Source organism: Microtus oregoni, unplaced genomic scaffold, assembly GCF_018167655.1.
Source record: "Microtus oregoni isolate MIOR12 unplaced genomic scaffold, Mior012 000009F_ref0000495, whole genome shotgun sequence".
Classification (NCBI taxonomy): Eukaryota; Metazoa; Chordata; class Mammalia; order Rodentia; family Cricetidae; genus Microtus; species Microtus oregoni.
This window is the reverse complement of record NW_024543068.1, coordinates 8,009-152,187: the sequence shown is the minus strand read 5'-3', so window position 1 is coordinate 152,187 and position 144,179 is coordinate 8,009. Positions and strand designations below refer to the sequence as shown.

Below are 144,179 nucleotides of genomic sequence, written 5' to 3'. Positions count from 1 at the left end.
GAGACAAGGTCTTAAAAAGCTAAGGCCCTGAACTTGCTGGGTACCCAAGGCTGTCTTTTTAACTTCCCAGCATCCTGCCCCCACCTGTCTAGTGCTAGAATTAGAGGTGTGCACCATATTGCCTGGTGTATGCTGTGCTGGGGATCAGAAACGGGGCTTAGTGCACACTGGGCAGGGATTCTACCAACTGAGCCATAGCCCCAACTCCGGCCCCGCCCCACCGGGTGTTATCTATATATTGAACCAGAGCTCCCATCCATCCCTGATGAATTGTGAGTCCCTAACCGACTCCTATGGTCTCTGCCCTGGGGACTTCCCAGAGCCCTTGGAATCCAGCCACACTCAAGACAGCTGCGCTGAAGCAATCCCAGTGATGGGAGCTGCAGAGTCCCTGTTTGCTCATTTGAGTCGGTGTCTGTCACTTGTCAAGATTTCCAGCTGGCTGGGAAGTATATCCACTAATATTTTCTCCTTTAGAAACTATTTTTAAACCTATAGTTAGTGCATATGTATGTGCTGTGGGACATTAGAGGTCAGACGACAACCTGCAAGAATTGGTTCTCTCCACTGTATTTGGTTCTGGCTGCTCAACCTAGGTCACTAGGCTTGGTGGCCCCGTTGTCTCTATTTCTCTCTTCCATTAGACAGCCATTTTCTGACTTACTGTGGTGCACAGAGGACCATGGCAGGCCCTGGAGGGGCAATGATGAATGGGGTACAATCCCAGCCTTCAGAACCTATTGCCTCATGAGCTGAAGCCGGACAGATGCCTCTGTTTCTGTCTGTTAGTCTAGAAAACCTACACTTGGAGAAACCGGATACTTGTCCAGGGTTGTAGATTCGCATAGCAGAGCCAAGGATAGAGCTCCAGCAGAAGAACGTCTACGGAGACCATTACTTCCCCACTTGGAGTCACTGGAGTCCACGGCTGACGGATGGGGGCAGAACTCAACCGCATATCTTCAGGGTTGCCTCTACCCTCTGGAATTCAATAGAGTCTGAGAGAATAAATGGGTTCCAGAGAGGCTTTAAGGAGCTCACATGGATGATACAGCCAGAATGAGTTATTACAGGGTGAATCAAAAAGGCTCACATCCCTAACCTTTAGAAACTGACTTCAGCGGAGGCAACCCCTGTGCTCTTCCCAGAAAGCGTCTTTCCCTAGGACTGTCCGCAATAGACTAAAGGGACAGACCCAACTTTGTTCTGTTCTCGTTTAGTATGTCTTATATTTCAAAGGTTTTGGTCTCTACATCCCCCAAGAACCAGGAACCAAGTGCCTCAGAACTTATAATCAGGGGACTGAGTCCCTCACAGGATGGAAAGGTCGACAGGGGAGAAGAACATTCGCTCTTGGGGTTACGTCAAAGAGGCACAGAAATCCCCTACTCGGCCCTCTCTTATAGCTGCGGAGGAAACACCTATAGCTGGGATGAGAACAAAGCTGGAGGGAGTTCCAGCACAAAGGCTCACATCAAACCGCCCTCCCATTACCATGGTAACATCACCAGCTCTGTGAACCCGGGAGGAGGAAAGAAAGCTGCCTCCACCGCCATGTTCTGCCTTACAAGCTAAGTGGTAGCCTCCAGGAAAAAAAGAAAAAAAGAAAACTGGGGCAAGAGCTGTCCAAGTCCCCAGGCTCCAGCTGTCCTGAAGCCCCCCTTGTTTCCTTAAGCATCGCTTCTTTTCTTCAAATTCCTGTTATCCCCTTGATGGAGGGTATCCTTTCCACGTCCCCTAGAAGTCAGCCGCAGTTACTTTTTAACCTTGGCCCTCCCTAGACTGCCTAAACTAGATGGACTCTCTGCAGTCTAGTTCACACTCCCCTCCCATTATCAAGAGGGAAGCAGGGATGCCTGGCATGTCTCACGATTTGCCAAGATTCTGTATTGCGTCTGCAAGGACCTGTGCCCAGACCATAGCTTCCTGGCCTCTGCTTCATTGTGATCTAAACATTCTAGAAGGTATCTGCCTCCCACAGTCACATTCCAGATGGAGTCCCATCGAAGGGAAGGGACATCTTTCCTCCTCCTAGTGTCCTTGAAGCAGGCAAGCTTGGAGGTAGCTTAGCAACCAAGGCGTCTACTTGGCTCAGGCTCTGCACTCACCTGTCTCCTAACAATGCATCTAGTATCCCAGGACCCTGTATTGAGCGGCAGATACACCCCACTTCAACAATGGGAAAATGTCTCTTCTCCCTTAATGTATCCTCTGCCAATCACCTCCAAAAAAGGATCTATCCCATTTAAGAGTTCCTGCCAACGTCAGCGGCTGTCTGTTGTGAAACACAGTTCCTGACACAGTCATACTCGGAAGGAAGGAAGGTTTGCTCTGGCTCACAGTTTTGGCAGCTTTGGCCCATGCTCACTTGTCCACACTGCTTTGGCCCTGTGCTGGTAAGGAGTGGGCAGCGAGGGAAAGTGTCAGAGGAAGAAAGATGACACTCCCAACATCACACCTGGAACGTCCCTAACCAAGAAGGTCGCCCAGCCATCAGAACCATCCATCCAACAGGGCCATATGTCTTTGGTTATTTCTGTCCTGGCTGGTGAAATGCAGTAAGCAGGGAGTGGAGATCAAGGAAAGGAATGTCCTGGGGGTGCTGTAAAAAGACCAATTTAGAGATCATTTGGTGGTGGTCTACCAACTTTAGGGACTTCACCCTTCGAAGGTGCTCTCTGCTTCAATGAACACCCTTCTGTGCCTTTATTTCTTTAGTTTCTAGGTGTTCCATTCGTTTTCAGTCTCCTGGGAAGAATCTGAACTCCTGGGCAGCTGTTCCTTGGCCTGTCCCCCACTCGTGGCTGCATAGCGTTATGGGGGAACGTGTGTGTGAGGAGGTTTAAGCATCATTGTGGCACAGAAGCAAGCGAAAAAGGAGAGGTCAGGGTCCCCTTTCAGCTGTACAGCCTCAGTTATCCGACCTCCCCCTCTTTACCTTCTTCTCAGGCTCCACACCTCCCCATGGTACTGCAGGATGGCAGCCAAGCTTCCCGCATAAAGGTCCTTAGGAGACACTGAAGATTGTAACATAACTCTCCCGTTCTTCCCTTCCTCAGCCCACAGCAAATGCCAGTCTGCTTTGTGCCATTGTGCGTGTATAGATTCTGCGCATAGGCGTGAGATCATTCATGAAACCATGTTTGCCTGGCTTCTTTCCCTTAGCATGTTTGTTTTAGGTTTATTCATATTATACCATGAATTATTTCATTTTTATGGCTGAATAATTGTCCTTTGCACATATATTTCACAATTTGATCTCTGTTCATTGGTGTTTCCATATTCTGGCTATTTTGAGTACGAACATACACACACACACACACACACACACACACACATCATGCAGCCTCATGCCGTTGGCTTTTTTACTGCTATGAAGAGACACCATGACCACAGCAGCTCGTATAAAGAAACCATTTAACTGGGGTGGCTCACCTACAGTTTCAGAGATTCAGTCTGTTATCATGACAGGGAGCCTGGCAGCATGCAGGCAGACGTGGTGCTGGAGCTGGGGTGCTACATCTCGCAGGCCACGGGAAGTCGACTGATTCACTGGATGGTATTCTGAGCACAGGAAACCTCAAAGCCTGCCCAACAAGGCTATACCTACCTCAACAAAGCCACATCTCCTAAGAGGGCCACTCCCTATGAGATCCTGGGATCCAATTACATTCAAACTCCCACAGTAACTTGACATATATAAATCTAGGAACCATTTATGAGAGTAAACATAACTTATCTGAGACTGGCTTACTTTGCGCAATCTAATTACCTCTAGTTGCGTACATTTCCCTGAAAAGAACATAAGGCCAATCTTCTTTATGATTGGAAAAATTCTACTGAGTATATGCACAACATTCTCTTTATCCATTCTGCCGTTGGACATCCGGGTGCTTCTGTAACTCATCTGTTGTGGTTAGTGTCTATAAGCATTGATGTGCAAGAATCAGTATAATGTGTTAAGTTGGACTCCATTGACTGATTACCCAGGAATGGTACAGCTGGGTCACATGGTAGATCTAGCTTTAGTCTTTGAGGAAATCCTGAGTTGATTGTCCCTGCTGACTGGACTAGCTGACATTGGCAGTAAAAATGTTCCCTTGTGTGTGTGTGTGTCCTCACTAGTATTTGTCATTTGCTTTCTTGATATGTTCTCCTCATTTAGTAGCCAAAGAAGCTGAGAACTGGGGCGGGGGAAAGGGATTTTCAGATTTCTAAAAATTATATTGATGGTAAGTGGAGAAGCTGAAGTTAGAAGAGGGAACCCTCACATGAACAGTCTCCTCAAGAAGCAAGTATTGACTTCTAAGTATTAACACTGAAAGGTTAGAGGGGGCAGAGTTCTAGGACTGAAGACTCCAACAGGAGAGACTTGGGACACTATGAGAGTACCTGGACTTGTTTTCTTCTTGGGCTCCAAGTCCCATCTCATATGTCTTTATGTGTCAAGGATTCCTGCCTTCTATGGAGTGCAGGTCTGTCCCCTGCCAAGGGAAACATATAGGCCATAAACACTGCCAAAGTAGGAAGCCACCGAGTTAGGAGGCCTGAGGCCAACTCCCAACAAGAACTCTGAATCTTTGACTTCTCTTATAGCACCTGCCTGCAGGGCAGATGAGGTATTTTGATTGTAATTGGCCCCCACAAACTCATAGGGGTAGGCACTATTAGGTGTGGCTTTGCTGGAGTAGGTTTGACCTTGTTGGAGGCAGTGTGTCACTGTGGGGGCACGCTTTAAGGTCTCCTTTGCTCAAGTTTCACTCAGTGTGACACTCAGACCACTTCCTGTGGCCTATGGGTCAAGGTGTAAGAACTCTCTGCTGCTTCTCCAGCATTGTGACTGCCTGTACACTGCCTTGCTTCCCATCGTGATGATAAAGGACTAAACCTCTGAACTGTAAGCAAGCCACCCCAATTAAATGTTTTCCTTATAAGAGTTGCCATGATCTGAATCTAATCTACATGGGAAATAGAAACAGACAAGATCTTCTGAGTAAATTGGGAGCATGGGGACCATGGGGGAGGGTTGAAGGGGAAGGGAGGGGAACAGAGAAAAATGTATAGCTCAATAAAATTAATTTTAAAAAAAGAAAAAAAAAGAGTAGCCATGATCATGGTGTCTCTTCAACAGCAAAAGAAACCCTAACTAAGACAGCATGTGTCCCTGTGTCAAAGCCCATACTCCTGGGAAAGGGGCAGGGTGTTTAACCCAAGACTGATTCCCTGTTGCTGTGCACTGAAAGGAGCCTGTTGCTCCTCCTAATCCTTGATCTGCCTTCCACTCTAGTCTGTTACTAGGGAGGACAGCAAGCCTGCAGATATCAGCCCAATGGGCAGCCAGCAGGCTCCTCACAGCCCCAGGATCTTATGCAGGTGAATAGAGAAGACAAGGCAGAAGTGGAACCCATGCAAGAGTGGATTGAGCCAGCCTGACTCTCAGCATGTTTTCTCCCTCCTCAGAATGGCTACCTTTCTTTCCAAGACAGTGGAAAGTGTTGTCTCTCTGTGGGGATAAGCCCCGTGGCCATCACTAAAATAAGGCTCCTCTAGAACCTAAGAAAATCTTCAGTGAGAAGTAGTTTCGGATTCCTTAGGGGTACAGATCAACTCTTACTCCCCTTTCATTTCTTAAAGTAAACATTCATCAAATTTAATTTGACTATCAAATGAGTTTTTATAGTATCTAAAAAGAAGGACATTTAGAAAGGACAATATTGAATCTGGGGAAAGTCAAGATGACTGACGAAGCATGAGAAAGAAATCTAAGATTAGGAATTAGGATGTTGTCAGTGCTAGTCCAGGCTCAGCCAACTATGTGTATGCAATGGGTTTATTTCTGTTCCCATTCCCTTGAGAGACATTAATAGTCAGCTACTAGTGTTCTTCTGGAAGACATTACAAGTCAATTAAAGAAGTCTTTCCAATTATCTAAAATCAGTTCTGGACTTCCAATGTCCTCTACACGACGTCCTACCCCAGTGGAGCTGCCTTGTGAGCTAGGACCTAACGCCATTCTACATTACTTAACGAGGAAACTGGTTCCTCTGTGTCCTTCCAAACAATCACTTGCAGGTTGATCCCAGTACTCAGGTCTTTGAGGCTTGAGATTCAACTCTCCACCATGGTCTCCAGACTTGAGAACTTTGTAGAGTGAGGACGTGGGTAGAGGGAGGGATGATAGCAGCTGCCAAGCTGTTGGTGCGGAGATCACCAGGATAACTTTGGTTTACTTTTAAAAAAATCACCACCCTTTAGATGCGTTCTTTAATGCCATGTTGCAAACTTCGAACATACACAACCAAGTTTATTTTCAAGAGGTAAAAAAAAAAAAAAAGGAAGCAAAAAATTCACATCTGTTGTTTGGTTTGTAGTATGTTTTTCAAAAGCAATGGCAGGTTTCTGCAGAAAATTCAAAGGCATCTGAAAGCACACAGAAGAAAATCAAAGCCTTCTGCGATTCTACCTCCCAAAGATAACCTATGTGAACATTTTGGAGTACAGGTTGCATATCCCTAGAAGGCATGTGTGCACGAGTGTGTGTGCACACACACATACGTATTTTACTAAAACCACTATGTATGTATGTCTATACACACATGGGTGCTCCATCGCATACATGCATATCTTTGTTTTTCAGTTTTTTAGGCTGTGCTCAACACTGCCAAATATATAAAAAGGGGCTGTGGTAAGGAGAGGCAGCATCACACATGTGCCAGGGAAGCAGGCACGTGCTGCCATCTGGATCTTTGACGTTGTTGGAATTCCCTCCATGCAGCCATTGAGCCAGAATTATGTCTTAACATATTACTGTCTCAGCCCACACACAACCATCACTTGATGTTCATGGCTCCAGGATCCCCTTGGATATTAAAATCCACACATGCTGCAGTATCTTACATAAAATAGCATAATATTTGCATAAAGCCTGCATGTACCCTCCCCCAGTGTGCTGCTTTAAGTCATTTCTGCATTATGATACCTAACACAATGCAAACACTATATGGGTAGTTTAGGTACCAGTGACAAGGACAAAGTCTGTACGTGTCATCTCAAGTATGTGTGACCTGGTGGAGTCTGTGACTGTGGAGCCCAGTGATATTGAGGACGGACTGCATTGATGGTTGTACCAGCATAGCCACTGCTGTATGCTTGCTGTGGTAAGGGGATCCCATGCTCTTTCATTGGGTTGGAAAAAGGATATGCTAGTTCGACATTGTGTGTTTGTGTGGGAGTGTGTGCATGGGTACAGATACACATTAGGTGGAGGCCAGGGGTTCACACCAGGTGCCCTTCTATTCATACCAGGTGTCCTCCTATCACACCAGGTGTCCTCCTATCACACCAGATGTCCTCCTATCACACCAGATGTCCTCCTATCACACCAGGTGTCCTCCTATCACACCAGGTGTCCTCCTATCACACCAGGTGTCCTCCTATTCACACCAGATGTCCTCCTATTCACACCAGATGTCCTCCTCAATTGTTCTTTTTTTTTGAGGCATGTTCTCTCTGAACCATGAGCTCATCAATTTGTCTAATTGGCTGGTCAGTGGATGAGGGGATCTCCCTGCCTCTGCCTCTCTAGCGCTGGATTGCAGATAGGCAGAGCTGTGCCTGGCTTTTCTACCTAGGTTCTGGGGCTCTGAACTCAGATCTTTGTGCTTGCACTGATAGGGTCATCGCCCTAAGCCCAGTTACTACAACATTTCTAGATGTCTGTCCATGTGTATTCAAAACCAAAAATATATACTTCCGAGCCTGTTAGGGGATGGCCTCATCCACCACCTCTCCTAGTGCTGCAACAGCAGATGCAGTAAAAGGCTCCCCCGGAGTATTCTCTTGACCACTTTCAGAAATGCAGACCAGAAACATGAAGAGTGAGTTGCTGGCCAGGGAGGTCCAAGGGGCTCCCCAAACCACGCAGGCTATTGCCATTACTTCTGGTTACTCACCAGAACTAGTTAAGAGACGATTTCTGAATACACTGCACAACTTTAGTTGCAGGACACAGAGACCCCAAGCTGGGACTGAACTGGAAGCGTTCTCTCTGCTGGCGAGCTTCATAGTGCAGGGAACGACTATACAGGCAGCTAGGGAGAAATGCTATCACCCATCTAACTGACTGTGTGCTGTACTACTAACCTGCCAGGCAAGAAACACCACTGGTGCAATAGTGGCATGGTTGTCCGGGGTGAAAGACAAATGGCTTTCTCCCTAGATTTGAGGCCTGCTCCACAGGAGAGTATCCATGCCTGGTACAGAAAAGGTGGTCAAAAGCACATAGCTGGAAAAGTACAGGCCCTGGGCAGGATTCTTCTGATGTTTTAGCAATTGGACATGTAGTCTTAACTGCCTCTGAGTAGATCTGCTTATACTCATAGAGGAGTGTTCTCAGCCTTGACCAGAGAAGACTGGTTAGAGTCCTGAGAAGTGACTGCTAAGTGCCCAGCCCTAAACAGGACATCTATAGCTGTTCCCTCCTAGACCCAAGCGGTCTACTGCGGAAGAGGAGGTGGGAAGAATGTAAGAGCTGGGGGATGGGGTGCATGCTACAAAACATAGTTATCTAGATATAACCTGTGAAAGATCTACACACACACACACATACACACACCACTCATATACCACACACACACAGAGAGTATGGGTGAATAGGAGAGAGACTGGTTGGGGCAAAAAGTAGGGTCAACAGGACTGGGAAGAGCAAAAGAGTAATGGGGAGGGGGTGGATATGATCACGGTGTGTTTTATACATGTGTGAATTTGTTGAAAGTTAAAAAGGGGTAGGGGGAGGGCCGAGAAGAGAAGGCAGAGACCTCTGACCAGCCAAGGCAGAGACTAAGGAAGCAGTGAGCTGAGCTGCCTGGCATCTGCAGAGCAGGAAGCTGAAGACTTTGAACAAAGAGAGAGAAGAGAGAGTGCAGACATTTCCTTTGCTTTAGCAATTCCAGTCAAGAAAATTGTTTTAGGGAAATAAGAAGCGTACAGCAATGTGCAGACAGGAGCATTTACTAGGATAGCAAAGAATGAGGACTCATTTAAAGGACCGACAGCGTCCTAGAGAACCATGTCCCCAGTGGATTTATTAAACAGAAGCCAGATGTGGTGGCAAATGCCAGCACTCCAGAGGCTGAGGCAGAAAGATCCAGATTTCAAGGCCAGCTTTTTACAGGCTCCAGAATGAGCGTGACAAATAGTGTTTGTTGTCAAGTTGACAGACTCTGACATCACTGGAGAGTGCTGCCTGGGAGGGATTACTTTAACTGATATGAGAAAACCCATCTTAATTATAGGTGGGACATTCCCTAACGGGGAACCTAGACTGTATAAAATAGAGTAAGCAAGCTGAGTATTAGCACGCATTCATTGCTCTTGGCTTCGTGTGTGCAGATCTACGTGAGCGCGCACGCGCGCACACACACACACACACACACACACAGAGAGAGAGAGAGAGAGAGAGAGAGAGAGAGAGAGAGAGAGAGAGTAGGGTGAGTGGAATGCACCACGACAATGATGACCAGACAGCCTCCTTTTCTTGCTACCACACTTCCAGTGCCTGTTCTCATGTCTTCCCCACCATGATAGACTGTGTCCTTCTGGGACTGTAAGTCAAAATAAATGCAATCAAATTGCTTCTGTCAGAGTGTTTTCTCACTGCGTTAAGATGATCACCTGAGATCAGCTCAAGACCCACGCTGACTACACCTGGTAAAGTAACTATGCAGGTTGCCAAGAGGTGTGGCCAGGACAAAGCTGTCATTGCATGCTCACAAATGTGACTGGGTCAGAGCCTGTGGTGTGTGTGTGTGTGTGTGTGTGTGCGCGCGCGCGCGTGCTTCGCGCGCGTGAATGCCTAAGGCTGGAGGTACGGTTATCAAATGAGCAACTTCTACATGAACAGCATGGTAAGATTCCGGGCGACTGTTTTTCTTTGGGCTCCTCTGTATTTACCATTTATTCATCGATGAATATGTATTACTTTGGTAATTTGAAATTTTAAAGGCGTCTTAAAAAGCACCAGCCCATTTGTCACCTGGCAGATGGGAAGCTGCTCACACACAGAGAAAAACAATTGCTTCAAAACTTCAAAAGCAAACTTCATATTGTTTTTTATAAAAAAAAAAAATCAGATTTGAGTCTAAAAAGTGAGCTATAGGCAAGTTCATCAAGGTGTCTCTGAGATTTAAAAAGTCTATGGTAAGCTGGACATAGTGGCATACACTTTTGATCCCAGCATTTAGGAGGTAGAAGCAGGCAGACCTTTGTGAGTTCGAGGCCACCCTTGTCTCTATGGTGAGCTGCAGGCCAGCTGAAACTACACAGTGACTCTGTTTCAAAAAGAAAACAAAAATCAAACAACAAAAAACCTCTAGGTAGTATGAAATAAATCCCACTAAAATTTAACATATTGTTAAAATGAATGGTGGGGTTTTTGTTAGTTTGTTTTTAAAGACAGGGTTGTATATAGCCCAGGCTGGTCTCGAACTTTCTGTATAGAGGACTTTGACCAGTTCCTGATTCTCCTGCCTCCATTTGCCAAGGGTTGGTATTACAGGTGTACACACCCAGCTAAAATAACCAGCCCTCCAGATGTCAGTAAACATCAAATGAGCAAAGACCTTTGCTTTCAGTCTTTCCCTGTCAACAGGCTTCCCTCTGGTCAGACAGGCCCCACCTGCTGCTTTGGATCAGGCTGGCTTGTAGACAATTGTCTATAAAATTTGTAAAACCATCAAGTAAAGCCTGATTATCCAAAAAAACAATTCATTCAGATGGGGGGGGCACTTTCTTTTTAGGGGTAAAAACAAAGGAAAATAAAATATGAGGGACTTAAAACCAATACAAAGCCAGGTGTGGTGACACACACGGTAACCACAGCACCTGAGAGATTGAGGGAGGAATTCAAAACCAGCTCGGGCCTGTCTCAAGAATAGAAATAAAGCAAAAATCATTATTATTAAACTTGTGTGTGTGCTTTGTTCCTCTTCTGCTTTCAGATTATCCTTAAAATCCAAGCAAAAGAAACCCTAAAATGCAAATGGAAATTAATATCACCCATAGTCTTATCACGTTTGATTAGCTACAGTTTGTGCATACACTATGTGAGGGTGCACGCCCCACCCCACAACACACACACACCACACAGGGTTACCATTGTAGGGTCCACTCCTTCTCACATGGAAGCTGGTTACTGCAGAAAGAACACAGAAAATGTGCTGGCAATTTGCAGTTTCTGGAGGTGGAGGCATTTTTCTCCTTTGGAATGAATTTCTTTTGTTTCGGGAGAAAGCTTCGGTCTCAAAAACACGAATGTAAAATGTGCAATGCTGGAAGAAAATGGCTGTCATCGCAAAGACGACCTCAGCGGCCTGGCCTGTCAGTGATGGTGTTACTGATGGGAAGAGGGCCGTTCTGTCCCGGGATTGTGCCTTTTGCGAGTTGGAGAAGTTTTTATCTGAACACAGATTGGGTGGGACTGCTGGAACTGCCTTGGAGACCTGGTCTTTTGGTATGTCCTCAGCCACAGAGATCAGACTCAAACCTTTTGCTCTGATTCATTGAGAGGGTCTATCTCTGAGTTGGGAGATGTTTCCCTGAAATATATATAATTTTCCTTTTCTCAGTCATCCTGGGTGGGGGTGAGGGTCAGCTCTTGGACCAAGGAAGTTCCTCATGAGATCTAGAAGAGAGCTGGACCAGTCCAACTCAAAGTACATTCCATGGCTCCAAACACAGAGCTTGGTGAGGGTGGCTTTGTACTCATGACGCCCTGAAATACCTAAAGCCCTTAGTTGGGAAGGCAGTAAGTACGTTTGACTCTGGGTCATTCTTTCAAACATTTGTGCCTGCTCTGAGCTGGGATTCTGAGAAGCTGAAGTCTATTATACAGCCAGTGGTCTGGCAAAGAGTTGTTCCCAAGATTGCCTGAGGTGACCCATGGGGATTCTGAGCTTTTTTGCAGGCAGAGCAGCGGCTGCTAGAAGGGAAATTGCTTAGCATTGACCGGTGCTTCCCAGAAAGACCATGGATGGTGTATTCGTTACTTTTCTCATTATGGTGACAAAATGTCTGACACCAAGCAATTTAAGGGAGGAAAGGGTGTTCCACTGAGGCAGGGAAGGGCTGGCAGCAGGAGCTTGAGGTAGCTGCTTGCATTATATCTACAGCACTTCTGTAGTCAGGAAACAGAGAGCAATGCATCCTGGGTACTCAGCATTCCCCTTTCTCTTCAGTCTGGGACCTGACCCCATGGGATGGGGTATAATAGAAGCTGCGGGCTGCATTCCTGCCACCCAGCTCCCAGCCATCTGGTTAGCTTATACCCGAAATAACAACACACAAACTGTATTCATATAAACACTGCTTGGCCCATTTCTATTAATGTGTATAGCACCATGAGGTGGTGACTTACCAGGGAGATTCTAGCCTACGTCCACCTTGGGTCGGAGCTTCATCGCATCTGCTCTGGAGAGGAGAGGCATGGCATCTGCCTCACTTCCTCTTACTCCCAGCATTTTGTTTTGTTTACTCCACCCACCTATGTTCTAACCTATCAGGCCAAGCAGTTTCTTTATTAACCAATGACCTTCTTCCATCAATGGGGGTCACCAACTTTTAGAGTGAGTCTTAGCCCTTCAATAAACTACATCAGAAACTCTATCAATTTATTTTATGCGCATTGGTGTATTGCCTGCACGTTTGTCTGTGTGAGGGTGTCAGATCCTCTGAAACTAGAGTTACAGACAGTTAAGAGCTGCCAGGTGGGTGCCGGGAATTGAACCTGGGTCCTCTGGAAGAGCAGCCAGTGCTCTTAACTGCTGAGTCATCTCTCAAGCCCCTAGAAACTCTCACACACACATACCCAAAGGTCTGTCTCCAAGGTGATTCTAGATCCTGTCTATGTGACAATCAGTACAAACCATCGCAGACAGCACTAGAGAAACGGGTTTCCTGGGATCTGTGGGGTGGGAGGATATGGAATCAATGTAATTTGGATACAAAAGAAAACAAACTCATTGGTGTTCCATCTGGGAAGTGGGTGGCATGTGCTAATAATACGTATATTCGTATTTTAGAAAAGAGGAGATGGCATATGATACATTGTGTTTTGTAGCCCCATTGTTTTAGATAAGAATATATTGTGAAATTTTGTCTGTAGAATAAACACCCCAAACTTTGATTTCCTGCTACGTTCTAACACATGTTCCCCAACTCAGATTAACCAAGAATACCCAGTTATTGTTGGAAGTGGTACCATGATAAATATCCTCATTGCCAAATCTAACTAGGCCGTTTTACTCTGAAATCTCTAGGTTCACTCACTACCATGTACTTAGACCTGAACTCTCTATGTCGACCAAGTTGACCTAGAATTCACAGACATCCACCTGCGTCTGCCTTCCAAGAACTGGGATTAAAAGCATACGCTACAACATCCAGCTAAGCACTCACAGCTTGTACAGAGGAGTTCAGTTCCCAGCACCCACATTAGGTGGCACACAGCCACCTGTAAGTCCAGGGGGATCCAATGTCCTCTTCTGGCCTTTACAGGCACTTGTGTGTGCACATGTGTGTGCGCGCACACACAAAAAACACATACACACAGCACATATACACACAGCACATACACACACAACACATATACACACACAAAATTTTAAAAATAAATCTAAAAGAAAAAAGGAAGAAAGGGTGCTTGAGTTGGAGAAGGAGGATAGGGAGGGAGGAAGGAAGAGAACAAAAGACAGACAGAGGGGGGATGGAGGGAGGGAGGGAGGGAGGAGGAGGAAGGAAGCAAGGAAGGAAGGAAAGAAAGAAGGAAGAAAGAAAGGCAGAAAGAAAGAAAAAAGAAAGGAAGGAAGGAAGGAAGGAAGAAACCATGCAAGCCTCACCAGGCAGTAATGCACACTTGCCTGAATGCTGGCAACTAAAGGGTGTATTTTCTGTCTAGAATTCAAAACCAGGAATGAAATCTACAGAGCATTTCTGCTTTGTATTTGTCCCACGTGTCATTGGTATCATTAGACACTGTTGGTAAGAAACACTCAAACACATGTTTGCTGGCTGCGGGTTCTAAACAGCTGCCGTGGCTGGGCTCTACCAAGAGCTATAGCTTTAAATTTGGTGAACTTTTATTACTTACTGCACACGGACACGGATTTGCCAACTCCCAGCTCTTTGGTTGCCTCCAGTACAGGCACGAGTAGGGCAGTCACTTAGATTCCTTGCATTCAAGTTTATAGGGGGCACAGTGTGCATCCCTGCTCGCCACAGGGCCACAGATGGTTGTATTTAAACAGAAAATTGAAACAAATAATGATTAGACATAAATAAGAATAGCACGGTGATCTCAACAATGAAAACAGAACACGCATGGTTTCGCTCTGTGTGACGACTTGTAGTTTTTATTTATTGCTAGATTTAAAACAACATAGTGGGGGTGGGCAGCAGTTTCGTTTTGAATATTAACTGTTTTGCTCATGCCTGCTTTACTAAAGTACTTACTAGGTTTACATGAAATCTTTAAGGCTGAAATGTGTTCTTCCTTTAAATTTGTTGAGTGTTCAAAACCTAAAGAATCAGTCCAGGGACTAAAGCACTATTCAGCAACTGCCATGTACTATATAATTGCTATATCATTACTGTCATAAAATATTATCACATTGGTGCTGTGGTCTGAAAGCTCAGGTTTCCCTAAATTCGGATGCTGGAATCCTGCCTCTGAAGTGATGGAAGAAGGAGCCGGCAGCTTTGGGAGGGAGTTAGGTCACAGGAACCTGTATGAATGTGATTTGTGGCTCCATAAAAGAGGCTCCAGGGAGAGCGTCGCTGCCTCTTTCTACCAAGTGATGATACAGTAATGAATGTTATCCCAGACGAAGAAATGAGCTTCAACCAAAACACGAAATCTACAACACCTCGAGCTCAGACGTCTCAGCCTTTAGTACTGGGCAAAATTACTTGTGCTGGTTACAACCATCCAGTCTAAGGAACACTGTGAGAGTTCTGAACAGACTGCAAAGGGACCGAATTCACACTAAGTAAATGTAAACAATTATTCAGTATATGGTTGAACTTCCTCTCCTGCCACCCCCATTCTGTGCTAAGATATTTTTATTATAATAAAGTTCTTGGGACTGGAGAGATGGATTCAAGGTTAACAATGGCTGCTCTTCCAGAGGACCTGGGTTTGATTCCCAGCACCACACAATGGCTCACAACTGTCTATTACTCCAGTCAGCCCTAGGGGATCCAACACCCTCTTCTGGCCTCCATAGGCACTGCATGCACGCGGTGTATAGACATGCATAAGACATACCCATAGCACAACACCCGTACACAGAAAATAAAGGTAAAAGGTTTGGGGTTTTGTTTTGTTTTTGAATTGCTTCTTTGGAGGCTGGAGAGATGACTCAGCAATTAAGAGCCTCGGCTGCTCTTGCAGAGGATCCAGGTTCAATTTCCAGCCTCCACATGGCAGCTCACAGTCACCTGTAACTCCAATGTCAAAGGATCTGACACACACTTCTGGCCTCTGTGGGCACTGTATACACACGATACACAGGCAAACATGCAGGCAAGACACCCATACATGGAAAATGAAAATAAAGGAAAAATAATTTAAAAAATAAAGATTAGGGGGCTGGAGGGATGGCTCAGCGGTTAAGAGTACTGGCTGTTCTTTCAGAAGACCTGGGTTCAATTCCCAGCACCCACATATTGGCTTACAATGGTCTTTAACTCTGGTTCCAAGGGATCTAATGTGCTCTTCGGGCCTCCCAAGGCACCAGGCATGCACATAGTACACACACATATAAATATAAAATAAAAATAAATTAAAAAAGATTATAAACAAAGAGACCAAATTCAAGCTTGGGTAAATGTAAAAGATTGCTCGCTGTACAGTTGGACAATTTTATCCATTCCTCATTTAGTGTTCTCATAGTTATTTTTATCATGAAAAAGTTCTTGGGGCTGGAAAGATGGCTCAGAGGTTAAGTCAATGGCTGCTCTTGTCAAGGATCCGGGTTTCTTTCCAAGTAAGCGCCTGCAATGGGGACTCATGGTCATCGTTAACTCGTGTTCCAGGGAACTGATGCCTTCTGTTGTCCTCTGTGGACATCAGGCATGCACTATGCATACAAACGAAAACACTCACACACACTTCAAAGGTTTAAACAGTTTTTTAAAGTTCTTATATAATTTTAAAGATCATTAACAGAAAACTTGGAGCCTGCATTCACATTCTGACCATCTCCCTTCTGTTGTTTGTTGGTGCTTTTCTTTAAGGTCTCATTGTATGGCTCAGGCTACCATAGAACTTACTATGTTGACCAAACTGGCCCAAGACTCAGAGATTTACCTGCTTCTGCTGCCCAAGTGCTGGGATAAAATGTGCACCCCACAATGTCCAGCTATGCCATTGTCATTTGTTTTTGTCTGTTTGTTTTATTTCCTGATTATTTGTGAGAATACTTCTATCATACCGAGGTGAGAGGGAAGTAAGAGGAGGCTGTATAATTTCAGAACCAAGCCCAGCACAGGGACCCTTTTCAAACATGATGAAATCCTTTACAATGAGTGGCAGTAGCGTGCATGCTCCAGAGAGGCAGGTCCCATTCCCACGAGGCTGGCCCTGACTCCACGCATGGCCCATGCTGGGAATGCCACTGTGTCCTGATGGTTTCCCTTTCCTGACCATAGAGGTATTGCTCCTGCTTCTACCATAATACAGGAGCACGGCTGCCCAGGGTGATGACTCTAAACCCCTTCAGAATCTCCAGTGTCCCTCATAGACAGCTCAGCTTCAAGTTCCCAAGCTGTACCACTATCAGGACAGCCACAGACCTCAGTTTGTTGAACAATCTCTTTCCAGATCTTTCTGAACAATGAGCATTTGAGCAGGCAGACAGTTATCACTCCACTCTCTGACAATTCCAGTTGTTGGAGATTTCTTATCTGGGGCCTAATTTTACATTGGCACCAAGTGGTGAAATTTCTTCTCTTGGTTCCTTGCATACCATTGCAGGAAAATCCCCCAAGATGACTCAGAGGCCACAAAATGCAACTGTTGAGGTTAAGGTCGCTACAATGGGCATGGGAAAGCCATATCCAAGTGCATACAAGGCCCCATGTCAGAAAGCATCAGAGTGCCCCCTCAAGGGTCCACTTTAATTAAAGGGTTGTTTCTAGCATGGCACTGTCGAGAGGTGGAACCTAGGGGTAGGTCCTTGGGCCCTTGGAAACATAACCTCATGGGGCTCTTCGGCTGTTCTTGTGACAATGTTCATATAAAAATTGAGTTTGGGACTTTCTTCTTTTCTTTCTTTCTTTCTTTCTTTCTTTCTTTCTTCTTTCCTGAGACGAGGTCTCACAATGTGACCTTAGATGGCTAGAAATTGACGCGCTCAATATATGATCTAGGCAGGCCCAAATTAGTAGAGATGCACCTACCTCTGCTTCCTGAATGCTGGAACTAAAGGCATGTGTTACCGGATGCAGTTTACACTAGAGTTTTAAAATCAGAGAGACACCTTGATTATAGCTCACTTTTTAGACTCAAAATGGACTTTAAAAAAAAACAATATGAAGTTTACTTTTGTAGCTTCAAAGCAATGGTTTTTCTCTGTGTTGGGGCAGCTTCCCATCTGTCAGGAGAAAAAAATGTCTTAGGACATTGTTCTGAGACGTGACCATTCTTTCCAATACCCGCTTAACTCCTCCACTGCCACCCACCTCTTGTCAGGAGTGTAGAGCACCAGCCTTTGAAACCCTGGAACTGAGAACTACATAACCGTTTTCCCTTTCAGAGTTTTCTGCACCAGATAACTCGTTCTAGCTGGGGAAAGCTGACCATTAATGCAATGTCCAGACATAAAGAATCAGTGGGGCTGCGGCATGAGTCACTTGGAAGAGCCTAGCCTAGCATGCATGAGGCTCTGGGTTCCATCCCCAACACCACATCCACCAGATATGACCGTAATTCTAGCGCTCTGGCGGTGAAGGTAGGGGGATCAGAGGTTCAGAGTCACCCTCTGCTTAGGTATTTGGGGCCAGTCTAGGCTACATAGAGAGGTGTGGGGGGTGGGGAATAATCAGTACAGCCCTGTCCATGGTTGAGAGGCCTCTACACAGTGGGAGAGGCAGCTCACCTCAGGAGCAAGCAGAGATTCGTGGGAGAATGGAGAGGGAGGAGAGGTTCCGTGGCCTTCACACCGTCCCAATTTGACAAAAGAGGCTGCGAGAGAGTGAATGTCCCTTGCCCTTGACACTCCTGTCTGCCAAAGGAGCAGCTGTAAAATGCTCAAGCTGGATAGGTCGCCAGTGAGAAACAGATAATAAAACCCACTTGTGACGCTTAAAGTGCATTTGACACAAACCGAAATCATACAAAGGCATGTGCTTCTAGGGTCTGCTGGAGAAGGGCCCGGAGTGAATGACCCGCAGCCTTTGCCAAGAGGCTGCCGGAATATTTCTGAGACAAGAGTCTTGCTTTTGTTCGCATACAGAAAAGGGATCCGCTCCTTGAAGCCAGCAGTCCCTGGTGCGCAGGATCAATGGTTGCCAGCCCGTCTGTTCTGAGCTGGTAAGAAGCCGAACGGGGATTTCAAAGATTTGTAATTGTAATTTAAGGTAAGCCAGGGGTTCAAATGAAGCTGACATTTAACTTCAAGTGGCTGGCTGAGAATTGTGGTCTCTTGGTCCCTGAGTGCTTCCCTGTTCTGCATAACACTTTTGAATGGACCCCTTCCCTGGTCCCAGTCTGTCCTGCCTTACGGGTGGGAGACACTGTGCCACTCGGATACTGGTCTGTCTCCAAACCCAGTGTTGCTCCCGTGTCTGGATGGGTATACTCCTGCAGCCCGAGCTGGAGGAGGAGTCCTGGGATTGCTGATCAGCCCCAAGGAGCATTCCAGGGCAGACAGTGAAGGCAGCATAATTAATTTCCCTGTGATGAAGTCCATTGGCTATCTTTGGAGAACTACCTCCACTCTCCATTGCCTAGAGGCCTTGAACAAGTTACACTCCATGCATCACGCACCTTGTCTGTAACACAGGTGCGTAAGTAACATCACTTCCGTGATTAGCGCATGGTGACTGCTTAATAATGGTTAAAGCAGGGGGAAGGGGCTTTATACCACTGAACTGTACCTTTGAAATGGTGAAAAGGATGAATTGTGTATCCAATAGATACCACTACCATACATTTTTTTTAATTAATTAATTAATTTATTTATTTATTAAGGATTTCTGCCTCGTCCCCACAACCGCTTCCCATTTCCCTCCCCCTCCCCCGATCAAGTCCCCCTCCCTCATCTGCTCGAAGAGCAATCAGGGTTCCCTGACCTGTGGGAAGCCCAAGGACTGCCCACCTCTATCCAGGTCTCGTAAGGTGTGCATTCAAACTGCCTAGGCTCCCACAAAGCCAGTACGTGCAGTAGGGTCAAAAACCCACTGCAATTGTTCTTGAATTCTCAGTATTCCTCATTGTCTGCTATGTTCAGCTAGTCCGGATTTATCCCATGCTTTTTCAGACCTAGGCCAGCTGGCCTTGGTGAGATCCCAATAGAACATACCATACATTTTTTTAAATAAAAAAGTCTGGGAAATCGTAACCAGCCAGGCACAGTGATAGACACTGGCAATCTCAGCACTCAGGAAGGAGAAGCAGGAGAATCAGGAGGTGGAGACAGCACGGCTACATGTCAGGTCAAGGCCAGCCTGAGCTACAGAAGCCAGGGAAACAACTCAGTGGGTAAAGCCATTGTTGTTCAAGCACAAGACCCAGCATTCAGCTCTCCAGAACCCAAGTGAACTCCAGGCAGGTGCAGCAGCCCACCTGTAGTCCATGTCTGTGTAACAAGCTTTCCTTTGGGCCACCAACCAGCTCTCAAAGGCACAGACTTACTATTAATTACAACCCCTCAGCCTTAGCTTATGCTTATCCCACAATCTCTTATAACTTAACCTGCTTCTCCTCATCTATGTTTTCCCTCAGGGCTTCTTACTTTCTTTCATTCTGTACGTCCTGTTCTGTGTCAGGCTGGCTGGTGACTTACTGGATGGCCCTGACTGTCTCCCTCTCTTTCTCCTTCATTCTCTCTTCTTTTCTCACAAGCCTGGATTCCTCCTCTTATTCTCTCTGCCCATTAGCCCCGCCTATCCCTCCATGGCCTACCTATTGGCCATTCAGCTTTTTATTAGACAAACCAGGTGCCTTAGGCAGGCAACACATCTTTACATAATTAAATAAATGCAGGATAAAAAAATGTGACACATCTTTGCCCAGTTACACAGTCCACAACACACTTGGGAAGCAGAAGAGGCAGGGTATTTTTGAAGCAGGGTGGCTAGCTAGACTAGCTGAATAGGCAAACTCTGGGTTGCAGTGAGAGACCCTGCCTCAATGTATAAGGTTGATAGCATCAGCCTGACATGCATGCCTGTACAAATATGAACATATATATGTATATGAATGCATATCACACACACATGTACATGCAAAGAGAAAGAAGTTTCTATAGTGAAATAATAAGTATTCAAAACCAAAAGCTGAATGAACTCATCTCTGGTGAGCATGCACTGTAGATATATTAAAGGCGTTCCTTCAGTCAGAAGAAAATATTAGAGGAAATATACTAGATAAAAATGCAAGGGAATGAATGGTACTAGGGTAGTTTATATTTTAAACATCTATAAAAATTAAAGCATTAAATAATGCCTTTAAATTATATATATCAAATATAATATTTTTCCTGGAGCATAAAATTAATAGTTCTGGAAGCCATGATTGAGATGTCCTCTGCTATGGCCTCTAGCAAATGACTGAAGACAATTGTTTACCTCCCTGGAACTCGGTTTTCCTCACCTTTCAAAAAGGAGATGGGAATTCTCAGCCTGTTTTGCAATCTTGTTATAAAAATAAAATAAACTGAAAAGCAATAGCATTCTTTTAAAAAATTAAAGTAGAAAATAAATAAATAAATAAAGCAATATGTAAATGTCACTAGTTGCATAGCTTCTTCAAATTCCCCCAAGGCTCATATAGTAAAGGCTTGTTTGCCAGCATGAGGGACTCCTGCGATGCGCTGGAGGTTTTAGGAGCTCACAATTCTCCTGCTTCAGAGACCAGATCCTCGGAGCTACTAAGTCAGAGAGTAATTAAGAAAAGGCAAGGCCTGGCCGGGCGGTGTTGGTGCACGCCTTTAATCCCAGCACTGGGGAGGCAGCGGCAGGCGGATCTCTGTGAGTTCGAGGCCAGCCTGGTCTACAAGAGCTAGTGCCAGGACAGGCTCCAAAGCTACAGAGAAACCTTGTCTCGAAAAACTGAAAAAAAAGAAAGAAAAAAGAAAAGGCAAGGCCTGAGATGAGTCAGGATAGGAAGGAAAGAGGAGAGGAAGAGTGGAAATAGTGAGATAAGGAGAAAGGAAAAAAAAACATGACCCATTTGTTTGCAGACAATAGTGAGCCGGGGAGAGACTGGGTTAGAAGCGTCTGGAGTAAGGCATGCTGAAGGAAAGATGATCCAAGAAGCTTAAGTGTTGGTATATTATCATTTAGAAATACTTATTTTCTCTTTGTGCATGTGTATCCATGTGAATGTACACAGCATGTGCAGTTGCCTGCAGAGGCCAGAAGAGGGCATCAGATCCCCTGGAACTGGAGTTACAGGCGCTTGTGAGTTGCTAAAGTGGGTGCTGGGGACCCAACTCAGGTCCTCTGCAATCACAGTAAGTGCTCTTAAGTGCTGAGCCATCTCCCCAGCTCCTTTTGCTATTTTAAAAGACACAGATTGGGATTCTTGCAGGTTTTGTTTGTCTTCTGTCTTCACCATTGTCATGTTGCCATGGAGAGCCACATGACCAAGGCAATTCTTATTAAAGAAGGTGTTTAGTTGAGGGCTTGCTTACATTTTCAGAGGCTTAGTCCATGATCATGGTGGGGAGCATGGCGGCAGGCATGGCCGGGTATGGTGCTGGAGAAGTACTTGAGGGTTCTACATCCTGATCTCCAGGCAGAGAGAGAAAGAGAGACAGAGAAACAGAGAGACAGAGAGAGAGAGAAAGACGGGGCCTTTGAAACCTCAAAGCCCACCCCAGTGACATGCCTCCTCCAACAAAGATATACTTCCTAATCCTTCTAATCTTTTCAAATAGTGCCACTCCCTGATGTGCATTCAAATGTGTGAGCCTATGGGGGCCGTTCTTACTTGAACCACCACATCTGCTTTCTGTAGTTGATCATTTTTGGCTGTAGATGGGGTTTTTTTGAAACTGACACCACATAAAACAGTCTGGCTCACAGGAAGAGTCACAGATATACTCTGAACTTTTCTAACTGCCAATTTATAAAAAGTAAAATAAAACAGATGCAATTAATTTTAATGATATATTTTAGCCCAATATATCCAAAATATTTCTGTATCTATCCTATAATTAAAAATGCTTGAATAAAATACTACATACTCCCTTTTTTTCACAGTAAATCTGAAGCCTACTAGGTAGGTAAAGTGCTTACTTTGAAAGCACAAGGAACTGAGTTCAACCTTTAGAGTCCACATAGAAATGATGGTATGCATCTGTAAGCCCGGTGGTGGGGAGACAGAGACAAGTGGATCTCTGGGGTTCATCGACCAGCCAGTCTAGCTTACATGGCGAGTGCTAAGCCAGTTGAGAGACCCTATCTCAAAAAAAAAAAAAATTGCATGATACTTGAGGAATGACACCTGAAGTCCTCTGAGTTCAACACATTTGTGCATACCACACACAATGTACACACATACACGCACACACATGCACAGACACATGCTAAGATTAGTAACAACAGTAATGACAACAGTCAATTACTGGCTCTCTCAGATGTGTGTGGTGCAATCCCCTCTCATTTCACTAATCCTCTTAGTATTAAAATTGCATGGTGGGGACTGTTATAATCACATCCAACAGATGCAAGAACAGCATCAGGGAGAGTGAGTAACTTGGTCAAGGTCACACAGGCAGCAAGCAGCTATTGTCAACCATTCTGTCTCAATATCTCTGACTAACAAAGGAGCCTGCTATCCCAGAGAGGCTGTGCACCAGGGTTCATTCTATTGTCTAGTTAGCTGAACTGCTATACTAAAACAGACCAGAATGAACATTCATTGTACAGCCGAGCCCACTACCTAAGTGACTGAGACCAGGGCAACCTTGAGAAACTGGAGACAGCTGCAAACCCAAGGCTGGAGACCAGGTTCAAAAGATGCAATTGTTCTCAAGGACACTTACAGAAAACTGGCCACCGTTAAAAGCAAGACAAGATCCATCAATTGCCACTCCCCCAGCCCCATGATGATCTGAGAATTTCCACTTGTCTGTGCTGAGACCATCAGAACAGAGATGCTGGTGATGCAACGCCCCATCCCCCTGAAGAAGGCTCCAGTATGGCTAGTCAGCATTTAAGAGTGAAGTTGCAACCTAGCCAGTTTGGGTCATCTGAGATCTGCTCAGGTCCCATTTCCTGTAGACTGGGGGTAGGAGAGAACCAATCTCTACCCACCCAAGGGCTACTGGGACAGGGAGTCTCTTGGGTATTATAGCAAGGATATCCCTTACCTTTTTATCCTTTTTGTTTGGAAACTATAGTCTTTGGAATTATGACATTTTGGGGACAGGGGTTCATGGGAGGAGGATGGGTCCTATACCTTGCTGGCTAAAAATATGGCTTGAACAGGCCAGGCCATAGCATTCTCTTGGATCCCCAGGCTTCCAAGTAACCCTTCCCCCAGGCACTTTTCTCTGAAAGGCCATGGGAAGATCTTGCTCCTGTGTAAGTTCCCAGCTGGGTTCATAGCCCCTGTCTGCCCTGTGCATTGTGGACTTGGAGAAAACATATGTTACTCATGCAGAGTCCCAAGATAGATTTGAATAGCTCATCCCATCCATTCATCCATACATCTACCTACCTACCCACTTACCTACTTTCCCTTTCACTTACCCACTCCCCCATTCTCTTATCTATCCATCTATGCACCCACCCACCCACTCATCCATCCATCCATTCATCCATCCATCCATCCATCCATTATCAATCCATCTATATATCCATCCATCCATCCATTATCGATCCATCTATATATCCACCCACCCACCCACCCACCCACCCATCCATCCATCCATTCATCCATCCATTCATCCATCCCTTCATCCATCCCTCCTCCATCTTTCCCTCTCTCCCTCCCTCACTCCATCCATCCATCCCTCCATCCATCCATCTCTCTCTCAATCCATCCATTATCTATCCATCTATGTATCCATCCATCCATCCATCCATCCATTATCGATCCATCTATATATCCACCCATCCATCCATCCATCCATCCATTCATCCATCCATCTACCCACCCATCTACCATCCACTCATTTATCCATCTATCCATCTACCCACCCATCCACTCACCTACCCTTCCATCTATCCACCAGCCCTCTCATTCTTACTCCCATCCCTGTCATGATGGACAGTATCTACTCAAAGTGGGATCCATTTCCTCTAGTGAAGCTTCACCCTCTAAAGTCTCCACAATCTTCTCAGTGTCACAAACTGGGGACCAAATGCTCAAACACATGAACCTGTGGGGAATACCCCATAGTCAAATTCAATCACAGCACAGGAGTTAGTTCACTGGAAAGTGATTTGCCCATGGGAAAGGCTGGACATATCTGCAGAGGGCAAGCAGGCTGTTCTTCAACTCCTCCTTGGCCGATGGGGGTAAGAGGAGATACTGGAAAGAGAAGAAGACAAAGCCAGAGTCTAGAAAAAATCAGCAACTACTGAGAAGTGAGATGCCAGCTGCCAGCATGATGCTTATGCATGGGCACAGGTAAATATTTGGACACTTTCATGCCTCAAGCCAGATTTTCAAATTGATATTCACAGCAACTAGTAGGATTGGTGCATACCAAAAACAAAACAAAAGAAAAAAAATCTAGGGAGTTGACTATGACAAGGAGGGACGGAATCCATTTAAGAACCTTCTCCATCTATTTCTTCTTTATCGTTTTCTCTGTCTTTTCTGATTTTGGACAGTTTTTCAGATGATAGAAGCTTCAGATGTTTAACTATATATCCATGCTGAGTGAAGGATGAGTGTTTAAAAATAAATAAGTACCAGAAGTAACCTAACTCCATTTCTGGTTTTTTTTTTTTTTAAGAAAGCCAATTATTTTGGGTGCATGTTAAGTATATTTAAAGGCTCACGGCACGCTAGATACGGCAGTTCTGTAAATAGTATAGCACGAAGAGAGAATTCTACAAAGCACAATGCTGAAGATTTCTGGTTGTAATCAAGAGCAGATGGAGGCTGTGCACTGTGGACCTGTGCCTGCAGTGCCAAACCCTGCAAAGGAGACAGGAGGATTTCTGTTGTTGCTCGTGTGTGTTTTCCCATGTGCAGGCAGGGGCACGTGCATGTTTATGTGGCAACCAAGGGCATCTTTCGCAGTCACATCACACCTTTAGTTTTTTGAGATGGGGTCTTACTGAACGTAGAGGTAGGACGGCAGGTCACCAAGCTCCAGGGATCTTCTGGTTTTCTCCGCCACAGTTCTCAGGGTACAAATACGTGCTGCTGGCTCAGCATTTTCTGAGGGTGCTGGGGATCCAGCTCAGGTCTTCTTGTGTGCATGGCGATCTCTTTATGAATGGAAGCATATTCTGAATACTGTGAGAATGCTTCGGGGCTGGAGAGATGGCTCAGAGGTTAAGAGCATTGCCTGCTCTTCCAAAGGTCCTGAGTTCAATTCCCAGCAACCACATAGTGGCTCACAACCATCTGTAATGGGGTCTGGTGCCCTCTTCTGGACATCAGGCATACACACAGACAGAATATTGTATATATGAGAATGCTTCGTAAGTCTTGGCACGGGTGCCAGCGTGGGCTAAGCCACAGTGAGTGGCTGAATGCAAGCTCTTTTTATCTGAGGGATGTGTTCCCGAAGAACTCATTTCTAATACCTGCATAAGTCAAGACTAACTCACCCACAGGAATGAAGTCAGGATTGGCGTTTCCTCCAGTGTTGTACAGTATGCAAGATCGGCTCTTTCCCTTTGTGAATTCTGCTTTGTGGAATTCACAGTAGCCGAGAGCATGACTTCATATCTCACCTTTTAAGGGAAGGATGCGGACCTGGAGCTCTGGGGTTGGGTTAGTCACTTTCGGTGACTGTGACAAACATCAGGGGAAGCAGCTTAAGAGGGGGAGGGAAAGGTTCATTTTGATTCACAGTTTCCAAGGTTTTTGTCCATGGTTGCCTAGCTCACTGCCAGTGAGTTGGTGGGGGGAAGGGAGAGAAGAAGGGAGAGAGAGGGAGACACACAGAGAGACAGAGAAACAGACATAGATAGAGTCAAAGAGAAAGACAGAGAGGGGGAACAGGGGAGAGGGGAAGGAAAGATGGAGGAAAGGAAGAGAGGAGATGGTGAGGAGGGGAAAAAAGAGAGAGGAGGGACAGAAAAAGGGAACAGGGAGGGGATGTGGATCTGTGCTGTGGCCACAAAGCATAGGGTGTGTGTGTGGTGTGTGTGTGTGTGGTATATGTGGTGTGTGGGGAGGTGTACTTTATGTGTGTGTGCTCAGGTTCATGTGTGCTTCTGTGCATGCCTATAGAAGGCCAGGGCTTTCTATCACCCCAAGAATGCTATTTAAGTATCAGAGCCCTGGTAATCCAGTACTTCTCGACTGTTCAATCTACCAGCTGTGGACTAAGTCTTTAATGTAAGATTTAGTGGGAGACCCTTCATATCTAAACCATATCAAGAGTGTATTTATTTTAATAGTTGGACAAACTTTGACAAACTATGTATTTGGCCAGGAGTGACAGATGGCATGTGATTGTAGTCCCAGTACTTGGGAGGCAGAGGCAGGCAGCTGTCTGTGAGTTTGAGGCAAGTCTGGGCTACATAAAGACTGTGTCAAAAAGAACCAACAAAATATTTATTTATTTTTATTGTATGTGTATGTGCCTGCCTGTATGATGCGAACCACATACATGCAGTTCCTGCAGAGGTCAGAAGAGGGTGTTGTATCCACTGGAACTGGAGTTACAGATGGTTGTGAATCACCACATGAGTGTTGGGAACTGAACCTGGATCCTTCGTAAGAGCAGCAGTTGCTCTTAACGACTGAGTCATCCCTTCCTCTACCCTAGGATAAACCTTTGATGGGTTGAAGAGGGGAAAAAATGTAGCTAACATCTTCAGATAGCTAGGTCCCTACCTAGCTGAACAAAGGATCTTAAAGTGATGAGTATGCCCAGCAGAACTGCAGAAGGACCTCTAGAACAGACAGTCTTGCCCTAGTCAGTATATGAAGGGTACTCCCAACTTTCTGATTGAATGACACCCGGCTAGCAAACATTATGTTCTTGGATGTGGCTTGTGTCTTTGAAAACAACATTGGAAGCTGATCCCTGTGATGTTAACTTTAACTGCCAACACGACATACTTAGATTCACCTGGGATGAGAGGCTCAGTGAAGGATTTTCCACATTGGGTTTGTCTCTAGGGGACTGTTAATTAATTGATGTGGGAAGACGCAGCCCAGGGTGGGCAGAACCAATTCCCTAGGCAGGGGATCCTGAGCTGTGTTAAGAGTGGAGAACTCAGGCTGACTAGAAAGAGCCAAGCAAGTGAGAATGCACGCATTTCCTTCTCCCTGCTCTTCACTGTTGATATGATGGGACTGGCTGCTTTAAGCTCCTGACAGTTTCATTTCTCTGCTGTGATAGGACATTAGGGTGAAATAAACTCAATTCTCCCCTCAGTTGCTTTTTGTCGGGGTATTTTTTTTTTTTTATCACAGCAACAGAAATACAACCAAGAAGGTCCAGTTACAAGTTAGTACAGGGTGGGCCCAAGTGGGCCCTTCAGGAGGTGATTACAGTTCAGCCCACATGAGAACATTAGTCCACCTATGACTAAGAGACTAGCGAATGAATTTGAGGAGGATCTGGAACCTAGGATGGTTAGGTCTCCTGCACACTTGCTGCCTGCCCTGTACTGCCTCATACTCTGCCAGCACAGGGCCCTCCCAGGTGTGGCCCCTGACCTTGAACCAGAGTTGTCAGCTAAAGTAACTCTCACCCCGCCTGTGGAATTGCTCCCTACCCCCTCCCCTTTGAGACAGTTTTACCAAGTCCAGGATGGCTTCGAATCCTGCTCCTCACACTCCTCTAGTGCGGGGATCCCAAGTGAGTGCCCCCACACCCAGCTCTGTGACACTCTTACTAGGAACAGAAAACGGATTTAAGACAACACATGTTCTGGTTGACAAAAGCAATGCCTTCTTACCTGTTACTCCTCTGTCCATCCGACCTGGGTTCAGACAGTGAACCAACAATGAGGTGAAACGGAACAAAGATAAGGCTAAAACCCTGTCTGAAGATGTCCGTTCTAATAGTGCTTATGTGGGGACACCGCAGACAACACAGACACGAGAAGCAAGGTGGCATTTTGGTGTCATTCTAGATTGTCATTTTCACTGCAGCTAAATGGGAAATGCACAGGACATCACGTGAGGTAAGCACATCCCACCCGTACAGCGATCCTATGAACACGGCTAAAGGGCAGAACATTCCCACTCTTTTAAGTCCTGTTCTGTCATCGGCAAGTGGGGTTATTTGGCACAAATCCCTTAACTTCCCTGTGCCTCCGATACCTGGCCTATGAGTTGGAGAGTTTGGATTCAGTGACCTCTGATGTCCTCTGCTTTGTTTAAAATATTTAGGGCTGATGTAAAAAAATGCACACATCTCCTGGGTTTCTGCTGTGAACAGAACGGGCCCTTGAATGAAGAACCTGTGTCCTGGGATTTACAGAGGCAGCCGCTACCAGATTTTCAGATATCCCCATCACATGGCACTTCCAGATTACATAGTGTTAGAAGCCAGTACGGAAATGCGTAGCAGATGGGGAGAAAAGTGAAATCCTCAATCCCCCTCAAATGAGCTGCTGTATTTGAGGGAGATTTAGCTGTCTGCTCCCAAAGCACTTTATTATGGAGTAACATAAAACAGTTCTCAAGTCATTAGGGTGCTTTATCCACAAATGCCCAGGAATGATTTCAAATTAAGGTATGACTGCTCTGAGCACTATTCAAATATGCCCCTCCCGGGATGGCTGATTTACATGCAGGGGGCAAACGCTCAACACACTGATTCGTTCACTTCTGCTTGAGTGAAAAAACAAAACAACACCTGTCCTCTCCATCCAAACTTAAAAAAAAAAAGTCCTTATTCAGTTCACAAGCCTCTCTCTGATTTTATATTTCTAATGATGAGACAAGGGAAAGGTCAAAGTACACAGTAGTTGGGCATGATGAAATATACTTGTGATCCCGACACTCGGGGGTGGGGTGGGGGCAGGCTTTGCTCAAGTTCAAGGCTGGCCTGGGTTACGTGAGACTGTCTCAAACAACACTCACACTTACCATGGATCTTACATGGTTATCTGAAAAGTGATGGGACAGAACACGGGCTTTCAACTCATAAATAAAAGTCTCCTAGTCAACCAGGCTTCCTCCGAAACACCCTCAGCTACCCCAGAACCTTCTAAGAGGTTGTAAATTCTTAGTTTAGAATACTTCCTGGGTCACGAGAGGAGAAAGTGGCCAAGCCAAGAATAGCAGTGGTCCTCATAGACATCCTTCCAAGACACAACAAACCAAAGGGCTTCTAAGATCCCCGAGGTACCGTGTGAGTGTGTAAGAGCACACACGCACACACGTATGGTTGCAAAACTGATTTGACAGATGGGCACCATCAGGGTTGGGGCCTGCAGCTTAAGCCCACGCAACACAGGAAACCTCACTGGCCTGGACACAGACAGCACTGCCAGAGCAATAGCTCTTCCTCATCTCCATGGGTGGGACGCATGGCTATTCTTAGCTGGTGGAGCAATCTGTCTGGTTAATTCCACTAATGAATGAGATTCTGGCATGCTAACCCTATGCAGCCAGTGTTCCCCACCTTCTTAGAGGGACTTGGGGGTGTTTCACTGCTCTGAGGATTTACAGGATGGAATGTCTCATTAGAAGCCTGGGGAACCCCTCTCCAGAAGGGGAGGAAAGACTGTAGGAGTCAGAGGAGACGGAGGACACCAGGAGAACATGGTCTATCTGTTTAGCTACGTGGGGCTCACATGGGCTCATGGAGACTGAAGTGGCAAGCCTGTGGCCTGCATGGGTCTGCACCAGGTTCTCCGTGTATATGTTATGGATCATAGCTTGGTGATTTTGTGGGACTCCTAACAGTGGTACCCGGTATAACTCTGACTCTTCTGCCTGCTCTTGAGACTCTTTCCCCCTATTAAGTTGCCTGGTTCAGTCTCAACCAGAGCTTTTGCCTTGTCTTATTGCAACTTGTTTTGTCCTGTTTGGCTGTTGTCTCCCTGAGGTCTATTTTTTCTCAAATGGGTAAAGAGTGGATCTGGGGTGGGGCAGTGTTGGGGTGAGGAATGCTGGGAGAGGTGTGAAGGGGAAACTGTGGCGGGCATGCTTGGTATGAGACAAGAACCTGTTGAAGAAAAAGAAAAAAGAAGCAGCCTGCAGGTGCTACACTTTTGAGAATTCTCTTAGCTGTTTTGATTGTCCAAGTCGCAGTTCCAGCTGCCTTGAAAATTTCAAGAATGGTTGGATGGCAGCTGGGGAGAGAACTCAGTCTGTAACTTACGTGCCAAGCAAGCATGAGGATCTGAGTTCAATACCCACCCCCACATCCAAAAAAAAAAAATCTAGATGCCCACCCCACATCCAACAACAACAACAACAACAAAAATCCAGATGCAGTGGTTTGTATTGAAATTCCAGTGAAAAGGAAGTGGGATACAAGATGCCTGGGGGTTTCTGGCCAGTCGGCCTAACCAAATTGGTAAGCTCCAGGTTCAATGAGACCTTGTTCAAAAAATAATAAGATGGAGGCTGGAGAGATGATTCAGCAATTAAGAGCACTAGATGCTCTTTCAGAGGACCTGTGTTCAATTCCCAGCATCCACATGGAGGCTCAAGACTGTAACTCTAATTCTAGGGAATCCAGTGTCCTCTTCGAGCCTCCATGGGTACCAGGCATGCATGAAGTGCACACATATAGATACATAAATAAAATTAATAGTAATAAAAACAAAATAGAGAGGGACTGTGGACCTCTGATTCACATACAGGCATCCTTATTTACCCAAACATACGTGGGCATACACACATGAATCAAACATGTATACACACAGTTGTATGTGCTATTTTCTGAAGCTACCTGCTTGGAGCCTCAAGCATTACTCAACATGGCAAATTAAATAACTCATCAGATTTGGCTCAGTGAATGACATCTGCCCTTCCTCCCAATAATGTCTCTCCTCAAACACTGACTTGGCATTGAGAGGACATACCGTGACTTTCAAGGTGATCCTGAAAGCAAGACCCGAAGAAGCATGGGCCAAGCAGGACATCGAAGGGGACACTTGGAGGACCCTGGGAATTACCATCCATCAGGGACAGTTGGACTATTACTGCCACAATAACACTGTGACCCAGGATAGCAGCTAAGGGATACAGCCCGACAAAGGTGCCTTAGTGGGTGGTGAAGCCCAGGTTAAAAAACAAAACAAAACGAAACAACGGGATGGAATCTTAGAGCATTGCAGGATGGCTTAGGGTAGAAGGCCCGCTGTGCATGCCTGAAGACCTGATCCACTAGAACTCAGAACTCCATGAGAGGGACCAGGAAATCTTTTGGGAGCATCCCTTCCTCTCTATCAGAGATGACAGATGCCTAGTCACCTGCTTTGGGTGTGTGCTACAGAGACTCGTCTGCTGGAACCATGGGCCCCAGGATGGTGGCAGGTCCTTTAAGAGGTGAGACCTAGTAGAAGATAATTAGGTCCTAAGGGGCACCATGCTCAGCAGATATTAATGTAGTTCCCGCAGGACCTGGTTATTTCCCAGGACAAAGGGTTGTTATAAAGAACAAATTTAGCCCTTAATCGCTCCCTTCCGGCCTTGCCATGTGATTCCCCATGCCATCCTGGCTGCATACAGCTGATTTTCTTTTATTATACTAGAAAGGAGGCTCACAGGGTACATGTGTATAGGGACTGGCGGGGGCACTGAAGTACTGGTGACATTTTGTGCTGGGATGTCATCACTTGAGACCCTCAGGATAGAGGACAGGTGGGCAGACCCCAATCCCAAAGTACATCTTTATTTCAGTATTTAGCGACTTCCAGACAAGACCAGATCTTAGTCATACATTCTGTGACTGGTGACAGGAGCCCTGTGTCTGTCCTACACTAGTGGCTTTGCAGAACACTGAGAGTTTTCTCATCAAAATGAAGGCAGGTGTGAAGATGGGTACTGCGTGCAGTTGGGACTCTAAAACCAGACAGGAAACTGTGTAGATATGCTTTTGTGGGTTAGAAACAGGATGGGATGTCTCGGGACCGGGGAGATGGCTCAGGCAGTAAAAGGTCTCCTGTGCAAACCCAGACACCTGAGTTCAGATCAACAGCATCCACATTAGCAAAAGGAAACAAACAAAACAAAACAAAAAGGCAGGGCAGGGCGGATGGTCATGCATATATATACTTCTAACTCCAGGCAGAAACAGAGGACTCCTAGAGCTTGCTGGCAAGTCAACCTAGTTAATGGTGACCTTCTGGTTCAGTGGTAGTTCCTGTCTCAAAAGGTAGAGTGTCTTCCAGAGGATCCAAGTTTGGTTTCCAGCACCTACATCAGGCAACTCACAACCCCGTTACTCCAGTACCCGGGGATCTGACGCTCCCTTCTGGCCTCCAAATAGCTGGCATACAAACACAGATACAATACACATTAAATAAATAAATATTGGGGATTTATCAAGGAAAACATCAACCTTTGGCCTCTGCACACAGCACACACACACACACACACAGTCTCTTCCACGGTTCAGTGGTTACACAACACACAAGGCTCCTCTTCAATTGATGCAACTCAGTAATTTTTATTGCAACTGGAAGACAATACATCACAGAAACTTTATGGTAGGTCTGGGGAAGTGTTATTTACAATAAATGATGAAGTAGTTTGTCTTTGGCAATATGATTACACATGAAGAACGCAAAATGCTGTATGGATCCCTCCCAAGCAACACCAAGTCCCCCGAGCTCGGCTGATGGCGCCATCTCCACACCGCTGCTTTAGGCAAAGGCAAGCACCACCCAACGGACATCATTTTCCTTCTCCTTTAAGATTCTCCCCTTCTGTTCATGATATTGGCAGTTTCATACAGAAATACAGAAAAAAGAAATTGGCTTATGAAGAAATTATTACTCTTATAAATTAATTTGGCCTTGTAGATCTGTTGGCCTGGAAAGGTGGGGTGACCCCAAGATTCGGCCACAACCCTCTAGGTCGTCTCGCTGTTTTGTCACTGTGGTTTTGTTTTCTGTAAAATTAAAACAAAACTCAGAAATGTTACAGAATCAGAGTATTAAGAAAATGTCCATGTAGCCATTTCCCAGGCACACACACAGATACTTTCTCCACCCCCACGTCCACCGTGACTGTGCAGGTAGTGGGGGACTGGCTGAGCCAGCTGTGGCCTTGGATGGCTTCAACACACACACTCAAGAAATGGTGAATGCATCCAAAACAGAAAGTGTGCTGTTTCCTCTAAAACAGGGGAAATGGGGGGAATCAGGTATGCCAAGATAGAAAACAATTTCTAGGTTTGACAGGATCACCATATCGAAGTCTTCTGAGAATCCAATATGGAGCATTGATTATTTGCAAAAGGGTGGAGAAGGCATGTTCTCCGCTTTTGCAAATGAGACACAGCGGAGAAACACTGCTGTAGAGATCTCAAATAAAGAGTCTTGATTTCAATACTAACAAGATAGGAAGGGTATTTGTGAGCATCCCACAGCAAATCAGAAATGAGCATTCCTCAGCAGTCTGACTCCAGAAGCTCCACAGCACGGGGCAGCACCATAGACATATCCATTTCGGCCAGGAAAAGGTGATCGCTTTTAAAATGGTGTTTTCCTTCTTTAATTTTTTTTTTTTGGTCAGTGAAGCTAGCACTTGTTTGCTGAAGGGTGGAAGAGTGAGCAAGTCACACCCATTATTCATGATAAAGCAACCGAGTGGACAAGTCTGTGCTTAATTCAAGAACAGCCAGCAGGGGAGAAGACGCTGGGAGTTAGCCACCATGGCTGGTGCGCTCTCAAACAAAGAAGGGTTAACAGATGAATTCACAAAGGTGGGCGGGTCTATACAGAACACTGAATGCCGTGTGTAACTCCTCATGACATCCCAAGAAACAGGAACACCACACAATGTATATACTTTGATTTACACATTCCATTACAAAGGAAAAAAAAAATAAAAGAAGACACCATTACAATTCTGTAACTGTTAACTGCAATAGAAACCGAAGTCTAGTCTGACAGGTAACTAAAAAGGGTTTATCACGTAGGTTATATAGCAAAAGTGTTGATGTATATTATATATAGTAGTATAAATAATAAAAAAGTATTATTTAAATTAGATCACAGTGCTGCATCATGTGCCTAACAGTGTTTGATATAGTACTGGTGGGCTGGGACCTACAACACGAAGGACTGAACTGTCAACACTGGCAAGTCACAATCAAGAGGGGACATATGCTCCAATGTTTTCTTTTGGTGGCAAAAAATAATACTAAAAATAAAAAACCTTCTCAACCCGAAAGAAAAGGATTTCTTCATAGAAACAAAGAAATCAGTTGCAACATCTGGGCAGCTGTGATCCACCAGAAAGAAATGAGTCCCAACGTGAATAAGGTTTGAGAGGGGAAGAGGAATCACCCTGAATTTAGTCTAAGCCTATACATGGGAAAACGTCCCATGCGGGTCACTTGTCCCTAACTCTGGCATCATGTCATTGCCACCCCACCCCTCCCCAAGACGCTGGAGGTCCCAGAGTGGCACCACTGAAACCCAAATTGGTGACTTGGGGTGCTGAGCATGGGCCTGCTGTGTTAAACTCTTAGGCTGGGCACCAAAGCCATTCTCTCTTGCCTGGGCACCACTGAATGCAATACTCCTTCTAGAATGTTCCGTGATAGGAACCGCTATGAAGAGAAAGCGCGAGGCATGCTGAATGACTCTACAGGAAAAACCCATTCTTAGGAAAGGGTGTCAACCCATTCTTCCTTGAAGACCCAGGCAAAGAGAGGGACCTGCTTCAGGTGTCCTGACCACGGTTTCCTTACACCGTTCAGCTTTAGTTTCAAAAAGCCAGCTTTACCAAAAGAACTCTTGAGAAATATCCTGACTGGAGAGGGGGAGGGAAGTGGGCGCTTGTGATAAACCAGAAAGAAAATCTACGATGCAAACCCTTTCCACAAAGTCCTAGAGAAAGAAGAAAGACAACCAAGAGGGGATAAAAAGGTTGGTGCGTATTTCACCTAAGGAAAGAAAGCCACTGTCTCTCCTCTTAAATGTGTCTGAGGGCCAACAGCCAGTGGTTGTAATGCCATGGTGCTGATGTGGTCACTGTTGTTTCCAAAGCATCTGTAAATATTGCTATAGTTCCCCGTTTCCCCCTCCCCCCTGCCCCATGTGAGTACATGAGACCCTGGAATGACACATGAACCACAAAGAAAGAACACCACACCCCTTGAACGATGCTCAGGCGATCTGTCAGACTAATGGATACACAGGCTAGTGTGAAAGCTAAAAGAACACCTGACGTTTGGGAACAAAGTCCAAGACTAAAGTGAATTACACTTAAGCAAAATATTCTTTCACAAATAAGCTTGTGCTTAAATTCTCTACTGCTCTTGGGGGAGGGGAAAGAGAGGGTGCCTCCTGCCCCTTGGCTTAAGGACACGGACAGCCTCAGTCGGCAGACTTCGCTACAAACGTCCACATACACATTGATAACTTTGTTTTCGCCTCAACAGTCAAAATACAGAGTTAAACACAATTGAGCCATTGTTTTGGTTATGCATAATGTGTATGCCTCCCAAAACAGAAGGAAAATAGAAAAAAGTACCCTTACTAAAGTTTCCCCAACAAGTCTTCCAGAAAATTCCAACAAAGGTGCCAAGGGAGGCTCAGGAAAATAACACTTAGAAAGCTGCCGGATGAGGTATTTATGCAAAAAGAGTGGTTCTGGGGTTCAGAACGCACTTGTATAAGATAGTTTTCTAGATCTCTGGGAGATCAGAAAAGTAAATCACACACACACTGCATCTTGTTATCTCTGAAAGAGGCCTCTGCCCCTTCGGAAAAGTGAAACGAGGGGAGACAGCCCACGTGGGGTTTTCAGCGGAAGAAGTCCCCTGCCAGAAACAGTGCCGAGCGCTTACCTTCGCCTTCAGTAGAGGTCTGGGTCTCACCGTTTTTGGGGTGGGGAGGGGCGGTCTTTTGGACTTGGTTAGGTAACAACAGAAATCAAAGTGTGGCTCAGGTTCCAGAGCCATGGATGGCTTGTAGGGTGTCAGAGGTTTGTGGGGAGAGAGATCAGGGCACTGGGAAAACACACCTGTGCTCTCATCTAATCCGGAACCCCCTCGAGGGGCCAGGTTCAGGGACAGGTCTGAGTAAATCGCGCCCGCCCCCAAGTGGGAGCCCCCAACTCCTGTTCTCTCTGGAGCTGCCTTCAGGTTAGGTAGGGGGAGGCAGCAGAGAACCTCCTTCCTTCCAGGCGGATGCGGTTGCCATGGTACCTGGTTCCGACAGGCAGACATAACTTTAAAGGCCCACTCCTGTCCTGTTTCAAAAGTCCGAGGTCGCCTCAGTTTTCTCCCTCTCCCAAACATCTGACCCTGAGCCATGGTAGTGTTTTTACAAGTTCCCTCCGTTTGGGTGTAAGGCCATATTGTTTTAGGGATTTCTCTTTAGACCTCAAGGAAAAACAGGTTTCTTTTTTTTTTTTTGGCAAAGGTAACTGGAGTTTCTGGCTTGTGTGACATGGTCTGGTTGTCATTCAGCTCTCACTATCTTGGTGGTCTTAGTCCCAGGGCGACTACAGCTGAAGAGGCAGCGACAGTCAGCCCCCTTCTCACTGCGAAACCTCACAGTTGCAGTGAAACACGCAGGGCTGGCCCATCCGAGCCCATAATCACTTACTTCCTCCTTCCCATGCACCCTATCTCTTACCCTCACCCAATAAGGCCCATTAGCATGTTTCCCCTTCTTCTGGCGAATTTGCATAATTATTCACTGCCTATTTCCTAGAACCAAATCACGGTCATGATTTTTCTCAAGTAAGCATCCCATAATTCTCTTGACTCTATCATACACACTACTAAGTTTGCCCTCGAATTATTGCGTCATGTTAAACACATACAGACAAAGGGAAGGACACACTCTTCAGTAGAGAATCAGAGGGGTCGGGGCTGAGTGCGGACAAGGCAGTATAGAGCTCAACCAACCAAGCCCTACCAGAGTACGGAGATAATTTATATTGCAGAGTAAGTTCCCCAACAGTCAGAGTTTTGTCCCTGAAGAAGGTTAAACCTTAAACACCTGCTTCAAAAAACCAAAACAAAATAACAACAACAAAAAGAAAAAGGGGAAAAAAGGAAAAGAAAAAAAAAAGGAAAAAAAGAACAAAAGAACCTCTAAGCCTAAGGGCTTAAAAATTAGAGGCATAGCCTTCTCTCTATTTTCTATATTTATATGAAAATAATTCATGCTTCATGCTAAATACATTATTTACCTTACAAGAACTTTGTTATTTTTGAATAAAAAAAAAGTTTATTTTTGTGATTTTTTTTTAATTTTCTTTTTTTTTTTCTTCAAAGGAATCCATGCATTGTGGATCAGAAATTTCTGCTGGCTACACTGGCTGAATGTGAAAACCACTGATTTTATTTTTTTATTTTTGCAAAGAATGAGTTCTGGCATTAATTGCAAACCCTTTTTGAGGGCTGTATAGGAGTTGTATTGATTACCATGTTTTTGCTTTTCGTGTCCATCAGTGCGCCTTTAACCTCTTAAAAAGACATCACAATATGAATGGCAGTTTTTGTAGCACCCCCCCCCCCCCCAAAAGTTGGATCAGATTGTTTGAATGGGAAAGAATCTGTACCATTTTTCCTTAACAGCTGCTGTCATGTTTTGGGCATGATTGCTTTCACTTGGGCAGTTAAAAGGATATAGCCTGTTTTCTGCATCAGCTTTAAGTCTCGTGTGTGCATGTATGTGTGTGTGTGTGTGTGTGCAGGCGCACACAGGGCCAACCTTCAGGCTTATGGCTTTTGGAAGTCTTCTTAGTTGAACAGAGAGCAGAATTCAGTGGTTAGCAATGGCTCTAAGAATTTTCCCTGTCTCTCCCCCTTAGACACTGAGGCCGGATGTACTGAGCAGTCTGGTAGTCAGCTTGTGAGACGGTACCAGGTTCAAGCTTAAGTACAGAAGACTGGCAGCCGAGCCCTGGGCTTGCTATCTGGCCATGCCATTGGCGTTTCTGGCACATTGGTATGCCAGGGCCAGAGCACAGTGTTACCCTTAGAGGATGCTGTTCCGAGGGGGACACGGAGCTCCTCCGTCTCTGTGATTGCTCCCCAGTTTCACTCCAAACAAAATTGACTTTTTAAACCTAAGGGTTGGCCTGAGCGTGATGATTCTGCATGCGTGCCTCCTGGGTGGCGCAGGAGTGTTCCTGTGACATTAATGCTGACATCCCTGTGGGTTCAGTCACAGGTGTCTGACAGGCTGCAGGAAGCAATGGTTAATTTTGGCTTTTTTTTTTCTTTCGGTTTTTGTCTTCAGATAAAGAAAAGCTTTTGTAAAACGGCTGAGTGTCAACATGAGTTCTATGGCTTCAATCTCCTTTAAACATAAAATTCTTAAGGGTCCAAAAACAAAGGAGTGGGGGGGCAAATTAAAAAGAAAAAAAAAAGAAAGAAAACCAAAACAAAAGGAAAAAAAAGAAAAAGAAAAAATTGCTGATATTGCCACAAATCATTAGAAATCTCCTGACCTGCTGAAACCAAATGGCCATAAGTTCAAAACAAATCAGAGACTTGTTTCAATTTTTTGTGGTTTCCTTTTGTTCTTTTTGCCCCTTGGCCGTCCGATTGGTGATGTTGTTCAAACAGGACCGGATCCCCGCCAAGTGCAGGAGGGAGCCGGCGGCCTCTTTCATCTCCTCATCGTCACTCTCGGGGGGTTTTTCTGTGCGTCTCTTTTTGAGGGGCAGTGTGTCGCTGGGGACCTTCCTGGCCTTGGCGAAGTGCTGCCGCTTCTTGTGCTGGGATGCGTACCCGCTGTCCCCCAGGGCATCCTTGGCCTCCTTCTGGCTGGGCTTCCTGTCATCCTCCTCTGTCTCGCTGTGGCTCTCATGGCTCTGGAAGCTTCCCTCACTGCCCTCCTGGCTCCCCTTGGTGGCAAACTCATAGTGGTCGTCAGCCGAGGAAGAGGAAGAGGAGATGGAGTCGCTGGCGGGAGAGGTGCTTCGAGCATTGGAGGACTTGGCACTACTGTAGTTGTGATCTTCCTTGGGATCGCCACTGACCACCGGGGAGCCACACGGCGGCTCACTCTCAGTCCGCATCCGGCAACTGGTGATGCTATTCCTGCAGATGGAAGAGGAAACACCAAATTACATCTTCTCTGGTGGAGGCTCCTGCTAGCAATCTTAGAACATGGCTAACAGGTACAACGATCTCTGCAGAAGTGCCCCCCGTCCCCACCCTGTCCTCACGCTCATCCCTTCCCACCCCAACAGACACGTTCACTTAATCCACAGCGTCTGAGTTGTCAAAGCAATACTTTGAGGTGATGGAGTAAGACACCACCAGCCGATGCTGGCTGGGCACCTCTGAAACAAAGGCATATTCTCTTCTGGAATTGCTGTATGAAGTGGCATTTGTCAGAAGGCTAAATACAACATGCGGTGAAGAGTCCTGCCTTGTGGTGACAGCTGCTCACTCAGGTGCCCTCTCTCTCACTCACTCTGCCGATGTGCACCGAGTATGTAAGAGAGGAGATCCAGGAGAGCATCTAACAAAACAGTAAGTCGGGGCTGGCTCATGGAGGAGAGGCCGTAAGTTACTGTTTCTTGAGCTCCCAACCAACAGATACCCCACTGAGCCCATAAGCATGTTTAACTCCATCAAGTGGACCTCAGCCTCCTTCTTCACATGGGTCAGAAGTGAGTGCCACAAAGTTCGGTCACTGACTAAAGCTACACAGATAGTGACAGAGCTGGGATTGAAACCAGCTCAGCTGCACTCGGATCAGTGTTCTCCTGCAATTCCCCTGGGCTCTCCCAGCACCCACCATGCTCCGGGTCACTTCTTGTGTATATTTATGCCACTGGCCATTCTATGTCTCCTTGTTGGGAGGTAGGGAGAGGCACCATGCCCACCTTCTGCTGCTTTCCTGATGTGCCTGGCACACAGCAGGTGCCCAGGGTGGGTGGGAGTCTGAGGGACAGATGAGCGCAGGAGGCATGGGGTACTATAGCCAAAGGGAGAAGGAACTTTAAACATCTCCCCCAAGTCCCGAGAAGGATGTGTCCTGTGCTGATACGGGACCAGTATAGACACTGCCAGAACCTTCTGGCAGAGACAGGCATATTGGTGCACTTTTGGGGCGTGAGAACTGGAATATAACTGGATCTCATCCTTACTTAATGAAATTAACTTTCTCTGAGATTTCAGCATGGGTTTATACTCCATAAATTACACACTAAACTCTGCAGGGAGTGACAAGCTCCTTCAATTATTAATAACTTGGCACAAAGTGGCTCATGTTGGTGTAGGCCAGCTGCACTGAGCTGATGTCAGATGCCTCCTGCTGCAGGGGGTTGTCACTCCAGGACACCAAATGCTGAGAAGAAATTAGCCATCCTGAACTCGTTGGAAGGTGCGTTTCTAACTACCGCCTCCACCCCAGAACCCAAACCCGAAACCATTCATTCCAGTTGACATTCGATACAGCTGAAATGCCTGCAGCTTCTCAGCCTTGGCCGAGTCTGTGAATCATGATCTTCACGGTGACCACAGATTAGCATCAGCAAAAGCCACTTGATCTCACCAGGCCCCTAGGAGTTTAAACCATAGGACCAGCAAAGCCATGTGCTCTCAATCTCAAACCTGGAAGCTGTCCACTTTTCTCATCCACAGAGGGAATACAGGAAGTGAGACCTTGCAGTCGTTCAAGGCAAAAATGATCAGTGTTTGTAACTAAGAAGCCGCGGTGCAGGCCGATGCTGACGGCTGCTCTCCTTATGGCTCTCATTTTGTTCCACCCTACTTAAACGCCATGGGTTATCTCAATGGTTCTCAACCTGTGGGTCGCGACTCCTTTGAGGGGGGGGGTCACCAAAGACCATCGGAAAACACTGATATTTACATTATGAGTCATAACAGCAGCAAAATTATAGTTGTAAAGTAGCGATGAAAATAATTTTTATGGTGGGGGGGAACTATATTAAGGGGTCACAGCATTACAAAGGTTGAGAACCATTGAGTTACCTGGTACCCAAGGGTTCTCTAAGGAATGAACAGTTCTAAACCTACTGGTTGTCATTTGGAAGAGTTGCCTGCGCTAGGCACTGACCTGAGGATTCTGACCTCTTGCCAAGTATGAAAAGCAGACAGGATTAACATAAGGATCATCTAAGCAGGGGACTGGAGGCAGTGCGATGCCTCTCTACCTCTCTACCAAAGAAACCACAAGCAGAGAGATAGGGCTGAGAGAGAGAGGCTTGCTCTAAACATCTCCTGGTCAAAGCTTTTGACCAGGTAGCAAGGGAGACACATTTAGAAGCAGCTTCCCTGACTACAATACAGACAATGTCAGATACGGCGCGGCGATGCATTTTACAGGCATTCTGAGTTCACTAGGGAATATAGGGAGGGCTGTACAAACTAGACAGCCTGTGTTTAATACCCAGAACCAAAGCTGTCCTTTGAGCCCTGAATGGGCGTCACACACAGCAACATTCACAAAAATAACATACAACACAAGGGGACAGACATGTACCCACCCATCCAACCTATCATTTTAAAACTAACTTGAAATGTGAGCAATGGGGGAATCAGGAAATCGGGGTTTCCCTGGAACAAATACCTACCCCAGGACTGGGGCAAGAGCCCAAACTGATGGAGGAGGAAAGAGAAGCAGAGATGGGAAACTGGTTTTGTCACCTTCATGGATTTTATGGTCGCTCCAAGGGAGTCACAATAGACTCAAGCCCACCATTCCCATAGGCACCCAGAAGTCTGAAAAAGCAAATCTTTGGAATAATGCACTTCAAATCCAACCACAGAGAATCCCAACTCATTAGCGTGCACAGAACCTAGGTTCATAATTTTAAAGCCATTAAGCACAAGGGAAATACACTATTATAAGTTAGAGACAGCAGAGAAAAAGCTACAGAGCCCAAACTGCAAAGACTGCGCATGCTGAGACCACAGAGTAGGAGATTAGTATTTAAAACAAACAAAGACGAGGCACAGGAGGTCAACAGCCCTGGAACCCTGGCACTCAGGGGGCGAGGCCTGGGCTATACATAAGACCCTCTCTTATGGACTGGAAAACAAATTATACAACATGCAGCAGAATATGGCTAAGGGGTGGGAATGCAGGTGAGAGGGCTGGACTGATCATCAAACTGGACAGCATTGGTGCTGAGGAGACAGGAGTCTTGAGAGCTTGTTCAGCGCTTATACAGAAGCTGGGAGCTATGAAGTCTGTCTATAATCCCAGTGCTGGGGGGCAGAGCAGAAATGGGAGGAAACCCCAGCTTCCTAAACAGTCTAGCCCAACCCATGTGCTTCAGGCTTCAAAATACCCGTGTGTGGTGCACCTGCCCACAATTCCAGCACTTGTGTGTAGACAAAGAGGTCAGGGCTCAAGGTCATCTTTACCTACCTACATAGAGAGCTCAAGGTCAACCTTTGCTAGGAGACTGTCTCAAACAAACACAAGAAAATTTCACATAAACTGAGCCGGACTTTTAGAGGGGTAAGAAAGCACAAGATGTCACAACCAAATTAATGGCTGAAAATTTTCTAGATTGGCTGAAAGGTACCCAGTTTTAGACTAAAAAAGCCAATACATGCTTATCATGATAAACAATGCAATCCACGCTTACCTATCACTATCAAATAAAAAGGTAAGCCAAGAAACAAGCAATACAGGTCACAAAAAAAAAACCCCAAAGAAATTAACCAACCAACCAACCAACCAACCAACAATCTAATTACTTAACCAAAATCACAAGGACAGCTAGGCACAAACAACACAACCTAACCAATCAGTCAAAACCACAAAAGATCACAGCACTGTATCGTGGCAGTCCCAGCTCCTCAGAGGACAAGGCAGGAAGATTGCTGGCTATATCAGGACGACAGAACTGGGCAAAGGTGAGATACAAAAGTAGAAGGAAAATGCCAACGGGTAGGGAGAAGCATCAACTGACTGACCACAGCCAGTGAGGGCAGCAGGAGCAGACAACACTCTCAAGATGAAAGAGAGAACACCGGTCAGATGACGCCTTCAGACTAGAAACAGACACAAGGTCAAGGCGCTATCCACAAACTATAGAAACTTCCTAAGAACATTATTTGGGAAGCACAAATGTGATCTAAAAGGGAAGGCCTGGTACACAGGAAGAAATGACTAGCAAAGGAGGCACAAGCAAATGGTGACTGAACTGCAGAATTATGATCGATGGCTTAAGAACAAAGAGAAGAAAAACAGAGGCCAAGCACTGGACTTTTTAATTCCCCATTTGGGAGGTGGCAAGAACTGAAGCGAAAATATTCGAAAGGCTTGGTATTGATCACAAGGTTAAAGATATCAGTCAAACATTTTAGGAGGTTCATGTCAAAAGTTTTAGGGCTCACAATGAAAGAGGAACGTGACGCTTAACTTGGGAGGCAATGGAATGAGAAGAGGGAGAAGTCAACATAAATAATGCTCAGAAGGGTCTGGAAGCCGGGGATAAAGTATGAGTTTGTGCAAAATTAGACGGATATGAATCCAAAGATGCTAATAAAAATGGGAAAAACCCCTTCAACCAGAAAGGTACACGTTAGTGCTAGGGATTGAAAAAGGTATGCTGTTTATACACCGTGAGCCTAAAGCAAAAAAAAAAAAAAAACAAAGAAAGGTCAAGATCACGGAAGTGCCGTGTCAGCTGCAGAAGCCAGCCAGGATGAAAGACAGGTTTCAAGGCAAATGCTACGACTACAGAAGCAGTCCTAACCCACAAATGTTCGGTTCGCCAGGGAGATCAAACTGCTCTCAACAGGAATTCTTCCAAAAAGAAGATGGCTCCAAAATCCATCTCCTACAGCTAGAGTGTTTCAAGAAGGAAGAGCCAGACCCAGGGTGTGATGGGTTTAACATGTCATTCCCAGTGTCAATCAGACTTCTCACACATCACACACACATACACACACACACACCATACACACACAGATACAAAAATAATGAAAATGGAAAATACTTTTTTAAGTACATGTGGAACACTTTAAAAAAATTGATTGTATTAAACTATCTATTATCTACCTACACTTGGCTATATATACTGGGGCATCCAGACTAGGCTTAAATATCTCAAATGCCGAAGAAGTCTCACGTTACTGTGCATCTAAATTCACGGTGAATGCATGAAGTGGAGACTGAACATTAAGAAACTTCTACTCCTTTTTTTTTTGTTTTGAAAGTCACAGATGCCCTTCTAAGAATATGTACTGGTCAAAGAAGAAGCAATAATGAGAAAAAAAGTCAGGAAGGATGCAATAAGGCTGGAATTATTGCATTATGCAATTATGTGGTTGGAAGGAAATTAAAACATTAAACTTTGTAGGAAAAGGATTTTAAAAAGGTATGCATCTATACGAAGAAAAACAGCAGGGAAGAACAGAAGGTAAATAACAAAAGCCAATGAAGGGGTCAGACAAAAGGCTCAGCTGCTAAGGGCTACTCCTAAGGAAGAACCAAGTTCCATCCCAGACCCCTCACAATGGCTCACAACCACCTGTAACTTCAGCTCCAGAGGATCAGATGCCCTCTTCTGAGATCTGGGCAACCACACTCACGTGGTCCACATAGAGACAGATACAGTCAATGAAAAGAGGACAAATCAAATGAAACAGTGCTTTGCAAGAAGAAAATGACAAGTTTAACCAAGCAAAAAGAGAAGACACAAATGAAATAGAAACAGAATGTAGCTATAAAAGATACCTTAAAAGATCGTAAATACTGAGAATACTTTATACCAAGATATAAGAACACTTAGGTGAAACAGATTCCCAATCACCCAGTTAGGTCAACAGGAAACACCAAGCCTGCTGACCCTACAATCACTACACAGATTAAACTACCCATCCTGAAAGGGTGATGCCAGCACCACACTGTCCTGCAAGTGAGCTCCCTCAACTACCAGGCAATAAAGACATTCGATTTCATATAGGAAGGGATGTGAGAGTGGCTAATCAGAGTGAATACTCTATTACATTTACAAGGCTAACATAACCTTGACACCACAACTAGATGAGGACCGCATTAGAAGGGCAGGCTGCATAAACTAAATGGCCAAATCCGTATCTAAAATATCAGTTCACCAACTTCAGCAATAAAAGCACAATGTGTCAGGTGTGATAAGTAGAGAAATGAATGTGTTGTTCAGAACTAGCAAATTTATTATGCAGCTCATCACAGTAAAGAAAAATTTAGAGAAAACTTCACTGAGTTTCAAGTGATAGAATCTTTTAAAAATGAAATTTGATGATCAGTAATGATAAATACAGGAAAGTAGGACTGGGTGGAATTTTGTAATTATGATAACATATACTTGATTTTGTTTTCTTTTTTTAAAGAAGTCTCACTATGTAAAGCAGGCTGTCCCAGAACTCACAGAAAGCCACCTGCCTCTGCCCACAGAGTGCTGGGGTTAAAGGTGTGCGCCACCATGCCCAACTCTTCCTAAAAATAATTAATGTCAAGGGCTGGTGAGATGACTGTAAAAGGTCCAGACGCCTTTTGAGTGGGATAATCACACAGTGTGGCATTATCCATCAATATAAACAACACAGTTATAGGTATAGGAAGCAAACAGACCTCACTGAAGAAGATGCATTGCTCCAGCTAGCAAAAACACATTCAAAAGTGTATAAAATTGAACAATACGTTGTTTATGTTACCAATACCCTTTGAATGCAAAAGGAGGGGATCGTGGTTACCTAGCAGAGGACAAAGCAGTCTAAGCTGGGTGGTGGGTTCACAAACACTGTATCATCAAAAGTCTAATAACTGCCAAATGTTTCATATATTCTTGTATATGAATAAAAAAACTGCATAAAGTTTATTTTTTTTGAAAAATAGCTCCCAGAATGGAGAATGAAGAAGGAGGGGCTGCAGAGATATCTCAGTGGTTAAGAGTAATAGCTGTTTTTCCTGCAGACCCAGGTCCAATTTCAGCACCAACATGATGGCTGGCAACCATTTCTAATTCTAGTTCCAGGGGATCTGACGCCCTCTTCTGGCTGCTGCAGGCACTGCATACATGTGGTGTACAGACATCCAATCAGACAAAACACTTATACACAAGACATAAAAACTAAAAGAGAGAGAGAGAGACAGACAGACAGACGGACGAAGGATTTAAGGAAAGGCAGGCAAAGAACCACTAACCAGAGAACTACGTTTCACCAGGTTTCAAATTCTCTCGAAGAGGGTCAGAACTGAGTTCATAGTTCTTCCCTACAGTCTTCGTAGAATCCAGTCTAATTCTACCTGAACATCATCTATGAAATAAAGTTCAAGACCCCTTTTAGCCCTGGAGTCCTATTGGTGTGGAGGCAAGGAGAAAGAGCACAGGGGTGAGGGGAGCCCCTTCCTGGGGTTGACAGCTCCGGTAGCTCTGTCTTAGAGTGCTATCCAAGGGAACCACAATAGAAAACAAGATTCTCCTGCACAAGGCTCAAGGTCCTGAAGGGTCCCACAGTCAGGGGCCTACCCAGAACCTGCAGGAGCTGAGGATGTTCAGACACAGGAAGGGACAAGGAGCCAAAGCCAGGACTTTCTAAAGCATTTGGCCAAGGAGTGGAGAAATGAGGAGAGCTCCACAGAGCGGATCCACTTTCACCGGTCCAGGCAGGGCAGAAGCAAAGACTCTTGCAGGGATGTGAGGCCCGGGAGGGATTTGGATGGTCTTTCTGATGGAGTTCTTTGGGTCCTTTCTCCACCTCACCCTTTACTATTGTCTCCTGTCCTCCTGCCTCAAAGCATAAAAAATTTAATACTACATTCTGAAGCCACCTTTGAAGGCCACAGTGTTAGAGACAAAAGACAACAGCTGCTTCACCTTAAAGAACCCAACACAACGTGGGAAGAGATGGGTGGCACATTTCCCTCTACTTCTGTCTCTAGGACACACCCCCATCAATGCTGCACTCTCAGGGGGGCTTCTCTAGGTGACCAGGAGCAAAGCAAGGACAAGGAGGTTTCTCCTAATGGTCTGGCCGCACGAACTGGTGCTGTGAGCCGCAGTAATGTGTTGTCAACTGTTCTGTGGGAAATGTTTGCAAGTGAGGTTCTTAGAGACCCAAACGAAACCAAGCAGCTGCACACGGTGATTATGGGGCTCTCCCTCGCAGTTTTGGCACATGTCGAGGGCTGGACTTACAGCGGGGGCCTTACCCTAAGTTTGCCCTGCAGGAAAGGTGGCGGTGGTTCAGCCTAATCCCAAGGTTCAAGGCCCGGGAAAGTATGGGGAAGGCACAAAGTGCAAGTGCCCAAGCCCTCCACGTCATATGTAACTATCTGCACGGAGTATCCTTAGTATGTGCAGGAATCACAGCCGTGCTAAGTCTACTAATCCATGGGTTTCTGTGTGCATGCCCACGTGCCATGGTCAGAACCACTGATCCGCAGAGCAAGGATCCAGGGGACTATCTCCTGAGCATAGTTTCTGGGCACTAGTCCTCTAACAAGGACCCACCTCTGAGCCATTCTCTTGATCCTCAGTGAAAAGGGATCTTTTCTGTTGGAGCGGACATATGGGGAATCAAAACCAGCCCTGAGGGGCCAGTGAGATGGCTTAGCTGGGAAAGGCACACACTACTAAACCTGACAAACTGAGCTCAGTCACGTGGTGGGGAAGAAAACTGACTCCTGCATGGTTCTCTGACCTTTAAGCACCCCATCCCCAGATATGTAACACAAACACACACACACACACACACACACACACACACACACACGTCCTGGGAATCGAGAGATGGTTAAGGGGCTAGGAGCACTGGCCGTTCTGTCAGAGGACCACAGCTCAGTTCCTAGTACCAATAAGGTGGGTCACAGCTGTTTTTAAATCCAGTTCCAGGAGGCGACACCCTCTTCAGCTTCCAGTGGGCAACACACGCTGCTAAAACACACACACACATAAAGTAAAAACTAAAAAATTCTTTAAAAAAGAAAAAAGAACCTTGGAGTTAAAATTAAGATGTTTCAGATCCTAGACTTGTAACCTCCCTACCCGGGAGGCAGCACACAGCACCACTAGGAGAGATGAACTCTGGCCCACCTTCTCCCTCTTCTCCCAGGTCTGTGATCACGTGTTCCATCTGATGGAATCTCTTCCTCACGTTAGAGTCATATTAGGCATTGAACCTAGGGCCTCATGCCTTCAGGCAGGCACGCTTCCACTAACACACATTTCCAGATCCATCCATTCAATGGAACCTTCAGAGGCTTCCCCCTGGGAATGCAGGAGCAGAAGCAAGCAACACGCACTTAGCCACGGGCAACAGTCGTAAGGACGATGCATCCTGAGCACTCCACGCCCCAGCAAATTTAAAGATAAGCGGGTTTCCGATGTCGAAGGATGGGCCAATCTTGGAGGTTATTGAGTAGAAAGTCAACACGGTCGAGTCAATTACACTATTGACAGATGCTCTTACAAGGAGATTTCGCATCATAATTATATGCAAAGGAACCCAGCAAATACAAGCTGTATAATGATCGGCTAATAAAAGTAACACTTCATCCATGTCAATAACAGTTTCAGACTCAAGACAAACAAACATGGCCTTTGCCACTCAGTAGAGAGGGAAAAGAGATCCCCGAAAGACAAATATTTTCACTTAAGTTGGGAGGTGATTAGAAGAACACAGGAAACCTGTCACACAGAGGAGAGGCGGGCACTAGCCTGCACTGCTGATCAGTGACTCTCCCGGGCAAACCCTGGCACACCCGCAGGACCCGCAGGCACACACCGTCCTGTGGACTGGCAGGCAGCATTCAGGGTTCTATTCTTCCCTGGACTGTTTCTCTCTCAAGTGCGGTTGAATTCAGGTTCGAGGGGCAGGTGGCCAAACTTAAAATGTGTGATGAATAAATAGAGTGAGCAGAACAGGATTTCCCTCCCAGTCACATCTTCCTGGGTCTCAGGCAATGCAGAATCTGCAAATGCCTTCACAGCTGGGGGCTCACTCTTCTGAGTCGCCCTATAACTAGGGCAGACAACACAAGCAAATGTCCCCAGACTCACAAGGCACCCCTCCAAACAAACAAATAAGTAGAAACCTCTTTTGGAAAACAGAGGTTGGGCAGATAGAGGACAGTATTTGGAAAATACTGCTAATGCAAGTCCCTCCATGCGTGTGTGTGTGTAACGATAAAATGATAACCAGTCAGCTTCCTGCTCCAGTGCCATGCTTCTCCACCATAGTGGACCGACTGTTGACTCTAGAACTCTTAACAGAATGAAATCTTTCTTCCCTGAGTTACCTTAGGTCACGGTATGTTACAACAACAGGAAAGGAAGTAATACAGGTGCACCCATGACCCCAATGTGTGTGTGTGTGTGTGTGTGTGTGTGTGTGTGTGTGTGGCAGGGGTAGGGGAGAAGGCGTGCAGCCGAACTGCAGATCTTTAGCAAGCAAGCAGCTTGCTCTGCCCTGTGTAGACCCTGACTGGTCGGCTGAAAAAGACCTAATCCCACCCTGGGAAAGCAAGCCACCTAGAAAAGAAAAGGGGACCCAGAGGAACACTAACAAGCACGGCCACATACCAAAAAGGCCACAGTGCAAGCTCCCTTTTAGAAAGGTGTTCTGTGGGAATCCTATGCACACTGAGGGAGTCTACAGAAGACAGACACCGCAAGGGAAAGACGCACAAGTCACGGGCGGTCAGTGCTAGCTGTCAACCTGACAGAATCCAGAAGACCCGGTAGACAGGCCTCTAGCACGCTTATATGGACCATCTAGATGAGCAGAGTGGGAAAGACCTGTCCACAGTGGGCAGAGGGCGCTGGGCTGTGTGGACGGAGAAAGTGAGGTGAACACGAGCTTGCATTCCTCCCTCCCGGCATTCCTGACCGTTAAGTGACCTGTTGCTCTGAGATCCTGCTCTTTGACTGACAACACCCCCCCGAACCACCAGCCTTTCCCCTTTTACACAATTTGTCAGAGTATTTTATTATGGCAATAGGGGAAAACCATCACTGAACATATTTGCTTCAAGAAAGGCAGGGTGGGGGGTGCCAGGGTGATGTGGAGAGAGGTGTGGAAAGTTTCTGGTAGCCCAAGAGTCACATTTTAGGGAATTAGTAAGGCAGTGACTGATAGATGGATAAGAGAAATAGGAGCCTGTCACGCTGTGTGTGAGGACCCTAAGTCAGAGGTGGACCCTACGCGGGGGCTGGTGATGATGATGAGGAGGAGGAGGAGGGGGAAGAGAAGGGGGGAGGAGGAGGAAGAGGAGGAGGAGGAGGAGGGAAAGAAACTACCCCAAAAAGAGCCCGTGTAGTCTCTTCTGGCATGAGTCTCAGTAACAGGGAAATGATACCCTTGCTACCCATAGACCCCTTACCAAATCACATTTCACACGCACCCCTCCATGGAGACATGGAGCTTCACAGATGAGGGAACTGAGGCAGGTTCAGACGGATGAGACAGCATCCAAGGGTCATAGTCAACTGCTCACCCTTGCCTTCTGGCCTCTTTTGCCTGGTACTTTAAGAAAAGCCTAGCTTATATCCCACCTCACTGGGAAGGAGCTGAGATAACCTGAGAGCGCATGGAGATGATGGCATCTGGACTGGGAATGCGTCTTCCTCCTTTGATGCTGTGGACATTCAAGCTGGCCCTCTCCACCTCCTGACAACTCCGCCCCCCCCCCACCCGGAATTGAGGGATGTTTTCCCCACTCAGCAGGCTCTTCCCTTACCTTATGGCTGCAGTCATCCCAATGGGAGTGATCGGCAGTGGGCGGACGCCAGGAAACAGCCCTCGGCTCAGAACCCTTGCTCCGTTTTGTATCACTCCCGGAGAGACTAGGAAAGAAAAAGAAAGAGACATCACAGGTGAATTCAACTGGGAAGGAGTTAGCAATTTTGAGAGAGAGAAAAGGTGGGGGAACAGAACATGTGTGTGTGCGCGCGCGCGCGCACACACACACACACACACACACACACACACACACACAAGTACAGAGAATAAGACAGAAAGATGATGTGCAAACAAAGTCATCAATAGTTTACAAATTATTGATGCTTTTGTTAAAAAAGAATCAATCAAACATTAGTTTAAAAGGGCGGGGGGGCTTTGGGTTGGGAAAGAAGACCCAGTGGTTAAGAGTCCTTGCACTGTGAGCAAGGAGACAGCAGTATGAATTCCTAACAACCAGCAGGAGCTGGGCATGCCCTGGAGAGCTGAGAACTCGCTGGGAGTCAGCCTAACCCAAACTGATCAGGCAAGAGACCCCTTCTCAAGGCAGTAAGGTGGGCAGCAACAGACAAAGATACCCAATGGCCTGCTCTGGCTTCTGTAAGAGGGTGCACAGGCGCACCTGCCCAAATATTCACCTGTGCAACACACACACACACACACACACACACACACACACACGCGCGCGCGCGCGCGCGTGTGCCCCAAAACAGAACAAAACGAAATTTCCTGCACCCATTAGTAAAATCTCTCATCTTTGGTCTTCTCCTAAGAACATTTAATATCACAGAGATGAAGGGGGACTGCAGATGGCACAACAATCACATCACCTCATATCGCTCATGTTTGCTAAGGTCAAAGGTTGAGAATATCTGTGCATTTGTCCTTCATCCAAAACAAGCAAAAAACAGATAAACAAAATGCAGCTAAAAATCACAGTGAAATCCTTCCCTGAGGGGCTTGGCCCCTCTACATTCCATGCTCCCACAGAGGTGAGGCTGCCTGGAGGGGTGGGCTAGCCTCAAGTCCTTGCTTCTGCACTGTCACAGACTGGCTTCAGGGGTCCAGGCTCCCCTCCCCAGCGTCCTCAAGGATGTACCTACAGGGAGTCCTGTATATGTGACTTTATCCACCTCCTGAACAGTAGCTTCAGCTGGCACAAGGTAAGCCTCTAGCTCCTGCTGCATCTGCAGGCATCACCTACATGTCTACGGGGCCAGGTGAGCTCTGCAAACGGAGTGGGCAGGCTCCTTCTTTAGTTCTCGTGAGATACCATGGAGATCCCCGAATGTTTATTCTGCTCTCGAAAGAATACTCTAGACCTCTTCTGCTCCCTGAAACCCTGGCACAGTCCCATATTAAAAAGATGTGGATAAATAGTGCCCTTTCAAACAAGCAACAATGAAATACTAGAAAATTATACACTTGAAAATGAAAAGCAGTCTAGATGTCAAAATTAAAAACCCATGTTATTTGCAAACAATAAATACTTTTATGAAACAAATTACTAACGCATACGTGTTTCATAATTTTTAGGTTTCTAAGAAATTTTTTTTTCAGGACCAAGAATGTTGTTCAGTTGGCAGAATGCTTGCCTACCATACACAAAGTCCCAGGCTTGGTCCCCAGTATCCTAAAAACCAGCGATGGCGATGTCCACCTGTGATCCCAGCACACAGGAGGTGCAGGTAGGCAGGAGGATCAGAGCCGGTACAGTCATCCTCAGCTACATGATTGGGGGGAGGGGGATCTGAAAGTCCTTGATGTATGGTAAATATGAAATAATCTTTTAAAAGTATTTGTATGATTACATGTGCGCGCACGATGAGCATGGTAATGTCTGTATCACGACACGTGTGGAGGTCGGAGGGCAAGTCTGTGGGGTCTGTTCTCTCCTTCCACTTTTGTGTGGGGTCAAATTCAGGTAGCCAGGCTGGCACAGCAAACACCTTTACTGGCTGAGCTGAGCCGTCCTGCCTGCCTGAAGGCAGACTACTTTTACAGACTGTCCATTTCTTGGGCACTCTGTAATTCTTGCTAATGACCTTTGACACTTCTCTTCTAGTCTGAGGTCCTTGTGAGAAGGTCTTAACAAAAGGCAGGATGCAGGATAAGATTGCTGCTCTTGCCTAAGTCAGTGTTACAGCACATCACGTATATCCCGTGTTCAGAATGCCCTTGGTCACGTGAGGAGGCACAGCCAGACCAGAAACTCCACCCATTCCCAATTAGCAGCCTGACTTCAGAGGATGGACGAGGTTGTCTGAGGCAGGAAGATAACCAAGTACCTTACGAGCACGGGAACTATTCCAGTTCACAGCTAATTACTCTATGAGGAAGCAGGGTCTGAAAAATTTACCATGTGATTTGTATTTCCCCGATGTCAAGACTTTGAGTGTGAGATGGAGCTGACTCTCGATATTCCAATCACTGGAACGAAGTGTGGAATCCAGAAAACAGACTTACCCTGAATATTGTCAACCGAGGAGTCAAGACAATAGTGTCAGAAAGCAGCGTATTATAGCGCACACACCCCTCCCGGACAAAACAAACCTTGACCCTTACCTTATACTGCATGTGAAGATTAATCATAAACAAATCTACCTTTACAAGGGGAAGGCACAGGATGAGGAGAACTCAGATTTCAGCTCGCTGCAGCAGTCTAGAGTATATGGGCTTTTGCTAGCTATCAAGAGAGTGCAAAGAGGTTTTCAAGGACTTCTGAGGGCACACCCTAGGTCACGTAGCCACGGGGTGAGTGTGTCACTGAAGATCTCAGTGAGAACAGTAAACGGATCTGATACAACGGACCATGTCGGAAAAGAGTTAAATACGGAAAATCTGTACCATGATTCTAATCCTTGTCAGTAAAGATTACATATGTGCAACTAGTTAGCATCTCCCTGTGTATTAGGAAAACTATAGTTAAATGGGAGAGAGAGAATTGGAGGGTATGAAGACACGCGAGGGTAAGTACTAGTGGAGATGCTCCCTACCCACTGAGCAGGGCAGGGGCTGAGCGGCGCTTGGACCATGGCCTCAGATAACACTGGTTATCCCACTATAGTTCTGTGGCATAAAAATCTTACAGGGTTGTTCTGAGAATTAAATAAGGTAAGCTATGAAAACCGTCCAGCCTCGTGACTGGCGCTCTATGCTTATTAATATCATCTCTGTCATCAGTATCCTTTGGCCATTCCATATCGCCTCTGAAGAAAACTCTGATGATTATCTCTAAGGCATAAGAAGACTCAATGGGGGAAATTCAATTCTTTTCAGTCTACTCTGCCTTTGGTAGCTAACTCTAACCTCACATTCACCCACTCAAACATCTTCCCAATCCATGAACTGTATTCATTTCAAAGCAACCTGGCAGCGGTACCAGGTGTGTGCACCTGAGCCAGCGAGACTGCTGGGGAGCGTAGGCTGGCTTATCCTCTGAACCCAGAGCTCCTCCTCAAATGAGCTGCTGGGTAGTGCCTACAGCTCCTGCCAGTCCCCGGGTCCTCATCGGCAGCAGCAGCACACGCCATGCTGAGATGGTGAATGCAGATGAGCTTGCTCAAGGCTGCCAAAAGCCCAGCTGTGACACTTCACTGTGCCGCCATCTCTTCTCCTCTCTGTCCACAAAGTGTCAGGAAAGTGGTTTCTGGAAACTGTGTCGAGCCGATATACAACGGCTCTGTGCAAAAGGCATTGGGATCCATCATTCACTCCCTTTCCACGGGACACCAGGCAGGAATGTGAGTCCATTCTCCAGCCCCTGGTCGGAAATAAGCCCCTCTTCTCTTTCCCTTTCCTCCCTCTGTCTCCTGAAAAACATCCACACACAGCCTCACCTCATGCCCTGAGGTGTAGTTAGCAGCAGCTCAGTCAGGGACTTAAGAAAATTCACATTGGAAGTCAACTTCTAACTCCATGCTCACTCCCATGAGAAGAGTCCAAGCCTTCAGCACCATCTTTTCTTGGAGACCAGGTACATACCCTTTCTCCCAGCAGCCTGGGAGAAGAGACTGGCGGCTGGGCTGGATGCCATAGGCTTCAGCACCAGACTCCCCAGCACTTACTGCTCAACTATGTTCTCTTAGGCCATGGACTGTCTCTAAGCCTCCTGAAATTAGCTAGACTGTAACATGCACACCAAAACAGGGACAATCAACAGCATGATGCTAGGGCCTCGAGTGACAGTGTAACCTGAGGAGGTGTCTCTGCGTGCATGAGGTGAGTGTACGCAAGTGTGCAGAGTCTTGCGATGACCCGAGGTTGACACTGGGTGTTTTCCTCTGTCAGTAGTCGGAGCCATGTCTGCAGCACAAATTCTAATTGGTCCTAGTAATAAAAACCCAGACTGAGATATGAGGGGGTGAAAGCTGAAAGAACAGAGAAGCAGAGCTGCCAGCCACTGGTTCTCACCTCTAGGAAATCCTCTGACTGAATGCAAGGGCGAGAGCTCCTGACTCAATGGGCTGAGGTCCCGACTCCTCCCGCCTCCAGCCTCTCCTCTCTCCTCCCAGCCACATCCCTTCCTTTCTCCACCTCCCGAGTGCTGGGATTAAAGGTGTGAGCCACCACTTCCTGGCCTCTATGGCTAACTAGTGACTAGCTCATCACTCTGATCTTCAGGCAAGCTTTATTTGTTATAGCACAAACAAAATATCACCACATATGTCAGCTAGATTGTTAGGGCCATTGAGCTAGGATTTGTCCCTGCCTCCCCAGCACTGGAATTACAGGTATGTATCACCCCACCACCACCACCCCCACACACACTTCTGGGACTCGGGTCCTGTTTGTACAGGAAGCACTTTTCTGACGGAGCCACTTCCCAGGGTCTAATGCTCATTTTCGCTTTGAAAAGTTCGAGGCACAGAACAAACTATGCTGCACACTGCGCTCTCCCTCAGCCCGTCACCAGCTCCCCCTTGGTGCGCACCTCCCCGAGTCTAAAATTAACCTCAGAGGGGAGCTCGCGGCTCTGCCATTGGAGGGCAGCCCTGGCTAACACCATCAGAGGCCATAAGCCGAGCAGCAGGCCATTCCTGTCATCATCATGCCTACCCCCTTCCCCGCACCCCTTCCACCTGCTCGCTTGGAAGCAGACTGGGCAAGGGCTGCCATGGCAGGACACAGCCTGTTTCCTGTGGGCTTTCTTCGGTGGAGCCTGACACGGTCGACATATACCCCAGTTCCAGGCAGCATCCCCTTCCCTCTGGGTCCATTCTGCCGTTTTGTTTATGATCCGGAGTTCCATCTCTGGGAACAGTCCAGCCAAGGATTATATAAAGCCTCTGGAGAGGGGTAGTGGTGACCTGGTTTCTCCACGGGGGTTAAAGATCACTCACAAGGATTGTCAAGGGAGCTACTAGGCAGGCGATTCAGGAGACGACACTGAAATGAGTCCACGCTGCCGCTCTTCAGGGGGGAGACCGGAGAAGGTAGACAGATTGGAGTCTCAGAAGTCAGGACGATGAGCAGACAGCCACACTCTCTGCTGGCTGTTTTGGAAGTGGCATTCTGAGCACGCGACACAACGGCCCTGCTTGCAGAACGAACCCCACACACTTTGGGTGATGCCACGGGGACAAACTTAGAACCCCAGGCTTTTATCAGCCGTACTCCACGGCCTCATTCACACCAGAGTAGACAATTGAAACAAGAGGTGGTGGGTCCTCAGAGACACCAGCCCAACCATTTCAGGGTGCACAGGGCTCCTGGGTTCTCACTAGTGTCTCAGGAAGGGTCTTTTCTATACCTCACTTGGCTTCAGAGCCTGGGTGGCGGCCAGTGTGCCAGCCCTGGAGATGCCAAACAAGGAAGAGATCTAAGGGGCTGCCACCTGGTGCTGAGGTGCAGTGGCTACAAAGAGGGATGACAAAGTCGGGGGAGGGCCTTTCTAGTAACCAAGCCAGCCTGTAATTGCCCAGAGTGAACAGTGCCAGGAGATGAAGTGGGTAGCTTGCCACTCAGAGGGGCAGCCCAGGGGTGAAGCAGGAAGCTATAAATAGTAAGGCACGAGGAGCCTGGATAAACAGAGCCTGGCCACAGCAACCGGCCCCAGGGGAGGGGAGAGGCAGGGAACATATGGAGCTCTCAGAAGCCATGCTGGCCAACTCCTGAGCATGCTGGGACACACAACTGCATGCACCACTGTGCATGCTGCCCTCTCTCCACCGTGGAGGCTGGTTGTTGCCTTTCTGCATTGACTGAGGATCCATACCCAGACCTGGGGCAACACAAGCAGGGCAGACAACAGCAGCTTCAGCATCCTGTCTCTGCAAGGCTTCTCCCTTGAGGAGGCAAGGCACTGCCTCCAATCAATCTCCAGGCAAGAAACAAGGAAAGGAAAGATGCAGCTGGAGCGGGAAGAAGAAGCTGGCGGGAACAGCGGCAGACAGACGGACAGACTTCTCTCTGATCGTGTCTGTTAGGAGATGGGGGATTTTGCACAATCCCTAAGTACGACATTGCTCCGGTCTTCAGGGGCTCTGTAGCCTTCCCATCGATCGTGCTGCATTTGACCTCCAGACTAAGCCTGGAGGTCAGATGGGGAAGGAGACCGTGAAGCCAGCGTCTCAACCTCTCCTTGTTCTCTCTGCATTAGCTGCTCCTGCCTGTGTCTCCTTCCATGACCTTCACTGGCATCCTGGTTGGTGCCTGCCAGGGCCCTGGAGACCCTTCTTGGTTTGGGGCCCTCATGAAGGCTGTGGCTAGGTTTCTCACAGAAATGCTGAAAGCACTGAAAGAAATAAAGCTCTCTAAAATTATCCTACAGAGCCAGGAATGCAGCTCAGCCAAAGTCCACATTTCAATCTCATCTCTGGCTACATAACAAGCTTGGAGCCAGCTTGGGTCACATGGAACCCCACCTTAAAAAAAAAAAAAAGATAAAATAAAAAAGAATCTACACCTTTACCACATGAACACTTTTAAAACTCAACTCAGCACTCAGATATAAGTAGGGTTGGGGCTATCCCAGAGAGAGGATTACAGTCAGAGAGTTACAAGGATGGAGAGGGGAGCAGTTCATTTGGTCAAGAAAACATTAAAAACAATCCTGTTAGCAAATCAGGAGATCCTGACCTATGGTCAGGAGTCCAGGATGAGAGCCTTTCAGAAAAGACACAGAAGACTCTAAGTGCTTGATCCACATGCCCTGCCTTTCTTTTCCAGACTCTCCATTCTCCTTCTCAACCTAGGGACCAGTTCATCAGAAGGATATACACGTAAAGTAATAAACACAGCACACAGTGGCTAGGAGCTGAGGAAGGGGCTTGAATCTTAGCCGGCTCTGATCAGATCATGTTTCCACCACAATGGGCTGGTTATGTGACCTGATCCTAAGGACCTTTCCAGCCTGTGACTTAATTGCAGCCAGAGTCTGCAGCTTTTCCTGAAATGCCATCTAAAAATGGATTTTAAGTATAGATTTCTTTGAAACGTAAAGCATCACTCGAAAGCCATATTCCCGGCTAAGCAGGTTAACTGCTAGTTGCAGAACTATGCCTGTTGCGTACCTGCAGTGGATTGGGCTGGCCGGAGGTGTGGGCAGCCTCCCATTCCAAACGCCAGGAAACGGAGGTTAACCAAGGGGAATGAGAGTTCTGCAGTCAGGGCAGGTAAGGGCAGCCCCAGGCAGAGAGCCAGCTTGTCTGAGAATGCTTGGCAGTATCTCTTGGATTTTTTAAAATGCATACAAAGATGAAAGAGTGATGTCAAACTTCCTAAGGTTACCAGGAAGGCTATGACCAGGATCTGGAATTCCTATCAGTCCACCATAAACCTACTGTGGCTCTAAGGATGGGCGCTTTCTTGTGGGAAATGTCCATCTCCAAAGTGGGGGAACTCTCCTTGCTTAGAAGGCCATGGTCTCTTCAGAAGGCCAGAGAGTCCCAAACCCACTGGAATCCTAGTTGCAGGCACAAGACGGGCAGGTAGGCACCAGTCCCTAACGGTGTCACAGGATGATCTGCCATGCCAGTTACTTTCTGCACACGTGCGGCACGGCAGTGCCCGGACAGTAGGACAAACAGACCCTAGTGCACCACCTCTCCGCTCAGTGCGGCTCCGGCTGGTTGTGGGGTGTAGACAGATAGAGGCACTGGCCTCAAGTTGGGAGGAGAGCACGGACGTCTTCATTTCAGGTCAGCTATGAAGATGAGACAAGGAAAGACACCAGGAAGTGGACAAGAGTCCAGCCGAAGCAAAGCAAAGAGCTGTCAATCAATCTGACATTGCTCAGTGAGCCCTAATTAATTACATCGGCCTTGCCCTTCTCTCTGTGCCCACCTAGCACATAGGGCAAAGACGGTGCAATGTGATACTGCGCTTCCATTTTTAGGCTAAGCCACGTGGGCAGGCCAGACTTTCCATAACACACCCTAATTTATTATTGAAGCCCTCACGGAAAATACAACTGGGTGCTGCTTAGCCCTGCCATGGGTGAGCTGGTCCAGGGAACCTCACCTACAAAGCCATAGCAATGATTTCAGCAGGAGAAAGGTCTCCAGAAGAAGTGGTTAGGGGCTCTCTTTCTCATCTCCTCGTTCTGATGATGTGTGAGATCTCTCTCATCCTCAAAAGCACCTCTGCGATGGCTCTTGCGTATGCATGGCTGCATGTGGACATGCAGAATGCATGTCAACACACACTTGCTGTGAAAGTGATCTTACAAGTGCGGGGCTATGTTGGCATTAGTTCTTCCTACAATCTGGGATGTAAATGAGAAGGTTAAGTTCACAAACTATGGCGCTGTATGCTATAGAAATATCTACTCACAACCTGCTTGTATCTCAGGGGGAGAATTCAAAAGCATCATGGCACTGGCAGCATCAATGTCAGGATCTGGAAAAATCAACCAATAAATAACATTATTTACAACGGGGCTGGTGTGTGTGCGTTTTCTTTCCCCCTGCAAAGTTACAGATTATGAATGTGATAGAGAAAGAAAATAACATCCAGGAACCAGATGAGGGATCTCAGAGGTGACTTCTGTACCATTTGGACTTGAGAGAAAGAAAAGTTATTCTAGAATGAGATTTAAGGAACATGCTAGATTTTTTTTTTTTTTTTAAAATCTATAAGCATGTCTTCTTGCTTTGTTAATGTTGGGACCTGCACTGTGGGTGTCCGATAAGCTGCTGGTCTAGGTGGCCCTCAGCTTTTACCAGGGGTGGAGGAGCAGAAGAGCTGGTAACAATAGGAAGGTCAGCCTGGGATTCTTAAATACTTGGGGGGCGGGGGGGAGCATATCATAGCATCACCAGGAAGAGAAGGCATCAAATACACCTGCATCCAGTCAGAGATAAACAAGACATTTGGTCATTTTCATTCATCAGCAGAATGAAAATCGTATTTTAGGAGGCTACATGTGAACACAGCGCTGTTGGAGGTGATGAAGGCATTTAAAAGAAAAAAACACATAAAAATACAAAGAAAAGAATTTAAAAAGTTCTGATGTCAAAGGCGCAGTGCTTATGTTCTCATTTATTATTGCTTTTAATCTGCTCCTTCCCCAAATACTCATCACTTTATTGCTATAATTCTTAATAGGTTTCTGAATCCTTACCAATCCACCGGTTGACAGATGGCAGGTTATATAGAGACAGAGAAAAATATTATCCTCTTTAGAACTAAATTCATTTTCCTCTGAGAAACAGCAGCGCTGCTGCTATGGAAATGAAGGTCACCATGACAACGGTAAACAACCCCCAAGAATGGTCACTGAATAGGCTGAAAAGAACATCTGCCCCAGCCCAGCATCCCAGCTGCCCCGGGGCGAAATTCGCTAATAGTGCAGTGAGGCCTTGTGACAGAAGCTGCCGCCTGTCCCCTGTCTAAATAAATGAAGTGTGCAATTGAAGTCGACATCAAAATGCCTGCCCTTGCAGATTACTGCCTCTGCGTCTGCTAAGCCCAGTAACTAATGACTGGGGAGGGGGGGCTCGCACTTGTCAGTTTTTGTACAAATTACATACCAAAAAATTCAATTTACTACTAATGGCTCCATGGCACTTTATTTTGGGTATTATGCGAGAAAATTACTTTTTTACTGTTTAAAAAAAAGTACATTTTTCATACTTTATATGTGCAGTTTAATTCCAAGGGAGCAATGCAATGCATGATAAAGCCCCGTGAGCGATTAATAATATGGATATGCTGGTTTCAGAAGACAATGCCTCAAGAAAAAAAAAAGGTAAAGAAACTTCACTCTGCCCTTTGCTACTTGCCTGCAGGAGGCCTGTTACTTACACACCATAATGGAGTAAAACTTTATTTTAATAAGCACACTGTATGAGAAACGGGTAAATTAGCTTCTCTGGCAACTCCTGGGGTAACATTGCTCAAACAGTCAGTCCCTCCCCACTGACACATGTTCAGTGATTCACAGAAAAGCTTCAAGTTTCACTCTGCTCACGGCAGTGATGGCCCAGCAGTGATGGCCTTGGGCGCCCACGGGAGGCACGGGACAAGCATGGGCGTGGTGCCTCTTTGGAAAGAACTCTTTGCTTTCAGGGAGGAGCCCAAATACGTGCTTTTTCTTTTCCTCCTACAAACCTTCACTTTCATCTTTGTTTAGAGTCAAATGCAACAGGTGGCCGGGGTGGCCCTCTGGGCTACAAGGTCCCTATCTCCCCAGGTGAGGGTCCAGAGGTAAGGGGGGAGCTAAGATATGCAATGGGGAGGGGGGAGGAAGTCTGAGGGCCACACAGCCTTAGTGGAAGAAAGACACAAGATGGATAGAGAGTGAAAAGCTACAGCAGCATCAACACTCACATGAATCACTGAGAACCTAAACTTGAGGGTCTACCCAACATCTCCCCATGACGCCTCCTACCCCACCCAAACCAAGCTAACTAATCAAGTACAGGATGCTGACACTCTTCCCCCACTTTCCACTGAGCAGATGGACCAGGTCTGATCCTCCACGCATGGAGTTGCTGATGCTATCAAGAACTCAAGCGCTCCCCACCCCAGGAATTCTGGGGGAACAGGTAGGTTTCTCATGATCTAACAGACCATGCATGCCTGACACTCCCAAGTCCCAAATGGAGGCCAGGGCATGGGATCCTCACCCCCAACCCATCATCCAAACACAGTGACTACACAATGGTATGTGATCATGGACACAGGAATCCACCCTGTTGGCCCTTCTCCGGGCGGCTACAGTGAGTGCCTCCTCCTAAGCAGTGAACTGTATACAGAGATGGCTTGGATGCAATTAATCATGGTGGGTTTATACATTCGTATCCAAGTTACAGTGACCTCAATCAAGAAGAGCACAACGGAGAAATTAATTTCTGCCAGCCACCCCTGAGTTTCCGGGTGTTAGACTGCAGGTGCCCCCAAGAAACCACAGATTTGCTTCTGCTCTTTGTCTGTAATGTGGTATGACGTGGCATTGGTAGTTCCTGCCTTCCAGCTACTGTTGAGGTATTCCATTGAATGGCTACATGGTCATTTGCTTACCCAGTCATTCTCTTGCAGAGTGATGTGTGATTCGCCCCTAGCTTTGAGAACTATAAAAAAAGCTACTATGAATGCTTGCACCGAACTTCTAGGACATGTTTTGTCATAGAGGGCTGTGAAGCCACTCTCTAGAGATATTGTACAAGGAACAAGCTCTAGCTGGTCCATATTGCATCAGCACTCGAAATCGTTAGCCATTTGGTGAGTATGTAATGGTGTTTCAGTGTGGTTTTGAGTTTGTATTTTACTAATGACAAATTGTGTTGTGTTTTCCTATGTGTTAAATTGTTCTTTGTGCATCTTCTTTTGGGAAAACTTTCAGTCTTTTATCCATTTTTAAATTGGGTTGTGCAACTTCTTCAGCTACACGGCGCACATATTCTGAAGCTTTGATGAGATATGTATTCTTCCAAGTCCATGACTTACTCAGCTTCTCGATAGTAAATATACTTCAACCAAGTCTTTACTTTCTCTGAGATCTGTTCTTTCACAGCTCACAGTTGAGACATTTTGTTAAATGGCATCCTTTTCTGTTTTCATCCATTAGTTTATAGAGTATATAATTATCTGAGTTCAATAGCCACACTCACAAGTAAATAAAAACAGTAGCAACCAATTGCATCCATCTCTTTCCTCATGTGGTATGCACGCTATCAGAGACCCCAACATTGTACAAACCAGAGTTAGCGGGGCCTCTGTGCCCCTAATCTGAACACTAGGCAGCCTCAGAGGACCCTTTGCCAGACATGTGTCTATGGTAAAGAATCCTGAGCTCTGCCACAAGGCCCTGGCCCACTGTGACAGCCACAGCTCTGCGGGATCCCTCCAGAAAGTCTCGGCATTCGTTCCTATCTAATCACGAATGGAAGGAGCAATCGGGGAGTATAAAACATACGAACCAGGGGCTACAATCGAGTAAGTGTCTTCCCCACAGACCTATTCCAAGATCAACATATATGAAAATATCTGGAAACTGTTTGTGCAAAAAAACAAGTATTTCTGTATAGTCATAGGGATATGAATGAACATGTATTTATATTCAAACACATGACTCTATTTTTAAAATACGGGTTTAAAGCAGTGGTTCTCAACCTGTGGGTCATGACCCCCTTGGGGGTCAAATGGTCCTTGAGTAGGAGTTGCATATCACATAGCCTGCATACCAGATGTTTACATTACAAGTCATAGCAGGAGCAAAATTAGCAGTTATGAGTAGCAACAGATTAATTTTGTGGTTGGGATCACCACAGCATGAGGAACATGAGGAACTGTATTGAGGGGTCGCAGCATTAGGAAGGTTGAGAACCACTGGTTTAGAGTACTTCTCCTGATCTCGATCTCTCTCTCTCTCTCTCTCTCTCTCTCTGTCTCTCTCTGTCTCTGTCTCTGTCTGTCTCTCTCTCTCTCTCCATGTGTGTGGCTTTAGTCTGAAAATATTAAGTTGGCCCCAATAAATTATTTTAATATTTGCTACTGTGCTCATCTACTGACACGGTTTATAATATAAACTTTGTCACAGGCAGGTTCCACCACAAGTACTGGGTGTGTGCACACACAGACGCATGTGTGTATGAGCGGCAGTATCTGCAGTTCACTAAGGGTCTTAGAAGGAATCTCCTGCTGAAAGGGGGCAACTCCCATATCTGTAAAATAGCTGGCTATAGCTTAATTGCTTTTCACTTAAAAATGTATCTCGGCAACCTTTTGTTAACATTATTGAAAGTTTTTGCAATGACGGTTTTATGTGGAGAAAACCACCTCACTGTACAGGCCCTCTCTTCTCAGCAGATGATGTCTTTCCAAGAGGGGAGGAGGAGCATATGAGATGACTATGGAATCTGCCAGGAGCTTGAGCTCTGCCCCACAAATCCTGGGAGCCCCCCTCCCCTCAACGTGCTGCCTCTGTAAGGCCCTCATTCAATATACCTCCTTTTGTCATTCCACCCGCCCTTCCTCTATCACTGATCCCCTTGGGTGACAGGGCCTTCATGGGTTTCCCCTCTGGTTTGCATTCAATAAAGTCAGTCACCGGAAGCCAAGATACTTTTTGATGGAAGCATCCATTTAGGGTAAGCTGGAAACAGTTTAGAGGCCAGGGGAGATATTTTGGGGTTTGGGGATTCTTCTGCTTCAGAGGAACACCTGATTCCACAGGAGGACAGCTAAGGAAAGAAGTGGGTGGACTATGTAGAATGTTCCCTCGGGTTCCTCCCATGATCCAGTGCAGTTTATCAGTCTAAGAAAAGATGATGGTATTTTGTTCAGGACTCATGAGGACCTCCCTGGTAGGAAAAGCATTTCTGTCGTATTTGGAAAGCCACAGTGAAGCAGAGGGGTTCAGAAGAATAAAACAGTATGACATTTTATTCTGAGATGAGGGATTCTCCCCAACAGCTCTGCAACCCAGTACAAGAAAGTAAACAATTTTACTACAGGTTAGTTCAGTCCGGCACCCAGCATGCTGCCACTGGTGCCTGGCGGAGTTCTGACCTTCATCCGTGCCGAGCCAATCCCAAATCCTGTACTGGAAGGATCCCCCCTTGATTACGCTTTGGTAATGGTATCACTTCTCTGAACTGGTTATCTTTGATGTGGTATCTTTATCACGCCGCCTCTTCTCTGGAGTAAAGGGTGGCACAGCTTGTTTTCAAACCCTCTTTTCTTGAATGTACGCAAGTCGAATCATGCTAGTGAGAAAAACAGGCTTCCAAGCGTCTGCCATCGGTGATTCAGCTGCTTGGATCAGGATAACACTGAATCTTGCTTTCCAGGCACGTGGAGAAGGTTCCCTTCGGGAGTAGTGAGGTTTCCCCCGTGGGCAGAACGGGGAAAAGGCACTAGATAGATGCGGCGGGAGGACTGCCAGGTTCAAGTCCTGTGTCTGCTGCTAGTTAACACGGAACTTTGATGCTGCTGGGCCTGACCTCGCTCAGTTTAAAATGGCGTGGGACACGAGGAGTCAGAGTCGGTACCAATTTCCACCTTGTTCTAGCTTCTTGTAATGTCACTTGACGTCTTCTGCCCTTTCTGATTTGTGGCTGACAACACTATGGACTCCCAGGGACACCTTCCAGTTGGGACATCTGTTGCAAAGCCTCTGGCGTCTGAGGACAGTCACACCAAGGCTGGGAGAACAACTATTCCCTGCAAAGCTGTGGTCTATGGGGATGGGTGTTTTGTGGTTCTTGGTAAGACTTCTGTTGGGTGACAGACAGAAGTGCCTGGAAAGACCATGTGTTTAAAGCAACCTCAGAATATAAAGGTCAACAGAAAGCACTGGCTCAGTCCAGACTTTAAAAAAAAGAAAAGACAAAGCTCAGAGCTGACAGACCTGCCAAAATGACAACAGCAAAACATTTTTTCAGATAGCAACCTGGAGATTTATTTATGCTTGAACTCATTTGATCTTCCATACAGCGAATATGTTCTCCTTCTCTGCTCGTCCTTACACCTCAGGTGTTTTACTTGAGGTAGTCTCTAAGTAATTCCTCAAAAGACACAGGAAAAAATGGCACATACTGAATATGAGTGCAGGCATGGACAATCAGATGCATGCATGGACGTCCTCTGACAGCCCTTCCTACGCAGTGAGTGGACTGTGGAGGGCTCTTCCTTACCTGACTCACTCACTGTTGTAGCCTCAGCACCTACGATACTCGGGACCTAACAGAGTGGAGACAGGCACTCACGGGATAAATGAATGGGTGACCTTATCTTACCCTCTGCTCAGGTGACTAGACCTATCTGGAACGCAGCCCTCAGCTGGGAATGGTACCTGGGTGCTAGGCTCTGGATGGATAGCAAAGTCACAGCCCCCAGTGATAGAAACCCAGGTTTGTAAAAACCAGGGGGCACGGAATTACATACGCCCAGGAAAGATAAGGCTCCTTGCAGCAGGAATGCAAAGCAAGAGGATGTGAATGTAACCCCAGAAAGCGCAGAAAAAGAAAAGTGAATGGGGGGGGGGGGTGGAGAAGAAATAAAAGGAGGACATGACCCTTCTAGGTATGGGTTGAGGAGAAGCTTTATTGTAGGTATAAGGGAGGTAAGAGGCAAAGGCATCTGGGCAAGTCCGGAGTGGACCTGGCTGACAGGCAGAGCCAGGCCATCCATGAGGAGAGGGAAAAGGGGCAAGGGGACAGGAGGAGAGAGGAACCTGGAGTGACTGACAAGAGGCCGAAAGGGAAAAGGACAAAATGACTGGGTTATTAAGGGAAGAGCAACTGGGGGAAAGAGCAGTTCAGGCCCTGGGCTAGAGAGTTCAAGTTGGGGGATAAGGTATGCCAGCCAAGAGGGCCCTTTAATAAGTAGGGACTGAGGGATGCTGGGAGATTGTGGAGGCCAGTGTCAGCTTTGATCAGTTAATTGAAGGAAAAAGGACCTGATCAACAAGAAACACTAGAACATGAGAAAAACAAGCAATAAAAAATGCACAAGGATGCACAGCATTTCCCGGGGGCTGAGTAGACCTGCTCAGTTTCTCTTACTGCGAAGCCAGTGTTTCTCAACTGGGGGCGATTCTGCTCCCCCTCCCTGCCCAAGGACATATGGCAATGTCTGGAAACATTTTTGAATGGCATGGCTGGATGGGATGGTGTTTAACATTCCATGGTGTGCAGGATAAAACAGTATCTGGTCCATACATGATAGGGGGAAGCGGGACTGGCTGAGTTAACATGTACACATGCTACAGCTGAGAAAAGAAACTTCTGAACCATTGTCTTAAATAGAGCACACCAGGCACACATAAAAATTCACCTTGTTGCTATGCCTGCCTTCCCTTTGCCTAAGCAAAATCTCTGCAAGAGATATAGGATATCTCCATTTGTGGCTTTGAAATCACTGAAGCTTTGGCTTCTGTTACAATCAATCAAGATATCCAAAGCAGCTGCAAGTGTCTGGCCAGCAACAGAAGGTGGTTGGGAGCACTGTCGGCTCCGGTGACGTCACTTGCCACCAGCACTTCCACTTCCCCTCTGTTATGAAGACAGAAGCCTTAAGTGGGCTGCACCGGGGAAGAAACGGGAATGAGAGGGAGGATCTACGGGCACAGCAACTGAGATGGGGTAGGGAGAGCAGGACTACCGGCTTTGGGAGAACACAAAACTTCCCACAAAAGCTGATGCCAGGGTGTAACTTCAACATTGTCTTCATGACAGGGGATGGACACAGAGGCAGCAGGAGGGCATCATCAGAGAGGACTCAGTCAGTTAGGCTGGTGGCCCAGGCCTCTAGCCCTGGAGTTGGGTACTTTAGACAGCTCAGGCATCCCTGACAAGCTAGTATCTCGCCACTTGGGAACAAAAGCAGGGGGATTGTCCAGGCGTTTCAGGCCAGCATGATCTACATAGAAAGTTCCAGGCCAGCCATGGGGACACCTTGATTAAAAGAAGTATTCTGCAGGGAAGTGGTGGTGGTGGTGGTGGGGTTATTGTTTAGAGAGGGGACAAAAGTGCTGGCTGAGCAAGCCCCATGACCTGAGTTCAAATCCTGTAGCCCCTTAAAAAGCTGAATGTGGTGGCCCTATGCCTGCAATCCCAGCATTCATGGCAAGACGGGAAGCAGAGACAGAAGAATGATCTAGAAGCTCCAGGGGCAAACGAGCCCGGCATAAACAGGAGCAGAGACAAGGCAGACCCTTCCTCAGCAAGCTGGGGAAAGAGGCCACCTCCTGAAAGTTGTCCTCTGACCTTAATACATGCGCTGTGATAAAAGCACACTCACATAAGCAAAAAAATACAAGTGCATGTACACAAACTTACATAAAATCAAGAAAAAATGAAAAGGCCCCCAAGAAATGGAGGTTGTCTTTGGGCTTCAGAGAGACCCAGAGGCACTGAGAACACCTCCATCCTCGCCACACTCTTGCTATCTCAGACGTGGCTCATCTGAGACCCAGAGAGATCACAGGTCCCTGAATCTGATTCTCCACACAGGATATATATCCAAAGGGATCTTCCTAAACTCTTGTTGCTCTGAAGACATGACACAAGTTCAAAACCAACAATAAACAACAAAAAAACTGAGAGCCAGCTGCTAGGGCCAGGGAAGAGGAGGTGTGAGCCACACTGCAATTTAGCTGTTAGGAGGCTCTCATTTCCACATCTGAGTCTTTCTCAGATTCCAACCTGGCCAGGAAAATCTAGAGAAAGAAGTACCTGGGTTCAAGTGGTAGCATCAGCAGGAACTCTGAAAACTAGATAAACATTGATCTAAAAAACACCCAAGTCCAAAGCAGCTTTCTCACCTATGCCTCCAAACCCACTTATTACCCTAACTCCACTTCCCTGCTGAGCTCAGAGTGCGTCCCAGCCTGGAAATCAGACGCCAGCCAGGGCTGGGGTCTCTCTAGGTCCACCCGGCCCATCTCTAAGGTGGCACAGACGGGTCTGGGCTGGAGGATCTCAGGGTCAGACACTGTCACTGCTGCTGTTTCTCTGGTAGAGAACAAAAAGCAGCATGGCAGCCATTTCCAGGCAGAAGCTTCCACACATCCGTGTGCTCTTGGCAGCATGAAGACCTTACCGTTGACGTCCTCTGTCTCGGCGGAGTGCTGCAGGCCACACTGTTTTGTTGAACCTGCTTCCAAAAGCAAGCGAGCCCCATGCCTGCAGTTTTAGCCCATGGGATCACTCCACACCATTCGTCTGGTGTTTGAAACTTCACGAATGTTTGCCCCCGAAATGCCTTTGACTGACTGACAGATGTCTTTCTATCAGCTGCCTGAGAGCCAAACAAGCTCCAATTGATTGTAAAAAAACAATCCAATCTTCTAGACTTGAAGACGAGGACAAGGGTGGCAAGAGACTTGGCACAGGTCAGGGTTTTGTTCTGTGGGTCATGGGAAGAGGAGTTGAGTCCATGAGCTGCCCTCGGGGCTTGGAGTCTCTGCTTTGAAAACCTCTTGCTTGCTGGTAGTTTTATTTGTTGTTTATTTTGTTTTCAACTAGCTTGAGTCTCTGGTGCATGCTGGCTTCCTGTGGGACCAGGGACAGAAATGGGGACTCCTACAAGAGCTCTGAAGCCCCCACAGACTGCCCGCCTTAGTATCTGGGAGGAAAGACAAGCCAAACCCATAAGCTGGAGACAACTAGGTGCTTGAGATGAGAACAGAAACCTGGTGGGAAACCTGAGCGCCCAGACAGCTGGGCAGCTAACTGGCAGGTAGGGCACCTGTCCTCGGCCTGCTTGCTCCCTCCATGCTGCCAGCTTGCCTGCCCAGTTCCCGGTTCCCCCAACCAACTACTCCCCATTTACTGGAAGACCAGCTATTGCTCTGCCCTCCACCCCAGAATCCACTTCCTCTTTTTGTAAAGTGCTCAGAGTTCCTGGCCTCCACTGGGAGTAGTGGGGTTCATGGCTGCTGAAACAGTAATTCCACAAGCAGGGCATCTTCAGCGGCGCAGGCTTCAAATGGGCGAATGTGCGAAGCCACTTCTCCAGGAGGAGCGAAGCCTTAGCTTGACACTGGCTAGCGCAGGAGCCAGTGGAAATAAGGCTCAAAACCTGCTACTCACATGCTCCTGGAGGTGTCAGGACCCCAGAATTTACTATGAAAACTTGGTTGTTCAAATCCTGTCTGGGGTATCTTATTAGAAAGATCAGAAAGAAAGATAGATATAAACAGATGGGTATACAAGTGAATATCTCCTCTCGTTCTCACACACAACAACAGCAAACCCTCCCAAAACCAAAATAAAATACCAGACTACCTATCCAGAAGTAAATTATACTCTTTTTCAACAAAAACAAGGCCCCTTACATGAAAGTCCAGGCCACTCCACATGGTAAGGAGGCTACCAGGGAAGGCAGGCTGAGTTACAACTCGCTCAAATTTTATTTTCCTCTGGAACAGAAGTCTAATGTAAACCTCTCCTGTAGGAAGTGCTAACCAAGGGTCAAAGCTGGTGATCAAACAGCAGCCTGAGCCAAGCAGGCCCAAGGTCAGGCCTGTCTGGTTAGTGCTGGGAGGGAAGATGATGGGGGAGGGGACGAATCTTAGCGCCCTTCTGACCCCTGTAGGCAATTAACTATATTTCCAAGAAGGAGGTACCCTTATGTTTAACTCTGTAGGCATAACTGGACATAATTAGACGTCATAATTATGGCTCTCTTTCTAAAATGTGACCATAGTATCCACGTTGACCTCTGGTGGCAGCCTGGCCTCCAGGCTGGGAAGTACAAACATTGAGGATCCAGCCTCTAGCCAATGGCCTTACCACCGTGGACAGCCAAGGCCCCCCAGAAACTTCTAAGGTCAGGCATCTACACTTAACTCTCTGGGGAGCAAACGTGGGATCTGTTTGGGGTTTCCTAATTATCCCTTTGCACTGAGAAATATTTTACTTTAAACAGACCCAGACTAAGCCAGGGCCTTGTCGCCTCTCAGGGCACGTGGGAAGGGCCAAACGGCCATTCAAATTAATATGCCAGTAATTACTGTGCGTCTACCGGCTAATTACCCATGAAATGACCAAGTTGAAAAGATCAATTTCTGATCAGCTTTTCGCTTGCGTGTTTTGTGAAAGTTGCCATGGAGGCTCTAGGTCACTTAAAAATGCCGATGTATTATTATTAGTTGATTATACCCTATCAGCCCCCAACCAGCCAGAGATCTAAGCTTAGCTTAATCATGCTACTGAATAAAACACTCCACAGAAAGCCAAACAGGGTTTTCAGATGGGCAGAGAGCTCTCAGCTCTGGGCAGAGAAACACAGGATTTGTGAGGTGAAGGGATACCCTGAAACCATGTTATGGATGAAAAGGAAGAGAGGGGCCCAGGTAAAGTGAGAGAGCAACCCACAGGACCCACCCTGAATGGTGAAGACTGACTCTCCATCCCAGCCATGCCCAGGAAAAGAAGACCAGAGCGCTCTCTTTTTAACACAAGGGTCCCAACAACACGATACCTCCCAGGGATATCTGGAAAATGCTTTGGACTTCTCCTACTACCCCACAAGTCCAAATAAGATGGCAGGAACTCCAAAAGACCATTTCAGAGTGTCTCTTTTAGCTCACAAATCCGACACATTTTACTGTCAAGGTGTGACTTAGTAATGAATGTTAATTTCTCTCCTGTTTTCAGGATCCCACCTGAGTCCCCCACCTCTTTCCTTTTCAGGGACATCTGGACCTTTACTTTTTACTGTGGTTCCTTACACAATCCAGATAGAGTCAACTTCTTTAGAACAGTACTTTATATCTTCAGCTAATTGCTCGGAAAAATAAAAAAAAAAAGAGGTATCACAGGATTCACTAGCCTCTGCCCAGCTTAAAAGAGAAACGGGAAGCTCCCAAGTTCAGTAACAACAGTAGCAGAGGGCTTTCCAGACAAGTCCCGTCAACACCCAAACCCAGTCCAGAGGCGATTTCCACTTGGAGGCATGAACTTTGAACAAATGGTCTCAAGAAATACAGTTTTTACCCATAGACTTCTCTCTGAATAGGACTGCCCGGGAGTGAATGATGGTTTTCTGTATTTGTGAACGCTTTATTCAGTGACGAGAAATAAAACCACTACTCAGAGGTGTCCCAAACTAGAGTTTAAATAGAGGAATAATTGCCTCCTTGCATCTCTAGGCATGTCACCAGTGAGATATACCACCCCAGCACGGTTTTCTTTTGGTTCAGCAGGAGAAAGCAAAGGGACTGGGTGTACACCACAACTAAGGCTTTTAATGGAGACCAGCTCATTTGCATCTCAAAGCCTGCTCCCTACAGGGCTACCAATGCCAACTGCACAGATCAAATGCCAGGGGCACAGCCATCGAGGTGCGAAGGGAGGAACTTTTAGAGGGGCAAATTCTCAAACGTACATTAATTATTGGACATTTCTCGTGTTATTTAATGGCCAAGAAGTTTAGTGCCACACATGACAAGGATTCTCTGACTACGGGCTCCTGTGCAATGGTCCCTGGGCGTGGGCTCCACTGATTATCCCACAGATAGCCACTCTCACAAGCTCACATCCTTGTCACGGGCCCCCAACCCCCAGGCTTTGCTTACTGCTCAGTAAAGGAGCATCCACCACATGGATCCCAAGTGTTATAGTGACAGACAGTCACAGATCAAACACCTTCCTTTTCCATTTCAATTAAGAGCTCGGAACTCAACTGCAGACTCCATTAGCTTCCTGAGTGGTATCCGGTGAAAGAAAGTGGTAAAAAAAAAAAAACAAAACAACAACAAAAAAAAAACCCACGGAACCCTGGACCCAGGAGATGACTCAGTGGGTAAAGAAAGCACTTGCCACACAAGCCCAGTAACCTGTGTTTGGATCCCTGGAATGTGCATAAAAAGCCAGATGCTGCAGGGCACGCCTGTAATCTGTGCATTCTCAAGGAGATCTGTGGAGATGGGATAACTGTCCTGGGCTGGCTTGCCTGAATTATGCAGCAGTGGCATAAACAAGAGAGACCTTGTCTCAACAGCTGTCCTCTGACCCCTGCACCGCGGCATGTGCATATGAGTCCACAATAACTAAGGAAATAGCAGCAACAGCAGTATTATCGGGCTGCCCCATTGGCTGTCAAAATGGATCAGGTTTTAAGAGTAAAATATGCCAGGCATGGTGGCACCTCCCTGCAGTTGGAGGCAGAGACAGACAGATCTCTGTCTATCTTGGCCTACCCTAGAGAGTTCCAGGACAGCCAGGGGTACACAGAGAAACCCACGACTCAAAAAAAATAAATAAACAAAAATCAACACAACAAAAACAACCAAAGAGTAGCAGCACTCTCCTGAAATCCCAGCACCCTGGTAGTTTAGGGGCTCCAGGCCATCCTTGGCTACATAGAAAGTTATGTGCCAGCCTGGGCTTACATGAAAACCTGTTATAGACAGACAACAGAACTTGGGAAGCTGGAGAATTGCTACACAGCAAGATTTAGGGGGAAAAAAGAGAAAGAAAAGAAAAGAACGAGAAAAAGAGGGAGGATTATGGGAAACATTCCAGTCATATACAAAGGCTGCCATCTGCGGAGTGAAGTGTTCTGCTCACCCTGTTTTTCGTTTTATTCTCCAAATAACCTGTCCATTTGGTACTGCAGAAACACAATCTCTAAGCACTTTGCAAAAAAAAAAAAAGAACAACAACAAAAAGATAGTTAATGACTCCAATATGGATTTAATTATTGACTCCATTTCATAAATAAATAAATAACAAATAGATGAATAAATAGATAGATTTGGGGTGGAGAAGAAGGCTGAGAGAGCCTGATGAATTGAGTTTGATCTCCGGGACACACATATTGGAAGAGAAGTAACTCCAAATGTCCTTTGACCTCCACTTGTGCCCCCATATAGACATATAAGTAAATTCTTTAAAAAAAATGTTAATTTATGCTGGACATGGTTGATGGTGGCGCACACCTTTAATCCCAGCACTAAGGAGGCAGACACAGGCAGATCTCTGTGAGTGCCAGGCCAGCCTGGTCTATAAATCCCAGGACAGCCAGGGCTGTTACACAAAGAAACCCTGTCTCAAACAAACAAACCAAACAAACAAACAAAAAAAAACCCAGAAAGTTAATTTATTTGATTGATTTATAAAGTATAGGTGCTTTTCATCATATACTGTCCCATTAAGCTGGCTAACACCGCTGTGCATAAACCGTTCTACTAGAGCTCAAACTGGAAGCCATTTTGGAGACCAAGCTTTGCGGTGAGCTCACTGTTGCCACCATCTTCACGTTTGTTCTACCCAGGTCATCTTTGCCTCCTTTGCTAAGAAGGCAGAAAAGCCCTCACCCAGCCCTTCATCATAGGCAGCTGTGAGGACTGTGCTCCCTCTACCTGCTTCTCATGAGCATGGATGGAGACCCAAACTAAGGCAGTGTCTGTGTGAGGGAGGAGAGAACCTGGAGAGAGGTGCGAGATACAGGAGGAGGGACTGGGCCAGGTGTTCAGTCCACAGACAGGTTTAGTGGACCTGCATGTAAACAGGAGGCACCTGTATGTGCTTCTGGGGCGGGTCTGAAAGTCACAGACGCACAGAAAGGAGCTGGGTTTAGATTCACGCAGCGGAGGATTGGTCTCCCTCCTGAGCATGTCAGGGGCAATAGGGCAGCATATTCTCTCGGTGATAGGAAACATGATCCTAAGGCCTCCGGTGCTTGTGAAATTTTCACATGAGTAAAACATGCAGTTACACGCAGTGAGGTTTTTGACTAAATGTATCTACCCAGAATTCATGTGGGGCCACAACCCTAACACGTTTGTTATTTGGACACAGGAGAGATGGTTCTGGACTGGGGAGATGACTCAGCCCAGCAAAGGGCCTGCCAAATAACAAGGTTCTGAGGTCAGATCTCTAGAACCCAAGCAAAAAGCTGGGTGTGGTGGCGTGTGCCTAAAACCCCACCTCTAGAGGGTCAGGGACAGGCGGAGCCCTAAGGCCAGTCCAGCCATAACAGTGAGCTCCAGGTTCAGTGAGAAACTCTCTCTCAAAGAATAAAGGCAGAGAGCAGCCAGGGAAAGATACATCAGCTGGCCTCTGGACACCACACACACGTGCACACCCGTGCACCTGCAAGCACACATTCACAACCCACACTAACAAGTATGTGCAACATAAACACAGACGGCGCTAACATGCATGTTGTCACCATGTAAAACAGAGATGGTGCTATCATGCATGTTGTCACCATGAAAACACAGATGGTGCTATCATGTATGTTGTTAACATGTGCTGTGCTTCCAGGGATCCCTGAAGATTTTTTTAACCAAGCCCCTTACGAACAAACACGCAAACAAAACGTGCAAAGCGTCTCTCAAGAAGTGAGAAAACTGCTAAAGATGAAATAGATGCGTGCACACTCTCTCCACACTTGGGTAATGTATCTTTCTGATTATCAACCAACAAGCCCCGGCAGGTTACCCAGCACAAATGGCTTCTATTTCCTTGTCTGCTAAATGAGGGAGTTTCTTTATCTGCATTAATGGGGCCGGAGTGGATCTTTAAAGTAGACATGTTATCATCCAGGGTCGCATCCTCCAACGTATCTTAGGAAGGACAAGGTCTGGTACATAAGACTGCTCGCCTCTACCCAATACAGGATCCCCTTTTGGCCTGAATGGGAAGGCTGTCCTTTCTGGGCCTTCTGGTTTGGCTAATCTCTTTATGTCTCTTTGCTCTGCTGCCCAGACAACTCCACAGCAAACAAAGGCCTGGGTTTCCACCAGCCAGCTCCAAATTGGGAACCTGCCTATTTTGTTAGCTTTGGGGCAAAGGGAGGCAGCAAACAGCAGCTTTTGTGAGCCAAGCTGGGGAGACTCTTTACTCAATTAGGACCATGAAAAGGTGAAGACTGTTAAAGGGCTCTCTCCAGGGCCCTTCACCCTGACCCACCCACCCAGATCTCCCTGCACTGGACTGGACTGGGAAGGTAGGTAGATTTAATGGGAGCCAACCATATTTTCTGCACCTTTTCCAATTCATTTCCCCTTCTCAGCCCAGTAGGAACTAAACTAGGTGAATGAACACCTTCTAGCTACATGGCACATTTTCTCAAAAGAGATACAAGCTGAACCAGCTCCTTGGGAACCATATGGTTCCATGTTCTGTCGTGTAGCACAGGGCTTGGTTCTGAATGTGCTCCTGGGTAAAGAAGCCCAGTCCCTTGGGGGGAAAATGGAGAATTAGAGAAATAGCCCAGACTCATAAAGATAAATATTACATGTTTTCTATGACATGCAGAACCAGGTTTTACATATGTGTATCCACATACTGCTACATGAAAACATAAGAGGGGCTATTTAGGGAAAGGAGATCATCAGGATAGGAAAGTGGGGGGCAAGAGAGGATAAAGGGGGTGAACGTGGCTACTGTTCATGTTAAACTTGAACGACAACATCTTCACGGGGTTGAGGATATAGCTCAGTTGGTAGAGCTTGCTTGCCTAGCGTGTTTGGAGTCCTGGTCTTCATCCCTACAGCAAAAGCCAGAGGCAGTGGACCAAGAGTCCCAGGTCATCCCTGGCTATTTAGTGGGTTCTAAATCGGCCTAGGCTATGGGAGACTGTTTTTAAAAACCAAAACAATGAAAAATGAATGAAGGAGCCTTTCTGAAACCATTTTGTCTGGTAAACATAGAGAGTTAACAGAAGTTGCTGGCAGGCGGTTGACTGAAAAGGAGAGGGCCTGCGAGGCAAGGGTGGTGGAGGCTTGTGGAAGCTTATTTTGCAAGGCGTCTAAATCAGATAAGAACAGGATTGGTTGCCTCGTTATGCAATTAAACCGTAGTCAGCAATGGGCAGGGTCTTCTATCTTTCAAAATCCAAACTAGTTATTCAAGCTTGCATTACGCACAGTTCAGGGACTCTATTGGGTGAAGGCATCCAATTTTTCTCATCTGGGTTAGAGTTTAAAAAAAAAAAGTGCCGCCGCGCAAATCTGAGAGCTGGGCTCCATAAAGCAGTCACAGCCCTCCTCCTCCATTTTTCAAAAATGAGCCTTTTGCTCCATTTCTTCAGCATTAGAACTGGGTGGGGTGGGGTGGGGGGGCGGCAATGTACTGTCCCAGTGTTTAGTGTGCGATGTGGCTTCTTACAAGACACACACCCTTTCTTGTTTGATTGCTGACTTTCAGAAACAGAGCCATTTGCACTGCTCTGTCAAAGGCGTCCACCACTTAAAATGTCATTTCTAAATTGATTTTATACCCTCGAGGCAGAACGTATCTGACCGGGACTGAGTGTAGGAGACCCAAGCTAGGTTTAGACTTCAGCGCAGGGGGAGGAGGAGAATGCGCAGTGATTCTGGTCTTTAGAAGAAGTCACAGACACTTTTGGGAAGCCTGGTTTGTTTTCTGCGGGACACTCATAAACCTCTTTCAGCCCCAGGAGGAAAGTGGTCACTTGGTGTAATTTCTGCTTTATAACAGCCAGGAGAATAAACTGGACCAAGACGTGTGTGTGTGTGCGTGTGTGTGTGTGTGTGTGTGTGTGTGTGACACCCTGGGCCTGCGACTGGCGATGTCAGTGTGTGTACGCACGTGCGCATCCGCGTGTGCATGTGTGCGTGCATCTTTGGCCTGCGACCAGCGGTGGCACAGGCCAGACAGCTGAAGAATGTGATGACTTTGCTGTCTCCCTGTGGTAACTGCTGGGCATGTGTGGGCTCCTTCACCTTACACAGACAGGCCAGCAACTTCTCAGCAAAGAAAATAACTCTTGTAGTTGCTTGGCAACACTCAGCCATCCACGGAGAGTGGCTCCGGAGGCCCGCATATCCCACCAGAGGATGGGCAGTTAGTGGAGCAGCTTGGATGCCCATTGGGAACGGGCAGCCAGGCTGCTCAAACCCCTGAGCTGGGGCTGGTTACACTGTTTCCACACAACGGTTGCCCAAGGCTTTTACTGAACTACTGTGGTTAAAAGCACGGGGAGAGCTAGAAGTAGGCACTAAGGGGTGGGGAGGGGCCAATGGGAAAATAGCTATAAAAGGTTATCTGCTCTCATCATCTTCCCAGCCTCACTGATAAAATCCAAAGACAAACCCCAAACCTCAACTAAGGGCACAAACATCAGCCCCGCTGGGTGAGGGCTGAGAAACAAACAATACAATCCGATGCTAAATGTGTTCCAGTACCACACAGCCCAACCTGGAGCCGGGACTTGGTACCAGAACTTCTGCAACGACCTTCCAACAGGGTTCCCTGTATGGAGCTTTTTCCCCCTGCACCCTCTCTTCTCAGCTTTGGCCTTCAGAGCCTCGTGGCTGGCTCCACACTCACCTGGGCAGTCTTGGCTGTCCTCATGGGGGCTTTCTGTTCTGTCTCCACTGATTTGCACCATCTTCACCTTCCCCCCTTCTCCCGAGGGAAGGTAGGTATATTGTATAATGCAAATCTGTCTCTAACAATCCCAAACTCCAGGGTGTTTCCCATTATGGAGCCCAGCCATTTGTTTTCAACCTTTACCGCCCCACAACCAAGCCAAAGGCCCTGGGATTGGGGTGCAACAGTTATAGTAAGAAACGTCAGGGGTCGTAGTTCAGGGTGTCTGTGTTCTCCTGCTCCCCACCCAGATTTGCTAGTCAGCACAGTAGCAACATATGGGACAGTCAGCGCTCTGATGCTGAGCTCATCCTAAGCCACCATTAGACGCTGTGTGGTGCTGGGCACGCCACGCCACCTCTCTGTACTTCAGTTTCTTCTCCAAAGGGAACCAAACATATCCTAGGTCACAGGACTAAGGGCTTTGTTTTTGTAAAATAAAAATATATTTAAGAAATTTTAGCTTTAGCCAGTCCTTAAGAAATGTTAGGAGCTAGGCAGTGGTGGCACACACCCTTAATCCCAGAATTCAGGAGGCGGAAGCGAGAGGATCTCTGTGAGTTTGAGGCCAGCCTGGTCTGCAAGAGCTAGTTCCAGGACAATCAGGACTGTTACATAGAGAAACCCTGTCTCTAAAAATCAAAAATAAATAAATAAATAAATAAATAAAAGAAATGTTAGCTTTCTACCCTCACCAATGAAACACAATTGGTTGAAAGGGAAGAAGCCAAGCTCGCCCTGAAACCTTGGAAGTGGCCATGAACCTCCTCTCAGGGGATTCTCCATGCTGAGCTTGCAGCATCCCCAGCCTGGCTCACAATGCTGCCATTTCCATTCCCACAGTGCTGCTACATTTAGGCAGAACGATCCTGACATGTGTATTCTATTTGCTGATGAACAACGCCATTTGTAGCCTTCTTCAGTCTGGGATTCTGCTCTGGAATACTGATGTCATCAGAAATTGGAGTCTTTTTGTTCTTTTTCTTCCTCTGACACCAAACCCTGTCTTGTTCACAGACACTGCTATGCCCCTGGATTCCCTGGTAACACATGGCTGGTCCTAAGGGTCTGCATCTGTGCTGGTACCTGCCTATGCAGTGTCTAGATGCCTAGCTGGGAACCCGGGAACCCGGGAACCCATGCAGCAAACACAACTACACCGGCCAATGCATGGACCACTTTCACTGTATCTAATTTTGAACCCATGAATACAATACAGTCACTCATTGTGAAAACTAAGCCACTACAAAACAGATCATCTAATCCTATCATCTTGTCTCTTACCCCAAGATGATACACACAGGCACCTGTGTTGTTTAGAACTATAGTGTCGTAGGAGATGGCTCAGTTCAGTAAAACACTGGTCTTGCAAACATGAAGACCCGAGTTCAATTCCCAGCACCACTGGGCAGGGTGGCATGTGCTTATTATCTCAGTGCTGGGGAGGCAGAGAGAATAACCAAGAAGGATGGCAAATAAGATGGATCTCTGGCTTCCATATGCCTGTACACATCTGTTTGTATATCCCCTTCACATACACTTGCACGCACGCGTGCGTGCACATACACACACATACACAGACTGCAGCGTCAACCGAGTGTGAGTGCTCCCCATAAATGGAGACATACTTCTATTTTGACTCTTTTTTTGTTTTTTTAATCCTCACTGAATCATGAGTCTTGGCATTCGCTCATGTGGGAATGGAGGTATGTGGCTCATGCCTTTTCATTTCCGCATCAGATAAAAACATCAGCTCGCTCCACCATTCCCTGGTCCCGGACTAGGTTGCTCCCAATTTTTTTGTTTACGAAGAATGCTATGGGTGAGTGTCCTTGCACACGCCGGATTTTTGCACATGTGGGATGGCTCTTCCACAGAATGGGACTCGGAAAGATGCCCTGGTCTGTACGATGAGGGCTGTGCCTCTACCTCCCACTCTGAACTTTCTATCCTCGAGGCCAGCTTTGCTTCCACACTCAAACTCTACTCTGTTCTCAGGATTTCTATAAGGCAAGCTCATTGAGCCTCACTGTGGCTTTCAGCTAGCACACTGAGTCACTTGCAATCCGCCCTGTAAAGCTCCTTACGAAATTCCTACTCTTCTTGGATACTTGGCAGGCCTCAGCAGAGAAGCGCAGAGCTAGCTCTAAATTCACACCCACGTTAGCCCCACCAAGAGGAAAGGGCCTGTCTTCACTCATTGCTGCACACAAGAGCAAAAGGTGCTACACTTGGTGAGCTCTCAAAGTTATCCCTTGTAGGCCGGGCCGTGGTGGTGCACGCCTTTAATCCCAGCACTCGGGAGGCAGAGGCAGGTGGATCTCTGTGAGTTCGAGACCAGCCTGGTCTATAGAGCTAGTTTCAGGACAGGCTCCAAAGCCACAGAGAAACCCTGTCTCAAAAAAATCAAAAAAAAAAAAAAAAGTTATCCTTTGAAGGTGGCTACTCTTGCCAGGTATAGCTTAGTGCAGTACGACTTGACTTCTGTGACTCAGTTTCCACATCTAGGAAGTGGGATAATGGAAACTCCCTCACTGACGGGGATGCTGGTCCCATTAGGCGAGTTAACACTCACTAGGCCCTGAGACGGGTACCAGAGATGGAGACAGTTATCATGAACTTATGCTTGCTGGATATTCCATTTGGTCCATGTGATATGGTGTCCAGTGACAGCCCTGGGATTGCTGGAGTGCTGGGCTAAACATGCTGGAAAGCTACACTTTAAAAAGAAGTATGAGATGGGAGGGGGGGGGCGGGTCCTGCTACTCACAGCCCTGCTAATAGCTGTACAACTTGTGTGCTTTTATTGCAATTGTGGCATATAGCTGACGTCACAGCAGGTTTGCTCTGTCTTGCTTTTTGGAAGCAATGCTTTCCTGTTTGCTTTCTAAGATGCTTCCTCCTGCTTTTCTCTCCCCCTGCATTGGAAGCCCACAGAACTTCTTCCACGATGAGCCAGGGATTTCTTTGGGGCCTTCCTTGATTCCTGTTTATATCATACAAAGTAGTAAAGCAGTAGAATTCAGGCTACGGAGTCAGGAGAGATGGACTCAAACCCTAGCTCAGGCACTGACCAGAAGGGTGGCCTTAGCTGCTCAACTTTTCTGCGCTTCAGTCCTCTTATTTATAAAATGGGTGCAGTGAGGACTAAGTGAGGCAGGAGACTCCCTGGCACTCACAATAAGCAACACACTGTCACATCAGAAGGACACAACTGAAGTACTGTCACCACACACACACACACACACACACACACACACACACACACACTGCTTTCTCCCACTGCCTACCCAAAACTGGGTCAAGGATGTGGCCACAACAGGCAAAGAAGGCAGACTGAGAGACCAATTGGGCTCCTGGCCTTGGCTCTGAGGAGCCTCTGCAGCTGACCTGCCCAGCAACCCAAGCACACCCTTTAAGACGGGATGGATGCATTGGAGATTCGGTCCTAGGCAAACTCCCCACCAGTCGCTCAAGAGCAGTGACATGAAGACGAGCCTCGGTTAGGCAGTTCTGCACTGAGACTCTTCACTCAAGGTCTAAGAGGGCAGAACACAAGGCCTAAAGACTGGCCAAGTGGGGGTAACTACAATGGAGAGGACAATCAAGGGGAACTAATTACAGGGTGCCTCAGAGGAAACGCTCAAACCCCAAAGCTTACAGGTGAGGATGCATTAAACACACAGCCTGTCTTTACAAAGAGAGGCAGCCAAAGATATCGGTCCAAATCTCATAACCAAGGCAGAGGCCCAGGTGTACAACGCAAGTGCTGGTGTGGCTGCGGGGCCACTCAGAGCTGCCACTGAAGGATACAACAAAAGGTGCAGCGTGGGTTTTATCATCTGACAGTAAATACAGTGTTAACAATGATCATCCTGCTATAACTAGCGTTCTATCTGAACGGAGTAGCTCAGAGAGCATTTCTTCCTTGCTCCCCGATGGTGTTATATTGCTATGACAACCAATAACATTTCGTGCGCCAAGGAGCACTATATCATATATCACCATAGCAGAAAGGGAAATGTCACACTATACTTAAAAGCCACCTTCTCTCTCTCTCTCCCTTTTAAAGCCTGTTATCACCCCACATGCATTATTCACCATGCCGCATTATATATAACCTTTGGTTACAGTCAGATGTGTGATATAGGTAGCGAAAGCCAGAAAGCCTTGCAAATCCCTTAACGTTTTACAACAAATAATAGATAACCAAACTGTATTATTCTGGTTTTTCTTCAAGGCTGTTACAAAGAACTTGCTTTCACCAACTTCCTCATTGGATCAAAGGTCTTTGTCAGACTTCTGCAAGCGCAGAGGCAATTGCAAGCAAGAACACGCGGTGACATTGTAAGAATGGAAAGTGTTCCCTTTAAGAGAGTTTTTCAGTACATAAACACTGCCTCTTGAAATGTCTGTCTGCTTTACTAGAAACACTTCAACAAAACAATAAACGGTATCTTGCGCTTCTCTACAAACTTTTCCCTGAGGATTCAGCTATCACCACAGAAAACCACGCCCAAATACTGGGCCACCTGATGCTCGGTACTGCTGACGGCACTTAGGAGTTTCCCTGAACCTGCCCACTTGGGTACTTGGTAGCACTAGCCAGAGTCAAACAGCACTAGGTGTTTTCAGCTCACGTTAACATCTGACACCCCTGCCTGGTCTCAGAGAGTGGGACTATACGAAAATCAGACAGGATAGCCATGGAATTCCAAGGTCCCTGGACTCTAGCAAGTGAAAACAGGAGGGGATGGACAGAGATCTGTGGGTGGACAGAAGATTCCAGTAATGTTTACCTTAAATCTAAGTAACTCGGGACACCTAAAACCCATTTCGTCAAGTCAAGCCTTAAGTAGAAAATGTCTGTAAGAGGGGGTTCATCCTAGCAATTAGGGGCAGAGACGCTTGACCAAGCTTAGGTTGACACCCACTGGACCAGAAGGTGTGTGCTGAAAACTACACCGAGGGCTTTGTGCACACCAGTCAGGCTCTCTCCCAACTGAGCCACATCCCCAGTCTTTGTCCATCTTTTTTAACTGCTTAGTGTATGGGGAATATAGAAATCATGAGGACTGAGCTGATGGTCTGGTCATCTCTGGTTGCTAAGAGTTTCTCTCACCTTACAAAGGCTTGTCATCTGTGTGCCTTCCAGGCCTGTTTGGTTTTTACATCAAGGACAGGCTGGATGTTGAGAAGAAGTTTCCAATGTCCTCCTCCACACAGAAGGGCCTGGAAGGCAGAGGGGAGGACATCCCCGTGGGAGGGAGACGCTTTGGACAATGTGGAAACAGAGAGGACAAAGCAAAGATGTGTTTAAGAAAACTGAATCTGTAGCACCAACTGCAGAACAGAAGAGCCGGGAAATAGTAACTGCGTATGTGGGCCCAAAACCACACTTGGTCTTGAACTTGAAGCTGTAATTTCTCCAAGGTCACTAACCGCATAAGAAAACTTAGGAGACCCGAAGGTGTAGCGAAGGTGTAGCATGCACTTGGGAGCTTAATTAGATTTGTACGAATTGCTCAAGTGCTCCAGGAGACTTGTTTGTTGAGTCAGGCAATTGAGTACTTATAAATTTAATAAGTTCGATTTCCTTTACAAATGCCGCTTAAAATGTTTAAAGGAGTTTAATTAGCTAAGTTTGCAAATTAGACCAAACAATAGTAAAAAGGCCCCTTTAAAAGTGATTATTAGACACTGTTAGGCTTATAAATAAAATAATGGGATCTGTGAATAGCTCTTAAGAGTCTTAGAAAAAGCCAGGCTTTAGATCTTAACTTCAATAGAAATTAATTTTAATGAGTAAATATCAGAATATTGTTTCCTGCCCCTACAGCACTTTTATTTTTTAAAAAGGTATTCAGTCTTCAGTTATAATTTACTGATGAGCCTTCTATGTCCCAGATCTTGTCCTGGCCAAAAAGAAGTGCATAGCCTGGCTCTTCCAAGCTGATGAGAAAGAGCAACTATTCTATTGGCAAGCTTGACCACTGACACAGGAAGGCCGAACCGCTAGAGGAATTCAGAGGCAGGGCGGGAACCAATGGCAGATCGGAATCTAACTCAGAATGTCTCTTCTGGCTCGCGAGTGTTTCTCCTGCCCTACACGTATTCGTGTTTCTGCGATCCTATCCTACACATCTGTTAGAATCACATGGAAAGGTCATAAAGACAGAGCCCAAAGAACCCTGATTCTCTCTTCACTTTCTTATAGGTAAGACTGGCAGACAACTGTCCTCTGGACAAGCAGTGAGTTTAGGACTGACCAATTTTAGATACACAACGAGAGAAATTTGATTTCTAAATTATGGTGAGGACGCAGTCAATTCCCAAACGGCAGGAAGGAGGCGAAACCCAGTTGCTTCTGGCCATCAGGCACCGGCTTGGCAGGAGTGTGGCTCTTAGGAAAACTCCGAACTAGTTCCCATTAGGTGTTATGGGTTCAAGTGTTCTCTCCCCTGAACTCACCCCATATCTATGTTCCAGGTAGCACTCAGCACGTGCACTTATGTGGAAACCAGGTCATCATAGACGCCACTAATCCAGCAGGACCAGCATCCTCCTATATCACAGAAATGAGGACCCAGAAGCTGAGGGAGGGCAACGGCAGGTCCTTCCCCAGCAGCTTGGGGACAGTAGCCTTACATATGTCTTGACGCCAGCCTTCTAAGTCCCCAGAACGTGCAAAGGTAAATCCTGCTTGTTAACCTACTTGGTTTGTAGCGCTTTGCTACAGCCGTCCCAGCAACCAAACACAGTAAGGAAAATGGAGCTGGAGGCAACCCCAACTTTGGGGATGGTCCATTAAATTCTACCGAGACCAGCTGGAACTCAATTTCTAACTTCTGTTTGTGAATCCAGAATTAGACTCCAAGCAAAACAAGGGCGATCTTTGGCCAGCATGCTGGTGTACCTCAGCACCCAAAAATGAAGAGTGTGAAGCTGTTTTAGGGTCTGCCTGACCATTTATCCAAACCACACTTTTCAATGTCTCAAGGGCGGGTGTGGCTGTGATAGTGGCATGAACCACACTGTGGGTTTGCTGTGTGTCTGCATCCCTACAGCCGGGATGAACTATTCTCTTGCTTCTTCACCTCAGGCTCCTGCGTGGCACAAACCCACACAATCTAGGTAAAACCAGTCAGAAGCAATTTTCCTTTCAGTCACGTGGACATCTTCCTATGGCTGTGGTAGCTCAAGGTGGCAAAGGAGAAGATGGGTGCAGGACACCGTGGAGATGTTTCCAAAGGTTTCCACAGCAAGTGGACCTTCTGAGCTTTGCAGGGTGACTATGGTAAACCCTGAGACAGGACCCTGTGTTAGCTCCCTGCCCTCCAGTATGGGTGTGACTGGCTTCTAGAACAAAAGCCAGTGAAGAAAGCCTTGATGTCTCATCACACTAGTAAAACTCTCCGGAGCCTAAGAGGAAACCAGAAGGTTGAGGGATCATACACATGGAGAAAAGAGACACAATTGGGATTTGTGCTGGTCTACACACTGCAGTGCCACCCCGGTGACAGCAGTCAAATGACCTTTGGGGATAAATATGCTGTTTGGGCAAGAACCAAAGCCAGCAGTCCTTCCACACTTCCCATTAACCCATCAGGAAGTAAACATCCAGGGGCTTTTCCTTCTTAGACATGTTTTCTCTGACCAATGATCTGCCATGTCTGGGGTACAAGGTGAAAACCGTGTGGGCATGAGGGCTGCATGTGGGCAGGGGGAAGCAAAGGTCCATCTTTTTATGCGACACACACTGAGGCTACCACGAGAGCAAAGGAAGATGGGTGATTCCAAGAGAACCACACAGAGGCTACACAGCAACACGGCAGAAGGATGTCACCTGCAAGTGACCAGTCCCCACTGCGCAGATACCAGCTCGGAGTGCTGAGACCCTGACTGTGAGAGCTACAGCTTAAAAGATGGATGCCTGCAGGCTAGAGCAGGCTGTGGCCCTTAGACACCACGAAATGAGAGATGGCAAGAGTGTCCAGACCAAAGTGTCACAGAACAAATGTTCTTCCCGCATGGCATCTCTATCCAGTGAAGCCAAGGACCGAGGTGTGGTCCATCACCATCACGTAGTTTCTGAACACATGGTATGGCCATGTGTCTGCATATCCAGGGAGACAGAAAGTACCTAAAAAGATGGACCATGCTCTTTTTATTTTGCTAGATGCAGGTACAGAATACTCTCAAGCTTCCCAGTGGCTGGTTCCCTTCCTCTGCTGTTCTGTTTCTAACTTCTGGACCTCTCCAACCTTCTTCCTAACACCCTCTCCCAGGAAGGCCAAGTTGGCTGGGTCAGAACTCCAGCTGAAGCACTTGCTAGCTCTGTGACTTTGGGTGAGCCACCTCCCCACTCCTGAGGGCCTCACCTGGCAGACCAGGTATTCCTTCAGATCAGCTACTGCTACCGTTACTTTCGAAATACTTGAAGGTTTGATGTGTATAGCCAGTGAGCCCCAGGGATCCGACTGTCTCTGTCTCCCCAATGCTAGGGTTACAGATGTGCACTGTCATGTCTGGCTTTTACATGGATGCCAGAGATCTGAACTTTGATCCTTCTGCTTGTACAGCAAGCACTTTACCAACTGAGCCCTCTCCTCAGTTCCGAGTACTTGTCTTCCACAGAAGGGCAGAAACTTGTCCAGACTTCTTCAGAAACTGAAGAATTCCAAGTTCCAGACGGCACCAGGCACATGTTAGAACCGACGGTCATGTATTCAGTGAACAGATTAGATGAACTTGACTTTGTAGGTAGTAGTGCAGTCCCTACATTTTTCTAGCTTAAGTCGTAACAGCTGAACTTAGAGCTCTGCGTTGTTTTCAACGTACGGGCAAGTTCTGACCTTTCCTGAAAATAATACCTTCCATTTATAAAGAACATGCACATCCGCTTCTCACGTGAGAGTAACCCAGCCCTGTACTAAGTCTGCGGGTGTCCGCTGGAGCGTTACAGCCCCGGCATAAGAGCGAGGCCTTGAGGCTGCTGATAATGAGGGTAGTGGTCCATGTCACACCTGTGAAAGGCCACTTACTCTTGCTGAGAAAGACTGCGCAATGTTTCAGGGCCTGATTTACCTTGAGTGGTTTTGTTGTTCTTGTTCTACTAAATAAAAGAAATGAGTTGGTTCTTGCTTCTTTGTCCCAAAATGCTCTCTTAAATAATTTTCTTTCCAATTAAAAAAAAGGGGGGGGGGTATTGTGATGGTGACTGGGAAGATGGCTCAGTGGACAAAGCACTTGTCATGGAGCTGTGACCTTGGATCCCCAGCACCCACAGGATCAACTGCCTATACTACATGAACTCCGCATAAGGCCTTATCTCAGTACGTAAACTTATGAGAGTTTAAGGAAGACCCCTGCATTGACAACCTTTGACATCCATGTTCACACATACATGTATGCATGTACTGATACATACATTCATACTACAGACACACAGGAAAACAGCCCATGTCCTTAGTAGAAAACTTAAGGAAAAGAATGAGTATAGAGAGAAAGGAATTAAAATTTCCTAGAATCTCATCTAGCGTTGGAATGGTTTGACTTGACATGTCCCACTTCAGATGGCCCCTGACTTACAATGGGTTGACTTGACATGTCCCATGCAGATGGCCCCTGGCTTACAATGGGTTGACTTGACATGTCCCATGCAGATGGCCCCTGACTTACAATGGGTTGAATTGACATGTCCCATGCAGATGGCCCCTGACTTACAATGGGTTGACTTGATATGTCCCATGCAGATGGCCCCTGACTTACAATGGGTTGACTTGACATGTCCCATGCAGATGGCCCCTGACTTACAATGGGTTGACTTGACATGTCCCATGCAGATGGCCCCTGACTTACAATGGGTTGACTTGACATGTCCCATGCAGATGGCCCCTGACTTACAATGGGTTGACTTGACATGTCCCATGCAGATGGCCCCTGACTTACAATGGGTTGACTTGACATGTCCCATGCAGATGGCCCCTGACTTACAATGGGTTGACTTGACATGTCCCATGCAGATGGCCCCTGACTTACAATGGGTTGACTTGACATGTCCCATGCAGATGGCCCCTGACTTACAATGGGTTGACTTGACATGTCCCACCATAGGATGATGTGACTGTGACATGCATTCAGCTAGACAACACATTTTATGAAACTTCTCCAGTGGCTCAATCTTCCTTCACGATCCTGGGCCGTAGCTGTGACCGGGAGAGAACTTGGCTCTCCAAAGTGCGGTGTGGCTAAGCTAAGATAGTAAGGGCACTAGGAACACCCAATGTGTTTTCAAATCCTGGCATCTTCCGCTTATGGCAAGTTTACCAAGAAGTCCCACCAAGAGGCGGAACTGTGTCTTTATTTGCTCCAATTAACATAATTTGCCAAAAGAGGTTTGGCTCGTTGGCCACACTGGAAATTCCAAGAGCTCAGAGCAGTCCAGGTCTGAGGAGAGAAGGGGCTGACAGAAACAAACAAGCCAAGAACTTGGGATAGGCAGAGGTGAAGGCTACTCTGATCCACTGGTGGTACAAAGGAAACACAGAGAGGTGAACTCCACAGCTCTGAGGACTCAGCTTAGTTACAGCAGGATAATGGGCACCTGGTTCTTGAGAAGGTCCAAGCCAGGGACCCAAAAGTCCTGCAAGAGTCAATCATGGAATCTTCGCATCTGGAGACAGAAAAAAGGACACACAGTTTCACGGCTGACCTATGCTACTGGCCTCCTGGCTAGGGTCTGCCTTTCCAGAATGCCTCTGGAGCATGGACGCATGTGCTTATGCTTCCATAGCGAGGCCAATGGGAACACAGGGGTAAACAGTTTCTAGGTGAGACTGGGCAGGGCAGCGCGCTGTGGCTACCAGTTGGCATCTGCAAGAGCTGCAAGGGTCCAAGATGGAGCAGGTGTAGGCGGTGTCCAATGCAGAGCTGGGGGACTCAAGTCTTGCAGCACAGCACAGACCTGAGCCCTGAATACGCCACCTGTCCTGAGGGGTTACTGTTTCCTAATTGTGTCTGGGTCAAGACTCGGGAAAGTTATAGGAATGACCTCATGGCAACCATAAAACTCTGCTTCTGTATCTATGACTCAGGATTTAGACCTAGCTAGCACTGAAGGCAATAAGGAGGGTCATAGAAACCAAAATATGAAGGTTATTTTATTAACTGCTCTGTAGGAATATATATATATATATAAATATATACAAATATATATATATAAAATATCCTATAAGCACAAACTATGTATATAGTATGTTATGCTGTATATAGTACTACTTATAATCAGAAGACTCCCGTGTACTTTAATCAATAAAATTACTACTTTGGTTAGTACACATGACTATGAACTGTTGTACCTTTTATTCCCATTTCAATTGATATAAACCATGGCAAGAGAAAAACAGGACCCTTAATTATATAACCAGGAAGAGTTACATAATAGAGGTCCTGGTGTGGCTTTGACTGTATGTGTATTTGACTAAGGGGACCAAAAGAACACATCTCTGCAGAAACACAACCCATCAGAGTTGTGCCAAGCATTCTTTCAATATTGGCTTAACTAATCCTAGTGATTCGCCATCCACATAAGTGTCCTGCACTTTTGACCTTGCTTTTCCACAGCACTGGATGGGGCAGCCCCATTTCAGGGCGACAGTTTGTTAAAGTGACAGTGGCAGCAATTGCAGCAAGCGCGCGCGGGGAGAAAACCACCATGTCAATCTCTCTAAGGATGCGGCTCCAGCATTCAGCCCGGTGACAATAACTGCATCGTGAGCTAAAGCCACCTCTGCCATTTCAAAATGGCAGGACACTGATGACTGATGATGGGAGGCATTTGTACTACACAGCATTTCTTTGTTGGAGGAACCCATGAAACAATAATAGTAATAACAACAACAAGAAAAAATAACCGCCTCTCTTCCGCTTTCTGTATGTGCTGCCAAGCAAAATGACCCCTCCTTGGGTCTCCTTTATGTCTTGCCGACAGAAAGACACATTTGAGGGCACCCAACACAAAGGGTGCACATGCAGGCTATAAGCCTTATAGATGACACTCTTTGGAACCTGCAGGGGAGATATCGATTTATAGGCACCAAGAAGCCATGGACGCCTTGTTGCTGCCATAATGGGCTTGCATTCACAATGTCAAGACAGTCGGAAAAACCAACATCCAATCCAAGTACATTAGCCGCTCTACTTCCCACCGAAGGCTGGAAAACTAGAACAGGGCCAAAGCAACACCTTGGTGATATCTGAGACCACATGACAGCTGCCGGTGCTATCGATGCTGTAATTTATAGTCTCCGAGTGTGATGGGTCAATGACAGAAGCTGGAAGCAGGAAGGTACCGTTCACTGCACTGTTTCCTAATCACGTACGGTGATCTAAATACCATGCACTTGTCATTCTTCCAAATCCCTTCCGGGGGGTCACTGTGCCCCACGTTTTGTCTCTTTAATAACTCCTCTGCTCATACCACTCCTCAGATGCAGAAGTCTTGGCTAGTTCAAGTCAAAACTCTCTGCCTTGAGAGTCCCTAGAAATTCCAGACGTCTGGATGAAAGATTCAGTATTTGAGATCAAGGGCAGGCAAGATGGCTCAGTGGGTGAAGGCGCTCACTGCCACACCTGATGACCTGAGTTTGATCCTGGGAGCCACAAGATGGATATTTATTTAGCCACCAGCTCCTAAATATTGTCCTCTGGCTTCCACATCTGTACAAGGTACGAGCATGCCCGTGTACACACACACACATACAAACACACAAAATTACAAAATAAATATTGTTAAGGCTTTGTCCCGACTCTACTAAAATTATTTCAAAAAGAAGAAAAGAGTGAAGACTTGAGTTCAAGTTCAGATGCTTCAGACGAAGTGGCCATGGACTAGTCACACGTTTAATGGCACAATCTATCATTTGTCAAGAGAATGGACTGGAGAAAATGAACTAAAGTTGCTTGGACTAGAACCCCTGGAACCTCAGGGTGACTCCCCATGTTGTAACAGAAATCATACCATAGCTGACTATCCTGGGGGATCCCTGGAGGCACTGAGGGAGGCTGGGCTTGTTCACTCTGCTCAGAAAGCCAAGACGCGCAGACGATGACCAGACTACCCACCAAGATCAGCTAATCGCCATCTGTGTAATGTTAGTGGCATACCCAGCCTGTCCCAAGAAACAAGGCCCTCTGGGTAGAATCAAATTCACCTCCACAAGCATCCTATGCACCCCAGGTGAACTGTATCCCACAGCTGCACATACACCGCACACAAATCAGGTGACACTGCTGACTTATTGCTTCACGGTTACAATGGCGGGAGAAATAGAGTCAAGGTGTGACAGGGCTGTGCTCCATCTGTAACCCATGGAGAAGCCATTCTTGCCCCACCACAGCATCCCTTAGCTTGCAGTTATATACAGTCCCTGCTCCGACAGTCACTGTGTCTTGTTCAAACTTGTAAATCTTACAAGGACATCAATCCTTTGGTATCGGGGCCTATATAAACATATCTTGACTTTCTGTGCAAAAACCCTATTTTCAAATGAAGTCTTCTTCATAGGTTCAATGTGCTATTTGACTGGATATAAGTAAACACGCAATACTAGGCAATCACACCCTGAAGACAAAACAGATATGCACAGATACACAACGGTGACCAGAGTTCACCATGGTGAAGAAAGGGTTTGAATGGAGGAACACTACAGTTTGAAGAAGAAGATGCTCAGGTTTCATGGGATGGGCACGTATGAGAGATGATGGCTACCCCTTGCCAAGCCAAGGCTCACACGCCCCTGACTGTGATCATCTTCAGCGTACCTACCTTCTAGAGTCCCTGTGTAGTAGCACCAACCCGACCTCAGCTACTGAAATCCTACTCCCTCTCTAGGTTTCTGTTCCAATTTCAAGCCTGTCTTACTGCCTCCCATTCACCCACCTAGACACGAGGTCACCCGCCTCTGATCTTCAATGGCATTTTATCTACTTTGTGCCTTGAACTTTGGTCATTTTTGCTCTCTTTCTCTCTCTACAGACCACTCCCTGGGAGCACAGCCTACTGCTTACTCAACTCCTGGGCCTCCTGCAGGTGCTCGTAAAGTAAACACTGGCTGAAGTCAACTGGCAGGAAGATAAAAATAGAAAGAAGGACCGCTATGTTGAAAACGTCACGACAAGGGACCTTTGAAACCAAGGGCTGCTAGAACCTTGTGCTCTGTCCTTTCCCACTGAATCCAGTGACCTCCATCCCCGTGCTATATATCTTTGAAAATATAAGATCCAAAAGGTAAGCCCTACCATTGGGCACCAGCGGCTCTTGGAAGCCATCAACTACTGTGACCAGAAGTTTCTGTTAGATGATAACGTGAAGTGGTCGCCGGATCTTTGGACATGCGGTAAATCTCAACTGGAGGAGGAATGCTGTCTTCCCAAGGATGCTCACAGCCTCTCCTCCAGGACTTGCAACAACATTAGATTATATAGCACGCTGTGATGAATACACTGGTCACCCGTTCTTTCAGAAGGAGAATCTGCAGTGGACAACAGGTCCTCTGCCCCAGGTCACGCAGTTAGGAAAGGCGGGGTATCACTAACGGATGGTCTATCATTCACGCTTCTGATGCACGATGCATTCTTTAGGAGTCACGAGGATCTGGCTGTCAGGCAAGGGGAGGAAGAACAAGGATCATGGACTAGTGTCCCACTCTGGAAACTGTCTTTATTGCATGGCCATGGTCACAAGAATGACTGGACACAGGGAATGGAACGAATCCTTGAGAGTCGTGGCCAACACTTCCACTGTCAGTGAAACTTCAGAGAGACCCAACGTCTGCCAAGGAGCCACAGCGAGGTTGCAGTCAAACAGAAGACAGACTCCCACTGCCGCAGTATGGCTTTCTTCTTCTAGGCATAAGGCAGTCAGTCCATTGTCATTTTGGAGTAGTCAAGTTCAGGAACTACTGTGGAGAGCCATACAGTAGGTCTATGGTAATAGAGCTACTGATACCACCTAGTGTGTGGACTGAAGAGAAGGTTGTGGGAATGTCACCCAGGATCCATCCATCACTGCCCTCAGCTCTCCCAGCCACCTGTGATCTTGACAGGTGCTCCAGTATTCAATATAAATAACTGAAAGAGGGACCCCATGATACAGCTTCCATGTGCTCATCATCCATGATAAAGTGTGACTTTGTGGTGATACAGTTTTGGGGAGCTCACTTGATCACCTGTAAGGAGCCCCTCACCCATGCCCTATAAGCAAGCCCAATAAACTCACTGGTTTATCAAGCTGGGGTTTGACAGAACCATTACTTTGGTCTGTTACTGGTGAACAGACCCTTGTTCACACTTCCCCAGAAAAGTCAATGCAACACTACCCATCCGTCTCCAGTTTGCATGTACTGATTACAGGTCAAGCTTTCAATGACCCTGATACTGCAGCTTTGGGATGTGTGCAGACTCTGGTTTCTGATCTGGTGCGCTCAGTGGACAAAGAGTTATGAGCCTTTAAGAAGTTCAACTTTGTGATGATCCTGTTGACCAAATTTTTATTTTAAATATGAGGGTGTGCACCATGTGTGTACAGTGCCTGCAGAGGCCAGAAGAGGGTATCGGCTCCCCTGGAACTGGAGTTACCAGCTGTGAACCACCATGCAGGTGCTGGGAACTGATCCTGGGTCCTCTACAAGAGCAGCTAGGGCTCTCAGTCACTGAGCCATCTCTCCAGCACTCCACAATTTATTCCTAAAACAGACAGAAATTGTAGCCATACCACCCCCACTGATCATTTTTTTTTCTCTAAATTTATTTATTTATTAAGGATTTCTGCCTCGTCCCCACAACCGCTTCCCATTTCCCTCCCCCTCCCCCGATCAATTCCCCCTCCCTCATCTGTTCGAAGAGCAATCAGGGTTCCCTGACCTGGGGGAAGCCCAAGGACTGCCCACCTCTATCCAGGTCTCGTAAGGTGAGCATCCAAACTGCCTAGGCTCCCACAAAGCCAGTACGTGCAGTAGGATCAAAAACCCACTGCAATTGTTCTTGAATTCTCAGTATTCCTCATTGTCCGCTATGTTCAGCTAGTCCGGATTTATCCCATGTTTTTTCAGACCTAGGCCAGCTGGCCATGGTGAGATCCCAATAGAACATCCCCATTGTCTTGGTGTGTGGGTGCACCCCTCGTGGTCCTGAGTTCCTTGCTCGTGCTCCGTCTCCTTCTGCTCCTGATTTGGACCTTGAGATTCCTGTCCGGTGCTCCCGTGTGGGTCTCTGTCTCCTTTCATCGCCTGATGAAGGTTAATATTCATGAGGATGCCTATGTGTTTGTCTTTGGATTCACCTTCTTATTTAGCTTCTCTAGGAACATGAATTATAAGCTCAATGTCCTTTATTTATGGCTAGAAACCAAATATGAGTGAGTACATCCCATGTTCCTCTTTTTGGGTCTGGCTTACCTCACTCAGGATAAGAACTTCAAATGGCCAAAAGACACTTAAGGTCATGCTCAACTTCCTTAGCGATCAGGGAAATGCAAATCAAGACAACTTTAAGATACCACCTTACACCTGTCAGAATGGCGAAAATAAAAAACACCAATGATAGCCTTTGCTGGAGAGGTTGTGGAGAAAGGGGTACACTCACCCATTGCTGGTGGGAATGCAAACTTGTGCAACCACTCTGGAAAGCAGTGTTTCGGTTTCTCAGGAAATTCGGGATCAACCTACCCCAGGACCCAGCAATACCACTCTTGGGAATATACCCAAGAGAGGCCCTATCATACAACAAAAGTATATGCTCAACTATGTTCATGGCAGCATTGTTTGTAATAGCCAGAACCTGGAAACAACCTAGATGCCCTTCAACGGAAGAATGGATGAAGAAAGTATGGAATATATACATATTAGAGTATTACTCAGCAGTAAAAAAAAAGGACTTCTTGAATTTTGCATACAAATGCACCCCCACTGATCATTAACAGGTCTAGCCCTGAAAGAGATTCTCATTGGCCATCTGAGAACCCGCCTTCTCTATTGTGACTGCCATCTAGCTACATGGAAAAAAAAAAAAGACAAAGTCTCCCTTTGCCTAAGTTTCTAGCCTCCAAGGCACACACATAGCCATGTGGCAAACTGTTAGGCAACAGAGAACCTGCATCGGTGGTTAGGAGGTCCTGTATATGTCTGAGGTAGTACCAGCTTAAATGTCAAAGTGTCAAAGAATGCTGTTGGCATAGCAGGAGAATGAATTCAGTGAAAGGTTTCTAGCTAAACGTGATGGTACGGATATAAGGGCCTCCCCAGTGCCCCTGACATTGTGCTGACCCCTCCGGGAAAGGTCACCTAGCGGGTGAGCCTGAGCATGGGGCACAGTTACATTTCTTTGCTTTACATGCTTTAGCAATGAATAACCTGGCATTTAGTTTGTTTTTAAAATTTACTGAAACTCCAATTTTAGGCTTTTCTTTTGGAAGTTGATTCTAGAATTCCTTAAAAATATACTTGAAGACAAGAGTTGAAAAGATAGACGAGCAATTAAGAGAACTTGAGGTCCAGAATTTGAAATATCAGCACCCATGTTGAGTGGTTCACAACTGCCTGTGACTGCAGATACAGTGGGAGCTGATACCCTACTATGGGCCTACTATGGGCTTCCAGAGACATCCAAACTCATGCGCAAGCATGCATGCACAGGTGTGCATGCGCACGCACGCGCGCGCGCGCACACACACACACCTGAAAACGGACCACCCACAAGGACACTTGTTTCTAGAAAATGAAGCATGTGCATATTCCCCTACTTTTTCCAACAAGCACAGCTAAAAACTTTCCATGTGAAACACACACCGACTGTTAAAGATGGGCGGAAATCAGACAAGTAAAGACAGAACAAAAAGGGAGCCTCCCAGATAGATACTCCTTAAAAATATAGACATAAAGCCAGGTGTCGGTGGCACACACCTTTAATCTCAGCACTCAGGAGGCAGAGGCAGGTGGATTTCTGTGAGTTTGAGGTCAGCTTGGTCTGCAGAGCGAGTTCCAGGACAGCCAAGGCTACACAGAGAAATCCTGTCTCAACCAAAAATATACATGAAAATCCTTAAGACAACATTATCAAATATAATCCAGAAACATGCAAATAGAAAAACACCATGAACAAGCTAGACTTATTCCAGGATAAGTTTGATATTTAGAAATCATTTAATATGGATGATCGTGTTAGCTGCCATCAAGTTACAGAAGATGAAAAACCAGTGGACAAATCTAATATGCAATCACTGCTAAAAAAATGCTCATAAAAGTAGAACAGAAGGAACCCTACTTAGCTTACACAAGAACATTAAAAACGACTGTGTTTAATATCCAGGTAGAGAAAAGACTGTTTGTCCTAAGGCAAAGAAAGGATGGTTGCTCTCACCAGTTTTACTCAATATGGTACTCAAAGTTCAAGCCAATGCAATAAAGCAGGAAAATACATTAAAGGCCTGCATATTAAGAGGAAGAGACAAAGTTCTCTCATCTGGGAACTGTCCATGTAGGGAATATCAAAGAAGTCACAAAACCCTAGAACTGATGAGCCCATTTATCACTGTTTCAGGGCACTGAGTAAAAATCAGTTGTATTCCCATAGATTAGCAATGAACAGATGGACACCAAAAGTAAAAATATATACACATTTCAAGGAAAATAAAATAGTGTAAATCTAACAAAATATACACAAGGTTTGCAGGTTTAAAGCTTACATGCTAACAAAAGAAAACAATCAAGTAAGAGACAGATACAGGAAGAGGGAGGGAGCCATTGATGAATTCAGCCATCAATGTTATTTGTTCCTCACAATGATCGGAGGTGTGATGCCATTCCTGTCAAAACCCCAGGAAGGTGTTTCTCGAGATACAGATGGGACCGCCTTGAAATGCACAGGCTTATAAGGGAAGGCAAGGGGACCAGAAGTTAATTTTGATAAATGAATTTTGAAAGTTCTGAATCAGTTTATCCAATTTCAAGACTTACATAGTTAGAGTAAGTAAGGCTGTATAAAAGCCTTATTTTTTTATAGAAGTGTAAAAAATTCAAATGGAACACTATGCATGCACATGCGTACTTTAAACAGATGTGGCAGGAACTAGGTATCCTGTCCCTCTGTACTTGAGCACCAGGGCTGAGCCCAACTCCAAAGATCACCCCTGTGAGCCACTGAGACAGCCTTGGGACCCTGGACGCACCCTTTGAAGCCTCATGCATCCAAGAACACGTCTTCTGATTCAGCCCTGCTTCTTGCCTGGATCATTTGGATGTGCCTTGAATTTGCACAAGTGTCCCAGACATCTGGGATCAACCTGGTAATCTTGTTGCTGTTATTATGCATTCCAAGTGTGTCTCAGCTGACAATATCACTGGGGTTTGACTGTGATCTAATAACTTTAATTGTCAGCAATTTCTAGGTTCTCCCGCCGGTCCTCATTATTACACTATGGCAATGGATGCGTGTTTGACAACCTGGAGGACACGAATCCACGTCACTCAGAACACAGTGGCATTGAAGGTCACCTGGATTGTCCTTCAAGCTACATGAGCCGCTAGATGTTTATTTGTGACTCTTTCAGAGATCTATTATAAATATCTCATATTTATTGGGCACCTAACTATCTAGCTGTAAATCCAAAGGATAAACCCAAATACTGAGTATTTCTCTCAGCACAGTGGCCTTTCTTGGCTAAAACCTGAAAATGACAGGAATATCAATGCATTGACTCACCTCATCAATAGTGTGGATGAAACATGGATTTCTCTGTGACTTTGGAGAATATAAGTCAAAACTCTTGCTATTGGCAGAACGCGAGCATCCCACCCTTGCCTCCACACTAGTGACAAACGGACAATATAATTACAGTCTGCCTGTAATTAACACACACCCAGCTACAGCAAACACGAAATTTGAAAATGAACAATTACACACTGAAAGAGACTGCAGGATCAGCTGCGGGGTGGGGCAGGAACCTATGAATGAGCTGTGTTCACCAGTTAGACGTGATTCCCTCTGGGCACCTCCTCCCGAAGAGTGTTTTCAGGAAGTGCAGAGAATGTCTGTCTCCCGTGGAGCCAGCGGATCCACAGAGCTGAATTGGTATCTCCAAGCAGGCAATTTTCCTAGTTGTAAACAACCAGCCGCTTTGTAAGAATCAATTAGGAGGTTCCTATCTCTTCTTTGAGAGTCTCAAGTTCATCCATCTTCCTTTGTTCATCTCAAAAGCGGGGTTCAAGGGACCCAGAGAGAAAGACCTATATTTTGTCCCTCAGATGTCCTGCAGTAGGCAGGGGGGCAAATGAAGTTTCATTTTTGTATCTTCCCCTCTGGATTCAAGTGAGTACTTTCGAGTCTCTCTGCTTTTCTACAGTCGGGAACTGGTTGGGACTTGAGGCCTGAAAGAAAACTAGGAGGGTTGTGGGATATTTGCACACTGTGTGAAGGTGTATTGCTCTGACTGGTGTAACAGAAAGCTGAATGGCCAACAGCTAGGCAGGAGGTATGGGTGGTTCTTCTGGGCAGAGAGGAAGAGGAGGAGAATCTAGGTGCGAAAGACACCAGGAGACCTGGAGAGGAAAGAGGAGGTACAAGATGGAAGAGAGGTAATGCCACATGCAGAACATAGATTAACATAAATGGGCTAATTTAAGTTATAAGAGCTAGTTAGGATGAGCCTCAGCTAAAGGGTGAGCTTTCATAATTAAGAAAAGCCTCTCTCTGTGTTGTTATGTGGGACTGAGGAAAGACTTGCTTGCTACAAGGCTCAGGGTGCAGACCAGCTTCTGCTGCAAGGATGCACATCACCTGGCACCCACCAGCTTGGCTCATACCCCTGCCAACATTCATCTGATTTATGCTTATGGCAACGGTAACAGCAGCAATGACGCTAAGGCCCTATTATGGGATGGCTATCTTAAACATAAGCTCCTTCAACTGCACACCACTATCAATCCCACTTAGAGGAAACTGGGTCTAGAGAAAGTCACGTGGTTCCTAATTCCAGAGTCAGAAGACTTAAACTCAGACTTATGTCTAGAGACCTTTGACTAGACCCCAAAGACACATTCCTGAGGCCCTGATCTCTCTTTTGCCCAACCAGCAAAAGTTGGTCAAGTCCGCACTCCATGGAGCATGGGTATTTCCATTAGGTATCAAAAGACCGAGTAGCTGGCACGACCCCAGCTCCACGCAAGTGGCAATTGGTGAAGCTGCAGTAGCTGGTGTGGGCCCAGGACTAGGTGCTCAGACTTCCTGGTAATACCTAAACACCAGTCTCCTCCAGTGAGGAAGCAAAACCCGCCAGCACTTAGATCTCTTTTTTAAAATGAGGTGTGGCGTGAAAAGAGCACTTAGCAATGAGGCATAGTACATGAACAGAGAATATGAGAAACACAATAGACTTTCAGACTCGCTCAACTTTCAGATACGCAAGCCTGATGAGGAGACCTGTCCAGAAACACTCGGGCATGATAGCGTTCATGGCACATTAGAACTGCTTTAATACAGATTATAAAATACTCCAGGCGTTGACTAAAAAAATGAACAAGACAGATAGTAATCTTCATGATAAAAAAGGGCATGAACACCACATGTGATAGGTGCCACAGGGTCAATGTACACGCCTTTCCCCGGGTGTGCTACTATGTTTATTTCTGTACTTGGTCGTGTTTTGAAGTAGATCAGCACAATGTGCCTGGGGTGCCACAGGGGCCGGGTAAGGTAGCCTGGCTCCTGCGATTCCTGCCTTCTGGCCGGGAGCTCTTTTCACTTCCACAACATATATGCCAAGCGTCTGATTGTCTTTCTTCTGTCCTTGGTTAGTACCACAGGAGTACTCGTGGAAGAACTGCCCCAATCTCCATGGCGGCATGATTTGGCTTATTAACAACAATTCTGATAAGCTCCAACTTTCCAATTAGCACCACTATCCCTATCACTGACACTAGTGTTCTGAGTGATGAAGGAAGATGGTTGAATTCCCCACAGGGCTACAACAGCACTGTTCCCTGATGGTCAATGACGAGGGGACAAACCTGTGGTCCTTAGGTCACTTACCACCCTCAGCTCAAAACAGCTATGAATGTGGCCCAACACAAAACTGTAAACTCACTTAAGATACTGAAAAATACTGTTGTTGCTGTTGTTGTTGAACTCAAATGCATGGCTCTCAAGCACAAACTTTGCAGGTGACATTGTGGTCCAAAGGGTTAGACAATCTGGTCCAATATAAACATTCAGATGGATTTTTGCGTGTCTATAGAGCAAGTTCATGCAAACCTTGAGTCCAAATCCCAGTCAGTCTGTTGACTGAACCCATCAGCTGTCTCACCTCAGGCCAACCCTGATCACCTCATCCTACAGACTCTCCACTATCACATATACCAAGGTGGCTAAGGGCAACTTTGGAACAAGCAGCCCGGAATGGCCATGCAGGCTGCTCCAGCTTCCGCTCTCTTGCTGTGTGACGTCAGGTGATCACATACTTATTTGCTCACACACAAAGTGGAGTTGTCTGTATCTCAAGAGAGAACCAGAGACTTGGCTGATGTGGGAAGGTCATTTGTCAATCTGTTGTTTCATTGGTTAATCAATAAAAAAAACTGCTTGGTCTGATAGGTCAAAAAATTAGGTAGGTGGAGTAGATAGAACAGAATCCTGGAAAGAAGGGAAGTGAGCCAGACGCCATTCCTCTCCTATCTGGGTGAAGCTCCGACCCAAGATGGATGTAGGCTAGAATCTTCATGGTAAGCTACTGCCTCGTGGTGCTACACAGATTATTAGAAGTGGGTTAATCAAGATGTGAGAATTAGCCAGAAGAGGCTAGATATAATGGGCCAGGCAGTGTTTAAATGAATACAGTTTGTGTGTTGTTATTTCGGGGCATAAGCCAGCCAGGCGGCCAGGAGCCAGGCGGTAGGAACGTAGCCCGCTGCTCCTTCTATACTTGGCTGTATCTGGAGGCCCTAACTCAAGACATCCATTCTTCCACCCAACTGGACAACTGACATTTCACTGTTGTTGCGGACACTCTTCCTCCATGGCATGAGCCTGACTCATGCTATTCCAATTGCTTTCTGCTGGCAGGCAGCCCATGAGGAGAGTTAAGGGCTGGCCATGGAGTAAGTACACTCTGGGTGTGCCATCATAGAAAACAAGGACACTCATGAAACACAGGAGCTGCTCTAACTCACCTTGACACACCTGCTGACTTCCAGCTGATGCCTGGCCCTGGATATGACCTTCGACAAGGCAGTCTATCTATTCTTCTTCAACTACTTGCAACCAGAGGAAACCTTGAGTTTTCCTAGCTGAACAGCATGTGGAGACAACCTGCAGAGGGCACTTTCCATTTCAAGACAAAGAGTGATGGGGGGGGGGGGGGGGAGTCAAACCTGCAGCAAAACCTTTATTTTGCCTGATTACATTACTCAAATAGGAAGAGCTGTGGATGATGATAATAATAATAATAATGAAGATGTCATTAAAGTAAAATATTTGATACTCACAAGATTAAAAGCTGAATACAGTAATCTCATAATCATGGCAGGATGTTCAGCACTTAATCAATAATTACTCTGGGAAAATGCCCCAATCTTGATGTGTAAACATCAGAAAAAGGCGAAGGCAAAAGGCAGGAAATCAGTGTCGGGCAGGAGGACAGGGATCCAATCTAAACATTGCATGTATTATGATAAGAGCTCCGCGTTTTCCTATCACTGCTATGTGTAAAAATAACAACCCAGCAACACACACTCCAAACCAAAACACTCTAGTCAAACAGCTATTTTTAAAAATCACTTCGCTTAACAGTGACAGAGGCCATTAATTAGGGTCCCTCTGGGGGGGGGGGATTATCAGTTTTATTAAGGTACAGTTTCTACTTTATGCAAGAGTTTCTTCGAGACTGGTGGCAGATAGAAAGAGAACAGTCCAGGCAGGAAGCCAGAATCTGGCAGTACCCTTAAGGGCCAACTCGGAAAGGATCAGAGACAAACTAGACCTCCAGGAAGGTGGGCACTCCTATCTTCAAAGAGCCTGCCAAGGGCTATTATGAAGCCTGCATATACACTCATATCTAGAACACTGAATTAAAAAATCTGCACAAGCCAGATAGGTTAAACATCTCACAGCCAAGAGGAAGTCAGTCAAAAGCCTTAGGAACCGGTCACTCATTTGTAACAGCCCGCTGTCCCTTTTGGCTAAGTCGGGTTTTTACGACATGAGTTTTATTTATAAAACTCTTCTTCTTGGGGGCTGGAGAGATGACTCAGTGGTTAAGAGCATTGCCTGTTCTTCCAGAGGTCCTGAGTTCAATTCCCGGCAGCCACATGGTGGCTCACACCATCTGTAATGAGGTCTGGTGCCCTCTTCTGGCCTGCAGACATACACACAGACAGAATATTGTATGCATAATAAATATATATATATATATATATATATATATATTTTTTTTTTGAGACAGGGTTTCTCTGTGGCTTTGGAGCCTGTCCTGGAACTAGCTCTGTAGACCAGGCTGGTCACGAACTCACAGAGATCCGCCTGCCTCTGCCTCCCGAGTGCTGGGATTAAAGGCGTGCGCCACCATCGCCCGGCTTAAATAAATATTTTTTAAAAAAAGTAAAACTCTTCTTAAGGAGCTAACCCTTCATTCAGAAGGTACCCAATGTGAGCTCACCAAGGCCAGCTGGACTGGGACTGAATAAGCATGGGATAAAACGGGACTCTCTGAACATGACGGACAATGAGGGCTGATGAGAAGCCAAGGACATTGGCACTGGTTTTGATCCTACTGCATGAACTGGCTTTGTGGGAGCCTAGCTTGTTTGGATGCTCACCTTCTTGGACCTGGATGGAGGGGGAGGACCTTGGACTTCCCACAGGGCAGGGAATCCGGACTGCTCTTCAGACTGGAGAGGGAGGGAGAATGGAGTGGGGAAAGCGGGAGAGGAGTGGAGGGAGGGGAGAGGAGTGGGAGGAGGGGGAGGGAAATGGGAGGCGGGGAGGAGGCGGAAATTTTTTCGATAGATAGATAGATAGATAGATAGATAGATAGATAGATAGATAAAGGTGCCCAATGTGAGCCATGCCAAGATCAGTCTTGGATTTAATTGCCCCTCCCTTTAAGGAGAGCTGAGAAAGGGCAGCCCTTAACTTAGACATGGTTTCAGAAAGCCTGTTCCATCTATCCATAGATTTTGCTGTATCAGTTCACAAGAGCACACTGTGTCACCAAGAACACACATTCACCGAGCATATGACAAATTCATGGCTGTTGCCCTTTAATTCTGAAGAAGACTCATTTTCCTTCACCTGTGGGTAGGCACTGCAAATCTGACACCACAAAACACAACCAGCAGCCAATGACAGTGCCAGCTACACTGACAGGGCTTCAAACAAATTATCCCAACAGTCCTATTTTGCCGCTTTCTACGACCTGTGGAGGTGAGCCAATGCTGTGGATGGGCGTGTGGCATCTCTGAGGAACAAAGCTAAAACAGCAATGTTAGCACTGCATCAGCCTGGGGAATCACGGGAGAATGAACACACTCTGGGTATATTCAGTCCGGGTTACACAGGAGAGCCTCTCAACACTTGTGACCATCAAGCTCCTGGAGAAAAAAAGCTAAAATGAACCAACACACCCCAAAACTTAATCCACAGTCAACCAGTTAAGTCAACAGTCATCAATACAAACACTCTTAATGTTAGCTCTCTAGAACCCCATTTACGTGAAAGGGAGGCAAAATCACCCTGAGAAGCCAAGTGCCCTCCATCCTCCACCAAAAAACATTATTTGCTTCCTTATGAGGTTGGGGCTGCAGAACCTGTGGATTCAGTGTTCTATCCCTAGCAAAATCGCATAACCAAAGAATATTGGAAATGGCCTTTCTTGTCTTTACATGTGACATTATAATACAAATGGAACCTGATGGAGGAAGGTCATTGGCTAATAAAGGAACTACCTTGGCCCATTTTATTGGTTAGAGGATAGGTGGGAGGAGTAAACAGAACAGAACGCTGGGAGGAAGAGGAAGGGAGCTCAGAGTCTCAACAGCTCTCCTCTCAGGAGCAGACGCCTGAGAGAGACGCCATGCCCCGCTCCCGGGATGAAGCTCCGACCCAGGATGGATATAGGCTAGAATCTCCCCGGTAAGCGCACCTTGGGGTGCTACACACAGATGATTAGAAATGGGCTAAATTAATATGTGAGAATTAGCCTAGAAGAGAATGGGCCAAGCAGTGTTAAAAGAATACAGTGTCCGTGTAATTATTTCGGGGCATAAGCTAGCCGAGCAGGCAGCCGGGGTGCTGGGGACGCAGCTGACCTTCCTCCATCAGGAACCCTAGGCAAGTTCCCCAAATAACCCAGGAATCTTCAGATATTCCCTCCTGTCTAACTCATACCACCAAATGTCATCTACAGTCCTTCTAGTGTCTCTTCAGGAAGCAAAGAGATGCGGGGATCTGCCTGTGGCCACAGTGTACCAGGTTCACCTGCCAACTGCCATGAAAACCTTGGGATTTGTGATGGGAGCAAAAGACTAAAGCTAGCACATAAAAAATCTGTTGTCTGATTTCCTGCATGTCGGCTCTAGGCATGTGCTAAGACGTAAACTGGAATGTACACACAAAAGGAAATTCGCCCTTTAAGAGAAGATGTGAATAAAAAGTTTATTTCCATTAAGATTCTAAAGAAAAGCCACTTAACCTTGCCATCACACAGCTACAAGAATGAAGATTCCCCATGCTTCAGCGGACTGTTGGGAAGGGGAACATAGGTACACAGAGGCAAGCACATTAGCCCCATCCACTCCCGTGTGGATGATGAGCTGTGAGAGATTTGGGGTCCACACTGCCCCATACCTAGTGAGAATCTTATCTTCAATTCCTATCAAGCAAGAACATCACGTGCCGGAGATAGCAATGGAAAGAAGGGGAAAGTCCCTGCCCTCTGCCTTTCCCTCTGGAGACGGTATGGAAAATAGTGACGCTGTGTCACCACACCATGAGAAGGCACCATGGCGGTGCATGCCACTAAACAAAACCCACCGACAGGCAGACCAGGGTTTGCAGCTAGGGTCGGGCACCAGGCAGGGGCTTTGCTACTTTTCCTGCAATGAGGAAATGCTACACTGGGAACAAAGACAAAGAGAAGCCGAGTGGGAGGGATATTCCTAATCATAATGTTTGGAAGTGCATTCGAGACCCAACGGGAGCCTCTGTGTCCTGCCCTCCTCTCGTCTACTGACCTAGCCCACCATTCCCACCCTTGAACTTCAAACAACAAAGTCTTTTCTGGGCAGAAGATTTCCCAGAGCAAATGTTTTATTTGAAAATTAGAAACATTTCACTCTAGAGTTCTCATTTGAAAATTCCTTGGCTTTTGCTGGGGTGGTGATTAAGAGCTTGGTTTGGCCAGGTCCTTTTAAAAGTATTTCTTGCAGTATATCCTACCCCCACCCCAGATCCTCAGCCTCTGGGCTATAAATGATTTATGAAACACAATAAAGGTCTGCCCACTAGGACCACCATTTGGAACTATGGTTCTGCGGGGAGGAAGGGATTTCCGGAGCCGGCAGAGACAGACAGAGATGTTTGCAGCACAGTTCTCTGGCCTTAACAAAGTGGAGTGTTTCTGTTCGTGTTCTGTACATGGCCTTGGAAACAGACAGACAGACAGACTCCTGAATATACACAGCAGAGAGAGGTGGTACCTCCATGTGACACTCTCTGAACAGGAGCTTCTGCTTCCTGTGCCAGCAGCTGGAACCCCTATGGTTGTTTTTCCAGACTATGGAGAATCAGGGCTCACAGTCCAGCAGGACTTGCTAAATTCCATTCATTGAGTCGTTTATTGAGGAGAAATGATAGCAGACCCCCCACACACACACACATAATATGATGAAAATACTCTCAAATTGATTAAGGCAATGCCAGCCCAGCTGCTCCGTGACGCTACTAAAGTCCCCCAGGTTTGCAGCTTCCATGGGTGAACCACACGGTATGTGCATTTGTGAAATGTAACTCAATAAAACATTACCCCTGAAGTCATTGTTTCTGTCAACCCTAAAATATCAGTGGCCTTTCTCGTTACATTATCCTCAGTGGGGAGGCCAGGCTGAGGAATCTGTTGACATTTGCAGTGCAGGGTTGTAGATTAAAAGATCCATTTTCCTAGGGACAGGGCTTCATCCAAACCTGGGCGCCTGGCCTGTAGCAGCTCAAAGGCCTACAAGCTGGGGTTGAGTATCCAGAGCCTGAGACAGTGGCTTCTTCATGAGCTCCGAGTCCTGGAGGCCCAACCTCAGTTTCTACATCTCTTTTCCCAGGACATATCTGAAAAAGTTCAGATCTTGCAGAGAAAATCAAATCAAACCAAATGAACAATAAACAAGCCCTCTCCCAAGCCACTGTTCCAATGTGAAGACAGGGGTGAGGGAGAGGTTCATCTCCTTCTTCCTTTCCTCTTAATGAATATTCATCTACTCAATTACCTGGCCATCCACCCACCCATCTACCTGTTCATCCTCCCTTCTCCCACCCACTCACCTACCCACCATCTATCCATTCATTCATCCAAACATCCATCCACCCAGCCAGCCACACATCTTCCCTCCACCCATCATCCATCCAGTAGATCTCTACTCTCAAAACAAACACACACACAAACACACACACAAATCAAGCAACAACAAAACTCCTCATGATCCTTATCTAGATTATAACAGCAGCCTTCCTCCTGTCTCCCTTCTATCTTGCTAAGACGTTTTTATAAGTTGGCCAATTGTTTCCAGTCATCTCCCTTCTAGCCAGTTCCCATCACAATTAGACCAAAACCCTGTATTTCCATTCTGGTTGCTCATTGCTCTGACTCTGGGTTGGGTTATTTCTTTTCTTGTTTGTTTGTTTGGAGGCAGGGTATCCCTGTGTAGCCCTGCCTTTGCCTCCTGAGTGCAGGGACTAATGGTGTGTGCCACCAGTCCAGCCCTCTGCTGCTATTTCAGCCAGCCACGGGGCCTTGGCACTTGCCCTCTGCTCACAGAGCTTCTCCTGTCAATGGTAGCACATTTTGGACTTTGTGTCAGTTCTTCAAAAAGGCCTTCCTGAGCTACTTGGTCTAAAACGAACACCTTACCCTCACCAGAATCTGAACTTTACCTCACTTAGTTCTTTATTTTGGGCACCCGGCCAGATCTAGACCAAATTACATATCCAATGCTCTGTTACTGCCATAGGAAATGACACCAAGGTAAAGACCTCGCCACCTACCCACAGTTTCTTGACAGATAGTTTCAAAAAGGCAAACTGACGGCTGCCAGTTCAGTTCTGCTCTTCACATTCTTGCAGCTAGGCCAGTGATCTGTAGCTAAGGTTGTGGTGGGGCTGTCTGCGGACTCCAGGGATACCTTCTCCTCCCCTTCTCCCGTGGCTAGATTTAGTCTAACTGGACCCGAGACCTGAGAAATGTGGGTGGTGTTGTATTTACAGATAAGAGACCCTAATGAGAGAATGTCAGAGCTGGAGGATTTCTTCTGGAAGGTAAGATAAACACATGCATGTACAAACACACACGCACACACGACAGGAGGTCTATGCAAAATCCCCTTCACCTGTCAGGAAACAGAGTCAACATGAAATCCACACAGCTCTCGAGAACACAATGAAAACTTCTTTGACTACAGAAATGATTTTGATTTGAAGTAAAAAGAAACGGCAAAACTTCAATTAAGTAATCTCAAGAGCAAATGATCTAAGAAACAGGCAATTTGGGGGGGGGGCATGTAACATTTTTCAAAAAGCCATTTGAATGGTTTAAGCAGCTTATACGAGTGGAATACTTTAAAATGCCAGGAATTCAACCTCTTGATTTGAGAGCTCTGGAATTCAAGTGCTTCAAATTGAGAAAATAATACACAAGCAAATGGTTGTAATTTCCCCTTTGTGTGTCCTGGCATTGTGTCTCCCACATAGCCGACTCTGCATGGCTATCTTTCCCCAGGACCTTGAGCCTCTCATGGGAAACTACGGGGCCAATACAAACACCAACCCATCTGAATACCAAACATCATTCCATAATTGAAATTATAAAGAAAGCTCTCGTCTTAAAAATACAAACACGGGGTAAATGAAGAATTTCAGGGGCATGTTGGCATGAGTCTGGACTTCATAGACTCGCTAAAGCTTGCCAGCAGTGGAGAGGAACATTCTAGGAAGTCCTGGAGTCACAAGGTATATTCACGGATCACCCACTGCAGGAAAGGACTGTCACCATCTTTTCCCTTTTGTGGAACACAATCCTTATGGCTCAGGTGGGCCTCTGAGGGCAAAGGCTGTCGGGAAAGGGGATCTTTCTGCAAGCACCTGCCGCAGTCTTCGAAGTGCTGGAAGGCAGCACCAGGTATTCACAGCGGCACACCTTCCGGGATGAATCTACCCAAACAGACACAGCATTCTAGGAAAGAGACGATCATTTCCAAATTTTTTCGTGTAGACATGGTCATGCTGCAAGGGGGATAATTGCTACACTGCTCATTTGGAAGGCATTCAGCAAGCACCTATTATACACAGGGGATGCTGGCTACCGAGAAGAGGCTCATGGTCCCTGTTCATTCAGGAGAAACAGACACAAGCCAGCCATGGGACAATGCCATAAAAGACACAGCAGCGTGTAGGATTCCAAGAGGAATTTTGGATATGATCCTATTACAGCCCAAGGGCCAAACCTGCATGTTCTTCCCTAGCCAGAGCTTCTGATGGTCTGAACATATTTTTATTACTAAAAAATAAAAAAAAATCAAAAAGAAAAATATTTCCCAACACATGAATATTATATGAAATCCAAATATCAATGTCCATAAATAAAGATTATTTTGGGACTGAGTCATGATCATTAATGCTCATTTAATCTGTGGCTGAACAAATTCGGTCTGCAGCAGAATAAAGCCATTGTGTGACATGGAAAGCTACAACACTTGCCAGGTGGCCTTTCCCAGAAAAGGCACACGTGTGTATCCTTGGATTAATACAACAGAGCGTGACTGAAGCTTGGGGTTTCGGTTTTCAAAGTGGGATATAAATATATAGAAACCATTTAACCTCCAGTTTACTGTGTGATAATTAGTGACAGAACACTCTAGAGAGAGCCCATAAAAACTGCTGGACTCAAGACGTCAAATGCTTCCTTTAGGCCATGGAGAATGGGGCAGCCAGAGAGAAAAACGTGTTCCCAGCTCATTGGCTAAAGAAATGCTATTGACCCAGAAATGCCTAGTCAGGGGGTAAAAAACACGACCAAGACAGAAAGTTCTAGGTTTATGTTTAAATCTTCAATCAAACAGGAAACCAAACAAAACTCCTGCTTATGAGCAATGCCACCATGAAGCCACCGCGTCTCCACGTGGCCTTCAATCCTGTCTGCCCTCCATCTCCAGTGAGTCCCGCCTCCTCCTAGAACAGTACTGTGATCACTGATGGTCTCACTGGTCCAGTACGTCACAAACCCCTTCCTTTACTGTATGCAGCACTTCCCTGAGCTGCCTGAGCCATCATCAGGTCCCCAAGTTCTCAGACCTGGGAAGCCAAGATTTCCAGTCTATGAAAAATTCATACCCAAAGCACTTTGCATACTTGAAATAGGAGCTCAGTTACATGTGTCTGAACATGACACTAACTAGTCAAGGGCAACTCAAGAGCTACACAATTTACACAGAAGACTGTGGGATGGCCTTCACTTGGTTCACCAGGACCAAATGGTCCTGGTGGTAAATAAAGGGCACATCGAGTTAATCATCGTAGTTTCTTTCCACATGAATATCACATTCAACCTCTCTCTCCTTTATTGAGTTATGTCTTCATTGCTATTCTATTCCTTTTATACCCCACAATACAGCATGACTCTCAGCATCTACAATAACATTTCCACGTCCAAACAACACATGGGCTACTCCTTTCCCACGCGCTGTAGGAAATGAAAAGCAATCATTTACAAAGGGCCCACAACCTTAAAGGACTTATATGGAGAGAAACTGTGCATCATGGGAGGGGAAGAGGGAGGGATGCATATAACAAACCCAAAATTAAAGTAATTTTGAGTGACTCTTAATGCCCACTCAACAGATGAAGAGGTTAAGAACTGCCGGGCGATGGTGGCGCACATCTTTAATCCCAGCACTCGGGAGGCAGAGACAGGCGGATCTCTGTGAGTTCGAGACCAGCCTGGTCTAGAGAGCTAGTTCCAGGACAGGCTCCAAAGCCACAGAGAAACCCTGTCTCAAAAAAAAAAAAAAAAAAAAAAAGAGGTTAAGAACTGATTCGGATAATAATTCAGTTAACCAGAAGGGAAACCCTGGAGCATAGAGCCTAAGACAATCTTTGTTACGCCAACTTCTGGAAGGAAACCATGCTACCTTAGGGTGTGTGGAGATACCCAGGGAGCCCGAAGGCTACACTGACCTAAGCCTCAGCTTTCCACGAACCATAAACCTCTGAAGATAAAGAGTGAAAAATAAGCAGAAATACTATTGCATTAAAACATACAAGCCCGGCATGGTGTGTACACAGCACAGAGGCAGGAGCATTAGCTCACGGCTCTCCCCTATAACATATCGAGGCTAAGGCTACAGGAGACCCTGCCTCAAAAAATACAAACTGGAATTTGGCATTTGCATGGGGTGAGGGAAGACAGCACTATCTAGCATGTGGATAGATCTGATGCACCAGGAAGAGCAGGTATACTGGGGAAGGCGGAGGGCTTACAAGGGTTTATTAAGGGCACCGAGCACCTGCAGCCTGGTCTCTGTGCGGATCTTGGGGGCTGAGCCAGAGACTGCCTGAAGCCACCAGTTTGACTATAAATGGCTTCCTTGTTGTCAGTATTCATCAAGGGCAGAGTGGAAGCTGCCCTAGGTCTGGAGGATACAGGCCAATGGGAGTGCTTGTCTGGCGGCACCTTTAGCCAGTCTGCACAAGGTTCGTGGGCACGGAGAAAGGGCCTCCAACAGCGATATAACAATTCCCTCTGGGCCCAGGGTTTGTTAAGCAAGTGATCCTGAGGACTTCTCCAGGGAAGGCTCCCAGGGGTCAGCACATCTTTGCAATGCTTCAAGGTGAAGATTTGGGTCAAGTTCAAATCACCTGTTAGGTGTGGTCTCCCGTTTGCTACCTGTTGTCCCCAAGGAGGGGAAATAAAGGACTCTCCCCTAGCATACCCAGGCAAAAAAAAAAAAAAAAAAAAAAAAAAGAGGAAAAAAACTTTCTTTTTAAAGTACAGGGTAGGAAAATGGTATGTGTGTGATATTTATTCTCAAGGTCATGTCCAAAAAGTCTGGCTAGTGGGAACAAATTCCTTTGGGCTGGAGCACCAAGCCAACTTGCCAATGAACAGAAGAGAATCAACATTCAACTAAGGCTCATAGAATCGGAATGTGAAGACACATGCCTGTTGTAGGCCTCCAAATACTAATAAATAATAAAAATATTTGCCATCACCCCACCAACTTCTCTGTACTCTCTTGTGGAGCCCCTAATCTGGCCACTTCCTGATTCCGCTGTCCTCATGTAGGCTCCGGTTCCATTCTCCAGCAAAGGCTATCCTGGCCAAATTCTGTATCTGAGTTTGGATCCATGGTCACGGCACCCTCAAAGCATCCAGCACTGCCATCTCAGTATTCTGGGCATCTTCGTACTTGTTAGTGTACCAGTCCTATAGCGTCAGTTAAGGGAGCTGGCTGCTTCCCTCAGGGGTGTCACCTGCTGACCTGCATGACATGGCCACTCACACACTAGCCCTTATGGAACTTGTGCTGCTCAGTTTCTCCAACTGGGAAGCAAAGTCCTGATAGCACACCCCCCTCCCCCCCAGGATTTGCAGAGAGGGAGAAAAAGCGAGCTGAGGTGCCTAGAACTGAGTCTGGGCTTGGGAGAGCCACTTTCCAGCATGGTCCCGTGACTCATGCTGTCCGACTCTCTACAGCACTGCCTGACCACACAAACCTGGAAGGACTCACAATGCAGCCAGCACACTCCCCACTCAGCATTCTAGCCCAGAGGTCTGAGTGAAGTGTGGATACGGTGACGTGGGCAGGCCGAGGAAAGCAGGGCACCCGGGCAACAGTGCAGGGGCCACTCACATCTGCCTGCAGCTGCTCTGGAACACGTGCCAGTATCTGTGAAATTTCCTGAACTCTAAATTTCAAAACCAATCTGCCCGGTCAACAAAAGCCACCTGTGTTTCAGTGTCCCGGTGCTGCCCATCCCCCATCAGCCTGTGCACCCCACAAGATCCCCGTTCTGCTTCCAGAGCCTGCCATAATGGCACACACCTGTAATTCTAGTACCAGGGGGTAGGGGAGGAAGATCAGGAATTCAAGGCCAGGGTGAGGCCAAGCTGGGTTATGAAAACTGTTTCAACAGAACAAAGGCGACCTAAAGAACAAATTCGCATGTCTGAGCACACACTGCCCCTCCAGTGTCCAGAAGAACACTGTGTCCCTCTCACCTTTTCAGAGCCGGCGTCCCCAAGGCCACCTTTGCCGATCACACCCTGGCCTCCGCAGCCCCACGCAGCCCTCTGCAGACCAGCTCCCACCGATGAGCTCTTAGAGGCACTTAGCGGAGATGGCCAGAGTGCTCTATTGACCGTGGGGATCAATGAAGCTTCGTTATCCACCAGGTGAATGTCCCACACTGGCTCTTCTGGGGCAGCTCAGATCCTCGGGGGCCAAGTTCCTGGAGGCCAGAGACTGCTCTGTGACACTTGCCTGGCATCCAGACAAGCAAGCGACTCCCTATCAGAGCCTCCCGAGGGCAAGGACAGCTAAGGACACAGTGTACTGTTAAGCATCTCTCAAGAAATTCACACACTGACACTTTCATCACTAGCCACAAACACATCCACACTGCTGCGTTTTGCTTTCATTTCCACAAATGTGGTGATTCTACCAGAGTCCGAGTTTCTGCCTGTGCAGATTCAAGCCGGACACAGGAAGACCAAGGGCTGTGTTTCTACCCGGCACAGGCTGCCTTTGAAGGTGAGCCCCACCCACCCACCCACCCACCCACCCACTCCACATCAGACGCTGCACTAGATCCTAAGGGTGGGGAAAGCCTTTGGACAAAAGTCTATTCCCTCACACAGAGGCTGGCTGGAGTCTTTTTGTGTGTGAGTCCACGGGTGTGGGATGGGGGGGTCCATTCCATGTGTGCAGGCCTAAGGTCAAAGTCAGGAACTTACACACACACACACACACACACACACCATACCACACCTTTTGAGACTGGCTCTCTTAGTGAACCTGGAACCTACTGATTTAGCTGGCTGGCCAATGAGCAACCAGGATCCTCCTGTCACCCATTCCTAGCGCTCAGATTACACTGCTGTTCCTGGATTTGTTTTCAGTGTGGAGTACCTCAGTATCCAAACTCGGGCTTCATGTTTGTGGCATTTTTACCAAATGAGTCATCTCCCCATCTTGCCTCCTTCCCAGAGTGGTCTTAAGAAAGGGTCCCATCAAAGCTGCCTTCGTTGTGTGGCCATGCAGCTCCTCATCAACTGCATAAACCTCGCTCCGTGCACTTCTCAAAGTCTGCTGTACAAACAGGATTCTAACTAGACCATTAACGAGACCTACAGGAGCCCCTTGGGACCGGACAGAGGTCAGTCATCTTTGATTTTCAAAACACACCCCAGGCATACCCACTATATTTATTTTCTTATCATCAAGAAAGGGGCCTCTGGGGAAATCAAAGACAGAAGTGACACTATATGGAGTAATTCCTCCATCCTTCTAAAAGCAGTCTCAAGTGGTTCGTTTAAAGGGGGGGAAAAAAAGAGTCCCAAGACACCTAAGGAAACCAGTCCTTCAGAATCCCACGTGGAAGATAAGGTAACTGCTCCCCTAGGCATACGTCTGAGAAGTCCTTAATAAACACACTTCCTCCAGTGTCCTGCCATCGGCTAGGCAAACAGCCTGTCCTTCCTGCACACCACACTGCCTTTTTAAGGACACCTGCTGTCATTTCCAATGGGGAAATAGAGTGTTTCTCGTGGAACAATTGGCATAAAAAGGGCTCTCACATAATGCCCTTCAATCTCCCACAAACGAAAATCAATCAGCTGGCAAGATTGTGTCACCAGAGATCAAAGGGGCGAGTTAGACCTAAACAGGCAGGTGGACCTGACGGGCAGTCCGAAAAATGAGGGAAGCAGGGCAGGAATCAGCCTTCTTAGGTGACCTTGCGGTCTTGTCGCGTTCTACGAGGCCAGGACAAACAGGCTGCGTGGAGAGCTATTTTGGTCACACAGCTGCAAACGTATGATTGATGAAGATGCTTGGCGCCTGGCTCCCAGGAACAGCGAGAAGCAAGCAACTGCTGTACCAGCCATTAAGGAGCAGAACGCCTGGCTATTCGCTCATTCTTCCTCATTCTAACCCTGGGAGGCAGCCACGTCGGCCCTGGTCCTTGTGGCTCTTCCCTAAGCCATACACAGGTTTCCTTTTCCATTCCCTTATCTATGAGAATAAAAGCATCCGCCAGCCCCACTGTGCTCCATCGGTCTCGCACGCAGCTCTCTTCTTGGTAGAGTTTATCTTCATTGATTTCTATTTCTGACCTACTTGGTTGGTACTGGCTCATTCATCATTCAGTGAAAATCTGGCCATAAGACCAGAGGTTGGTATCTGGTCAACAAGAGCCTGAGCAAGTGGGACCCCCTGAGTCTACCCTTCAAAGAGTCAGACCTCAAATAAAGCTGTGCATTTCCACTGTACACGCTGCTCACTTTCACACTGGTCCTTCTGAAGAACAGATTATGCCTGCCTCAGTAGAAACTTAGCTTAGTAGGGCAAAAAGAAAAGAAAAAGAAAAAAACCAAGTGGTTTTGACGGCAAAGGTTTGATCATACCCTCCCCCCCCCCAAATTAGTTTATTTTTGAGAAACAAATATTTGAAAACTGAAGCCCTTGGTAGCCACCCATCTTGTATGTAGTGTTCTTCAATTCCCGGAGGGAAGGCAGGTGAAGATGCTCTCTGTCAGTTACTGCCACGGGCCACACCCATCCATTGCTAGGGGATGTGACCGTGACCATAGTGCCTAGGATGCAGAGTCCAGGGGACACTGCCAGTTTGGTGGATGCAGTGTGATGAATGAAGATGCAGGGGATGGATGTTTTCACTGTTTACTTGTTTTACTCTTTGCAGGAGACAGAGATAAAGGAAACTGATTTTAAACCATTAAGAGTCTCAAAGACAGTAGAAGAAACTACTCTCAGAAATTTTGACTTGAAGCTCACTACTGAAGAATTCTCCTTTGAAGAAATTGCTTAAGAACAAACCATCTCCCTACCAATCTGTGTATACTCTGATGTTCCTGGAAGACACCAGGGGAAGGTGTTTCTCTCAGTCCTTGCAGGGCTTCCCTAACAGGTGAAGCATCGTCAAGCGGTCTGAAATACGATGGCTAGCTTTGGCTTGAGGTCCTGGTGTGAGCTGTCTAGCTCTCCACTAATATTATATAAAACAGAGGTCTGGGGGGCTGGAGAGATGGCTCAGAGGTTAAGAGCATCACCTGCTCTTCCAAAGGTCCTGAGTTCAATACCCAGCAACCACATGGTGGCTCACAACCATCTGTAATTAGGTCTGGTGCCCTCTTCTGGTCTGCAGACACACACACAGACAGAATATTGTATACATAATAAATAAATAAATATTAAAAAAAAAAAAACAGAGGTCTGTCAGAACACACCTGTGGAAAGCCCAGAGTGCGTGCAATTGTCCCCAACCTCAGACACTGAACCCAACAGTGCGGGGGAGCATTCATGCTTGTCCTTCTCATCTGGAGAAGTGAAAAAGCCATCATGAAGAATGAAATCAAGATTGTTCTCCCATGTACCACCAAAATCGGTAACATCTCACAACATGAATATAACATATGCATGGGCATGCATATGAGCATGCACACACACACATACACACACGAGTTAAAGATCATCACAGATTCCCTGTAGGCCATTGCATGGAGAGGCAGCAAGATGGGGGTAGCTGTGTTTCCATGGCCTTGCTGTTGGTTGACAAGGAGAACTACGTGAGTCTTGGTCCCCAGCTGCCTTGGGCCTCCAGAACAGAGAACAATTATTTGTGTTCTTTGCCATTTCTGTCCTTTGGGAAGTTTCAGGAGACAGGAAGAGAAGAGAAAGCGTGGTTCACAATGCAGTGCTAAGTTCGTGGTTTCTTCTGGAAACAGGCAGGGATAATGACGGTAGCAGTCACAACACTGCCAGGAGCACGGCCTGACATTCAGGGCAAGAGTCATCACCAGCAGATCCTGGGATAAAGGCAGGGCCCTGAAAGCCTTGAAAACACTTGACTAAATCCTACTTTTTACAATGCAAGCAACTTTCATCAACTTTTCATAACCAAGTAATAATTTCAAGATCAATGCAACACACTTCATTTCAGCCATCTCATTCCCATGACACTTTTTCCAGCTACACAATCTCATTTTCTAAAAACTCCGTGAGAGGGGTGAAGGGTAGGAAGCATCCCCGAGGGGAATGAACCCCCTCGTCACTGTAACCCCACTCTCCCACCCTCGCACACACTCGGGTAACCTATGCACCACTAACTCTGCAGCTGAGTACTTCATGGGGTGGCCACCATGTAGTTTAGCTGGGAGAGGGGTGTGTGTTCCTCGCTGCCTGAAGCAGCGGTCCCCTGTGTGTCTGTACAGATGAATCAGCTCCAGATTCCATGACCCTCTGGGCAGACTCAGGTGGATAATGCCGGGGCTATTAATGAAGTGGCCATGGCTCTGCATAGGACCGGTACAGGAACTTCCTACCAAACCACACACACAAACCCTTTCACTTATTTGATGCACAGAGTTGCCTCCAGTCACCATCCCACCCTCTCTGCAGCAAGAGGACAAATGTCTCTCAGGTCTTAGAGCAAGGCACCTCTTTTGTCTCTTTTTAGCATCAAGTCAGTTTTAATCGTCTCAGCAGTTAAACTATATAAATGGTGACGTTCTTTTGTTGGCCCAGCTATAAGTAGGCTGGAGCTCAATCTGTGACTGAGTGCCCTTGATGGGTAATCTTGATTTTCAACTTGATGGGATTTAGAGTCTCCGTGGAATCATACCTGATATCTGTTAGGAGTCTCTACGGTGGGTTAATTAAACTGGGAAGACCCATCTTAAACCTAAGTGGCACCACTCCATGGGTTGAACTCCTAAACTATATTAAAAAAAAAAAAAAAGGCAAGCTGACTGGGATGTTATGTGACAGCTGCCTCAGGCTCCTGCACCGTGCCGTCCTCACCTTGACAGACTGTACCCTCGAACAGTGAGCTGAAATAAACCCTGCCCATCCTTGAATTGCTAAGCCAGGTATTTGTTGTAGCCGAAGGACATAACCAACACACCAGCATGTCTTTTGAACCAATACATGGAACTTACGTACCAATCTTACATATTCATGCTACCCCCATGCCATCTTAGTTTCTTGCTTCCTCTCTCCCTTCTTTATGGTTTCTATGTTTCCTTTGTGAAAAACCTCTAGGCATTTTTTGTAAGCTTCTGCAAATACTATTGGGAGCATGGTGAGATGCGTTAGACAAATTAATAAATCGGGGCATCAACATGCAGCCCTCTGCAGCAATGGCTGCCAAGCAGATGGTAAGAAGTGCCAAAGTCGAGGCAAGGGCTCTGAGAAACTTTTCCACTTTGGGGTCAGCTCTCCACCAAAAACATTTTCTTCCGGCTCCAATTGTCATGGAACATCTGGAAGCCTGTGTGACCTGCATGTTAAGTACGTTTTAAGTAAACATAAAAACAGCCTCATAAATTCCGAGTCAGGAGTGACAGTCAATTCTGCATCTACTTGCAACTCAGTCCAGCAGACCCACACCCACACACCAAACTTTTTTTTCTTCTATTTATTTCTTTAAAGACTTATTATGTACACAGTGGTATGATGTGAGGTGTCCTTCTGTATATATGTCTTGCTTTTATTGGTTGATGAATAAAGCTGTTCGGGCCAATGGCTTAGTAGAGGAAAGCCAGATAAAAATCTGAACAGAGATAAATAGAGAGAGTAGGTGGAGTTAGGGAGATGCCATGTAGCTGCTGAAGGAGGAAGATGCCAGATCCTTACTAGCAGGCCACAGCCTCATGGTGATACATATATTAATATAAATGGTTAATTTAAGATGTAAGAGTTAGTTAATAAGAAGCCTGAACTAATAGGCCAAACAGTATTATAATTAATATAGTTTCTGTGTTATTATTCGTGTCTGGGCAGTCAGCAAACAAACGAGCAGTCTCTGCTTATAGTGGGATACAGTGTTCTGTCTGCATGTATGCCTGCAGGCAGAAGACAGCACCCGATCTCATTATGGATGGTTGTGAGTCACCATGTGGTTGCTGGGAATTGAACTCAGGGCCTCTAGGAGAGCAGCCAGTGTTCTTCATCTCTGAGCCATCTCTCTAGCCCCACTGAACTTCTTAAATGGTATTGCTTTTGGCAATTTCTTAGGCTGCTCTTCAGACCTCATATACAGAAGTAACCAGAGGCTGGAAGCCTGCAGTCTGATGCAACAGACAACATACCTGGATCACAATTTCCATTGTTTAAATGGACATGAATTAAATACTCCTTACCTGAAAATGTAGGGACCACAAAGGGTCATGACTGCATGTTTTTCAGATTTGAGAATTTGTGCATATACATAGTGAGACACCTACTGTAGTGATAGAATCCATGAACAGCAAATTCATTAATGTGTCACTTACATTGTCTACATATGACCTGCAGAAAATATTTTCTGTAAGAAACAAAGAGTCAACACATAATTCTCGCTAATGAAGTCCTGCAAGTTTGAATTTCAGATCTAGAGTTTTCTGATTATGGTTGGCATAAAATTGTTGACAGTCTTGGATATTTCAAACGGCATAAACAGTATGACAAAATCCCCCCATCCCGCCCAGTTTAAGCTGCACAAACTATCCAAATGTAATCATAGTGTTTGTTACCTGCTGTGGGCATGCTTTCAAGGTGGACCTACTCTCCACTCGGGCTCTGGTCACTGGGCAGTCTGGGCAGCAGGACACATACTCTATGCAGATGGTGACCAGCACAGGGCTCTCTCCCCCTCCTAGCACTAAATAAGCCATCTGATTTGGGGCTCGTGGCTAGCATATCTTGGTACAGCAAGCTTTGATCTTGCCTCAATATGTACAAACAGAATGGTCTGCTGGTGACAAGGAGAAAACCCGTACACAATGTCAAAGATGGTTTCAGCAGGTCAAGAAAATTAGTCACAAGCTTCTTAATGATGGGGACATGTTCTGAGAGACATCTTCTTTCAGATGAGTGAGTCACTGTGTGAACACTGAGTGTGCACTGACATACTGACTCACATACTGAAGTTTGTCCTCTCCCTCTTGGATTCCTGGTGTAATCTGATACAACAAACATAAAATGCACAAGGCAGCTGGCATGGAACATGGCATGTTGCTTTATATTACAAGGTCTATGTTGTAAATTAATGACCAAGTCAAGTGTGTGTTACATGTCTGTAATCCCAAATATCCAGCAGACTAAAGCAAGTGAGGTTAGCCTGGGTTAAGGGGTAAGACACTGTTTTAAAATAACTCTAGGCTACATACAAAACAACAACTCAAAGTTACAAAACAAAACAAAATTAAAAAAAAAAACCCGAAAGAAGAGAACACCAGAGGTAGGACCACAAATACAGCAAGATAAACCCTCTGATATAATTGTTATAATACAGAGCTAGGGATTGTCCTCTCCTTGTGCATATTTCTAAGTATCCCAGAAGAGAAGTGTAGAGTTTGAATGTAATTGGTCCCCATAAGCCTATAGGGAGTGGCACTATTAGGAGGTGTGGCGTTGTAGGAGTACTCATGGCCTTGTTGGAGGAAGTGTGTCTCTGTAGAGGTAGGCTTTGAGGTTTCCTACACTCAAGCTACACCCAATGATACAGTTCACTTCCTATTGCCTGCTGATCAAATGGTGGTACACACCTTTAATCCCAGCATGGTCAGAGGCCACTGGGTCCGCTGTGAGTTCAAGGTCAGCCTGGTCAACAGAGCAAGTTTTAAGACAGCCAGGGCTACATATAGTGAAACCTTGTCTCAAAAAAATAAAAATAAATATAAAGACGTAGAACTCTCAGCATTTTCTCCAGCACCATGCCTGCCTGTATGCCACTGTGTTCCACTATGATAATAATGAACTAAATCAATGAAACTGTAAGCCGCCACAATTAAATCTTTTCCTTTGTAAGAGTTACCATGGTCATGGTATCTCCTCACAGCAATAGAAGCCCTAACTAAGACAAGAAAGGAAGATGGCTCCATTGAGAAAGGAAGGAAGAAAAGGAGGGCTGGGTTGTCTTGGGGAGAAACTGCCTTGGCAGACAAGGTCTGATACCTGCTCCAGTTTTCTTGCTTGTCCACTGAGGGTGCAGATGGCCAGGGGCTTGAAGGCTCTCCTTACTCAGAGACTGTGATTAGCCAATGCCTGAACTCATGCATCACACACACACACACACACACACACACACGAAGCCAGGGTAACATGTGGTATATTACCATCAGAACCATTATCCCATATGTATCAGAAATGTTTTTTAAATGAGCTTGGTACAGGAAAGCCAATGCTTCTGGTTAGATCCGAACCCTAAACACACAGAGAGAGCTGGCTAAGGAGGAAGAGTAGATCTCGAGCGCCCAACTCTAACAGATGGTAAAGCTGTTCGTTCTTCTGGGAAAGCAAGGGAAACACATCTCTGAATAAGATAGTTTCAAAATCTATATCCAGGGACACCCAATACTAAATCCACTTCCGCATATAGGCTGAGTTGCATTTACCTGGAAAATTAAAAAAAAATAAATAAAAGGCAAGCTTTCTTTCTATAATTTTCTAGACATATAATGAGCTATCTTGACCATGAACTATGGGTCTAAACAGGAAACTCATTTGTGTTTCTTATACATGTAGCCTAAAGGTAATTTTGAACAATGCCTTCAGTATACTGGATCCAACCACCTAGGAGCGGAGGTGTGGGAGCTTCCACTTGGGGGTGTGCAGAGAAGTACTCAAAAAGTTTCAGATTCTGGAATATTCCCAATTTGGGGGACAGGTAATTATACTGCTTCATGTTTAACCATTTAAGAACAATAGGTTTTTTGCTTTAATTGCAACACACTCTTAAGGAATCTGAAAACTTAAGAGGTAGCATTAACCAAAGGCTGAGATATGGAAGCTCTTGGTTTAATTCAAGATAACAAATGGTCCATTGATCTGACAGGCTTTGCTGAGTACCCACATCTCTTTGAGAAAACCTGCAAAGAAAGGATGCTCTTTCTCCTGACAGCCTCCAAGGGTGCGAGCGTGATCAGCCCTACCTTTGGCTGAAGACGACATCAGTTATCCTGTATGGCGCTGCAAATTAGAAGTCCCAGTGACTCAAGCCTGTGTGTTTTCAAAATCCCGGAAGCTTACAAGCACTATGTTTTCTTCAGTAGCAGAATGCCTGGTGTGTTTTGAATAGTAATTTCTAAACCAATTACTTTGCCAACCATGACCCATCAAGATGGGTAGGTAACTGCTTCTGTCTACATAGATCGTGGGATGTGCTTTGGCACAGACATTTCCAAAGTTTCTGCTATAAACTTTTCTCTTTGTCTCTGCCAAAATTAATTTTATAATCATATAAGTTCATCTTAACCTACATTTGTGAATGAACTTTCTGGTTATGAAATTAAAAAAAAAACACTACCGGGGGGAGAGACTGACATTCTTGTAATCTTTGTCAGCTCAGCGGGCCTGTTCAAGATGGAATCTAAATATCACACTAATGATATCAATACAAGCAAGTTCAGAGGGCCTACCTAAAACACGCTTGAATTGTCAAAGACATTCCTGTGAGTCTGTGTTCCTCCCAGCTCTAAATTAACATTGATTCAACAAAATCTTTGTGAGACCTATTTTTTAATCATGGGAGAATTCTGAGGTTCACTCCTTGTGTGTAATAGAAAACCGAAATCAAATAAGTGTAATGAAATGGATGCTGCTATTCATTGCTGAACATTTCTCTTTGATGCAGCGTACACAAAGCCTGGTCTGCATAAGGATCCCCTGAAGCAGCATACACTCAGCAAGGACCATACATGGAGCTCAGGGAGACTGCCCCAAGTACTCAGAAGGCTGCCAGCACCTGGGGAACCCATCTTCTGTCTCTCCAGACATAACCTTGCACTCCAGAACTAATCAAATCCTGGCCTGTCTTTCTACACCATCCCTGGCTGTGGTCAACACCAAGCCGAAACAATCAGATGAAAACTGGTGGGCTCACAAGCCAAGGGGTCCCCATGAGCGTCCACACAGACAACTGGCCCTGTGTGCTATGTACAACTGCAGCAAACAAGGGCCATTGAAACCACGAGGAGACCAGTGCTCAACAACTCAAACAGAAGGAGTTTCCCTCAGCAGGATGCACACAGGTATGGACTTAAGCCTAAAAAACGTCAATCAAACACTTCTCTTCCCTCCCCTCCTGAGAATGGTACAACGACGCCCATCAATGATGATGGGTTAGTTTTCTATTACTGCAATTAAAAGCCTCGGCCAGGGTATTATAGAAGGAAGGGGTTATTTGGGCTTATAGTTCTAATTAGAGTCCATCACCACCATGGTAAGGAAGCAGGCAGGCATGGCGGCTGGAGCAGAAGCATGAAGCAGAGTGTGAACTCAAAAGAGAGTGCATCTTTAAACTTTCAGAGCCTGCCTCCAATGACACACCTCCTCCATCAAAGTCGCACCTCCTAAATCTCCCCAAACAGGGCCACCAGCTGGGGACCAAATATTCAAAGGTCCATGGAGGGCGGCATCTCACAAAAAGCCCACAACAGATGATGGTAAGAGTTTATTTGGTCACTGTGTAGAAGGTGACACAGAACTACGATCCTTAGAGTCTGCTATAGAGCCTACCTAAGTTAGTGGGTTTCTAAATAACCGCCTGAGTTCACACTGCACACCAGAGTCTTTGTGTTAACGAGCACGTTTTAAAACTGAATTGCAAGGTCTGGGTTGAGATGGGCCGTCTTGCATTTGGACTTGCAAACACAAAGACCAGAGTTGCACCTTCAGAACCCATGTAAAGAAAGCTAGGAGGACATAATGTGCTTATAATGTCAGCTGTCAGGAGGCAGAGCCCTGGAGTTCACTGAGCAGCCGGCCATGCTAGCCTACTAGGTGACTTAGGCCAGTGACAGACCTTGTCTCAAAACAAGGGAGATGGTATCTGAGGACCAATACCCCTGGCCTTTATAAGCATGTGCACAGACGTGCACCTGTACACAGTCACTCATGAGTGTGTACACACACATGCACACATGCATGCACATAAAAATGGGGAGATATATGGCTTGGTAGCAGGGGGAGTCTTTCCACTTGCAAGTAAGTCTGGGTCAGTTTCTGAGAAAGGAGAAAGTAACTGCCCATTACAGCAACACAGATATTTTGAGAAACACAGCCATGGGCACACAAAGGTCAGGTTACACATGCAAGCAAACCCAGCTAGTCAGCAGAAGGTCCAAGGCCAGCATGTAGATCTACCAAGGCTCCTCCCGCTTTGTCCCCTTCATGATAATTGCAGTTATTTATGAGAATACAGAACCATCAAGGTCATATAGTGTCGGTCAGGCTAAGATAATTTCCCAGAGGCCCAGAACTTGGAAAAGGACATTTACTCTCCCTCCCAAGGTGTGTGTGTGTGTGTGTGTGTGTGTGTGTGAGAGAGAGAGAGAGAGAGAGGGGGGGGGAAGGGGAGGGGGAGAGAGAGAGAGAGAGAGAGAGAGAGAGAGAGAGAGAGAGAGAGATCTGGACACATTCTCCGCTTCCTGGTAAAAGGGAGAAGAGGGCTAGAATTCAGCTGTCCATTGCTGAGGATTAATATTAAATGGGAAGCTTGAGATCTTCTCAAAACTCCCTTTAGCATTGAATTTTATTCTTAGACTTCCAATCTTACAGAACAAGGTAAGTGGACAGCTGGTGGCTGTATTAACTATTCAAATGCCGCAGATGTCATGATGCAAGCAGGAACTCAGCTGCACAAAGATCTGGACACCGGAAGTCTAAGTGCAAGGGGCTGGCAGGTTTGGTTTTTCCAGAGGCCTCTCCTTGGCTTGCAGGTAGGCAACGTCCTCTTTTGCAGCACAGGACGGCCCTGCTGTCTCTCTCTCTTTTTATAAAGACACCAGTCCTACTGGACGGTCTTCACCTTTACTCTCACTGAACTTCAATCACCTCTTTAAAGGCTCTATACCCAAATGCAGACCCCACTGGGGGTGGGGCTTCAACATGAACGGAGGTGGGGTTCCTACAGTTCTCTCTCTCTCTTCTCTCTCTCTCTCTCCCCCTCCCCCACCCCTACACACACGCATATGTTACACAAATACTTGTGATTTCTTTTCTAATCAATGTTCCCTGGGAGGTACGAGGGACAGAGCTAAGAAACCCTTCAGCCTTGAATAGATTATCGTCCAGCTGGAGAAAGATATGAGAGGACAAGAGGCCTTTTGTGGGTTTTGAAGAAGAAGGGAATGATCAGGCAAGTCTTGGCTGAGGTTGGCGCCTCCACATCTCCTAAATCCACCCTCCCAAAGAGCAGGGCATGAGGTGCAGGCTGAGTTCAGGGTGCACATTTCAATCACAACAGCACTTCAGGTTTCCAAACAAAATGAATCTTTTGATGGCTGAAATGGTAAAAATCCGGCACTTAGCCAATTTCACAAAGTAAAGAAGTCCCTACCAAACTCTAGGACCGCAACACCATGTGTGTGCATGCAAGTGTGCGTGTATGCGTACGTGTGTGTCTTGGAAAGCAAAAACAAAAAACATGAACTAGGAGGGAAAACATTGCTGGCCTTTTTAAAGATAGCTGTCGTTACTCCTCATAGGGAGGGAGTCAAGGAGAGCAGACAGCAGCATGATCCCGGAAGGGAACAAGGGCATGGTGAGTGGTTTGGTCCCAGGAGCAGAGAGGGGTGGACAGGCAATTCATGTGGGGCGCAGACACACGGCGGGGAACACAATGACAACTGCTGCATGGAGTGGCCACAAAGGCTGCCAGGGCCACCCGACCTGAACTGCGGTGCTCACTGGGACTTGAAGAAGGAAAGGACAGTTGGACCACAAGGATGTGGGCAGAGACTTTCAGAGAGACCAAGCAGCAGGTGGGGGTGAGGTGCCCCTGGGGTCAGGAGGATGAGAAGAATGGAGCTGCAGATAAAAAAAAAGGGGGGGGGGCTTTGGGCTTCCCAATCTATTTAGGGAAAAAAGTCACACTTGAAATCAGTATAATTTGAAAAGTAACTGAGTAATGAAAATCCAGTTCAGAACCAAAGGCATTGCCCCTCAATCTCACTTGCTAGTTCCCAACTTAATTCTTAAATTAAGACTCCTCTAATGAGACTTGAAAGTGTGCTCAGTGAATTCAGATGGCAAGAAGGGGAAGAAGAGATGCTAAATGAGAAAATGGGTTCCATCTCACGTGCCTGTCTGCTGAGGGTTGCAGCCGGGGAAGGGGGTGGCTGTAGCTCTCGCTTACAAATGCCCATCTAACCACAAATGGCATTTGACGGACATGAATGAACTCGGACGAGAACAGGGTCTGCCAAAAATACCTTTTAAGTTGTAGACTTGAACTTGGCAATCATTCAAAAGACACACACACACACACACACACACACACACAAGCATAACTACATCGGCATATACCTGTAGCTACGTATTCAGTTATACACATACACAACAAGTTTTGCCCAAATACCTCATTTGGGCTTGTTTCTCTCCATCTGTGAGAGCAGGTGGACAGTACCTAAAGCAATGAGTATGCAAGCCAGTGGCTCTGTGGCTCTAGCCCGGTATGTGGGTATTAGAGATCATTAAAATGACAAAGGTCCTGGCATTGCTGGCTTAAACTGTCCTCCTGGAAAGCTCCCCTGGTACCCTAGGTGATGATCAAAACACTAAGGGCCCCCTTCCTACGACGACAACCATGAGAGAAGCTGAAGCTGCATGACACACAGAAGCCATCAATGACATATATGCATTAGTTGAACTGATACTGATTTAGAGGCGTCTGATTGGTCAGGACCTTTGGTTGAACACAAGAAAAGTTCACTTTGTGCTGGTCTAGGTAAAACCGAGGCTTAACTCGTCCACACAGGGAGGGCAGGTCCATTTCTCTAATTCTGGTAGGTTCTAAACTGGAGTGCAGGAGGCCAGGATAGTTTGCGAGTGGTACCAGCAAATCCTATAGAGATTCAGAAACCAAGAAAAAAGGCATAGTGGAGAAGCCGGGCCTGGAGTGGGCCACGTGGCCACCTTTGACCTGTCATCATGGCCAGGGAGTGTCCAAAAAAAAACTGGTGTAGGCCATAGAAGCACACAGTGGCCCCACAGGAGGAGAAACAGGCCCCGGTCTGATTACTGGTAGGCAGTACATCTGTGAGTCAGCTGACATGGACCACAACAGGAACACAACTCCATGACCAATTCGTTCCCCTACTGTGCGAAACCCGAGGCTGAGTGCAGGGTTTGAGGATAACATGGTCTCTGCATAGGTCTCACACTTCTGGTCTTTATTAAGACCGTGTCACAATCTTGCTCAGTATGATTAAGATGCTGACTACAGTCTCTTGTGGCAAATGTCACCACAGCAGAGACATGCACCTCTTAATTCATGCCTGTAATTGGCGTCCAATTAGCAGAATCAGATTACCTGAGCACACCCCATAAAGACTCATAGTTTGAACTAGGCACAACGGCACACAGCGGGAACTCCAGGGCTTGAGAGGCTCAGAAGTTTCAGTCCTGCCTTGGCTACATAAGCAGTCCAAACCCCCTAAAACAAACAATCCACAGGCCAAGAAGAACAGTAACTGTTGAGGAGGGGCCCATTCTGCTGGGACCTGGTCTTCAGGGATGGCCTAAGTTCCTTACCACCACACACACTGGCTGGATGCCATCACCCATCGATCCTCATCCCTGCAAATTTTGGGATCTGGTTATATTCTGGCATAACCAGGAGACTACGTGGAAGAACAAGACATATGCATCACAGGCAACTCCAGCCCAGCCCAGCGAGCTTCCCTCTGTCACATTTCCGCAGGATCACAGTCTTTCAAATACAGCAAGAATGCCGTGAGATGTCCTCAGGAAGGAGAACCTGAGTCTTTCCCTGCCTCCATGCACCAGAGGCTGAAAAAAATGGTCTTAAACAGCCGTAAAGGAGCTACCGCTCCGGGGGAGAGGTCTTGTTGCTGCTGCTATTTATTTGTTGTAGCTAGAGGGGGAAGGCACTGGCCACCTTACAAAACTGCAGGACTCTGCACAGATGTCATCCTGAACAGAATGAATTCTCGGTGCGCACACATACTGCCTTGTAATCCTCACCAATTTCACAAAGTTGGGACTCTTGCTTTTTAGACTGGGCCGGAAGAGGAGGTGCACATCAGGCAGGTGAGCAGCTTGAGGGTCGTGGCTGGGGGTTGGCCTTGGCTAATTCCAAGGTACCACTTCACCCTCTGCAGTGAGGCCAGGAGCGTGGGCACCTACCTGGGCTGCAAAAGAGCCTTTATTCCAGAATAAATAAATAAAGGGACCAGCGAAGATCAAAATGGACTAACAGACTCTTCGAAAAATGGAACTTCCTTGTGTTTTTTTACTGAGTGTAAAAGCATGCTCTAAAGCATACACAAAAAACTAGAGGTGCCACTGAGCACCCCTTTAACTCCACCTCTAAGCAGAACAGCCACAACTGTTACTGCTTCTCCAGAAAAATCTTTACTCACTACAGAACAAAAGACAAACAATGCCAAGAAACAAAGGGCTTCCTCCTCCAAAACCAAAGTCTATCCAGGGCCAAAGAGGACAGAAGGCAGCGAGCACTGGAGGGCAAATGTAGAGAGGGGCCGCCCCCTTTCTGTTGGAGTGGAGATTTTTTAATGGGTGTGCCTGGGGGCAAGAAGCAGATTTATTCGAGAGGTGAATTCCTCCTTTGCACTGTGAACTAAAGAGTCAGCCTGTGAACGAGATGAAAGACATCAGTAAGCCCAGGGCTGGGAAAGTGATGGGGGCAGAGGACCAGACAAAACCTGAGATGTAGACCCTTGAATGAGAGAACTCAGTGCCTTGGACCAACTGGTCCCCAAATCCTCCTGGGTGCAGAAGGAGATGCTGGCGAGGCTGGCGCTCAGCATGGAAATGCAGTAGAGTGTCTGGAGTTCATTGTAAGAATGTTTCTCCTTGAGGATGGAGAGAGTGAACCCCTGGGAGACACAGGCAACAGGCAGGTGGCTCTATCAGTAAGGACAACGGCCTAGGAAGGGATTAATGCTGTTCTTGAAGAGTGAGTTCACAGGAGAGAAAGCTGCCAAGGGTGAACACGACAAGTCCCTCAGGGGTGGTAGATTTATTCGAGATTTATACATTTATACGGTGGTAGAGAGGTGGCTTGGTTGTTAAGAGCACTGGCAGCTCTTACAAGTGACCTGGGTTTGATCCCAGCACAAACAGGGTGGCTCACAACCATTTGTAACTCCAGTTACAGGGGATGCCCTCTTTTGGCCTCTGTGGGCACTGCACATATGTGGTACACATATACCCATGCAGGTAAAACACCCATATACCTAAAATTGAAAATGTCTTTTTCTGGTTTTTATTTCTCCACATGACCCTTTCTTGTAGTAATAAGAGCGGCGGCGGGGCTGCGTCCCCAACACCCCAGCCGCCTGCTACCTTATGGCCGAAATAACAACACACAAACTATATTCATTTAAACACTGCTTGGCCCTTTAGCTCTAGCCCTTACTGGCTAATTCTGATATCCCGATCAACCCATCTCTAATAATCTGTGAGAACCGGTCTTACCTGGAAGATTCTAGCCTAGTCCATCCTGGGTCGGAGCTTCATGCGTCTGCCTGGGAGTTGGGAGCATGGCATCTCCCTGAGGCGTCTGCTCCGGAGAGGAGAGATGTGGAGTCTGACCTCACTTCCTCTTCCTCCCAGCGTCCTGTTCTGCCTACTCCTCCCACCTATCTTTCAACCAATAAAATGGGCCAAGGCTTTATTAGCCAATGACCTTCCTCCATCACTTTCTCTGTGTGTTCCTATCACTGTGCCACCACTGTCATGAAGCCCTTGTCAAGGAGGGATCATGAGACTTTGATTGAGGTTGTGAGCGAAATAGCTCTCTGTGTGTGTGTGTGTGTATGTGTGTATATATATACACACACATATATATGTATATATACATATATACACGTGTATATATATGTATATACATATATATGTATATATATATAATCTAGCCTTCCTTGGTTATTCTGCTTTAACAACAGAAATCGGTCTAATATGAAGGTTAAGCTACTTGCTTAGGAAGCCAAGCCAAGACGTCTTTCCAGGTTGTCTGGATCTATACCATACTGCTTCCTGACAAGCTGTGAGAGCTTTGAAATCTGTGCTGTTTGATGACTGACTGTCCACTGTACCCATCTTCTAGGACCCACGAAAGACGTCTGGCCGAGGGAAACACTTCTTCCACAGTTCACTTTAATCTATTGTTTATAGGACAGTGGTTAGGATGGATCAGAGCTGGTCCTCAGGGAGGAAACTGTCCCAGAGGGATGTTCCTGAACCTACAGTGGAGAAAAATGGAGTCTGGGTTTCATCTTGACTAAAACCATGGAATTTACTGAGGACCAGAGCTTGGGGATATGACTCAGAACCTGAGTTTTCTGAGTAAGTCGCCCCTGAGCCTTTTGTGCTATGAGATAAAATCAAATGGGAACTCCCTCATGGATACAGCAGTAAAACACACGGCGGAGCAGCAGCACAGATGAAGGCTGTGGGGCGGGTGGGAAGACATGCACGAAGCCAACACAGAACAGGACAAATTCCAGTGCCCCGCAGATTGTCCTCACGCATGGTTTACCATTGGCACATGCCCTTGTGCACACCCAGACACAGCAGGCATCTGACAGCGAGGGAACCAGTCTCCTCTCCCCATTTGGCTGTTGGGCCTGTGGCAGCTTAATCCTGCTCCGTGCACTGAAAATGCCTCTAAGGACTTCTTTCCATTGCACTAACATCCTGTGGGCTGTCAGTAGCCAAGGGAAAGAAAAACCTGTGGTGTGTGACAGGATTTACTTTGCTTCATTCACTGCATGCTAGGAACACAGAAGTGGTAATAATAATAATAATATTTGATAATAATAATAATAGTAATAGCGACCCACTATTAGATTGAAGAAGGAAGGTGAGGGGAAACCAGAGGAGGCAGGGTATCAGCTATTGATGGGGGAAGTTTGAGAAGGAGTTCTTGTCGGTGCTCACTGGCTTCTTCTCTAGCTAGGCTGAGTGGCTGAGACGGGCCCTGGGCCTCTCCTGGGTAGCTTCAGCCAGACACAAAACTGAAAAGAGAAGCTCACAGATCGAGGTGGGTGTGTGGATGGGTGTGGGAGGCGCTTCTCCAAGGACACGCAGCGCTAAAGCAAGCCAGGGTGATCTCCTGGGTGCAGCTTCTCCCTGAACAAAACTCCGGCAAGTTCAGGGGCTATGAGGCTCAAGACGGGACAAAGGAACAGAAACGGTGGCAGGGAAGGTCAGGCCCAGCTTGTACCAAGTTGTAGCAGAAGGCAAGAAGCTAAAGGGGGTGGAGGGGGATGTGTCTTATGTCCTCTTAGGGCAAACACATCAGAGGCCAGATGAAGGGGCAGACCAGCGTGAGAAATATCCTTAATTACGAAACACAGACTCATGAAAATAATTCAAGCTATGGTGACATTTAAATGAAAGAAACTAAATCTGAGCTTGTAGTGGTTGGGGTGGGGTGGAAAAGGAGAAACCCCAAACAAGAATTTACTCTGCTTATTAAGAAAAAAAGACGTCTCTAAGCTAATTTTCTTTTTTAATTCAAACACATACGAACTGTAACACAGAAACTTAGACACAGGCTCTTGGAGACACCTGCCAGCTGGCCGCTCCTGCAAGCCTCCCAACAAGACCCACTTGTGTTTCTATGTGCCCCAGGTCCCTTGTTAGACAACAGGCTGGTCCCCTCGTGCGGCTCTGCTTGGTGTCTATAGTACAAAAGCTGAAGGGCTCTCCAGTCCGTCGAAACTGCTAAAACACTGAAATCGTTTCTCGCAGCCTAAATGGCATTCAGAATAAACACTGTGAATTGATGAAATGACCAATTATGTGAAGTAGCCCTGCCTGGTGTAATCCAAACCAAATCTTCCCCCATTATCCTCAAACTGGGAGGTGATTCGACAGCCCAGACTGCCTACGCTTTGTGAGCCAAAAGACGGTGCCACACTCGAGGGCCAAGGAAGACCTTGAGCACTTCTGGCTAATTCTTCCTATTAGTTTTATGCTAGAAAATATCAATATACTGTTCAACAGCTCACAAGCCAAGCAACTGCTAAACAACCAAAGGCGGTAGGTTTGCTGCTGGAATTGTGATGTCGCTTTAGGCTCTCACTCCCAAGTATTTCTCGGTAGAGCAGCCTAAGTCCCTCACTTTTTTTTTGTTTTGTTTTGTTTTTCAACTTTATGACAGTGTGAAAACTATATGCCTCGTGGGGAGAACTGTCCTTGAAGAGCAAGGCAAGGTTGTGCACACCTGTAATCCTAGAAGAACAGGAGTTGAAGGTTAGCCTTTACTGTATTGCAAGTTTGAGCTAGCCTGAGCTACATGAGACTACGTTCAAAAAGTAAGAAAAAAAAAGAAACTCTTTCTAGACAAAGGGTTTAGGGCCTTGACTTCTTATGATGCGGGCAGTAATAACTGTGCAGCTGCCACCGGCCACATATTCACAAGGGCAAACCACTGTCACTTCACAGTGACTTGTGTTGGCAAGCACGTACAGCATTAGGTGAATTCCTGTGCTATTTCCTCCTTACAGTAGTTGATTTGAATATGGTCAAGGAGCACCTGCCGGGTGCCACATGTCTAGTACCATGTCCCCATTGTGCTGCCCTTCGGGATTTCCCTCTCTGGGAATGCCACGTCTGTGAATCATACGTACACGCACGCACGTGCGCGCACACACACACACCTCTTTCTGGTTTAGGCCTTGCTGAAATGTCACTTCCCCAAGGAAGTGATGCCCCCTCTTCTACACACTTCCTGCCAAAAAGTGAGCTTCCTCTTCCCCACGTGGCCCAACTGCCTGTCTTCCAGGTCCTGCATCCTGTACCTCACCCACCCTGGCTGCACAGAATCTCTGAGCCTGGATTCCTTCCTGGTCTGATATGGAAAGAAGAGGAAAGATGTGCGCATGGCTGAGAAAGCAGCATTGAGGTCGGGCACGGTTCCAACTCCTTTGCATCCCTGTATCTTTAGGTGTAAAGTTGCTGGCATCAGCAACTTCTGGACAACAAAGATCATTTGGGAAGATTCCCTTAAAGTCTGAAATAACTCTTTTAGGGTACAGGGGTCTCAAGAACTCTAGATGAGAAGGCAAAATGGTAAAAACATCACAGAAACAAAAATGTTAGCACATCACTAAACCCCAAATTTACAAAGATTTTTATGGTTTTCATATACACAATATAGAACACACACATTATATTCATCTGAATGTAGATCCCATGTACATCTGAAACCTGTAGTAGTTTAATTCCCAGTTTATATAGGAATAAGGGCATTTATAAATCATCAAGAGAAAAAAAGGAAGATACATCCACCCATGCAACAGAACCCACCGCACTCTCTCGGGCATTACCGACTCCCTCCATGGTTTTGTGTTATAGATACCAACCAAAAAACCTGATCCCCACAGAGTAATCTTACCTAATGTGGAACAGAACAGACTGAATCCTGCAATAAAAAGCTCCAAGCAAACAAAACCCCAACTCTAAAAATAACCCAAAGGTTAATGATACCCATGCAATTACTATAGCTCTACATGAAAAGGAGAGACACGGGTTACAGCGAACTTCACTCGAGAAAAAAAAACCCAATGGCCCAACCATTGTTCCTAATCTTAGCAATTGTGTGTCAATTCCTTCCCTTTTCTTAGTCATTTAGGGCACCTATGATGGCTACAAAAGTAAAATTTACTCAACTGTATCTGTATTAAGAAAAACACCCCCAAACTCTCCGGATCCTAGTTTCATGTGCTATTGAAAAACCTGAAGCAGTGGCCCATGAAACAAGAACCATATCTCCCACCATTGTTAGAACTACTCCAGAAAAATCAATGGAAGGTGCCTCTTCTTAACCACAGGAGCATCTAACCCCTTCATATACACGGCTCGTTTCAGTGCACCCTTTCACAAGACAGGCTGAACAGCTGGCCAAAGGCATCAAATCCTCCATCCTGCAACGGCACAGCTCTGAAGATCTTGGCACACTCCTGTCTACTCGCTTTCCATGTCTGTGCTTCCCTCTCGTCCACAACTCCTGGATGAGTTGGGGTGGGATAGTCAACAAGGACTGCCTAGTTTACACACAGAGCAGACACCCACAACAGCCATAACCCAAAAGCAACATCTAAAAGAAGCAGGCATACATCATCCATGTTCAACCATCCCTTCTCCAACTCTGACAATGCAAAGCAATTTAACAGCAAAACTGGAGGTGAAAGACAGTTTGGATTCCTTGACAGGATCTAGCACCACATTTGAGGATGGGTTGGAACACAGTCCCCAGTCGATGACACTAGATGACCAACTGTCCTGGAGCATCAGAACAAGCTGCAGCCAACCTTCCAGGTACGCAGGAAATGTTAGGAGATGACATGGAACAAATGTATCTCCATGGTGACAGAAGTGTCAATATACCCAAACCAGCCGGGATCGTCCCAGGTATCAGAAACTCACGAGAGTTTGCGTTTATCAACCCGGTGTGCACTCCTGTCACATCCAACTGTCACTGTTCCAACTCCACCAAAGAAAACAGCCCTGGGACAGAGGCCTGGTTTCAAACTCACAATTCCCAGCCACCGAGACACTTGAGCAGGAAGAACTAAGAAGTGGGCCTTCAGACCCGGGGTACAACAGTCACACACCTCTCCAGAGAGCTGCTACTAACCAGAAGTTAGCGCCCCAACAGGCACCGTGCACAAAGGAGGGAAGGAGATGAGGGAACAGGATGTGCTGCCCCTAGACACCTACCTTGCAGAAGGGCTCCGTTTCTCTTGAAGAAGGTACTGCCTGGCCAGATGGGTGGACCTGATGTGCTGGAAGAGAACACAGATGTATGTGAGGTTTGAGAACTGGGATCCACCCTCACGCCCCGGCAGCCCTTTCCTTGGCAGCCCCTTCTCCAAACTTCACACATGGAGGCCTTGGAACCTTTCCCCAGGCACGCTTTAAAAATAATTAGGTTAAAAACGGGCTTTCTTTCCCCACAGCAAAACCATCTGTGCAAACGTTCTGGTTATCATCTTGGCCAGGGTCACAACTGGCCAATGAGAGAGCATCTACAGGCCACCGGCAAACGCATGTGGTTGGGGATTTGATTTGGTGATATCAGGAAGCACTGATGTTTGTTGGTGTCTGTTTACGAGCCCATGGGTGCTCATGGATGCCCATGGCAAACAAGCCTTGTCCGTGTCTTGTGACTGAGCACGGCTTCTGGCTTCCTAGTTATACATCAGAACTTGCCAGCAATATACCCGCAGTGGCCTTTCTTGCCATCCCCCCTACCAAATTCTCTCCACACAGATGTGACTTTGATCCACTCCTGCCCTCCCTTCTGTTGTTTTGCATCTTGTTTTCAATTTCTTGGCTTAAAATGTTGCACTCCATACCCCATAAAACACTCTGCAGATGCATCACCACCCACATTCTGGTGACAGCAGAGGCAAGAACATGAACGAAATCAATGTATCACTAAGGCGCTCACTGTATTTCTAGAGGAGTATTTTCAATGTCTAAAGACAGTCAGTGAAAAACTTTATAGCCACCCAATCTTAGTAAAAAACCCTTCGAGTGGAGAGGGGGTTATCCTCAATCAAGGACTAGCTTAAGATTAATGTTAGAAAACCCTCGGTTCACAATGCTAGACATGCAGGCCAAGGGGCAATTTAAATTACTCTCACCAAAACAGTATATGGCAAATGATGTTGCTTAAAGCAGCATCAATCATATTCAACATTTAACAAATTAAAATTGGCCAGAGAAATACATTTGTAAGTTCGCATCACACACGTGTGTGCCTGTGCACACGCGCACATGCGCACATACACACACACACACACACACACACACACACACCCCTGAATAAATACAAAAACGCTTCAGTAGTCAGTGCGAAGGATACAATGCTGTTAACAAGGACAGGCGATGCCAGTGGCATTCTGCCTGCCAGAATTTCATTACCAGAGGTACAAATATTGTCATAGCTACAGGGACACGGGACATGATTGAGGAGGAGTTGGGAAAGAGAAAAAGCTACCACATAAAAAGGCTATTAAAGAGCATGATAATGTCAGACGTGCTTGCAAACACGGGCACTTCTTGTTTGACTGTGCTTCACTTTCGCGCCCTTGCTATGCTCCGGGTTGCTGTTTCTGTTTTGTTTTCCTTTTGAAATGAATCACAGGTCTGTGCGCTGTGTGGGTCATCACCGCTGTCCTCCGTTCCAACGATCCTTGGCCTCTTTAGCAACAAAGGAGCTTTAAATTGAGGTGTGTGCATCTATTTGTAGCAGTACCGCAGGCGTAACTGACTGCACACATGCAGTGTGAACCTAACGTTTGTATGCACTGGGGCTCTCGGGCAGCACCTGCTTCACTGTGGACGCCTAAGGGGAACCTGCAGACCTGAGGAGTGCGTGGCCCGGGAACTTGAATGCTCACAGACCTTTCTCTTTTAGCAATCAGAAGTAGTGTAGATTGTCAGCCCTGGCAGGCGGGGCTTCTGAGTGACAAGGGGGTGGACTGGACAGTAGCAGATCCAGCTGGGGACACGGGGCTGCAGGACAATGATGGCAAGTTGATTTTTCTCCCATGTGATTCCTTTCTTATGGCATTTGGGGGCCTTTTAAGTCTCAGTCAGGAAGAACAACGTGCGTTAAAATGTTTAAGCTGGCCTTTAGCAACGCCGGCGAGTTCCCAGAACCGACCACCTGCTTTATTACATCTTTATAATAAAGCAGGAAACAGCAAGCTGGCTGCAGCCAACACTGAACTGGCTGCTTCATAAAGATATTTAAAAACTGAGGACTTCATTATATGGAGGAGTTCATTGCTTCTGGAGAATTCAATAATTGAGTATTACTGCAGAAGCCTGAATATCCAGCTTACTGCCACCCAAATCTCCTTTTCCTTCTGACCTTGATTTGCCTGAAACTGAGCAGATACGCAGGACGGAGGAAATATGGGGAGCTGAGGTCAGATAAACCCGGTGGTTTTAGATAAGGAAAATTCTCTGTATGATGGAAATCTCCCGGAGGATTTCTACAGCACTCTTCCAACACCTTAAGTCACTGATGGGGATTCTGTGGGCGCTGGGCTCTGCTGTCCCTCTGGGCCGTCCTCAGGAGGTGGAGGGAGGTCTGGCCCAGCATAAGGCCTGCAGCGGCCCCTTGCTGTCAGTACCTGGTGCATTCAGAAGGTAGGCAGGTGTGTGTGTGTGTGTGTGTGTGTGTGTGTGTGTGTGTGTCTAGCAGTTAAGTAAGCTGGGCATTCTCAGTGCCATATTCCACATGCCCCTTTGAGATTTTCCCTCAAAATGACATGATCTGAATGCTAGGAATTTCAGGGTTTGTTTAGTACCTATTCAGAGCTGTGTTTGGTGCTACAAAAGGCTAGGGAAAAGAACAAAAAACCTAATGAAACTCCTATCTGTGACCTCTAAGAACTTAACTGCCATACGTCCCTCTGATGCCATCTAGAGAGACTAGGAACGCCTGTAGGAAAGCTAATGGCCCTGGCTCCAGCTGCAGGCTGGCAAAGCACAAACTTGATTTTATTCCTGCAGCTGGAGACATCCCTGGCTGATTGGCCTTTAGAGCTCAAAGTTAGTTAAAAATACATCCAAATGAAATTACTTAAAAATGCATATTAACTGCAAGCATTCACAGAAAATAGTGTGTGATATCTGTGAGGGGCTGTGCCCTCCCACCCCCCCTTTTCCAAATTGGGGGGGGGGGACTGATAAACACATGATAAAAACAGGCTCCTGAAGCTTGTCCTGTAAATACAAGTGACTGGTGAATGTCATTTCTACGCAAAATGGCCAGGAAGGGTACATAACTTGGGACATTCTAATTGTCTCACCATGGTTTCCACACTGCTGATCACTGGAATAGCAAGTGGCAAACTTTTCCGTGGTTCCGTGTGGCTGGCAAAACAGAGATCACCTTCCGTATGGGAGCAACCACAGTCCTGGGACGTCAAGGGACTGTAAGCTGGGGTCAGCACAAGAGCAGACCTGGGCTTCTTGGAGTCTGCCACGCTCCCTTGCTCATCCTCCAGCTTGCCCTTTGCACCTTCCCACACAGAAGTCTTAGCCACCCTTCCCCACGGAAGGTCTTTTGTTAGGAATCTCTCCCAGGCAAAGGCCCGGGCTAGAAAAAGCAATCTGACTAACCATATGTGGAAGACAGTAGGTTCCTATTAGCAGAAACAATACAACGCCCCGCACTGCAAATGTCTCATTTCAATAATGTGCAAACAGTGACCTTCAGCACTATCAGCCTTACTAACAAAGGAAGCAGGCCAACAGGTTAAGAGGGCTTTGCCTGCCAGAAAGTCTGTCTCTGAACTAGCATTTCAGAACACTGTTCTGCTGAATGTAGAGCCCGGTGCTGAACCAACAAAACCCAAGAGAGGCCCAACGGCTCCCCAACAGCACACCATGTATCCCCCCAGAGGCCCACAGTATTTAATCACTTCTGGACCTCGTGTTCTTTTATGTACCCCAATAAGTATGCTGGGAGTCCACAGTGATAGAGCCCTGAGGTGTAGTTCTTGGAATCTGCCTTACACACATGATCTTCAATCACTGTGAAATTGGGGTGTCTTATAAACCCAAAGCACAGGCAGCTCTGATAGGACCCACCACTGCATTCACCAGTCAGGACTTTTTATGTGCCCAACGGCAAGCAGACTGAGAAGTCTGAGAAGTCTGCTCCTCTAAGGTCCCAATGCCAAGCATGATCGCCTGCAAAGAACAGAACGCTTCACCATGGAGGAAATGTGAAGGAATGCTAAATGAATGAAGCCAGCGAAGAGGACCAACACTGCCGAGAGCATGCTTCCGTGAGGTCCTCAGAGCGGTCACTCGGAGACAAAGCAGGAAGAGGGGTGTGGACTGTGGTTATTTAATGGGCAGAGTTTTGGTCTTGCGGGGTAAAAGTTCTGGAGACTGGGCACGCAATGGCTCCAGCACTCTCAACACTACAGTGCCGCACACTTAAAACTGGGTAAGATGGAAGGCGCATCTCATGCGAACACCTGCTTTACTGGAGGTTACAGACACTGATGTTCAAAAATCGTGGGAGCTAGAGTGAGAGCACAGGCGCGTGGAGGGGCACAGAGGGGCTCCGGGAGGGGTGACTGACCGGAAGCCTGGCGTGTGGGCAGGAAGACAGGGTAATTCACTCTCTGTCTGACCTTCCCGTGCTGTTAACCAAAATGACCCAGAGCACACTGAAGGGCAGGCTCAGCTTTAGTTTAAGGCGGGAGGGGGAAAGGAAGGAAGGAAGGAAGGAAGGAAGGAAGGAAGGAAGGAAGGAAGGAAGGAATTCTGTCTCTGGATAGATTACCAGGAAAGTAACAGGGACACCTCGAACCTACCTCAGACCCTAACACAACCCGAGAGCCGGGCGGTGGTGGCGCACGCCTTTAATCCCAGCACTCGGGAGGCAGAGGCAGGTGGATCTCTGTGAGTTCGAGACCAGCCTGGACTACAATAGCTAGTTCCAGGACAGGCTCCAAAGCCACAGAGAAACCCTGTCTCGGGGGTGGGGGGTGGGAGGGTGGGGAGACAACCCCTGAGGGAAGGATGTAATGTGTCTGAAATGTATAAATGTAGTCATTAGGAGGACCTAGGCAGAGATACAGACACAGAAGTTGGGGTAAAATCACCCCAACTGTCAGAGAATCATCACTTGAGGAGTACACAAATATCTCATTATAAACCAGGAGCCTCAGCCGGGCGGTGCTGGCACATGTCTTTAATCCCGGCATTTGTGAGGCAGAGACAGGCGGATCTCTATGAGTTCCAGGCCAGCCTGGTCTACAAGAGCTAGTTCCAGGACAAGCTTCAGAGCTACAGGGAAATCCTGTCTCGAAAAACCATGATGATGATGATGAAGAAGAAGAAGAAGAAGAAGAAGAAGAAGAAGAAGAAGAAGAAGAAGAAGAAGAAGAGGAAAAGAAATAAAATAAAATAAAATAAAACAGGAGCCTCAGGAGTCATTGCGGAAGAACGGGAGGAAAGCTAGGGAGAGCCACAGGTAGTAGACAGCTGCAGGAAAACTATTTGCTGGACATGACAGGTCTGTTATACATGGACTTGCAGCAGCTTGGCTGTGTGAGCGAGGTCAAGCCAGCCAAAGTGCCAGGATGGGTTAGGGAGGGGCTCATGAAGCCCCACTCCTAACGGAAAGGCAATGATGGCTGCTGGGGTACAGAGAGTCAATTTTCTCCAGAGATGTGGCCTCAAGAGAGGCTCCAGTAGTCCTGTACCCCGTGTGTGCAGGCACCATGAAGTGAGCGGACTCAGTGGGGAAACAAAAAAAAAGGAGCACAAGAAGTCAAGAAGGAAAAGTGGAAAGTGGGGGGAGCGTCCGGGAGGAGCTGGGGAAGGAAGCTTAATCAAAAACACTTTATATGCATGTAAGAAATTATCAAACAATAAAAAAGATTTTAAGAAAAGTAAAGTCACTAAAACATAACTTTAAAAAAGAAGTAAATCAAATGGGCATGTCTGGACATTAAAAGGAGTCAAGACAGGCAGCTGGTCCTATCTAAGGCGGAGTGAGCAGCGCAGGGGGACAAGTGCCCCTGCAGATCTCCTAACTTGCCCAAGCCTCGACTGTCTGCATGTGAACTATGGGGCAAGCGTTCACCTGCATCACCTAAGAACGAAACAGGATGAGGCGTCAAAGAGAGGGGCTCTGTAAACCACAGTGGTCACCACTGTCATCCTGATTCCAGGAAATCTGCAGTTTGGAGAAGTTTCCTGACACACTCGAGGCCACACGAGGCCACACAGTGACACATGAGACAGCTGTGGCTTGGTGCCCGCGCTTCCTCAAGCACCCTGGGCTCTCTGAATTTGGCTCTTTTCTGCATTCCTGTGACAGATGCGGGCGCTTCTCATCTCTTCCTGAAGGATGTTTTGAGAGTTCCCAAATGCAACTGGTTTGCTAGTCCAGATACAACCCATGGTCTTAAAATATCGACGGCTAAAGGAACAGCTTCAGAGACTCCTCCTCCTCCAAAGAAACTTAAAACAGGACAGGTGGAGACCTCTCAGGGCTGGCGAGTCTTCCGCGGTGGACAACTGTCAGGGCGCAGTCACTGAAGTGGTCAGACAAGCACCATCTGGGACCCCAGAAAGCATAAGCCACAGAGGGCAAAGCACCAATCACTTTATAACCTAAGCAAATGTCATCACAGACCAGCCTACAGATGGCCCCGTGTGCCATGACTGCCCATGCCCTCATATGACAACAGGTGATAGTGGCCCTGGGCTAGATGAACTCTCATTTTTTTTTTATATCAGTAGTGGCCGGCCTGCTCACGATTATCAATTAAAGGTTTTTTTGTTTTTAGTTTTTTTTGGGGGTGGGGGAAGGGAAGGAGGGAGGGAAGACGGGCTATACACTGTATTAAAGTCCTATCAGACAGATTGGATGGACTAGAGATTTGGTGATGGTAGAGACCTGGGATGTTACAGGTCTGCAGCCAAATTCTCTTGGTTCTTTAGTCCTTTAGTCCCTTAGTCCCTTGTCAGACCCCTTCTATTTGAGAAATCCTTTCAGAAAGAACAGACAGAACACTTGCTTCCAGGAACCCAAGGCTCAGGATCTTGGTGGGGAGCATCTGAGACCTTAGCAGGGTTTGCTGGAACCTCCCCAATATTCCCACCAACGTTTTGAAAAGCTTCTTGCTATGATGACTTCATCAGACTTCTGCCACACTGAACATGCTACTTGGGGCACCGTGAGAATCTGTGCTCCGAGGAACCAGGCAAGAAATCTCCCAAACCTTGCTCTTGGGGTTCTTGGGCTCCGGAATTAAATTTCTATTGTTTTGGAATTGCCTGGCTTAGGCGATTCTGTGGGAGCAGTTCAAAGAGGGGAAGAAAATGGAAACCGGCCCCCGGCCACCCTCCTTCCCCATTCCTCACCTTCACCCTCTCAAGTATCAGCACTCTGCCTCTGGTTATGTAACCTCTGTTGTTCCTTTTGGAAACAAGGCCGCACATGTGCAGAGAATACAGCATCCCCCTGGACTACAAATCCCAGCTCAATGGAAAGCCACGCATGCGCAGGACATTCTCCCAGATGCACCTGGATACCCCCTTTAAAAACGGGGGACGCCACAACTCGCCCCTCTTTCCCTTTCATCTCTTCACCCCCTTTCCTCACCTGTCGTCGCCCCCCTCCCCATTAAAGTTCCCCTACGTGGGACCGCCCTGTGTCTCGTGTTTTCTCTCCAACCCCGCATCCAACCCCGCAGAAAGAACAACAACCTCTCCATTGTTTGGGGCATTTGTTGCTTTAAAATTCCTTCCACCTTTATCCTCAGAACACTCTCAGCCCTTTTCTTTCCAGTCCTTTCTGCTGTCTTCTGATAGTCTGCTAGGAACCCCGGATTCTCCTTGACTTCTGAAGTGTCATCGTGACCTCGGCCTTCATGTTCACACAGCAGGTCCCCACACTTCCATGTCTGTTCTAAACCCTCGAGTGTGAGGACACCAACCACACTGGATTAGTGGTCTACCCTACTCTAACAGGACCTCATGACAACTAATTTCATCTTAAACCATGTCATATTCTGAGGGACTAGAAGGTTGAACATTAATCTGTGTATCTGTCGCTGTTCTTCACATGGTATCTTCACTGCCCAAACACAGCACATTTGTGCTTTTCTTGCCTTGAATCTTTACAGAGTCGCTACAACACTGAGAACCTGGCTGGTGACTATCAGATATTGGCTAAGGGGCTGAAACTTTAAACTTGAACTCTGCATCTGGTGACTACTTAAGAAATGTTCCGGGCCACACCCCTGGAGTCTCTGACACTGTGTCCTCCGGCCACCCCTGTCGACTCTCCCTAACGTCTCCCACACTTCCTCTGCCTTTGCAGCCTCATGATTCTGGGTCCCTGAGAAGTTCTCCGTAACAGTAAGAATGCCTCCCCACCAGGCTCTCCCTCAAAGCCACTTGCTCTGCAGAACTCCTCCTTACCCTCACTAAGCCAAGTAGGCACACTCTCACCCCAAAACTCCTGCTTCATGTCAACAGACATCTCATTTTCGTGCGTCTTCTATATAATGAATTGCTATGCATTTTTCATCTGAAAACTTCAGTGCATACAGAAACATGAGAGCTCATGGGGCAGGGCAGGTGCCATCAGCGCTGTGTCCTGCTGCCACTCAGAAGCCCCTCCATCCTTTCCCAACATCTTCCACTGTTCTCCAGATGCTGCCCGGGCGGGTCTTTAAAGCACACAGACCATATCTAGGACTCATCCGAGCCCATCTTCTTTTTGCCTGCCCTTGTCCTGTGTTCTCAGTAGGGCTCCCTTGCCTTTTAGGGATCAACCAATCTCAGACCCCAGCAAGGTATTTTCCAACGACTTCTACCCTTTAGATAATCTCTCTGAACTCTTCCTGGCACTAAAAGTCTATCCCACCCCTCAGGGAATAATCCACAGTTCATACCGTCTTTCTTCTTGATACCTTTCATTCAGTTTCTGGTGTGTGCCCATTGTCCAACAGTGACTCCCCACCTGGAGGTAGGCTAAGGTCTCTGCACACCGAAGACAGCCACAAAGAGAACAGGAATGCTGCTAGCATCTCCCCAACACAATGGTCAGACTTTAAGAATTAAAAACAAATCTCTAATGGCACTATCTCTAAATCTTTTACGAAGGAGCATGCCTAGACTATGTCTTCTTCTTCCCCGACCGTCATAGAAACATTCTTTGAAAAACAGAAAGGAAATTATAAGCCTCATCGCTGACGGTAAAGTAATGAGCGAGATGATTTTGAACTCGTCTCTTCTGTGATTTCTTGATTACCTAGGAATATATAAATAACTAGATAAGAGCATGTATATTTTGGGTAATACGGAAGGCCTGTTTGGGCGTCCTGAAGAAGTCCTGTCTAAACCTGGGGGGCCGGGTTTCAGAAGCGCCAGCTCAGTGTACATCTTACTGAGCAGTAGCAAAGGTGTTCATCATTATCTTAGTGCTACACGTTTCTAATTTTACATATGAAAACCATGGCATCATTCAGCAGAAAGCGCATTATTTGCATGATGTATTTGCATTTGTAAAACACCCACATTTACTTTTACAGCTTAATGGGCCCCGTTTAAATGGGCCACTCTACATAAATGGAGTACACTGGTTCCCAACTCAATGGTGCTGATAAGAAAACTACTCCTTTTAGATGCAAATGAACCTACTAATCACAACTGAAATGGTGGCGGTGGAGAGC

The 144,179-nt window shown here is 46.6% G+C and overlaps 1 protein-coding gene across 1 annotated transcript; it reads right to left on the bottom strand.

The window, feature by feature from the left end:
- Positions 1–32,981: 32,981 nt before the first annotated feature.
- LOC121452459 (forkhead box protein N3-like) lies at positions 32,982–134,732 on the bottom strand (the record flags this gene model as incomplete). The annotated part of the gene is made up of 4 exons (XM_041658634.1): positions 32,982–39,572; positions 51,187–51,292; positions 59,961–60,026; positions 134,668–134,732. Coding segments are annotated over 4 exons (784 nt in total), but the record flags the coding sequence as incomplete, so codon positions are not given.
- Positions 134,733–144,179: the final 9,447 nt, after the last annotated feature.